This window comes from Bos grunniens, chromosome 10 (assembly GCF_055505025.1).
Source record: "Bos grunniens cultivar Pamir isolate PY7600 chromosome 10, Bosgru_T2T1.0, whole genome shotgun sequence".
Classification (NCBI taxonomy): Eukaryota; Metazoa; Chordata; class Mammalia; order Artiodactyla; family Bovidae; genus Bos; species Bos grunniens.
The window spans coordinates 67657221-67779116 of NC_141174.1; the positions used below are offsets into that span (position 1 = coordinate 67657221).

A 121896-nucleotide genomic window follows, 5' to 3' on the forward strand; every position below is an offset into this window, starting at 1 on the left:
ACCCAGGAGGGATCATATCCAGGTCTCTTGAATTGCAGGTGGATTTTTTACCAGCTGAGTCACAAGGGAAGCCCAAGAAGCTGCTCTTTAAATGCTCCTGGTCAAATAGAAGGAGAGGGCTGAGTCAGAGTGAGGTGCGGTGCTGGCCTAGCTGAGCTCTCCTTGAAGATGCAGCCTCTATGCAGCCCTGTCCACCTTCCTCTGATTCTGGGAGAAGCAGTGTCTTGGGGTAGGCAGGGGCTGGGAATTCTGGCTCTGCATCCCCAGCACCACTAGGCCTGATGGTAAATACAGAGTTTTGTCACCTTCTCCATGGTGGCGCTAGTGGAAAAGAAACTGCCTGCTGATGCAGGAGATGTAAGAGACGCAGGTTCGATCCCTGGCTGGGGAAGATCCCCTGGAGAAGGGAATGGCTACCCACCCCTGTATTCTTGACTGGAGAATCCCATGGACAGAGGAGCCTGGTGTGCTACAGTCCATAGGATCACACAGAGTTGGACATGGCTAAAGTGACTTAGCACACACATGCTATAGTGATGGGCAGCACTCACCCAGGTCAACAAACACACACCTTCTCGTGCATGTTCACTAGGGTGTGTGTGCATACACACACACAAACATAGACACACAGAGGAGCATGCCAAGCCCGTGTCTGCACTGCTCTGGGCTACAGCTGGGAAGCGCCACATGTCAGCTTGGTCTGGCCCTGTTCCTCTCCCCCTTGGCTTTTTTGCCAACATTGGTCTTGGCAGAGCATGGCCCCACAGGCTAAAGGCCAGTGGACATCAGCATGCTCCCCTCCCCCCAACCCTCTAGACTTCCTCCTATCCTACACTCTCCACCCTGGGCTGAAGCTGCCTCCAAGAGCCTAGGGTTGTGGCTCCAAAACAGCTCAGACAGTGTCGAAGCCACGTGGGTGATCTGGTGGGAGGCTGGAGAGCGGTGTCATTCAGTCTCCTGGCCCCCACCCTGGGTAATGAACAGGTAGTCGATGGATAAGAGCTAAACTGGACTCTTCTCTTAGGGGTTGCTGAGGCCTGGGAAGCAAACAGGGAGGGTTTCAGAAAGTGACCCAGAACCCCAAGGCCTTCTGCCTCATCACTGCCCACAGGGAACAGGACTGAGCTACCAGACTTTGGTCTGGCTTCAGAAAAAGCAGGTCTCCTGTGATATCTGGACTGCCCGGTTCTCTCCCTTTTCCAGCCCCCACTCTGCTGAAAGTCTCTCCAAGGATACCTTGGGTCCTAGAAAGGCAGAATGTTAGCCATTTATTTTTAGCTTGACTGTGGTCTGAAAGGCTCGATCCCCAGTTGAAGGAATTTTAAGGAGCAGCTTCCATGAAGAAGAGCATTAGGAAGGCTGGGCTTTTTCCTTCTTTGTGTTACTGCACCCCTTGCTCTGCTCTCAGGTGTGTTCCTCCTCCCAGCTCATTGTAAATTGGGGGTGGGCAGCTGTAACTGATGGACGACCTTAAACTATCCAGAAGGAGTCTAGCTCTTCACCAAGTGTTGGGAGCCTTCTATGAAATGAGCTTCTCTTGAGGTGTTCTCAGTCCAACAGATCCACTTCTCTTTATCGTGGGGATCTGGGGGAAACAAAACTCTACCATCTCAGGTCCTAAATTAAATCCCATTCCTTTTCTTTTTGAAATTAATTTTCTTGGCCATGCCGTCTAGCATGTGGGATCTTAGTTCCCAGACCAGGGATCAAACCCACCTTCTTTGCATTGATCTCAACCACTGGACCTCCAGAGAAATCCCGAGTTCCATTCTATTTTATCTAGCCCTCAATCAGAGTCTCATCCTAATTTCTCTCTGTTACTCAAGCCCTAGTTTTCACAGCAGCCCCAAAGTGTCCTCTGAGCATGGGTCTCTCACATTTTAAACTGGAAGTCACCCAGACCTCACCCATCCCAACTCTTCGTGTTACAAAGAAGGAGACTGAAGTCTGCCTAGGGGAAGTGACTTGTCCAGGGTCACACAGCTTTTCCCTGGCAGGATTAAGATAGAAGAATCCTGCATTTTGATTTTGTGCTCTTTCTGAAAAGCCACGCCACTCAGCATCTCCACTCAGTTTGGAGTTTGGGACCTGGAGCTTAGGTCCTATTTTTAGAGACATCCTTAGAAATTCAAGGGTGAGGCCTTGTGAAGAGACAGTGCTCGTTTCCCTCCCCAAAGCTCTTGTTTTGTGTTACATTGCATCATGCAAGAGAGGGGGTGAGGGGGCTGCTGGGCCATGGCACGCCTCTGCTGACTTGTCCAAACCGACCTGGGGAGCAGGTGTGGGCCCTCTGTCCCCAGAGCTTCTCGAAGAACAGTTTGTTCTGTGGGGGCTGCTGCCGGGGGAGAGGGAGAGCGACAGACACCAGCACACAGCCCTGGAGCTGCTGCAGCTGCTTCCTGTTGTCAGATGCTCCCCGGCTGAGGGGGTGAACTCCCTGGCACCCCCTCGCCCCTGCCTAGCTCTCCACGTGGCTACCTCCCTCCCTAGGCCACTGACATCCCATGGATTCAGAGGAAGACCAAGTTCAAGGAGTGAGAGCTCAGAGGAAGGAAGAGGCCTGGGGCCAGGCACACTTCCAGTCTCATTCTGTGCAAAGAGAATCTGTCCTGAGAATACGCATGCTCCCTCCTGCCTTGTCTCCCCTTCCCCAGTAGAAGACCTTTTTCATCATTCCTGCTGAGCCAAATTCTCCCCAGCGGGGTCCCCTGGGCCTGGCCCACAGTGACTCCCCTGTCCCCCTCACCCCTCACTGGCCGTACTGGACTGTCCAGTATGCACTATGAGTGTGTGGGCCCCAACCTCACACTGCCTCGTTTTGTGGTTTTTTTCCCCCGGGTTTGTTTTGTCTCCTCTTTAAGACTCAAAGACAGGAGAATATGGGTTCCTGACCACTGCCTCCTACTTCAGACAAGATCCCTCACAGAGCTGAGCTCATGCTGACCCAATTGGAGGGACATGATGAATTCTCATTGAATGTCCCAATGTCTTTGCCCTGGTTCCCATGTGAACTGCAGTCACCCCAGCCTGGGGTGTGTGTGTGTGTGTGTGTGTGTGTGTGAGGGGAGAGGACCATGATTTCAGCTTCCCTGCCCGGAATTTTCTGTTTGATCGTCACCATGCCTCATTACAGGAAGCTGCCCACGGCCTTGCCCCTCTCCAAGCTTGCTTCCAGATTCCCCTCTGACTCATAATGAGAGTACTACGGGGCTGACCGAGTGGACCATCTCCGGTCTACACAGGGTTCTCCCAGTGTGAACGCTGGCAGGTGGACAGCCAGGGAAAAGGGAGAATGGTTGGTGCCTGCAAGGCAGCCACTGCTCACCTCAGGGCACCACTCAGAACACTGCCAGGGTGAGCTCTCTGCTTTATCCTACTTCATCCCCAGTCTCAGGTAGGGCCTGGCTCATTGTACCCAGGGGTTCTGAGAGGGGCTGGGGTGGAGGTGGAGGGAGCACTAAGCCCAGACTCTCAGCCCAGCGCTCTTCCCCACATTGTGAAATGGCCTTGGATGAGGGCCAAGCAGGAAGCCATCTCCTATAGCCTTTAACCCAGTGCCTGGCGCTTGGGATGTAAGGGTGGGCCCCAGGCTCTTCTGTCCCCAAGGGAGGGCTGAGCTTGACGTTGAGCCCACCTGCTAGGAGACAGCCTGATCTGCCCTTGGCTAAGCAAGAGGGCCCATGCCTCCCTACCACCTATATGGGACATTCAGAGGGGTGTGGAAGGCAGTGGAAAGTGCATGGGGCTGGGGCTCCGGGTCTCCAGCCTCTCCTCTGCCATGATGAGCTTCATGATCTTGGGCAAGTCACTTTCCCTATCTGGGCCTCACTCAGGTTTCTTATCTTTGAGCAACCAGAAGGGTAAGCGTTGGACTAGAACGATCTTGGAGGCCTCTTAACAGCTTCATGTTGTGACTCACTAAGTTGGTGGTTTAGTGATGTTATTACCAGGACCTGGCTCTGATCTGGCAAGGGGTCAGTTCGTTGTGCCTGTCTAGGTTTTGCCAATAAATCTGCATCTGCTGGTCTCTCAGAGCGCTGGAGTCGGCTTCCCTGGACAATCAAGGATGAATGATGATGGAAGACAAGAGATGAAGAGCATCTGCTACTCTGGGGAGTTAGGACACCTGGGTAATTTGCAGAAACTCTGGCTACATAATTTCCTGTCCTTCACTTCCCGGCAGGAAATTTAAAAATTTAGGATCCCTAATCGTCATGAATGAAGGGGCTCCTTGTCCCACTCACTAAACTCTTAAAAGTAGGGGGAGGAGGAAGGCAGGAAGAACACAGGGTTCTCCATACCCCAGACCTCCAGCCTGCCTGGGATGATTTGAACTATAACCACACCCGCTTTTCTGGGTCTCAGTTTCCCCTCATACAACCTGGGGTGTGGTGGCCTCCCCTTCCTAAGGTTCAGCAAGGAAGGAAAGCATCAACAAGAGGGGATAACTCTGTTAAAGCGCACATGTATTTCATGAGTGACATTACCCAATTCTGCATACTTCTGACCTTCCAGGAGCATGTGGCAAGATGCCCATGGGGTGTCATCTGTGGGGTACTGGGAATCGCTTTGAATCTCCCCAAAGCCACAGCACCTGAAATCCTACCATTAGAGTCTTTTCTTTGTCTAACATTGCCCAAACTGCCTCCAAAAATGGAGAGTGTGTGTGTGTGTGTGTGATGTATCTAACCATCTGTCGTGAACACGTTAGCATGATTTAGCTGCCAGATGGGTGGCCTGTGCACCACTAGCTGAGGTTAGTCAGAGACTGGGGTTTTGGTGAGTGGTGGGGAAGGTGTTTCAGAGGACTGAGGGCTTGTACTGGGGTACTGCTTGAGCAGGAGGGGAGAATATCTGAAACCTGGCCTTCCTGCCGGGCTTTCTCATGTCCTACTCCACCAAAGCAGTGTAAGCAGAATATTCCCATTTTACAATTGAGGAAACGGAGGCTCATATAGATGAAAGAAGTGACTTTTCTTCAGAAACACAGCCAGAAAGTGCTGAGTTGGGCCTCGAGTCCAAAAATTGAGAACCCAGGAGGCATGATTTTGTCTGTGTTGGGGGTGGGAGCAGGGTGGGAAAGGGGATGGAGCATGGGAGGGCGGTGGGGAGAGACGAGAGATGGAGAGCAGAGTCCTGGGTTTTACTACTGTGCCCAGTGCTGGCCACTTTGCTGACTTCCCTCCCTTCTCACCATCTCCTACCCCTTTCCCACCACTGTCTCTGGTCTGGGCTGCCCTCAGGCTGTACCATTCACCTGTTCTTCACCCTGTCAGGGGCAGGGCAGCGAGGTGGCTGGCTCTGAAGTCAGTGAGCCCAGGTTCAAACCTCCACTCCACCTCTTACTAACGGTGTGACCAAGTCACATCTTTCTACTTGCCAGTGCCTCAGTGTCCTCCAGAAGCTGGATGTCAAACAACACTCACCTCACAAGGCTACTATGAGAGTTCAAGAGATAATACATTGGGTTGGACAAAGTGGTAAAGAATCTGCCTGCAATGCAGGAGATGCAGGAGACCCAGGTTCGATCCCTGGGTTGGGAAGATCCCCTGGAGGAGGGCATGGCAACCCACTCTAATACTCTTGCCTGAAAAATTGCATGGACAGAGGAGCTTCATGGGCTACAGTCCATGAGGTCATAAGGAGTTGGACACACTGAGTGACTGAGTACATATGCAATATTTGAAGCAACCAGCAATGAGCCTGGCACTAATAATTTCTTAATAAATACGAGCCAGGTATGGTGTGAGAAAAAAGGAGTTCCTCCTCTCACGGAGAATTTGGTCCACTTCCCATGACCCCAGCACCTAGAATGGTGCTGGCCTGAGTGGATGCTTGTTCAGTTCACATTCAATGATTGAATGAATGATATCCATTACAGAGAAACTCCTAGCCTCAGCAGAAGGCTGAGTTTTCATTATTTTGAAAAACAATGGGAACGCTCTTGGATTTTCTTATGTTCTAAGGTCATGCGACAAGATCTGGGAAGGTTAGGGTTGCCTGTGGCCGCACCTGTCCAGTGAGGTTGGGGCGTCCCCTACCGGCCCCAAGGAGCACTGCAGGCAGGGCCCAGGGAGGGCCACTACGGCCCCTGACACTCTTGCCTGGAGGGGGGCCCTGGTGGCAGCGCCTACTTCCCTTACCTTGCCACGTGCAAGGGGGAAGGCCAATGCTAACCACAGGCACTCATGGCCTCTGGAAACTTCCCTAGGGCTCTCAGGTGGGGCTGGGGGAGAGAAGCATTAGCTCGTACGTTTGGCAATGAAAGTGACTTCAGCAATTTAGTCTAAGTCCTTAACGTAATGATGACAAAACAAATTATTAATAAATACATCTGTTGGACACTTACTGTGAGCTCTCAAGTGGATTATCTCATTGAAACCTGAAAACAACATTTTGAGGTATGTACTACACAGAGGAAACTATAGATAGGTACCTTGCTCAAGGTCCCACACAAAGAAAGGGACCAACGACAAACCCAGGTCCCCTGACTCCCAGTCCAGTGCTCTCAGCTGTCTTTCCAGGACACTAAACCCAGGACTACCTCCTGGGGACACAGTCGGGCAGAAGTCTCTGGAGGCTTGAGTCTCCCAAGAAGACACACAGTGAATACTTGTTGACTGACTGACAAAGAATAAAGGAAATGGCAGCTCCAGGTGTGTGGTTGGATTCAGCCCAGGGCATGGTGATCAGGAGGGTCTCCTCTCACTCTGGGGACCCAGACTTCTAGAACACTTCTGGGGATGTTTGGCCATCTCCCTCTGGTCACCTCTCTCTCAGATGCCCCCACGCCTTCTGTCAGATGCTACCACCAGACCTGACCACCTCTCACAGACTCAGGAGGGCTCCCATCACCTCACTTAGGACCTCACTCACATCACCCTGAACCCAAGCCTACCCAAAATCACTTCCTGTTGTGTTTTGCTGCTACCTTCCCTCCTTTCTTCTCTTAAGCTGATCTTAACGTCAGCACATTGGGGTTAGAGTGAGGCAGGTCAAAACCCGAGGTGTGGTCTCCCTCATAAACTGGAAATAGTCAAACTGGCACAGTATCTGTCAAGATGGATGCTGATTTATGCTTGCTGTCATGATCTGTTTCTGTAGAATGAACCTACCTCGACAAACAGGAACAGCCAACTCCCATCCAGGTGAGTAGGATGTGAGAGTGCCCACTTTAGCTCATTTCCTCCCTCCCACGGCACTTGAACCTTGAACTTCATTTCCATTTTACCAGTGAGGAAACTGAGGCATAGAGGATTTAAGTAAATTTGGAATAAGCAAAAAAGATTAGTGGGTGTCCACTGGAAAACTTTGCAGTGTTTAGAGCTCATCCTCTGGGCTGATTAGAGCCTTTCATTGCTTCTGAGCTTGTTTGCTATTCTAAATGGCAGAGAAATGATGGCAACGCAATGATTCCTATCCTTGGTTACTCAAATTCTGTTTGTTTGAGGGACGGTACTCTCCTCTTGTGGAAAAGTCAATTTGCTTCCGTGTACATTGATTTCAATATTCCTGTTCTATATGTGTGTTTGTTCCCTTGGAGTCTCCTTTGAATGGATTGTGACACCTACCTGGTTTCCTCATTATAATGCTAAGGTAAATAGCTCTTAAATATGTGTATGAGAGTCATGATTTTACCTTTTAATTTTTTAAATTGTCTTTTGATAGGGATAAAATGTAATTTGTCTCTGGTCATGTAGACAAGGAGAGGAAGACCTGGGGTTCAAAACCAGACAGCTAGGATGCAGCATCTGTGTTTATAACTGTCACTCTATGTTCCAGGTACCTTGATTGCATTAGAGTGGCTGCAGTTGTAAATTAATCAACCCTTGCCTAAATAAGACCCTTGATCCTAATTCAAACCCTAGCTCTGATTAAAAGCTAATAAAATAAATGGTGGACACATGTGACCCCAGCATTCGTGAGAGATGACCTTAGGTGGTATAATCAGGACACTCTTCCAGGTCCTACGGCTGAGGAGCACTGGGTCTTTCTTCCCAGGTTTTCTGGTAGTGGCCTTGCACTTGACCTCAAGTAGATGGTGGAGTTCCAGGCTGATCTATGTTGCCCTTGGTGCTGTGCAGGCCTTTTTTGAAGACCAGGATGTGGGAGGGGATTTAGGAACAAGTTTTCATTCCCCAGGTCTCCTTGGGTGAGGGAGAAGGGGCCAGAAGCTGTCTGGGTTGTACAGCTGGGAGACAGTGACCCAGCTTCCTGCCACATATGCTCCAAAAGCCAAAAGCCATAGACCTGATTGTAAGGTAGGATTTCAGGTGCTTGACATTAGAATTTAACCATGTCTTATTGACAGAGACTTTCAGTATTTTTGTTCACTGAGCAATCTTTACTCCTAACTGGATCGTAAACGATTCCATTTTTTCTCATTGCAGAATTTATTTTCAGGTGTTTGTTTTTATAAATTGATTAATTTCCGTCTTGTTTTTATCCATTATTTTTACTTTTTAAATCTAAAGTTTTAAAATTTAGCCACATTATCTTGTTTCATAGTACTTGTTTTTATCATCTTTTATTTATGGCAAAAATACGGGTTTTCCGTTTACGATAATGATTTTTTTTTTGCTTTTCTTTTTTATTTATTTTTAATTGGAGGACAATTGCTTTACAATATTGTGTTGGTTTCTGCCATGCATCAACATGGATCAGCCATAGGTATACATATGTCCCCTCCCTCTTGTACCCCCCTCCCACCTCCCACCCCATCCCACCCCTCAACACAGCACCGAGTTGAGCTTCCTGAGTCATACATCAGATTCCCACTGGCTATTTAGTTTACATATGGTAATATATATGTTTCCACGCTGCTCTCTCAATTCACACCACCCTCTCCTTCCCCGACTGTGTCCGCAAGTCTGTTCTCTATGTCTGCGTCTCTATTGCTCCCCTGAAAATAGGTTCATCAGTATCATGTTTCTAGATTCCATATATATTCATTAATATTCAATTTTGTTTTTCTCTTTCTGACTTACTTCACTCTGTATAATAGGCTCTAGGTTCATCCACCTCTTTAGAACGGACTCAAATGCATCCCTTTTAATGACTGAGTAGTATTCCATCATATGTATGTACCACTGATTTTTTAATCTGTTCATCTGTTGATGGACATCTAGCTGTTGTAAATAGTGTCCTAGCTATTGTAAATAGTGCTGCAGTGTACACTGTGGTATGTGTATATTCCTGAGTCATACATTATGGTTCTCTCAGAGTATTTGCCCAGTAGAAGGACTGTTGGACTGCATGGTAGTTTTATGATAGTGATATTAAACAATATGCATAAAATGAGTCAACTTAAAAGTGTTAACTAATAATGCAGGTGGTAATTGGATAATGGCAGAAATCAAGATGGTGGTATCCAAATGATGGAAGGTGCCTGTGTGTGTATGCTCAGTCATGTCTGACTCTTTGTGACCCCATGGACTACAGCCTGCCAACTTCCCTGTCCATGGAATTTTCCAGGCAACAATCCTGGAGTGGGTTGCCATTTCCTCCTCCAGGGAATCTTCCCAACCCAGGGATTGAACCCTAGTCTCCTGTATCTCCTGCATTGGCAGGCAGATCCTTTACCACTGTGCCACCTAGGAAGCCTGGATAGGAAGGTGGCTGGGCTATAAATCATAGCACTGCTTATTACTCTTCACTGAGCATTCATTGCATGCCAGCCTCAGTGTTATCCACAGCAGTGCTGTCTGATAGAATCTGTGCTAATGGAAATGCTAATTTATACCTGCACTATCCAAGCTACATGGGGATATTGAGTCCTTGAAATGTGGCTAGTGAAACTAAAGAACTGAATTTTTTCTTTCATTAAGATATTTTTTTTTGGCTGAACCACATGAGCTTGTGGGATCTTGGATCCCTGACCAGGGATTGAACCTGGGCCCACAGCAGTGAAAGCACTCAGTCCTAACCATTGGACTGCCAATGCCTGATATTAATTTAAATGTAAGTATCCATGTTTACTATTTTAGAGCAAGCTGAAGGGTCAATGGACATGAGTTTGAGTAAACTCTGGGAGTTGGTGATGGACAGGGAGGCCTGGCATGCTGTGGTCCATGGGGTCACAAAGAGTTGGGAAGCAGTGAGATGTTCCACCTTGATGGCTAATCCCGACAAGACCCCGGATGAATCATGGCCTCTAGGCTCTTTCCTTCACCCTGGTGTCACCAACACGAAGCCCGTACCTCTAAAAACATTTCTCAGTGTTCAATAAATAATAGAGGGTCAGAGCACAAGGGTCAGCACTTAGGCCAACCTTTGGATCACACAAGTCTGTAACTAGTTTCACTTAAATTCATGACCATAAATATCAAGTCAGCCCTCACATTCCCTGGCAGTCTACAACACATCTTAAATACGTTCAGTCTCTGATGATTTCACAGTTTCTTCCAAATGTCCAGCACCGTGAAGACCTTGTGTAGCAGATATATGCTGGCTTTCAGTTCTGCAGGATCTGAACCTATTTGTAATCCTCCATTGTGTGGGTCTTGGTGAAAGACAAGGAAGATAAAAGGGTCAGAGAGTCACTCCCTCATCCACCCCAGAACTAGGGCTCAAGCATGGTTGTTGTTTAGTTGCTAGGTCATGTCCAGCTCTTTTGTGACCCCAAGGACTGTAGGGTGCCAAGCTCTTGTGTCCATGGGATTTCCCAGGCAAAAATACTTTGAGTAAGTTGCCATCTCCTTCTCTTGGGGATCTTCCAGACACAGGGGTTGAACCCAAGTCCCCTGCATTGGCAGGTGGGTTCTTTACCACTGAGCCAGCAGGGAAGCCTGGGCTCAAGCATATAATCTATAATTGGCCAATCTGGTGCTTATAATCAGGACTCTGATTTCTGAGCTAGTGACAGCAAGGCCCGGGGATCTTTAGAGGCTATTTATAGTGGTGGTCATTGCAGACTGGTCTTGTGCTGGCAGCTTTATAGGAGGGGTTTTCACCAAACTGTTCTAGTAACATGGGCCTATGAAGATGCCTTCCCAGTTTTCAGTTATAACTTTTACCTTTTCACTGAACTTGAAACTTGTGTATGTAGCTGCTTACTTAATAGTTCCACTTGGATATGTAATAGGAATCTCAGATATTACGAGACCAAAATAACCCCTTTCTTCTTCTCACAAAACTTTTTACCTCTCAAGTTTTTCCTGTCTTAGTAAATGGCATCACCATCACCCAGTTGCTCAAATCAAAAGCCTATGTCATCCTTGATTCCTCTTTTCTTCTTAATGTTCACAGCCAATTGTGTATGAGTCCTATTGACTCTACTTTTGAAGTATACACTAATCTGATTGCAAATGTTGCAAGCACCTAGAGTTTTGTAATAACCTCTGGGGTCACCCCCATCGCTCCCCCAAGTTATTTATGTCCCAATACCTGGAACTTGTGAATATGTTATCTTACATGTTTAAAGGACTTTGTGATTAAATTAAAGATCTCTTGACATGGGGAGATTATCCTGGGTTATCTAGGACGGCCTAATATAACCACAGGGTCTTTATAAAAGGGAGGCAAAGGATCAAAGTTAGTAGTAGGAGATGTGACAATGGAAATAAGGGGTTATAATGAAATGATGAAGGAATGCCATGGGCCAAGGAATGCAAGTGGCTTCTAGAAGGGCAAGGAAAGAGATTTTCCCCCTGAAGCTTCCAGATGGAATGGTAGTCCTGCAGACACATTGATTTTAAACTTCTGACCTCCAGACCTGTAAAACACTAAGTTTGCACAGATTTGTTATGCAGCAACAGGAAGCTAATGCAACTGTCTAATTGGTCTTCCTATTTCCTGCTTTGTCTCCACAGTAGCTTCTCTACACCACAGACGAAAGATCTTTAAAAAATGTAAAACAGACTATCACTGTTCTGTTTAAAACTACCTTAACAAGAAACTTTTCTTTGTATTTGGAACAAAATCCAAATTTGTCGTAACCACAGGCCCTATATGAGTTGGTCAGTGGCTACCTCTCCCAGTTCTCCATATTCCTTCACCCCTCCTTCCACATCCACTCCACCCCCACACTCCAAGCCTTATGAACACATGGCAACTTGTTTCCCCTTTGGGGTCTTTGTAGATTTTTGAATGGCTGGTCCCTTTAGTTTTAAGCTCAAAATTCTCCTCAGAGAGATTTCCCTGACTCCAACCTTTATCAGTATTGAATCATCCTGTTTAGTTGTCTTCATAGCCGTCATTATCTGAAGCTATACTTCTTTTTTATTGTTTATTTCCTTCCTTCTCCTTTAACCCAAGTTTCAGGAAACCAGGAATTTGTCTTTTATCCTGCAGTAGCTCCAACTCCAACCACAGTGCTTGGCACAGGCTAAGATACCCTCAGTGAAAACCCACTGCATGATTTCATACTTGACTTTATCAAGGGCTTAAGGTTCAAGTAAGCAAGAGAGTTCCAGAAAAACATGTATTTCTGCTTTCTTGACTATGCCAAAGCCTTTGACTGTGTGGATCACAATAAACTGTGGGAAATTCTGAAAGAGATGGGAATACCAGACCACCTGACCTGCCTCTTCAGAAATCTATATCCAGGTCAGGAAGCAACAGTTAGAACTGGACATGGAACAACAGACTGGTTCCAAATAGGAAAAGGAGTACGTTAAGACTGTATATTGTCACCCTGCTTATTTAACTTCTATGCAGAGTACATCATGAGAAACGCTGGACTGGAAGAAACACAAGCTGGAATCAAGATTGCTGGGAGAAATATCAATTATCTCATATGCAGATGACACCACCCTTATGGCAGAAAGTGAAGAGGAACTCAAAAGCCTCTTGATGAAAGTGAAAGTGGAGAGTGAAAAAGTTGGCTTAAAGCTCAACATTCAGGAAACGAAGATCATGGCATCTGGTCCCATCACTTCATGGGAAATAGATGGGGAAACAGTGGAAACAGTGTCAGACTATTTTTGGGGGCTCCAAAATCACTGCAGATGGTGACTGCAGCCATGAAATTAAAAGACGCTTACTCCTTGGAAGGAAAGATGTCCAACCTAGATAGCATATTCAAAAGCAGAGACATTACTTTGCCAACAAAGCTCCGTCTAGTCAAGGCTATGGTTTTTCCTGTGGTCATGTATGGATGTGAGAGTTGGACTGTGAAGAAGGCTGAGCGCCGAAGAACTGATGCTTTTGAACTGTGGTGTTGGAGAAGACTGTTGAGAGTGCCTTGGACTGCAAGGAGATCCAACCAGTCCATTCTGAGGGAGATCAGCTCTGGGATTTCTTTGGAAGGAATGATGCTAAAGCTGAAACTTCAATACTTTGGCCACCTAATGCAAAGAGTTGACTCATTGGAAAAGACTCTGATGCTGGGAGGGATTGGGGGCAGGAGGAGAAGGGGACGACAGAGGATGAGATGACTGGATGGCATCACTGACTCGATGGACCTGAGTCTGAGTGAACTCCAGGAGTTGGTGATGGACAGGGAGGCCTGGCGTGCTGCGATTCATAGGGTCGCAAAGAGTTGGACACGACTGAGCGACTGAACTGAACTGAAGGTTCAAGTTGGCAACAGCAGGGCTGGACATAGACCCCAGGTCTCCTGACTGAACTGAGGCGAAACTAAGACCTGGCTCCGGGCCTTCCTGCTAGAGCTGGGGCCACCGAGCCTGGTCAGAGAAGAGGAAAAGTTCAGAGGACCCCCTTGGGAACGTAATACAATGGCAATGATAAAAACGACAAGAGCTAACGTTTATTGAGCAGGCTCTATGAGCCGCGCACTGTTGTGTTTAATATTAGCTCATTTACTCTTCAAAGCCACACTGTGAAGTGGATGCTATTATTATAGGTTGAGGAAACTTAAGCACCGAACTGTTAGGTAACTTGCCCAACACACAGCTGAATGTACACAGCTATAAAGTGAAAGTCGCTCTGTGGTGTCCGACCCTTTGCGACCCCATGGACTTGCCCATGGAATTCTCCAGGCTAGAATACTGGAGTGGGTAGCTTTTCCCTTCGCCATGGGATCTTCCCAACCCAGGGATCGAATCCAGGTCTCACGCAATGCAGGCGGATTCTCTACCAGCTAAGCTACAACTATAGGTTTCCATCAAATCCTTCCGCGCTGTTACTCCCATCCGCTGCCTGGATGAGGGTATTGCTTGTCTGTGAAATCTGGCACACTCCAAAGGCCCTCCGGGTCGTCGCTCTCCCGGAACAGAAGGGGGCGTCCCTGAGCGCGGGCGAGAGGTGGGTGGGGCGGAGAAACGGTAGAAGCAGGGATTGGGTGAAAGAGACAAGAAACCTAACAGCGGAAGTCCCGCCCAGGCTGGGAGAAACTTCCGGCTCCAGCGGCTTGGGGCTTGTGCTGACGGAGCGGAGCCAGCAGCGCCAGGATGGTGCTGCTGGAGAGTGAACAGGTATAGCCAGAGCTGGCCGGCTGAGGGACCGATGCTGTTTGGGGCTTAGCTCGGGACCTCTGTCTCGTTCTTCGGGAGGGACAGGGACTTGACGAGGCGGGAAGGGGGTTTGTGGTTGCCTAACGGGGCCGGGCTTGTTGTGTTCCAGTTCCTGACGGAGCTGACTAGGCTCTTCCAGAAGTGCCGGTTGTCGGGCAGCGTGTTCATCACCCTGAAGAAGTGTAAGCAGCTGTGGACGCGGCAAGGCCTTCGGAAGGGGGCTGGGAGGCCGAGCGAGACCCCGGCCCGGGTGCCCAGAGACTGGGAGCCTCAGGCAAAATCTTACTGCTGCGCATCCTCTGCTTCCCCTACCTTCCTCCACTTTATACTGGGCCCATTCAGAGCTGAGGGGCCAGAGTATTAGGGATTGGGGCTGGTGCGGCCCCCAGCACTTAGCCACCTAAGTCAGTTCCGGTTCTAGTGGGCCCCAGTCATGTCAGGGCTGTCCTTGTTGTCAAGGATTCCAAGCCGCGCCATGATTAGTGAGATTTAATGTGCTTTGATATTACAGTGTTACCATCTTGGGAGTAGGAGGTAGGTTCCCAAGATGTGGCCAAGCCATCTATGATAGCAGATAATGTGGCTAACAGAACTAGATCAGTGGAGGTGGATTAGGTATCCTCTTTGTATCCCTTCCCGATTTATTAACTTTTTGTCAACCTGTTAAGTCTGTGACTGTGTTCACCAGGATATATTTTTCATGCAGATGATGGCCGAACTAAACCCATTCCAAGGAAGGGTTCTGTGGAGGGCTTTGAGCCCTCAGACAACAAATGTCTGTTAAGAGCTACTGATGGGAAAAAGAAGATCAGCACTGTGGTAAGTTGGATTCCTAATACTCCTGTTTTGGAGTTTAAAGACTTGAACTTAACTGAGGATGGGTTATATCTGTACCAGGTTTTGTGGGTTTTTTTTTTCTTTGTAAGTTACTAAATAAAGCCTAGTGTGTAGTTCCCCAGCTGTTTTGAAATCAAGATCTTCTTTTATTACCTTGGTAGTAGAAAGCCCAAGAGCAAAATTAAAATGAAGGCGGTAGAAGTCAAACACTTGTTAGAAAAAAATATTAGCTTATCGGTCCTTACTCAGAGTAGTACTGTAAGGAGCAGCTGGCATATTTGATTCCTTATTCCCTTACTGTGCTTGGGCTTCAGTGAACAGTTTCTCGGTACCAGATGCTTTTTACTTTTAAGCTGATTATTCCTTTATCGTTGTGGTTCAGGTAGGAAGCATGTATTATATCAGGCTTTGAATTTGAGTATGTCGCCTGGCATGCTACAGTCCATGGGGTTTGCAAAGAGTCAGACACTACTGAGCATATGGCTCATTGAGTAAGAGTTCTAGCTTTCCCTTTCAAAGTGGAAGTTGAATATGGCAAAGCAAGAAGGCTCCTTGGATCAAATGAATACTTATTTATTCTACTGGGGCAGAACCAGGGTGCCCTCTATCCTATCCTATCAGTATAGGATATTCACGAAAATGTGGGCGATAATTAGTTGATTAATCTTCTATTACCAGTTATCTTGAGATTTTTACAGTAAAGCATTTATGTGGCTTAAAAAAAATAAAGTTGGAAAACTAAGGAATCTTTAGACATAAAATTTCTCTTGTGGTAGCTTGCAGTTTGCTTACATGGGCCTGAATTAATGGAAGGTAGGTTTAAAATAAGATGGGGAGGGTGTAATTTAAATGTATCTTGCACAAAAGATTAAGTTCTTTGACATCTCTTAGACTCCTTAGAAAAAGTCAGTACAATGTGTTTTAAGAGATTTCAACAGAGGCGAGAAGCATAGCTTCTTAAGCAGCCCATGTTTCCCATCTTGGTACAATTCTCAAAGTGCAGAGCTACTTTACTTGTTCCTCAGGCAGAGGAAAGTGGAGTAGAAAAATAGCTTTTAGTAGAAAAATAGGTTTCTCATTCATGCAGTAGGGAGGAAATATTTTTAAAGATTAGGATGTCTTCGTGAGGCTTTTGAGTTTTACTGGGTGAGGCAGATGATTTTTTTTGTGGTAACAGGGGTGATCTTTTCCCCCTTATTTTCCAGGTGAGCTCCAAAGAAGTGAATAAGTTTCAGATGGTGAGTTTCTGGTGTTCTTTGTGTCCCATTTCTTGAGGCAAGAGTCAGCCTAATGTTTAACACTGGGTTGGGTTAAGATTGTGATTTAAGTTCACTGCTGTCCTGTGATGCTGTGTTTTACCAATAGTTTACAAGTAAAAGCTGCCAAGCTACGAATTTTACTTCAACACTGACATTGTCTTTTTAGCTAAATTTTGTCGTCTTAGGCTTCATATATGCTGTACTTACAGTACACTTATGTAAGTCACCTGCAGTCTTCCATTTTTGCTTAAAAAAAAGTAAAACACGTGCAACTCACTAGTGGGTGTTGCAGAAGCTGCTATCATGTGAGGGTGTTTGCCTTACACCAGATTCCTTAGGATACAGGTGTCCCATAGTATTCTATACTTTATCAGTTAGGCTTTCTGATTTTGACAACCCTAAATCCATTACCGAAGTAGGGCAGATGCTCCACCAATTTGCAACTCTTCGCACTAAGGTCACGCTCTGTGTCTTTTAGGCTTATTCAAACCTATTGCGAGCTAACATGGATGGGCTGAAGAAGAGGGACAAAAAGAGCAAGAGTAAGAAGAGCAAAGCAGCGCAGTGAAGGGCACCAGCTCTCCCGCTTTCACCAACTAACCACTGAATTGCTGTTTTTCCTTTGGTTTTTATTTTTGGCCACAAAGCTGAGTTTCTGATTCCCTTATAATGACTGTTTTCATGTGAGTTTAGGGTCATTTTTGGATGGAAGAAGGGCTGCAGTGTTTACAGGGTAGTTCCAAGGAGCCAGTTTATCTTAGATCTGGCTAAGTGGTTTGTGTTGGACGGTTGTATATTCCTGGATAATAGTTTACAGACTCTGTAGCCATCTGTAAAGAGCAGTGTATTATTTAACCTGTATTTATCAGCACTGACCAACTTTTATTCTTTTTCCTACCCCATAAAAAGTTTCTGGCCACAGCTTCTCGTTCTGGAATGATGTGATTATGAATAGGCTTGAGGCCCTGTCTTTTGGTTTACTGGAACTGAAACCTGACAATTTTATTAAAAGTTGTGTTATTTCATGGGTTTCCCAGCTGGCTGTATAATTTTATCATCTTAGCTCCTTTAGCAAATCTGAATGAGTTTCATAACCAAATAAGAGTTTGCTTAACCAGACTAAGGATAAGCTTATTAGAGAATCATCAAGAATAAAGATTCCAAGTTAATGATGATATTTGATTTCTTTATGCCCTTTACTTGGGACATTTTCATGTGCTTAGTATACAGGGCTAAGAGAAGAACAAAGCTGTTTTCTTGTGTTCTAGCTCCATAAACCCTGTAGTGTTAATAGATTTGCAATTAAAAAGCAACAGATATATGAAAACATTTATTCAAAAGATAAATTTATAATATATTACACAGGAAAAACCTACAAAGCTCAGCTTTGTAGGACAGCTTAGAATGTAAAGCTAATTTAAAATTACAATGAATGTACAATGTTTTGTAGTATAAGCTCCTGTCTGTTTGAACAATGCAATGATAGCTCTTTAGGATTAAAATAAGATTCTGTAGTAGTCATCTCTGTAGCTGTACAGGAAGAGCACAGACACCCTGCAAGAGGAGGGAGAAGACAGGATCAGTATAATGGGTAAAGAACGCGGCTGATACTTTATTTTTAGAACACTTAACTGTAGGAGTTCTGTGTAATCAAAAACAAGATGGAAGGCTAGTCACTAAAAACATTTTAGTGTTTGAAAACATGAACAACTGGCATTCTGACAAGGGGACATAAAACATAGGAGTTACCTGGGTGATTAAAATGATAACTGGGATAGCTGCTACTGAGATCACCGTGTTATTGATAAGAGCATGACTGTGATTCACAGTCCTGACATGTATTTACTGGTCACTAACTGCAGTTCTAACATAGCAATTTATTAGTCATCTAACCTCAACAAGACAATAACATATTTGTCACTCTAAAACCCCTTCTTGGGGGAAAAACTCCTAAAAACAAACAATGCCCGCCCCCAATCCCCCCCAGCTTGACTTTTAACCTATACTGAAACCTGCAATGCCTTAGTGATAACTTACTTTTTTTCTACTTTGATGTTATAAATCTCATCACAGACTAATTTGAGGTATCTTTGCTTTGGCAGGCGTGACAGCAGCTGCTTCACAGTTGTGTTAAATGCCTGTTCATCAGCATCCCACTAGGAAAAAATATAGATAAGACTTAACACAACAGGTACTAGGGTTTATTAATTGGCTTTTCCTGGGTCACTAATGAGGTGTCAATGCCATCCCCTCTCTAAGTAACACTGAAGAGATCAGTTACAGGGGGAAAGAACTAGTGGGGAGACTGTGAGGGTTCTTCCTCTGAAGAACTGAATTTCTTTATAAAACTAGCTTACTAGATCCTGCCTAAGAATGCTGCAGCCCCAGTGTGTTAACGTGACTACCCCAGTTATTTCTGCCAACTGTTGACTTTAGGTGAGATGATGTGCACCCGTTTGAGTGGCGCATGAAGCAGTAAATCACCAGTATTGTGCTATATGCTTATTTACCAGACAGGAGAATACCAGTGGGGATGGAGGACAGGGAAGGGGGGAGTTAGCTTATAAGAGAAGCTACAGGATATATTGTACAGCACAAGGAATATAATCAATATTTTATATAAATGGAGAATAACCTTAAAATATAGCATGAAATGTCAGTTCTGGGGCAAAGTTCATTTTTCATCTAACTTAATCTGACTAAATACTCTGGATAGACAACAGTATTCTTTGGTTAGATATGCTGCAAAAATCACATGTAGTTATTCTTACAGTTAAATATTCTTATAGCAAAGGTATATATTAAATTTTTAAAAAAGTTCAGTTAGGCTATTTGATAATAAAGGTATGTACCTATTTTGAAAAAAAGCATATAAAAAAGGACCTACATTCAATTTTTACAGAAAGATCTTCCATATAGTTTTAGTTCTGCAAATGAGCTTCCCTATTTGGAATGAAGGTTTGTTTGAAGCAGCATAGTATAGTGGGCGAGAATGTAGATTCCACTGCTCTGCCTAGGTTCAAATCCTGGCTCTGCAACTCCCTAGTTGGGTGACTTTGAGTAAGATGTTTAACCTCTCTGCTTCTATTCTCCATAAAATGTAAAATAAGGATCTGTAAAAAGGTAACGGTATGTATCCCTTGGGGTTGTTATGATTAAACGAGTTAATATTCCTAAAGTGCTTAGAACAAGGCCTGCTAGAGCTCGACACACAGTAAAAACCCTACGTGTTTGTTAAAAACATCTCTGAAATGTAAAAAAAAAAAAAAAAAAGTGTGATTCCCTCAAAGTATGATTTAGTAATACATATCACATAAAAGAAACAATGCTCCTAAATTCCTGGGACTGCTAGAAAAATACCTCATATCATAAAGAAAATAATGCCACTTTCAACTTTCTTTTGGCAAATCAACAGCAAACTTTGGGATTTTAAAGACTAGTGCAGAAGAGTTCATCTTGCTTACCTCTAATGACAGGAACTGTAAGATTGTTTCTTTGGGTAGATCCACCTGTTGATACACAAAAATGTACATCATGTGAGGGATCCTAAGCAGCACATACTGACTTGTGACTGTGGAGTCACTTTGGATGGAGCAGCATGAATGGGATGCTTCTATGCTGCTTATTGAATTTGGCAGTGATGTGATCTCAGCACTTAGAACTAACACATCACACCGCAAAGCTTTGGCAGCACTACCTGCAAAGGCCTGCAAAGTGAAAGAGTGAAAGTCGCTCAGTCGTGTCCGACTCTGCGACCCCATGGGACTGTACAGTCCATGGAATTCTCCAGACCAGGATATTGGAGTGGGTAGCCATCCCCTTCTCCAGGGGATCTTCCCAACCCAAGGATCAAACCCAGGTCTCCTACATTGCGGGCGGATTCTTTATCAGCTGAGCCACAAGGGAACCCCAAGAATACTGGAGTGTGTAGCCTATCCCTTCTCCAGTGCATCTTCCAGACCCAGGAATCAAACCAGGGTCTTCATTGCAGGCAAAGTCTTTACCAACTGAACTATCCGGGAAGCCTGAAACATGTAGAAAAATGATTTTCATTTTCAGTCCCCCTCCTCCCAATCTTTCAGAGGAAGAAACTAGGAGAAACAGGCCTGTATCCCAATTCTGTTGACAATGAGCAAAAATTTGACAGTGTGGACAAAAGCCATCCTCAGAAAGTTAAAGAAAGTGACTTACAGCCAAAATTTCAATTTCACTGCTTTTCTGATGTAAGTTGGCAAGGGAGGTCTGAAGTCGGGTTTGTACCTAACAAGAAGGAAAGTGTGTTAGAATTCAGAACCTGTCCAATCAACCCATCTTTCTTGCCATTTCAGTTCTTATTCTAGGAAACAATCACAGATGACAAACCAAAGCCTTTAAAAGGGATCCCAAATATTATATAAGGACTTGCTCTTCATCCACCTCAGTAAGATGAGTGTCTAGTGTATTATGACCTCAGGGAAAATGAGATTTTATAGCCTACCTTGATCATTTGTTTGCTAATCCACTTATTTCTATATACTTTTGAACTGACATGTAATAAAAGCTCAGTACTGTAAAACAGCGCATGCGGAAGCAGGGAGATTTTAGTATTAAGCTAAATTTAAGAAGGGGACAGTGACAGCATTGAGAACATGGAACTGAAATATGGTAGATATGAAAAGTGAGTTTCCACCCAACACTGAGAAACAGCCAGGAAAGCTAACAAAATGAGGTAACTTGATCTTTTGTGTCTCAGTCTAATTACATTCCTAAGTAATGGCTACCCTCTCATACCCTACTCCCAAGTGAGGCCAGTGTCCCAACTCTGCTCAGTAGCTTTTCTACGCTGTCCTTCCCTCTGTCCCTTCTATTTGGAACACCCTCATCTTCCCTCTCTGCCTGCTGAAATCCTTCAGGGATCACCTCCACGAAGCCTTTCTTGATCATCCATACAGACACTGATCTTTCTCTCTCCCCCATGTCTGTAGCATACTCTAACACTCATTCAGTATACTTAATTCAGCATCCTAGTACTGATTTTTTTCTATTCTCCAACCATATATATGCTTCTAAGGTTATAAAGTCTTTGAGGACTGTGGCCATGTCACATGTTTTCCATTTTACCTGGCACTTAGCACAGAATCAGGCAAATAACAGATACCAAAAACATGTATGCAGAGAGAAACCTGCCACATGTCTTGTGGAGGATCTCTTCTGCTTTGTTATGTACAACAAAACCAAATGGGATAAGGAACTTTTTGTTTGGACTCAGTAATTCTGACAACAGCTGCTTCCGGGTGCCCACAGTGTATACTGAGGGCTCTTTGGAGGACAAACGGGGCAGAATCTTGGCACCTGAGATGCTTTGTGTTGGTGAAATTTTCAGAAGTCACCAAGTTCAGGAATTGGAAGAAAAACATTTCCAGGAAACTGTTCCTTCATTCCCTTTCTTGTTTTCTTCCTCCTTTGCGGCTCATGTTAGAAAGCCGAGGACACTGACCATGTACCTGAGTCTCATACCGCCTTCGGGTGCTGGCTGACAGCTTTTCTGGGGCGACCACACTCACAATGGGAACAACCGTTGCTCCATGGATTTCAAACAAACCTGAAACAGAGTTTTAGCAGTTATGGCCTTATCTGGTCCCACTTTCTATTACACACCACAGAGCTGGCAGAGATGATTAGAATCCACTTCGGGGTGAGTCTATGGACTGGATTATGTCTAAGCCTTGTTTTTTGTCTCTGCAACTGTCTGCACTGGCCCATAAACCCAGAACCCCAATTATCCCCTAGTAGTTCTGACACTTCTGTCTGGATCACCAGCCTTCCCTCCTTCAGTGGGAGGTGACAAAGGCATAGGGAGGCAATATGAGTCAACCCTCATGAACCTAAGGAAAAAAAAGGCAAGCTTAACATTTCCCAAACTATAATTCTTTAAATTCCTCTAAGTATTTGAAATCTGATGGTGGCAGAAAGCCTGCTAACAGAAATGAACCCAAAAGATTTAATTCTCTTAAAAGTCAAGTAATGTCTTCTCGTGGACTTCACTGGGACATTTCCTTTTCACTTGGGTTGACAAATGTAGTAAAACTAAAGGTGTAACTATCACCACTGTTTCCTCTTGGCTTTCATGAAAACAAATGTACAGCGTGTCTCCAGGGCATTTCAAAATACTTTTCTTCAATCTTCTATATGGGGAAAATTTATCCACATTTGATCTACATAATAAACTGAATCAAAGAAAGATTAAACCACTTGTAAAAATAAGAGACATATCAGGACCAGAAGGGTCACCAAACTCCCAGTGGTTTTTATCATTTTCTAGAATGTAAGTTTCATAGGGATTAATTCTTTTTGGTATAACTAATTGTACATATGTTACTTTAAGAGGATATTACTGATGCAGTGAGTTAGCCACAGTTCTAAGTATTTACAGCAAACATGTACACACACACAAGCATTATTATGTTTAAGTTACAATTAGTAATTATACCTGAAGCATTAGAAAATGATCCCTTCAGATTTTGTACTGTAAGATTATCGGAAGCTTCTCTAAAAACAAGCAAACAAAAACAATTAGAATAAACAGTCACTAAGACAAAAGCAACACATAATTTATAGTGAGCTACACTTAGAGGCTTTCTATTAAATATACTGATATTTAATAAATATTGGTTATTAGTGGAGGAAAACAAAATTTTCACTTAATTATGCTTTTGATTAAGAGCAAATAAAAATTATAAAGGATGTCACTTCAAATTAACATTCTTAGAGACAGCATTCTGATTTATTCAGCTGGGTTTGGAATACTGGCTCAACATAAGAAACTAATTTCAATGAAATACAATGGGTGTTCTTTCTGCTCTCCTCACAATACAAGGAAACATTAGCAATGCCCCAGCTTCATTATGGATGCAACCTTGGTGATCACCCACAAGAGAACACTTAGTAAATGAGATTCTTTCAGAAGCTGTGAATGGATGTTCTTTCAAAGACTGAATTAATTTATAGCCTTTGAGAGACATAATAGCACTCTATCTTGGGAAAACAGGGAAATAATCATTCACATGGAAGAAAGATTTTAAGCCCTTCCCTGCTAAAACTAAATCCCATCTGGCCAGTTAAGTGTCTTAATAATGTCTGCCTGTACTATTACTAATAGTCGCTATTAATTTGTTGACTATTTTTTGTTTTCTAAAGCTCTGCCTTTGATTTGGATTTTTAATCCTAATATCTAGAGGCTTCAAGAACATTATATATATATAATACACACATATATACCCTTAGAAAAAGCCTGACAGTGAATTTATTCAAGCCAGGTGGAGATGGGCGGGGGCGGGGCCAGGTTCAGGGAAGGCATCCAAGCAAGAACATTATTTTATATAAGCCAGGATTTCTCAGCCTGACATTTGGGTCAGATAATTCTTTGCTGGGGCGGAGGTGGGGAGTCAGTCCTCTTCACTATAGGATGTTTAACAGCAGCCCTGGTGTTTATTGGGCTTCCCTGGTGGCTCAGTTGGTAAAGTATCCACCTGCAATGCAGGAGACCAGGTTCAATCCCTGGGTTGGGAAGAGATCGCCTGGAGAAGAAAATGGCAACTCACTCCAATATATCTTGCCTGGCAAATCCCATGGATACAGGAGCCTGGCTACAGTCCATGGGGTCACACAAGTCAAACATGACTTAGTGACTAAACCACCACCATCCTGGTGTTTACTAGATAACAGTAGTAGACCACAACCAAAAATGTCTGCAAATACTGCCAAATGTCCCCTGAAGGGCAAAACTCCGGATTAAGAATTACTGCTGTAAGTCAAAAAAAGTATTAAAACATTTTTATTTATTTATGGCTGTGTTAGATCTTAGTTGCAGCATGCAGGCTCCAGAGCACGTGGGCTCTGTAGTTGTGGCACATGGACTTAGTTGCCCTGTGGCATGAAGGCTCTTAGTTCCCTGACCAGGGATTGAACCAGTGTCCCCTGCACTGCAAGGAGGATTCTCAACCACTGGACCACCAGGGAAGTCCCTCAGTAGAGTACTTTTTTCCTAAGCATAAATAAAAGACTTACAAAATTTAGAAAGCAAGGGAAATGATCCTTTGTAATCCCACTAATCAGAAATAACTATAAAAATGAAAAATTTGGTTCATCATTCCAGACATTTTTCTGTGTATGAACTATATATTTTGGTTGCAACAAAAATGGGATCATATCTTATTTGTGGACATCCTTCCTTATAATAAACAGCTTTATTAGAAAAATAATTTTTAAAGGCTGCACAGTATTTCACTGTATTTACTGTAATTTGAGCAATCTTCTATCATTGAATTACTGTGATATAAGTGAGGTTCCCAAAGTGTGGTTCCCAGAGACCCTGGAGGTCCCTGAGATCCTTTCACAGGGTATTTGCAAGGTCAAAAGTATTTTCACAATAATCCTAATGTTAATTATCCTTTTATTTGTATCCTTTCATTAATGTGTAATGGAATTTTCCATAGACTACATGGTGTATATCATAAGAGACTGAATGCAGAAATAGACAATATAAGACTAATAGTAATAATAAGAATAAAACAATGTAGTTTTTCTACTTATGCATTAGAGATTACAAAAATTAAAACAACAATATCTGCAAATATGTAAAACAATGCTACCTTTCTTACTAAATTTATTTTGTTTTGGAAAATAGTTATTTCCATTAAAACTGTTATTTAGGTTTGCATGTAATGAGTTTATTATTGTTATTTTAGAATAAGTATTTTTAAAATGTTTACATTTTAGTTTCCAACACAGAAATATTGATCGATATAAACCACATAAACGAAGCTCTTAGGGGGTCCTCAAATATTTTTAAGGGTATGAAGTGGTTCTGAAACCAAAATATTTGAGAACTGCTGTTATAAACAATGTGTGTTGATAGACATCTTGGTACTATCCCTTTGGAATAATTTTACTGTAAATTCCTGGAGTGGAATTGCTGGGTGATTTTTTTTTTTTTTTTTTTTAGATTTAAGGCTTTTAACTTTGTTAAATTCCTATGCAGACAGTTGAACCAATTTGCATTGCTATGATGAGTGAGAACTTTTCCCAGAACATTATTATTTTCCAGAATATTAGATCTTTCGAAACCAGTGACAAAACACTACTGCAGTTCACTGATTAACGGACCAAATGAGATAAATGGCAGCTAGACTGTGGTTCCTCAGGCTTTTCAAAATGATAAAATAATCTTTGACGTGTTATGAAGGACAAATGCTGAGAGTAAGTTATGACTAGTTTTACACGGAGTTATATAATTGAGTTATTCAGAAGCTGTACTATGGTTCATTAAAAGTTACCTCGGGGAAAAAAAAAGTTATCCTGACCTGTCTTTATCTCCCCAAAGGATCAAACTGACACTTAAAGTAAATGAATGAAAATTCTATGTAGGCAGCTGCAGCTGGTTTTCTGGTCTTCTGTTTACTACGTTACCTGGTAGTCCTCTCATCACTGACTTTGGTCCTCAGTTTCTGTACAACGTGGTCCACGAGATCAGACTCCGGCACACGTTTCTCTGTTTGCCTGTCCTTCTCAAAAGACTTTACCTTAAAAAGAATGAAACAGACCCATTATTTCTGAAGCCAACAGGCTGAAGAGTACCATAGTAAGACTCTTCAGTCAACAGTTTAGGTTGGTGGCTCTTAACCAGGGGTGATTTTGCTCCCCACAGAGCATCTGGCAATAATTAGAGACATCTGTGGTTGTGACAGTTATGGGGGGTGCTGCTGGCATCTGGTGGGTAGATGCTAGGGATGCAGCTCAACATCCTACAACGGACAGGACAACAGCCCCACAAAGAAGCATCTGGCCAAAAATGTCAAAATGTGGCTGCTGAGAAACCCTGTCCAGATTCAAACAGCTTATTATAGACAGAATTAAAAAAAAAAAAAGGCCAAGACAAACCAGCTCCCATTTCATTTGATTCTTTACATGTTTTCCCCCTTAAACATCCTTGGGTCAGTCACCAAGATTTCTACAACTCCTCCCCCGCCTTTCCAAACCCCAGTCCTGTCATCCCACTTTTATGGTGCCCGTCTGTTCATCTTCACTCCCATGGCCAGTGCCCTGCGTTGGCTTGGGGTAGTCTGATACGCTGCCCTCAGCCGTCCCCAGCTTCAGTTATCCCTCACTCCCTTCCATGTTACATCTCCCTGCAGGTTAATTTTTCTTATATACTCTGATGTTCCCTACTGTCCAAAAACATCCACCGGCTTCCCACTAGCTGCTAAATCAAGTCTGAATTCCCTGGTTGGGCATTTTGGCTCTCTATGATCCAGCTAGAACCATATTCTCCTGCTCAAGTGCCCCTCTGCACAATTCTGCTTCACTCCAAATGGACTATTTGGGGTAATATCGGAATAGTTCTCAGCTGGGCTGCCTCCATCTTTGGGACCACCTACTGAAAGAACTGCCATTACCGTTGTTATTCCTTTGCTTAAAAAGCCTTTTTAGTATCCTGCCCATCCATTGGGGTCCAGCATTAACTGCACCTCCACTCTGAAGACTTCCCTTCTACCTCTGTAGTAATCTCTCAGGTTGAGGAATCCTCAAAGAATTTTCTTGTAGGACTCTCATGGCATTGAGCATTTTCTAGCTCATAATCATGCATGAATGTCTTCTGTTCTCCACCAGATTATAGGATCCTTGACAGCAGGACCTGTGGCTTATATGTCCCTGGATCCCTCATGGCCCTAAATTCAATCCCTTCCACACTGTGAATGCTTAACATGCACTTGCTGAATGGGTGAACATAGTGACGTTTTGCCCTTCAAATATAAAGATGTTGCTGTTTTATATTTATAAATATACATGTATTTATATATATGCTGCCACTAACAGAGGCAGAAGAGTCAAAAGAGCTGGATGAGCTGGAACAATGTACTGAAGTGAACAAGATCACATTTAACAGAGACAAATATGAGGTCCTATCATCAAGCCCTCACTGCAGAAGACTGGTCAGATATGGTGACAACTGTGGGAAGGCCAATGGGTTTCAGCTGATGATGAATTCAAGACGACCAAAAGAACTACATGGTAGATAAAGTTAGTTTACTTATAGGCTGTATTAGGAGAAATATGTTATCTGGATTGAAGGAGTTTACAGACCCTTCTTGTTTAGTCAGAATATGCTTAGAGCACTTGTAGAATTCTAGTATCACATTTAAGGACAGACACTGACAAAGTTAAATGTGTCTAGAGGAGGTTAACTAGGAGGTGAAGGATTTGGAAAATCACTTTATGAGGAATGGCTTAAGTAACTGGAATGTTTAAACCAGGAAAGAGGACACTTAAAGTGGTCCACTGCATGGCAGTGGTCTCCTAAAATTCATGTGAAGGTAGTTAAGAAAAAGAGGAAGAATTAGACTTGTTATTTTGACCATTCTAGAGGCAGAACTAGGACCAATGAATGTAAATTTGGGGAAGCAGATTTTGATTCAAGATTTTAAAATTTGCTCATCATTATAGCAGTGGGTTATGATGCTGTAATTATCCAGCAGAGGCTAGTCAGTCATGTCTTGGTAATATTACAGGAGCAGTCACTGCTCTGGAAGAGGTGTGATCAGTAGGACTAGGGTCATTTATGATTTTGTGACTTATCAAGCAGGCAGGCAGTGGAGACTACAAACATTCCCATGAAGAATTAACTATTGTTAAGAACTACCTTCCTGCTTTAAATGACTAGAAAACCAGACAAAATATATAAATACTGTTTTTCAGAGACTGGACAACAAGCAGTGGAGGACTGTTATCCTGAGAGGAGGGGAATGAAGTGAGTCTTTGAGTGCCCCAGATAACTGTGCTGAGGAAGTCTGAGACTGCAGTGCAGGGAGAAGGAGCCAAACCAGAGGCCAGGAGTCTTGCTGAGCTGGGGAGACAGACTAGAGCTTAGGTAGGCCAGGATGCCTAGAAACTGTGGGGCAGAGGACTGAAGAGGAGAGAGTTACACCCAGAGAAAGAAAGATTTCTGAAGCTCTGCATAGAAGTGCACTCATCTTTGGCAGAGAACTGATCTGTGCATGGGAGAGAGGGAACTATCCAAGGCTGGGGAAACAACCAGCAGAAATGAGTAGGCATAATAATTCCTGAAATCCACAGGGATGGGAATAGTTCTTGTTCTTACAGAGTGGACAGTCCTCATAATACATGGAACCTAAGGCAGAATTCTCCAAAGGACATTGCCTTAGGAGTAGGGCTAAATTAGATCTAGACTAAAGGCTGTCCTAACAAAACTTAAAGGCTGGAAAGGATGAAGCAAAAGTCAAGGATATTTACATCCCTGAACAAAGTCCAGCGGTGTGTAAAGGAACATAAGGGTAATTCCCTGGCTGTCTAGAGGTTAGGATTGGGAGCTTTCACTGCTGTAGCCCGGGGTTCAATCCCCATTCAGGAACTAAGATCCTGAAAGCTGTGCAGAACAACAACAAAAAAAGCAGGGGTGGGGGGGTGGTGGCGGGGGGACATAATAAAACACAGTTCAAAAAAATGTAAACTTCATAATGTCTAATAACTACTCACAAGTTAATAGGCATAAAAAGAGGAAGGAAAATATGATTCATAACCAGGAGAAATTCAGACCAAAATGTCAAGATGATGGAATTAAAAATGACTATTATAAAGAATATAAAGGAAATAAGAACTATGATGAGGGAAGAAATGGAAGACATTTTTAAAAAATGACACAAATATAACTTACACAGATGAAAAAACTTCAATACCTGAAATAGGAAATGCACTGGATGGGATTAATAGCAGATAAGATATTGCAGAAAAGATCAGTGAATGATCCAGAATAAAGCACATACAGAGAGAAAAAGCAATCAAAACCCACAAAAGAACAGCCTCAATGAGCTGTGCTGCTGCTGCTGCTAAGTCGCTTCAGTCGTGGCTGCTGCTGCTGCTAAATCACTTCAGTTGTGTCTGACTCTGTGCGACCCCATAGATGGCAGCCCACCAAGCTCCCCCATCCCTGGGATTCTCCAGGCAAGAACACTGGAGTGGGTTGCCATTTTCTTCTCCAATGCATGAAAGTGAAAAGTGAAAGTGAAGATGCTCAGTCGTGTCCGACTCTTAGCGACCCCACGGACTGCAGCCCCTCCAGACTCCTCCGTCCATGGGATTTTCCAGGCAAGAGGACTGGAGTGGGTTGCCATTGCCTTCTCCCAATGAGCTGTGGGACAGTATCAAATGATTAACCTTCTGTAATCAGAGTCCCAGAAGGAAAAGGGACAGAAAAACATTTGAGGAAATAATGTCTAAATAATTTCCAAACTTTATGAAACTGTAAGTCTACAGTTCAAAGAAGCTCTGTGAATACCAACCATTAGAACATAAAGCATGACACCAAAGCACATCATATTCAAATTGCAGAAAACTAGTGACAGAGGAAAATCTTAAAAAGGTGCCAGAAGATAAAAAGATAAATTACAGACAGGATCAAAGCAGACTTTTAAACAGAAACTATCAGGTCAGAAGACAAGACAATGTTCCAAGAGCAAAAGGAAAACATAAACCATGAATCATATATCCAGCAAAAATATCCCTCAAAAATGAAGGTGAAGTGAAGACTTTCTCAGACTAGGAACAGTTGAGAGAATTCATCACTTGCAGACCTGCACTAATCAGAAATAAGAAATTCTTCAGGCAGAAGGAAAATAAATCAGAATACTGTCTGGCTGAACACAAAGGAATAAACAGTTCCAGGAATGGTAAATATATGGGTAAATATAAAGGACGCGCACGCGTGCTCAGTCATGTCTGACTCTTTGTGACCTATGAACTATAGCCTCCCAGGCTCCTTGGTCCATGGGTTTTCCAGGCAAGAGTACTGGAGTGGGCTGCTATTTCCTCCTCCAGGGAATCTTCCTGACCTAGAGACTGAACCCACATCTCCTGCATTGCAGGTGAATTTTTTTACTGCTTAGCTATAGAGGAAGCCCTATAAAGGACATTCCCTCTTTATTTCAAAAACCTCTGTAAAAGGTAATTGATTAATTAAAACCAAAATACAATGTATTATGAAGTTAGTAACATATTTAGAAAACAGACTGGCAGCAATAGCATGCAAGTATTTGGTTGTAAGGTTCTTATACTACATGTGAAGGCATACAGTAGTTTCTGAAGGCAGAATGTGCAAGTTGTATACTACAAACCCTAGAGAAGTCATTAAAAAATACCACTAAAAATAAGAGTTATAGTCAGTAAACCAGTGATAGAGATAAAATGGAACAAAAACTATTTGATCTAAAAACAAAGCATGAAAAGAGAATAAAAAATGGGAGAAAAAGGAACAGATGGAACAAACAAAACAAATAGTAAAATGGTAGATTTAAGCCCATTTCAATAACTGCATAACATATAAATTATTTAACCATTTCAATAAAAGGCAGGGAATGTCAAAGAGTGGATAAGAAAAGCAAACCTCAACTAATGACTGTCTCTAAATCCAAATTTAGCAGAATGAAGAAAGAAATCAATAAAATAGAACACAAATGAACAAAAAATAGAAAAATCAATGACATAAAAAGCTGGCTTTCTGAAGACAAAATTGATAAACCTCTAGCTAGGGTGATCAGGAAAAAAGAGCGGGGGTGGGGGGAGATATAAATTACCATATCAGGAATGAAAGGGAATATTACTATAGATCCTGCAGATAGTAAGAGGAATATTTGAATACTTAGGTGAAATGGAATATAAACTACCAAAACTCAAGGAGAATGAGGCAATCTGATAGCCCTGTATCTAGGTCCCAGTATTTTTACTGGTGAATTTTAGCAAATATTTAAGAATGAAATAATACCAATTCTACAACAACATTATCCAGAGAACAGAGGATCCAACTCATTTATGAAGCCGAAATCCCTCTGCTATCAAAACCAGACAAAGACATTAAAAGGAAAAAACAGGGAAAATATATTGATTTTTCTCCCTTTAAAAATAGAAATAAAGGTTATGAGGTAATCTATTTATGAACCTTTTTGGTTAAATACAACATAGTAAAATTGGTTAGGAAGTTAAGTAGAGATATGTCTGCCAGGAGTATTAGCAATAGTTATTATTTTTATCTCCTTAGATGGAGAAAGGGAACAAGGAGGAAAATAGTAGAGAAAAAACCTAGTCATAGCTTTGTAATTTTAAGTTCAAAGAAAAGTGTTCAAATTCAGATTCTCTCTTCCTTATTTCATACACTTTCTCCAAAACACAGGCCTAGCAATTCAAAAGGAGAATGAAATAATGGGTTTCCACCCATGGCCAAGGCCAGGACCTCAGTGGGAAGGTTGGGCGTTCCATGGTTAATACAGTTTGGGAAATCTGATTGTTGAATTGTGAAAGATTTCCTCTGGTCTTTACCTTGACGTGGCTTCCTTCTTTATCCGAGACAAGGGCCACGTAGGTGATTTCATGATGTCTGCAGTACTCTTGTAATTCCTCTTGGGACTGGAACAAATAGACACAAAGCACTTGGAACAGCTTCACGTAGTTAAGGAGAACGAAAACACTATGGTCAGTGTGTTCTCAAAGTGAATAACTAAACATGTTGCTCTTATGGTTTATATAAATAAATACTAAGCAAGAAGAGTATAGAATTCAAAGGAGGAATAAGATTTCTTTTGTTTTCTGTGCTTTCACTATTGTTCTAAGGGGCCATATCACTCAGTGTGGTCAGGACATACTGAGAGGTTTTCAAAGCTTCACATCTTGATTGTTGCTAAATATTAATACACACACACACACACACACACACACATGGAAAAGGCCTTTGGGGAAAACAAAGGCAACAAAAGAAACAGTAGAAGGTGAAAAGCAGAACTGAAGTGTAAAGCAAAGAAGCATCAGAACAGAGAAGCCTGCAGGGGACACCCCTGTGCTGGGCTGAAATCACCATTACTGAGCTTATAATTTTACTTTAAGACAGAACACTTCTCGAACAATTTATGAAACAAGTAAATGGAATAGGATATTGCTCTGTTAAAGGATTATAATTTATTGCTCAGCATACTTCTGACGTGAATTTTTATATAATACACACAAAAATGGCCAGCAGCAGCTGCTGGCAGGTAATGTGGAATAAACATGTGGAAGGGTAGGGTTCTGTTCCCTAGGCGTCTCTTCATGCTCTGGGGCACCATGAGTGAGGGTGAATGTGTGTACAGCTTGGAGGACCACCTGGTAATGCAGCCCCTTCTGTGATCTGCTTGCAGAGAAGTCAGCCATCTGAAGGCCCCCCACTCTAACGGGTAGGCCAGGTGCTCGGTGGCGCCATTCTTCTCATCTCCACCCCCAGAGCAGGAGTTAGGCCAGCAGTGAGAGGCCTAAGGAGACAAAGCTAAAAACTAGACACAGAATGCCTCTGGGAAGTGTGCTAGGCTGGATGATGGCCCTGCAAAGATGTCCACATCCTCACCCCTGGGAACCTGTGACTATGGTATCTTATATGGTAAAAGGGATTTTGCAGATTGATTCTTGAGATGGGGAGATTATCCTGGGTTATCAGGATGGGCCCAGCATAATCACAACAGTCCTGGTAAAAAGGGACAGGAGGGTTAATTCGAGATGGAAGGACAGAAATGTAGTGCAGAGGAAAGAAGATGCTACCCTACTGAGTCTGAAGACGGGGAGGAAAGGACCACAAGCAGGCATGCAGGAGGCTTCTAGGCGCTAGAAAAGGCAAGGAAGTGGATTCTCCTCCTAAAGCCTTCAGAAGGAACCAGCCTCACCAGATACCATGATTTTAGCCCAGTGAAACTGATTTCAGGCTTCTGAATTCCAGAAGTGTAAGATAATAAATAAGTGTTGTTTTAAACCATTTAGTTTGGTAATTTGTTACTCCAACAATCAGAAACTCCTACAGGAAGCAAATGAAATCATAGAGATAGTTTGGCAGAAACTAAAGCCATAGATGCTGATTTGCTGTTGAAGCCATGACTAGGCGCCCTCCACTTACAGGCGCTTTTTGTCTCCTTACCTGTGACCAGTCATACATGATTTCTGCTGTGATTCCAGCTGACCAGAGTTTCTGGGTTAGGTTGATGGCCCTGGACATGGACATCTGACCAACACTTACAACCAGGAGGTCACAAGAGCTTACTGTAACCTGGATCAGAAACATTGATTACATTTAGAGGAGGGAGATTCCGGGCATGTAGGTGAGACCATGCAGGCAGCACTCATATGGAAACAGGCACCTTAAAATCACGTACAGCAACATAAATGCACAAGTCTTTGCTTCAAAATGACATGGTAAAAAAAATGACACAGTCAGAAAATTTTTATATTAGTCTTTTAAAATAAAGGACTTGAAATTATTTCTAAGTCATTAGGAAGATATTCTTTTTCTCTGGAAAAACTAATCTTGCCTGAAACACAGAGGAAAAAACCATTTCTTTGTAGAATTATGATCAGAAGGCTTTGATATGAGTCTGTTAACAAGTGTAATCTCTCACATTTACATAGCATATTCCAGTAAGGAGAGTCTGGCTACTGGACTAAGGTCCCCCAGGTAGAAAGCAGAGGCTAAGTATCGACACCAAGATTTAGGCTTGCCCCTCACAGCAAAGACAGTCTCCCTAAACCTCAGTCTATAGCTACTACATCTGGGGCTCCATGTGAATGACTGCAAAAGGAGAGCCATCTCAGAGCATGCTAGAAAGCAGAGCTGGTACTTACAGGCTCTTCCATGTTGAGGACAGCAGTGGTTATCTTGTCTATGGCTATGCTGACCCCGATGGCAGTAGGAACTGGCCCCAGAGCCTGTGGTCCTCTAAACTGGGGAATCTGGGGAGAGACAGGCAGCTCTGGTTATGAAATGGAGAAGAAAGTGTGATGATAGGAAAAGCGATGATTTGGGGGCATGCACTCTAATAGCAACTTATCAAAGGGTTCAACAAAATAAAGTGTGTAAGAGTGTGTGTGTGCGTTGTGTGTGTAGCAAGAGAGAGAAGCAAGCATACCTGCAGATTCAGGAAATGTTAATGAATGCTGCACCGAGCTCTGCACTGTTCAATTTGGCAGCCACTAGCCACATGGGGCTTGAGCATGTGAAATGTCTAATCCGAACTGACGTTTGCTGTATATGTAAAACACGCTGGTTGCAAAGACTCAGAATGGAAAAGAATGTGAAATAGCTTCTTAATAATTTTTAGATACTTGATTACATGTTGAAATAGTATTTGGGTATACTGGGTTAAACAAATGCTAACTGTGAAGACTTAGAAAAAATGTAAATAGCTCCTTAATAATTAAAAAAATTTTGATTACATGCTTACATATTATTTTAGATATATTGTATTAAATAAAATACATTATTAAAATTAATGCCACCTTTTTCTTTTTACTTACTTTATGTTACTAGATAATTTAAAGTTGGATACATAGGTTCTGGACCAAGATGGGTAGATATACTTCTCCCTGTTCCTCTAAGTACAGCTAAAACCCCTGAACACTACAGATAAAGCAAACATAAGATGACTCTGAGAGTGGAGAGAAGATGGCAGGCTGACCAGGGACCATGGGGTCCGAGGAACCACATGTGGTGAGTTCCCTGGGTTTGGTTTTTGCCTCTTGTACCCAGGTCTGAGTGCTGGAGAAACTGTCATCCCAGAAATGCCAAGAAGAACAAACAAAAAAGCCCCAAAGAAAATCTGATCTCTCTGGTCAAAAAAATCAAGAAAGGGGCAACCCAGCAAGATAAAAAATCTGTAGACAATACTGGCTCTGGTTGGCCAAGTGTCACAGAAGCAGCACAGACACTCCCACTCATGATGGCCGAGTGGGGTCAAGACATTCCCCCTTACCCAGAGAGGCCCCACCAAGTCCCAGGAGGGTGGTAGCTGAGAACACTGAGGGGAGCCGGGACTTTCCTGTCTGGGAGTAACGCTTCCCCTAGTGGTGTCAGTGGAGACCAGGATCCCCAGCTTCCACCCCACCCAAGTGGTAACAAGGTACCTCTCCCCTCTTGGGTGGTGCCAGAGGACGCTGAATGGAAGCTGGAACTTTCACCACTTTCCAGCAGTAACAAGGCCACCTGCCAACTCCCCCACCCCCCAACCCTCCACTACATATCAGTGGAGGCCTATGGGAAGCAGTAACACAGCACCCCTCCCACCCTGGGGGTGTAGAAGGAGGCCGAGCGAGGAACCTGATCTTCACTCCCACTGACAGCAGGAAGGGGCCCTGCCTCCTCCACCCTGCCTCCACTATGCAGTGTCAGAGGAGGCCTAAACTGGAAGGTCTAGGTAAGTTCTAGAGTCTAGTCACGTAAGACTCAAAATGTCCAGGATACAACTGAAAATCAGGCATCGTAACAAGAGCCAGGATCTCAAAGTGAATGAGGAAAGGCAAATCGACAGACACCAACAAAATGAAACAGATGTGAGAATTATCAGACAAAGATTTTAAGGCAACTAGCATAAAAATGCTACAATAGGAATCATAAATGGGCTTGAAACAAATAAAAGAAGGTAAAGTCTCAGCAAAGAAGTGGGAGACAAAAAACTCACTGGATGGGCCCAACAGCATAAATGGAGATAACAGGAAAAACAATCAGAGAAACTGAAGATAAAATCACTAAACAACAGAGAAAAGAGACTGTAAAGAAAGATGTCCCAGAACCATAGGAGCATAACAAAAGATGTAAATTTGTGTTACCAGAGTTCTAGAAAGAGAGAAAAAAGAAAGTAAAGCTGAAAAAATTGTGGAAAAAATAATGCCTCATACTATGCTGGATAGTGGTCAAAGTTCCAGCTTCCCGTTCAGCTTCCTCTGGCACACCCCAGAGGGGAGGAGGGCCTTGTTACTGCTTGGGTGAGGGTGGAAGTCAGGGACCCTGGCCTCCACTGACTCTGCTGATGGGGGGCGTACTACCCTGAGGCAGATATGGAAGTCCTGGCTCCCCACTGAACCTTCTCTGAGGCCTGCTGGCGCTTGGGAGGAGGCTCATTAGCAAAAGACAAACCTATAGATTCAAGAAGCTGGGAAAAATCAAATAACAGGACAAATCCAAAGAAAGTCCTTCCAAGACACGTAACTGAACTTCAAACTAAAACCAAAAAACAAAAAAAATCTTAAAAGCATCGAGAGTCATCTTTCATATAGGCGAAAAATAATTCAAATAACCCAGATTTCTCATCAGATGGGTAAATACAGTAAACTTGCTTCTTTTCTTGAGTTTTTCAGAGTTTGACACTGGAAGCAAAAAGCACAACACTGTCTAATGTGGACCTCAGTGTCTACTGAGGAAATATTTAAGACAATCATATATAGGGCATGGGGTAAAGGACATAAAGGAGTTACAGTTCTATTAATATATTCCACTGTATCTCAACTGTGGTGGTAATTACAGGAATCTACACATGTGATAAAAATAGCCCAGAATTAGACACATACAGTATGTGGAGGTCCGTGTCCTGGGTTTGGTATTTTATTATGGTTATACCAGCTTTAACCATTGGAAGAAACTGGATAAAAAGTACACAAGACCTCTCTGTACTATCTTTGCAATATCCTGTAAACCTATTAGCTATTTACACAAAAGTTAAAAATAGTACAAAGGCATTTCATAAGACATTTCTATTCCTAGTTGAAATACATATAGGTGTTCAATAATACCAGTGATTCAATTTTTCTGTAGTTTCAAAAAATTTCTTCCCTGGTGGTCCAGTGGCTAAGATTCAGTGCTGCCAAGGCACAGGGTCTGAGTTCGATCCCTGGTTTGGGAACTAGATTCCATACACCACAACTAAGTTTGCATGCCACAACGAAGATCAAAGCTCCCACATGTGGCAGCTAAGACCCGGTGCAGCCAAATAAGTAAATATTACAATAACAAGCTGAGGAAGAAATGCCCTCACCAGCAGGTCGTATCTACCACCAGCTGCGAGGATTTCAGATATAGCCCTTTGCCTCCGTCTGATGAATGCCACAAACTGGAAGATGATTCCGCTGTGCTGCTGCACCTTGTAAACCAAGCCCAGATTGATCAGGACCTGCCAAGGGAAATGCCACACGGATGTGTCAAGGGCTCGAGATTTAAAGAGTGTGCAATGCTGAAGACCCCATTTTCCATCATGAACATCAGAACAATCTATTTAGTATAAACAAAATATTTGGTACACAATCTGTTGGACTATAGCCTACCAAGTAAGAGGAGCTCTGTTCTCTTCAAGAATAACCACCTCTCTTGAGGCTGACATAGTAAGAATTTCCACACAACAGGAATTGTGATGCTCGCAAAGAAATTCTGATATAAGCCAAAATTATTACTAGGTGTCAAATGTTCCAAAATGTGGAAAGCAGCGTTCTACTGGAAAAATAAAACACTAAACTAGCATTAATAAAATAAAACCCATTTCCTCCTTGTGCTATTATTAATGCTACAAATTGGCGCTGCCAGAATCAAACAATTGCCAAACCTGTAACTTTATGCCAAATTTCTTCAACAGTCCAACGACCTCCTCCAGATCTTTTAAGCCGTACTTCACCAACTGGGCAACACCTGTTTTCTGTTTTATTAATGAATTTATGGTTGGGGTTAGATCTTGCAGCTCTCCCTTCTGCTCAATAAATTTGTAGAGTCGACACAGCTGGAAAGCAAGGAGGCAGTTAGCTTCCAAAATCCATGGCAAGAAAGACTCACTTTGCTGCATGTTTCCTAAACACAGGGGGGAGTGGCAGAGCTTTTGCACCTCCAAAAGGGTAGATTTTGTGGTCAAGGCTAATTTTAGTCTTTTCCACAGTCCCCACTAAGGATTATTGTTTTCCAACAACTCTAAGGCACCTCGAAGAAGTGCTCTAGGTCCCTACTCACAGTTCATTTTTAGTCCTACACACAGTGAATGCTCACCCCAGCAGAGCAGACCCTGACACTAGCAGAGCCTCCATTATATATATTTTCAGGCCAGTATTGTTCCTCTTTGCCTACCTCATGCTCGTGAAATTCCATGGCTACAGGCACGTCAACGAGGGTCAGGAAGGCAAAGTCTGACTCGTTCTAACACTACACTGAGTTAGGATGGGAATTCCCTGTCCTCCCTTGAATAATTCCTACTTGTAGACTTGAGATGCAGTTTGGATACCACCTCCTACAGGCAGCCCCTGCTGCCTTCTCTTCCGGCTCAGACCTTAGCCCAGATCCCAGCTCTCCGCAGTTGTACTCGTTGTCTTCGCCAGGAGGGGGCAGCAAGCAGTGATCTATCTGTGGACCAGGCACAGGCCCTGGCCCAGTGCAGTTAAAGAGGAAGTAACTATGATCATAAAACCAGAAAAAAAGACTCCAGGGGCTAACGTGGAAACTAAGAGGCAAAACTATAGCTACTTTGAGACTATAGGCAGATAGAACCTGGTTCATCTATAAACAGGTACATGGAATTGAAGAGCTGAATGAAGACTTATGAATGAAACTTAAGGTAGTTCCATAATCATAAATCACTTGTATTTTTAAAAAATCCCAAAGTGTTAATAATTTCTTTAGTATCTTAAAGATAACATTAAAAAATTTTATGTCTTTGATTTTATTTTTTTCTTAATAAATTTTTTTTAAACATTATCCCATTAATTGGAGAAGGAAATGGCAACCCTCTTCAGTGTTCTTGCCTGGAGAATCCCATGGACAGAGGAGCCTGGCAGGCCCCAGTCCATGGGGTCACAGGAGGCAGACACGACTTAGTGACTAAACCACCACCACCACCCCATTAATTAACTACCAGAAGCATCAGAATTTACACCCCCAGATTCTGGTACTCAACCTATCACCAACTAACTCCATGTAACCTGGGATAAGTCACGCATCTCTTTGGGCTTTAGGTGCCTCATCTGTAAACTATGAAGACTGGGCCAGATATTTGAAACTTACCTGCAGTATTTCTACTCCCTCTTCTAATACTCTTAGGGTTTCCTTTTAAAATAAGAGAGTACCAAATGCCTATGCATGTTAAGTCACTTCAGTTATGTCCGACTTTTTGCAACCCTATAGCCCATCAGGCTCCTCTGTCCATGGCAATTCTTTAGGCAATACTGGAGTGGGTGACCATGCCCTCCTCCAGGGGATCTTCCTGACTTAGGGACTGAACCCGTATCTCTTATGTTTCCTGTGTTGGCACATGGGTTCTTTACCACTGAGCCACCTAGAAAGCCCACCAATGCCTATATTAGATACTAATTTTTCCATTTTGCACTAATCAAACACACAACTTTGAATTAATGCTTAATATCAAATGACTGGGTTTCTCAGGTGGCACTAGCAGTAAAGAATCCACCTGCTAATGAAGGCACGTAAGAGGCACAGGTTCAATCCCTGGGTTGGAAGATCCCCTGGAGGAGGGCACAGCAAGACACTCCAGTACTCTTGCCTGGAAAATCCCATGGACAGAGGAGCCTGGTGGGCTAGGGTCCATGGGCTTGCAGAGTCGGACACGACTGAAGCGACTGAGCATACATGCACATGACTAATGGATAGAAATTCAGCAAAAAGCAAAGAAGCTGACATTTTAGCAACCAATATGGCTATCTTGTGCAAGCGTGAAGTATTTTGAAATGTGATATTAGTTCAGAGAACCTTTTAGGCTTGAACCCTTTTAAGGAGTCACTGAACTGGGCAGTTTCTTGGACAGATTCTTTGTGTCATTTACATACGGGACTATTTCTGCACATGGCTATGTGCTGTGTACATATCTAGGGTATTGCATAAGTACTGTCCTTTGTACTAGAATATTTATTATGCCATTGAGTCACTCTGTAATTATTAATACCTCCTATAATAGTTAACATTTAAAATGTAATCTGGTCTAATTTCCAGAGTTCCTAGCGCTATGTATCTGGTTTACTTTCCCAACCTGCAAACTATTAATATATGAGTGAGTTCTTTAAACTGTGACACCCCGTGAAAGTTGTGAGCTGAGGGTAGACACATACTGGATGAATCCCCTCATGGCTTTTAAAGGCCAGTATGAAAGAAGAAGTTGAAAGCAGTCTGTGGACTCTTCCACTGATATCTCTTTGCATCCCTAGCACTGTGCCTGACACGTGGTAGGTGTCCTAGAATCTGAGTAACTCCGCCTGGCCAGCGTACCAGAAATCCCTGTTGTCTTTTTCTTTTCAGGGACTCAGTTAGGTCAGGGTGACTGGCAAAGATCTGGGTCCAATCTCATGCTTGAAGAGAGAAAGGACGAACCTATTTACCCGGTGAGATTTTCCTCACTGCCAGTGAGATTTTAGGAGTAGGTAATTCCCCAGAAAAGCCAGAGCTATAATGCAGCTCTGAGGTGCTGGAAGACCAGGAGGTGGGGGAGGCCTGTGAGGTGGAGCTCTGGGTCGCAAACGATCCTGAAGAATCTACTTCCACAGAGGCCGAGCAGCCTGAGGTATGCTTGGCAGGAGGCTCCACTGAGCACAGCCTTGGCGAGGAGTGTGAAGAGAAGGATATGGTGTCAGGAAAACAGCATGGAGACGCATTCTTTGATCATGGCCCTGATTTCTCTTCCCCTAATTCCAGATGTTGCCATGGCACCTACTTGAGGGAAAAACTGTCTGAGGTGGCGGGAAGCGCCGCTGCCTGACTGCAGTGAGAATTTGGCGTTTTCTGGAATCACAGCGTTACAGAGAGAGCTGTAATCACACCATTGAAAGATACTTACACTACTTGACGACAAGGATAGATTACAAAATTTAGCTTCCACTTCTCTCCTCGTCAGCTTTTCTGTCTAATGGAGAAGAAGGTAACAATGAGAACAAGATACAGTTTCCAGGGTAATTCTGACAGGTGTAGCCTTCATTTTGGACAAACTGCTCCTCATCATGAAAAATGGATTAACTGATTAAAAGACTTTTTCCCTCCACAATTCATATGAGCTATATAACTAACATTGCTTTAAAATGTGGGAAAGATTGACGGCAAGAGAAGAGGGGGCAAAGAGGATGAGATGGTTGGACGGCATCACTGACTCAATGGACATGAGTCTGAGCAAACTTTGGGAGATAGTGAAGGACAGGGAAGCCTGGTGTATTGTAGTCCATGGGGTCGCAAAGAGTTGGACACGACTGAGCGACTGAACAACAATTCCTGACATAAAAGAATTAACAAGGGGAGAGCTGTACTTGCTGAATGGTGAGGTGACCCAGAGGAAGAGAGGCTTACCCAGGGGTGCTTATGCTAGAGTCAACTGATCCATATCCCCTAATGAAAGTCACGTGTGGACAGGCTCCGAGTGCCACCCCATGCTGCCAGGCAGCCTACAGAATATGAACAAGAGTGATGGGAAGCCTCTGCACCATCCCTGGGCTTTCTGCCAGCCTCTCACTGACACTCTGTTCTATCTGTCCCTGTCAAACAGCAGCAGCACTTTGGGAGGAGAAAAGAAACGTAAAGAAGCAAACACTACAGTTAGGACCCTTGATGTGTCCCAGGCAGATGAAATAAAAGCTGGTTGAGCTTTTTAGTGTACAAAAACCAGTCAACCATTACGAACTTCCCCAGCTTATCCTGTCTTAATCATAGGCTGTCTGGCACTGCTAGTGACTGTATCTTCTTGATGTTCTTATTTATTATAAAAATAATATTTAAAATGAAAAGAAATTAGAAAAGATAAGGAAGGATTCACCTTCACCCCAGCACCGTAATAATTAAGATCTTCACTGTCCTCCCTTCAGGCTTTGCACAAATACCGGAAGGTAATAAATACAACGATGTGGCTGAATTCGGAAGGGCAATGGGAGGTGATGCTGCCCCAGTCTCACATAAATGAGGTGATAAACGAGGCCCCAAGAGAAGTCTAAACCAGTCTCCCCCAGTCTATAAATGACTTCACTGATAAGCTCAGACAGGCTGGAAGAATTAAGGGCAGGACATAAGTCTTTTACTATCAAAACTAATACTCCCTTTCTTGGTCTCTCTAAAGGACAATAACAGTGCTTGTGAGATTAACTTAGGCAAGTTAATCTTCATAAAGGGTTTAGAACAATGCTTGGCACATATATTCTGAGCACAGTGCATGCTTAGTAAAGGCTGACTATTTTTAAACTTATTACAGGCAAGTATCAGGACCAATTACTTAGTGAGGCTTTTGCCTTAAGAAGCAAGTGAGTGAAGAAGTTTATTATCTTATAAATTAAATATGATAATTCAATCTTCAGAAGTTACCCTTGCAAACACACCATGGAGGTGTGCTACTAGTGACTAGTAGCACAAGGCTTAGAACAGAACAAAAGCTCAACCAATACTTGTTAACTACTGATGGAAAAACAAAAACAAAACTGCTGGTAGAATCAGAGCCATTGCTTCTTTTACCTTAGAGCAAAGAGGGGAAGGAGATAAAATTCCCAATTCAGTTTTATGGTTACATGACTAAGAAAATTCTCAAGCTATTATTATTATCCTTCAATATCAACTCAAAGGAATTAAGTGCTTACCACAGCATCATACAGAATAACATAGACTTGGCTGAGTTTATCTTCTGGGATCCCACAGTGTAAGAGTATTGCTTTCAGTAACATGGTATGGTTCAAGTAAATACTGTAATTTCTTTCCTAGGACAGAGAAATTATTATTTTCATTATAAAAGCAACACAGGCACCTGACGAAATCTAGAATCTTATCCCCAATTTACCAAACTGACACAATGGAAGGAATGAATTCTAGCATATTGCCTTTTAGTTTACTTTTTCATATATATATTCTTCTTACACTGTTGTGGTCAGAGTATAATATATTAATAATTTAATCTTTATCGTACACATCAGAAATACTTTCATCTCCAGCTACGTTCAAAACCCTGAGCAAGGTGACACAGATTTCAAAGTGGGAGAAGACCTGGGTCAGTACTAACTGACCTATACGCCCAGCTGGTGGAGTATAAGCACACAGTCAGGAGCATTCACAGGGCGGTGAGCTGTGCACTGAGCCAGGTGCAGTGGGCTGCACAGACAGTGGCCCTGAAGGAGCATCTCTGCCTGGAGGAAACAGCTGGCAACTAGCACGTGGGTTCTCGTCTCACGTGCTGTGACAGCTGAGAAGAAAAGGTGGCTGGCCAATCAGGGAGGTTGCAGGCAGGCTCCCGGGCCCCCACTGCAGCTGGGTAGAGAGGTCTATCTGGACAGGGGTGCACAGTGACTGATGGGAGGTCACTGTGGAGAGGGTAAGAGGGGCGTGTAGCGGGGATGGGGAGGGAAGGCCAAGGAGAGCAACCACTGAGCGCACAGTGCACTCCACTGGCTGGGAGTCCACAGAGACCACACAAAGTGAGGCCAGTTGTTAAGAGTCTGGGCGGGGACGTCCCTGGTAGTCCAGTGGTTAAGACTCTGGGCTTCTAATGGTGGGGGCATGGGTTTGATCCCTGGTTGGGGAACTAAGGTCCCATATGCCATGCAGTGTGGCTAAAAATTTTAAAAATTAAAAACTGTTGCAAATCAACTACACTTTGATTAAAAAAAAGAGAGAGAATGCATTCCATGTAATCTAAAGCAATAAGATAATTAGTACATATTTTTTGAAAAAGAGCCTGGGCGTAGGAGGGAGCTGAGGGTTCCCAACATGCTCAAAGTATCCTAGGATTCTTAGCTGAATTCCTCAAATTTTGGAATGCATGGAGAAACTACAGCTTCCCCCCAACCAAAGAAACAAAAACAAATTCATTTCTTTCTAGGCGGAGGTAAGAGCATGAGACTGTCTCAAAAGCTACATCAAACTTTCCCAGGGGCTTGAGTAACAATGTGATTCATGGCCAGCACTATCTGAGGAGCAGTTCTGTGGTCCCATGGAATCTGGTGAAGGACTCTGTCTAGTGGGATAACCTTGGGATGTTAGGGTATGGGAAGGAACCTGAAGTGCTGGAAACTCCTGGATGATTTCGTAGATGGTGTAGATGATTTCAGCGGTGGGCAGCGAGCTGTTGGTAGTAGAGGTAACAATATCAAATGCACACTCCAGAAGTTCTTTGGGATGAAATCGGTCTAATTTTCGAGGTCTGAACACACGTTCTATGCAATATCTGCAGAGAGAAGCCCGCATTTCTAAGGTCATTGCTTGCTGGAATTACATATGTATAAGAGATTGTTGAATAAAAGAAATAATATGGAAAAATCAATTAGTGGTATGATTAAGAGAACGTAAAGATAGATTTGCCCAGAATAGTCATGCTTTGTATCTAGGTTCCAATTCCCAGTGTTGCCACTATTAAGCAATGGGGTTTATTTATTTTTTTAAGTCTGAAATAGACATGAAATAACACAGAAAAATAATTTTATCATGAGTGTTTGCTTTCTACACAGTGATGCCCACACTTTATGATTAGTAACTGTTTACTTGGAATTGAGAATAAAGGCATGTAAAGAGCTTTGACTTTGTTCAGGAAAGGAGCTGCAAAGTCAGGTGCCTTGCTGACAACAACATCGCTCCAATTTATGCAGATCTTGGTGTTTGCCCCTGTGGTACGTGAACGAAAACCTTTCCCCAGTGGTAAGTGCCTGGAGGTTCAGCACTCCTGCTGGGTTTCCTCCACTTCTCCACAAGCTGTTTTTATTCAGTTACCTGTGCAGGCAGTTTTCACACAGAGACCACTGGCCACTTGTCCTTTTGATTAAATTTTAAAAGGGGCCATCTGTGATCAAGAACAGCCAGATGTTTTTCCAAGCAACCATTTGTGAAAGTACTTGGTCAAGTGGCTTGGGGACATTTAGAAGGCAGAGAAAAGACTGGGAGTCTCAGGCTGCCACCCAAATGCAACATTCCTACAAACAGGAGGATGCCAGTCTTGATCATAGAAAGGGGTACTGGCGCTGGGCTTTGTGACCATTTTCCAAGCTCAGTACTTTAAACTCCAAATACTTGACTGTGTAACGATCACTGTAGATGAAATACTCTTTTTGGGTTTCTTCCCCACGTGCACCAAATGAACCCCCATTTTTTCTTACCGCTTTAAATTCAATATATTATTTCTCGCCACATATCTTGCAAAAGGAACCTGAAAAATAAAGTTTCAAAGGTCAGTATCAAGAGGTGCCAACCACTACTCCTTTTGTTTTTTTAACCTTTGAGTTTTAAGTCACATACCATAGAGTTCACCCTTTTAAAGTTTACAATTCAGTGGTTTTGAGAATGTTCACAAAGCTGTGCAATGCTCGTCACTCACACTCCTTGGAATGTTTCTGAGTTGGTCAGTCAGCAGCTTATCTCACTGCTGGATGTAACACCAACCTTATTCGCTGTGGCATTTCTTAGGTTCTTAAGTTTGAGAAAAAAATCACTTTTAGTAAAATATACTCTGCCAAATTTTATTCTGTGCAAGTTATATGATGACCTGTGAATTTTTTTTTAAGTGTCACATAATACTGCAGTCAAAATGGGTATTACCTCTTACAAATTTCCTGACTTTCTCATAGATCTTACAGAGGAAATTCTTAGTAACCACCCAGTAATAATCACCACAGCTTATAAAACCATTACCAGATTGCTTCAAGAGATCTGACGTGGTATCATTAACTAATAGGTCAAATTCTGAAAGGGCAATTATTTTTTATTTGGAGGGATTTAATATATTTGCTCACAGAAAGAAAGCTTATGTTTAACAATCTGCATTTTAGTGCCCTAATGTCTAGACAATAAGGAGCCAGTTTTAAGTATAGTTATGTAAATGTTTGCCCTCTGTACTTTCTCTGCTGCTGCTGCTAAGTCTCTTCAGTCATGTCCTGTCTGACTCTGTGCGACCTCATAGATGGCAGCCCACTAGGCTCCTCTGCCCCTGGGATTCTTCAGGCAAGAATACTGGAGTGGGTTGCCATTTCCTTCTCTAATGCATCAAAGTGAAAAGTGAAAGTGAAGTTGCTCAGTCGTGCCCGACTCTTAGCGACCCCATGGACTGCAGTCTACCAGGCTCCTATGTCCATGGGATTTTCCAGGCAAGAGTACTGGAGTGGGTTGCCATTGCAGAGCCCAAATCTGATATGCTACCTACTCACCTCTCACTCAAAATAATCCCAAACCACCTAACTTACTGCAAAAGAAAAACTAAATCCAAGGGCATAGAAGGAATTTCCTCTTGAACCATAAAAGCAAAACATGTTCTTGCAATATGCTGCAAAACACAGATATGAAAGAAAGACAATGTCCTGATTCCAGACCTCCCTCCAGAAAAATACAGTCAAAAGTTCAAGTTTTTGACACTTCAGTCTGGGGATACAAACAAGCTGATATGTGTCATTATTCACACGAATGTGGGAGCACTATATATATCTCAAACATACCAGGTGCATTCAAATACCCATCTTTGTGCACATGCTCAGCTGTTTTTTTTTTTTTTTTAAACTTTTTTCTTTCTCTGTATAATAAAAATGGAATTGTTCAATTCAGTTCAGTTCAGTTGCTCAGTTGTGTCTGACTCTGTGACCCCATGAACCGCAGCATGCCAGGCCTCCCTGTCCATCACCGACTCCTGGAGTCCACTCAAACCCATGTCCATTGAGTCGGTGATGCCACCCAACCATCTACTCTGTCATCCCCTTCTCCTCCTGCCCTCAATCTTTCCCAGCATCAGGGTCTTTTCAAATTACTCAGCTCTTCACAGGTGGCCAAAGTATTGGAGTTTCAGCTTCAACATCAGTCCTTCCAATGAACACCCAGGACTGATCTCCTTTAGGATGGACTGGTTGGATCTCCTTGCAGTCCAAGGGACTCTCAAGAGTCTTCTCCAACACCACAGTTCAAAAGCATCAATTCTTCGGCGTTCAGCTTTCTTTATAGTCCAACTCTCACATCCATACATGACCACTGGAAAAACCATAGCCTTGACTAGACGGACCTGTACTGGCAAAGTAATGTCTCTGCTTTTTAATATGCTGTCTAGGTTGGTCATAACTTTCCTTCCAAGGAGTAAGCATCTTTTAATTTCATGGCTGCAATCACCATCTGCAGTGATTCTGGAGCCCAGAAAAATAAACTCAGCCACTGTTTCCCCATCTATTTGCCATGAAGTGATGGGACTGGATGCCATGATCTTAGTTTTCTGCATGTAGAGCTTTAAGACAACTTTTTCACTCTGCTCTTTCACTTTCATCAAGAGGCTCTTTAGTTCTTCACTTTCTGCCATAAGGAATTGTTAGGTAGTTAGATTAGGAAAAAGGAGTCCAGAATGAAGTGGCTAAAACACAAAGAAGGGAAAAGCCCGTGAAAATAGAACAAAGGAAGGTCTGAGGACTGGAGTGAGAACCTCAGGTGAAACAAACAGCCCTCCTGGCTAGCCCAGTTTACATAGGGCAGGCTCAGGGGGAGGAGAAAAAACATATAAAGAGAGGAGCCAAAATTGAGCCTCTGGCTTCTCTTCTCTTTGTGTCTTTTGGGTCCACCCGCCCTCATGCCTTGAGGGTGTATTTTCCTTTCCTTGCCAAATAAAACTGAGCTGTAACACCAAGCTGTAACACTGATCTGTCCATCACTTCAAATTTTTGCTGTGGTGAGACAGAACCAAGGAAATTACACACTCTCCCGACATAAACTGAGCTGTAACATGGAGCTGTAACACTGGTCCATCCATCACTTCAAATTTTTGCTGCGGAGAGACAGAACTGAGGAAATCACAACCTCCCCTGAAAGAATCATATTACAGTTCTTTTGAAACATACTTTTTTTTCCAGCTAATAGGATACCATGGATATTCCTACAGATCAAATATAGATATGGATCTATCTAAATATATATGCATTTTGATATTTTACCTCTTTAATATTCCATAATAAATTATTCAGCCATTTTGCTACTGATGCAGTAGCAGTTTTCAGTTTTTGACCACCATGATAAATTGGAAATGGATGTCTTTTTAATATTTGTATACCAATGTGTTATTTCTTTAAATAAATCCCTCAAAGTGGGATTGCTAGCTCAAAGGGTGTAGTATATGCATTTACTTCATTAAATATGTTCAGATTACTTTTCTAAAGGTTCAGCAACTTACATTCTCATCAGCAATATATTAAAGTACCTATTTTCCTAAACTCTAGTCATCTGTGGGCATTAAAGATTTTTGCCAGTCTGAGAGGTGAAGTTCAGATACCTTTGCTTTGTGTTTCCTTATTAGTGAGGTTGAATATCTGTGAGAAGATTATTATCCCCATGTATCTTCTCTTCAGAGAACTGCCTGGTTATAGCCTTTACTCATCTCTCTACTTCTAAGTGCTTTCTGTACAAGAGGAATATTAACCTCTTGTCTGTCACATGCATTTACAGTACAGATGGGCTTGTTAGCAGCCAGCACCATGTGAGTGATCAACCAGTAAGCGTGCTGCTGTCAAAGGGAACCCTGGGGATAAGAAAGCAAGCATGAGCAGACTTCAGCACACACACTTAGCAGGGACACTTGCTGTTATAAGAATTCAACTGTTCTGGACATTAGCGTATGGGAAATGTCTGGGTTGGCCAAGTTAGCCTGCTATGATCACCTGGAGGAGCTCAACACTGACGTGCACACGTGGCACCTGCTTCTACGTAAGCACTAAGGTGGATGCACACACGGTCAAAGGTTTACCATGATGCTGTCACCCTGATAACTCTCTTAAGATTATGTTTCCTAGAGGTGACATTAAGAAAATAAGCCTGGGGGCAAGAATGATTGGTGGGGGTGTTCCTTTAATATGATACCAGCCCTGGGACCAGGCATGGCACCCACACTGTCAGCAAAGCCTCCCAGCCTCACCCGCAGGTCGAAAGGCAGCATCACCAGCATCCCGCTGTGGTCCATGAATAAGGCAGCTTCGTTGTGCTCATATATTTGTCTGTTTCGGGGAAGCAGCAGTGGGGTACACAACTGGACAGCTCCTACACCAAATGAGAAAGAATAACTGGTCACTGTTTCTCATGCTTTCCAGACACAAATTAAAACAAACACAAACGTGACAGTTAAGAATCTGCCACCGGGACTACTGAAATCACTTTATCTTCAATTCTCTAAGTTTACTAATGGAAAGCTCATCTAAGGTTAGGTTTGTTAATTTAGTCACATTTCCTTTTTTTTTTTTTTTGGCTGCACCACACAGCTTGCGGAATCTTAGTTCCCTGACCAGGGATCGAACCCAGGCCCATGGCAGTGAAGGCACTCAGTCCTAATCACTGGACTGCCAGGAAATTCCCTAGTCACATTTCTGACTCCACAAACCAACTGTATTTTACCAGCGAGGTTATAATACTCAAATCTGTTTCCCCTCCACAAGTTGAATTATAAAAATAAGCTTAAACGTCATGGGTGTCAAGTGAGTGTAACTGAATTTGAAAGTAAAGCATGGCTGCACCCAAGTCCATTAACATGACTTTCTGAAGAGGAAACAAAATGTCTTTTGAGAAGGCCCATGTTTTTAAAAGAGGACATACCGTGTCTTTTGAAGATGCGGATGATGGTTTCACACACGTGCTGCTGTATCTTGGCTGTGCGGATGGAGAAGCTGCCCTAGAATATGACCAATTCAAGTGTCATTGAAGCCTGATCAAAGGGATCGCCCAAAATATCTTTCTGTGGCTTGTCATATGCATTATATTACTTATTCCCAAGATCACAAAACAGATCTCAATGAGTCACTCCTCTTTTGAACATATTCAGGAAAGGAGCAAACCACATGTCTTGCAACATGTCCTATTTTGGGAAGGCTTCCTCAGTTCAAAGTCCAAGCTCTCAGCAACGGTCATGTGTGCCTTTCAGAGACAGCTAGTCCTACACACAACTCTCCGAAAGAACTTTCAGAGATACTGTGGCAGTCAAACATCTAACAGCATCAAACCCCCTCCCACAGACTACAATATTTCATAGTGGGCCTCTTGAAAGCTACATGGCATTTATATATTTTGTAAATAACTTTCTTTTTCATTTTTTCTTATAATAAAAGTAGCATTATTTCACTACAGAAAATTTATTAAAGACAATAGAGAAGCAAAAAACCAACAATTAAAAAGTCAACCATAATCCTGTAGATATCTAATATACCAGTGAAGAAAAACCACTTAGCCCCTGAAATCTATACTGATCTTCCACAAACCTTACCAGGACTTTCTCTGCTACTCTTCAAATTCTACTTTAAGCATATGGAAATGTATACAGAATACAACAAATATCTATTATTAACTCACCCAACTTTATAAAATTTTAACATTTTGCTATACCGTTTCAGACTGTTTTTGCTTTTAAGAAAGAAAATGTTGAAGTCTCCCAAACCTGCTTGTGCTTCAGAAGCCACCTGACGAGCTTTTAAACTGAGATTCTTTTTGTTTATTTATTTATTTGGCTGCAGTGGGTCTTAGTTGCAGCACTCAGGATCTTAGTTCCCTGACCAGGGACTGAACCTAGACCCCCTGCATTGGGACCATGGAGTCTTAAACACTGACCACCAGGGAAGTCCCTGAACAGAGATTCTTGAAGTGCTTCACACTTATACTCCAAGTCACTGTACTGGATGTAGGGCCTGAGCCTCTGTGTTGTCCAAGGGCCTCACAGGTGACTTTAATGTGTAGCCAGTATTGGGAGCTGGCTATTTGACCTGGCCATCTGGGCCAGGGCTTGGTCTCTAAAAGCACCACTTCTTACCCTCTTTGGTTAGGGGGTGGATCAGGAACTCCTACAAGTAAGTGATTAAAAGTGTGGCTCTTCCTAGAATAATGCACACACACACATTTTGCATATATAGACCTCAAACTAAGAGCTTATGTTGGACCAGGACCTACGGTATAGCACAGGGAACTACAGTCAATATCTTATAATTGTTGTCAGTGGCTAAGTTCTGTGTGACTCTTTGTGACCCCACGGACTAGCACACCAGGCTCCTTTGTCCTGTGCCATCTCCTGGAGTTTACTCAAATTCATGTTCATTAAGTTGGTGATGCTATTTAACCATCTCATCCTCTGCCATAACCTTCTCCTTTTACTTTCAATCTTTTCCCAGCATCAGGGTCTTTTCCAATGAGTCGGCTCTGCATATCAGGTGGCCAAAGAACTGGAGCTTCAGCTTCAGCAACAGTCCTTCCAGTGAATATTCAGGGTTGATTTCCTTTAGGAAACAACCTATAATAAAACCTATAATAACCTATAATAAAAAAGAATCTGAAAAAGAATATATATATATAACTGAATCACTTTGTTGTATACCTGAAACTATTACAATACTATAAATCAACGATGCTTCAATTTAAAAAAAAGAGAGAATTTATGTTGGAGGCATTAAAGAAACCCAGGAAAATTCAGGAATGGACTTGATCCTTTTGTAGAGCGGGTAAAGCTCTTTCAAGCCATGGCTTACCCCACCTTCAGTATGTCACTGTCGTAGGTGTAGTCGATGGCAGGGGAGATGCGCTGGGCGAAGATCTGGCCCATCATGGTGCGGTAGGCCTTCCCGTCCACGTTGGCCAGGGTGTGGTGCAGCACCTCGTGCAGCTCCGATTCCTCCATCTGGGGCGGGGGCAGCAGCTCGCTCTTGAGCAGTTCTGTGGCCGTGGGCCGCTTTGCCGGATCGTGGTTCAACAGCCAGGAGATGACAGATTTCTACAATGCAATACTGGGGATGGGATGCGATGGATGGTGCTCGGGAATTCTCCCAGCAAGCTGGTGTTTGGTTCAGGTCCCAAAGGACACACTTCTTCCCCTTAGATGGTCCATTTTAGTTGGTATTTCTTAAATTTCTGAATTTGTCATTTCCCCCCAATAGTTCATTATGGTCACAGGATTGTGCAACTAGGTAATATTAATATAATATCTTTCCTAAAAGGTAGAGGCCCTTTTTGTACTTCACTGTTATAAAGGACCAAAAAACCTTCAACAAAGACATAGAAGCAAAAGTTAGGCCTTCTAAACACACTGTATCTAAAATACAGCTTTTTTGGTACAGTTCTTGAACCACACAAGATACAAGAACATAAAACAAGTTATTTTAGGTGCCCAATTTTAGTAGAAAATATAATGCTTAAGAGCTGCTGGAATCCCTAAATCAGTAGAAAACATCTTGTTTTTATGTTATCTGTATTCATACCATTCCCTTGAATTCTCTTCTGTTACTCATTTATTATACCTTCATAGCTACTACCTAATTAAGCAGGGAACTATTTGAATAAACTATAGTTCCCTGTTTAAACCTTTGAAAGGCCCCAGAATGATTCTGTAATTCTCTTGTTTATAAGGAGTTAGAGGAATACTTGAGATCAGAAAACCTCAATATAGATGAATCTCATTAAGCATCTTTAATTACATATCTTTAAAATATCCTCCCCCATAATCCTTAACCCTGGTTGAGGCTAGAATTAAAAACACAGATAATTATTTTTCATATAAAGAATGGAACTGATGTGATATAACTTTATGAATATATATGTTAAATTAAACTGGTAAAAATAATATCCTATTCAGCAAAATCGATAGTAATACTTAATTTCTGTATGTGGCAGTAACTGTTATACTCAGTCAATAAGCATTTTCTATGCTGCCTTCTTGCAGATAAAAAGCAACAATGTGATATGGAAGGCAGCAGCGGCAGTGGCTGTGGTGGTTAAGTTTACACAGTTTATATAAGGTTAAGTTTATATATGGTTTTATCTGGTTAAGTTTCTACAGCCCAAGTGCAAATGCTCCAGGGTGCCCAGTAAGTCCTTGTGCTAGGAGGACAATCACTGTCTTGAGAAATGGTATGTATAGTTGTGCTTATGTCTGCAGTTTAACTACAACACCACAGGAGCCACCATGTGGGAATACTGAATAAGACTGACCTCATTACAGGGAAATGCTATGATTTGAGTATTTATTTATGACACCCTAAAAAATACAGGGAACAACTCAGTTCAGATCAATGATAATAGCTAGTAAAAGGAGAAACACGACTCAATGTATTTTTTAATGTATGCTCAGTCACTCAGTCATGTCCGATTCTTTGCAACCCCATGGACTATAGCCTACCAGGCTCCTCTGTCCATTGGACTTCCCAGGCAAGAAAACTGGAGTGAGTGGCTGCTTCCTCCTCTAGGGGATCTTCCTGATGCAGGAATCAAAACTTGTGTCTTCTACACTGGCAGGCAGTTTCTTTACCACTGAGACACCTGGGAAGCCACTTTCTAATGGTTCTTCACTAATTCAACATTTGAGGCAGAATGGGTCCCTCGAACCATAAACAAATGTCATATGTTAAATGCTATCAAATTATAGGATGTTTGTACCAATATAAAATAAAGGATATTTAATATCTCTATTTTACAGGGGAGGAAAATTAGTCTAAAAAAGTTAAGTCCATCCAGATACAAAACCAATAATCAAAAAGTAGCAAATTAATGCAATATTCTAGCTAGGTTTCTGTTCTCAACATTAAAATTTAAATAAGGGATTTCTGCCTTGATTATAATTGTTAAGAAATCAGTTTAAGGAGTAAACTTCTACATGACAAGAGTATTAACCATGGAAGGTTCCTCTAAGACAAACAGCCAGCACTAAGAAGAAAGGCACACCAGAAGCACTATAATAAATTCACTAATGATTATTCCTTCATATTAGCCAGATGCTAATAATTTACTCTGACATACATATACTATAGGGGCTTCCCAGGTTGCGCTAGTGGTAAATAACCTGCCTGCCAATGCAAGAGATTTAAGAGATATGGGTTCGATCCCTGGGTAGGGAAGATTCCTTGGAGGAGGGCATGGCAATCCACTCCAGTGCTCTTGCCTGGAAAACCCACAGAGAAGCCTGGCGGGCTACAGTCTATAGGGTAGCAAAGAGTCAGACACAACTAAAGCCAACTCAGCAGGCACGCGCGTGTACACACACACACATATATTTACAGTATGGGGGAAAATTATTTTGTTTAAATTACTGTACCATCTAACTGTCTAGTCTTCCCCTTTACAATATAAGCTACTTTAACCAATATAAGACAGGACAAAATTACAGTTTCAAAATGTATTTTCTTTTTCTTAAAGTTTCAAGCTTTATCTCAAACAATGAGCTGTAAGAGTGTTCTCTTTCTTCAATAGCTAAGCCAAAGGTCCAAACAGTACTTCAAAAGCATGAGGAATCACAAAAAAGAACCCTGTAGTTTGTTAATTTTTTTATGCCAGCCCTTGGCATTTTTACAGTGTTTTTCAAGTCTAAATACATTTTAAGTACTCCATCTTTTGATATTTTCCCCCACGTTGTTCCCACGACACAAGAGAATGAGTGGCAGAAGATTACTAATTGAAGAAGAAAAATAGTAATTAAAACTCCAGAGTGAGAACACAGTAATTAAAGTATCAGAAAATTACCTGCTTTGTATGCTCTCCATCATCAAAGTCTTCTGGAAACTTAGGCGAAGTGGGCTAAAAAAAATATTGTATTCAAATCAGCAAGTGCTTGGCAGGCTGCCACATTTTCACAATAAAACGTGAAAGCATTTTATTCACCAGAGGTAAGAAAATCAAAGAGAGAAATGAAAGTTTGCTAACAAGGGGAGATGGACAAGACACTCATCTTGAAATCCAATGTCCATCCTTCCAAGGACATACGTATTATTTTAACACTAACTTCACCCAAATGACAGCCTAGGTGACAGAAAGCACCTCGTTTGAGAACAAAGTATTTTACCATCTAATGGCTTCAGAGAAAGACAAGAGTAACCTTATTAAACAAACAAAGGTAAAAATACAAAATGGTCAACACAGAGTAAGAAAAAACCAACGTGAAAATCTCTACCCACCCCCTCAAACTTCTCACCTTTCTGGTAAATAAGACCTCAATCGTAACATTAACCTGGCAGTTGAGATATTCTTGAAATGAGGCAACAAACATGAATTTTAGACTAAAGAAAGGCACTTCACCAATGAAGAGCATTCCAAGTCAAGGCAAGGACACAGTAATCTCTTTGTTTCCTCTGATACATGATGAACACAGCTGCCCACGCTGTCCTGGCAGTTAAACTATCAAACTCCTTCCTGAGATACCTCACAGGGTATTCTTAGTCACACTGTATGTGATTAATACCAACAGACATGCATACTTGGTTCTGCTCTAGGAAGGAAGAGGAAGAGTCTTCATCTCTCTTACACAGGAATATGTGAATCTAAATCTTCCTCACTCTATTCTCCCCTCATCTTAATGCTGATGCCCATGGGCACCCTTGACTTCACACACTCCAACATTAGTCCCTTTTAGTTTGGGAAGAGGCAGGGATCAAACCCAAGAAGACTGAGGGAGATCTCATTGAGAAAAAAATTCAAGTGGCTGATTTTCACCCCAGACCCCACTTACCTTCTGGTCATAGTGGTATTCTTTAGGCATTATTATATCTGGTACATTCAGCTGGAACTTTTTAATTTCTAGATCTAAATATTTGCTATCCTTATAACCCCTTCCCACTGCTGTAACTATATTGATATTATGCAAAATTTTAAAATTCCTTTGTTTTAAAATCAAGAGGAAATCTCAAAATATTTTTAAAAAGGATTACCTAGCAATATCTCCCCAAATAAATCAATTTGGGGTAAGTTTCTTATCATTGTAAGTGCATAAGCTGAGATGAATTTCCATTTATTAGAAAACACAGAAAATTATAGCAGGACAACCTCTTTCTATATTATAAATAACAGATAAATACCCGGCACTGAATTCTAATGTCCATGCTAAGATTCAGGTTACTGGAAACAGAGGCACTAAATAAAACATCTGATACATACATCTCTGAGCTGGTTGAGAACAAAGATTCTTTCTGAGGCTGTGACCATGGGATGATAGGACATCTCAAAGAAGATAATCCCCAGGCTGAAGAGATCCACTTTCTGAGGAGGAAAAAGAATTACATTTAGAGCCTAGATATGAAAGCATAATCCAATAGGGAATTAGAGGATGAGCACTGTTAGATGGGATAATGTTCACCTAAGTGAAAAATAAACCATATGAGAAAAAATTCACTCTGTCCTATAAAAAAACAAACAAACCTGTAAGTATAAAATATAGATGATATTTTTATATTTAGATGATAAAATATTTGGCATGACTTCAACATTTTTCTTAAAAGTTGATTGTAACTGGTTCAGCCCTACCCACAGACATAGATAACCCCTGGCCACACACTGAGAATAATTATTACAGAGCAAGGAGAACCGACATCTTGAAAAGAGTTAGCTTTGTATCTTTACAGGGCTTCTGCGGTGGTTCAGTGATAAAGAATCCACCTGCAATGCTGCAGATATGGAGACACAGATGCGTTCCCTGGGTTGGGAAGATTCCCTGGAGTAGGAAATGGCAACCCATTGCAGTATTCTTGCCTGTAAAATCCCATGGACAGAGAAGCCTGGTGGGCTGCAATCTATGGGGACACAAAGAGTTACGACTGAGCAACTAAACAACACGACAACAAAACTGCATTTTTACTGATCATCTCAAAAGGAAAACACAGCACAATCTGCATCTGATAGCAAATATCAGCCACTGATTGCAAAGCCATACTGATGAGGGCAGAAGCATAGCACAACAGAAAGATCGTGTGACAAATCCCCACAAAATATGGAAATACAAGGAAAGAAGGTAAGGCAAGTCAGTGCAGAGTCTCAGGTAGGCAGCTGCCAAGGGGAAGAGGATGTTCAGAAGGTCCTGTGCCTGTGACAGCCGAGCACAAAGAGGCCAAGGGTGAGACTGCTCATGGTACACTGCACGCAGGCACAGAAGCCGTTTCCAAGGAAAACTTGAATGCAGTTGGACTCAAGGATTAGTAGGACAGCCTCTCCAACCAGTGACCTCCAAAGTCTTAAAAACAAACATTCATCCTGTCATTTCCTACACGTTAGCTGTAGAAAAACGTGGAATATACACAAAAGCACCAAGAATAAAATAGAAACCATCCATAACCCCACTGCCTAAAGAAATTTACAGTTGATGGCTAAGATATACCCATTTTGTGCCTTTTAAAAAAATATCTACACACACACGCACGCACGCACTAAAACTAGAAACACAGTGTCATCTGTAACTTTTATTCTAACACAAAAGAATATTTTAATACTATCATTTTTCTAAAACGTGATTTTAATGACATATTCAATTACATGGAAGCCCCATAATTTAACCAGTTCTCTACTTTTAAACACTTACAATTCCGCCCTGTTATAAACAATGCTGTGACAAGCCTCTTTCACACCAATCATTTTGGCTGTCCCTGGTTGTTTCCTTAGGATACATTTCAAAAGGTGGAAAAGTGCTAGGCCAAAATCCTTTCAAGGATTCCATTATCCTCTTGCAAGCTAAACTGGAATGGTGACACTGAAGGTGCCTCCCCTCCTCAGGGTGGGCATGTCCATCTCTACACGCCCTCATCCTCGCCTCCACTCTGTCACTGCCTGGTGCTCCCCTGTCAGAATCAAAACCCACACTAGAGTTGCCACCACAAGCTTGAAAATACGCTTTGATGCAGACTGCCTGCCTCATGTATTTTAAAAATTTACCTCTATGGGTCTTGCCCTAAGCGATCTCAGCTGGGCTCAAGCTTTTAAATCCCATCTGTGTGCTGGTGACTCTCAAATTTATACCTCTGACTTTGACCTTTCTTCTGAACTTGAGTCTTGAGTCTTCAGCAGCAGACTGGACCTCTCCAATCGGATTTCTCATCTGGCATTTCCTTCTTAACGTGCCCCAGGCAGTTTTCTTTGCCATCCTCTCCTCTACCTCCCACGTCTTTCTTCAGGGTTCCTAAGCTCAGTCAACTACCCTTCCCCTAGCCGCTCCAGGCAGAAAGCGGAGTATTGTCCTGTTTCCCTTCCTTTTCCTCACCCAACACCCACTCCATTAGGAAAACCTGTCACGTTCCCTCCAACATGTATCTCATATCTGCACACTTCAGAGACATCACTTTGGCGACAAAGGCCCATCTAGTCAAAGCTATGGTTCTTCCCGTAGTCATGTACGGATGTGAGAGTTGGACCAGAAAGACGGCTGAGTGCCAAAGAGTTGATGCTTTCAAATTGTGGTGCTCGAATAGACTCTTGAGAGTCCCGTGGACAGCAAGGAGATCAAACCAGTCAATCCTAAAGGAAATCAACCCTGAATATTCATTGGATGCTGAAGCTGAAGTTCTAATACTTTGGCCACCTGATGTGAAGAGTTGATTCATTGGAAAAGATAATGATGCTGAGAAAGACTGAGGGCAGGAGGAAAAGGGGGTGAGAGAGGATGAGAGCATTGGATGGCATCACTGACTCGATCGACATGAGTTTGAGCAAACTCTGGAGATAGTGAAGGACAGGGAAGCCTGGCGTGCTGCAGTCCATGGCGTTGCAAAAGTCAGACACGACTGAGCGACTAAACAGCAAACCTGGTCTCTACTGCCACCACTCCAGTCCTAGCTCAGCCGCCCCATTTGGATTTCTGTAAGGTGTCCGGCAGCAGGTGGAATGAACTCTCTCGCTCAAGATCCTTCAGGGCTGCCTCTGCTCACTCCTTATCATGGCCACGCGGGCCTGCATCACCTGACCCTGGCGTTCCCCTCAGCTTTGCTTCGCACCTCTTGCCCCCGTGGCTCACCTTGCTGTAGCCAGTCTGACCTTCTTTGTGATCTTCCTAAGTGCACCACGCCATGCCAGCTCTCACCCACGCTAACACACTTCTCTCTGAGGTGCTGTTTCCTCTGCTTATCCCTCTCCCCTCCGAGCCAAGCTCCAGGCCCCAATTCTTGTGATTTCTCCCTCTTTTCCTCTTTTGTCAGGATAGCCATCCTCTTGGGGAGGCTTTCTGTAATCAGTCAACCTAAAGACGATGCTCCTTATTGTCTTCTGGTCACTGGATCCCATTTCTTTTCTTCTTAGTTCTTACGTAGTTTGTGATTTAAGAATTTTTACTTGTTTGGTTCATCCATCAGTGGACAAGTCCCCTCAAGGCTGGAATAAGATGTCTTATTAGTTGATGGCCTTGTTCCCTGTGTTCCCAGGGCCTGGCCCAAAGCCAGTTAGTTCAAATCTTCTTTAGATGGACAGAAGGACTGTAAGCTCCTTGGCAGCAAGAGTGCCAGCTTCAGTCGCTGTCTTTGGGCATCACGTGTCCTACCTGGAACAGGCACTCAACAGATACACGATACAGACTTGGACAGCAAGGAGATCCAACCAGTCCATCCTAAAGGAAACCAGTCCTGGGTGTTCATTGGAAAGACTGAAGCTGAAGCTGAAACTCCAATACTTTGGCCACCTGATGCGAAGAACTGACTCACTGGAAAAGACCCTGATGCTGGGAAAGATTGAAGGCAGGAGAAGAAGGGGACAACAGAGGATGAGATGGCTGGACTGCATCACCGACTCGATAGACATGAGTTTGAGCAAGCTCCAGGAGCTGGTGATAGACAGGGAAGCCTGGCATGCTGCAGTCCATGGGGTTGCAAATAGTCGGACATGACTGAGTGACTGAACTGAACTGACTGAGTGAATGAATGTTTCCTGCTATCTCAGCTGGTAACTGAACCCCCAGTGCTGTGATCTTCATACTCTTTCTTTCCTCTTTCTCTCTCTCTCTCTCTCTCTCTCTCTCGATCTTTCCTTTTCCCCCCAAAGCTTCTTTTTTTACCTGGTTGTATGCAGATTTGGTGCTTCCTTGGACCTCAGGGCTTACATATAAAGCAGTGCCAACCATCCCAGTCAAATGACCTGCATGGAAGAAGGCAGGGAAAAGGTGTCTAATAACAGCACTTAGAGATAAGGCAAATTTTTATTAAAAAAAAAAGTTTCTTAAGAGTGAGACACAGTCTGTTGACACTATTCACAGGAAGCAGCAGCATACATTTCACCAAGCTGTTAACCCTAAATCGTGGATGGCCGGCCACATACCTTGGCTCTGCTGTGGTAAAGGGGCAGTGTCAGGCAGGAGGATCTCAGACAGGCCAGGTCATGAGGTAATCTCCCATTACCACCTGGGGTCACAGTATAACTGCTTGCCCACAGAACCAAATTATTCTAATTGAAGCTCTAATTTCTTAAGAGTCCTTAAAAACAATCAATAAAGTGAAGAGGGGAAAAAAAGAATGTTCATAATTTTGTTAACTTAATGAATAATTATAATTTGCTTTAGAATAAAATCTTAACAAGTGAAAAACAGGCTTCACATTGAGAAATTTTATATTGTATTGCATATTTAAAACTGTCCTGTTAAGTATTCTTATCACAAAATTGGTAATGATAGTAATAATAAGTAAGAGGGCAGGGAGAAACTTGGAGGTGATGGATATGATTATGGTGATGTTTTCTAAGTGTGCATGTACCTCAAAAGGCCTCAAAGTTGTATACATTACATATGTACAGCTTTTTGTATGTTAAAAAAAAAAGGGAAAAAAGGAAATTTTGTGGACTGCTTATTAACACATGAATTAAATACAAGTTTCTGGATTTACCTGAAGGGTCTGATTTAATCAAGTGATCTCCTGATGTGTCATCTTGTTTGCCGTCAGCCTAAAAATATTAGGAAGCCAAATATCAAATTAAAATGTTTATTCCACAGGAATGGATTATCACTTCTAAATGAAGACTGAATAAAAGATACTACAAAGAATCCAGGACAACTGTAATAATGCTTTTCTGAGCTATAAATTTTTTTAGTTCAGTTAGCCTACTAATGTAGGGCTCACTGGAAACCCAACGAGGTCAAGGAGAGGGGCAATTCACCACCTTGCCATGAAGACCTCCTTCATGGCAGAACCCCTTAAAGTTTACCAAAACTAATTTATTTTCATATTTCAAAACAGAATCTATTTACTGGAAAGAGTAAAAGGAGACTAATAACAATAAACTCACTTTCTAACTTTCCCACTGCTATTACTTTATCTGGATCAATTTTCACTCTTCTGTCCCAGAGGCTGGTCACCAAATGTATCCCTCCAGAGCTGCTAATACCTCTTAGGGAGCCTCACCTCCTCCACTACATCTGTGACAGTGCTGTCCTGCATTAACCCGAATCACTAGTTTTCTGTCATCACTCCATGGATTCCTGGTATAAGCACTGCCACGGATAACAACAGCTGTAACATTCTCAGAGCTGGGGACTGCTCCAGGGCTCACCTAAATTCTTATTTTAATTGTGGTGACAAATGTGAATTCGGTACTTACATTAGGCACATGTTTTAGAAAAGATACTAGGAAATTAAATAACTTATCCAAGGTTTCTAGCCCAGGGCAGCGGGCATCCAGAGCTTGAGCTCTTATCTACTTCACGAGCATGTGCTCAGTCGCTCAGTTGTGTTGGACTCTTTGCGACCCCATGGACTGTAGCCTGCCAGGCTCCTTTGTCCATGGAATTTCCCAGGCAAGATACTGGAGTGAATTGCCATTTCCTTCTCCAGGGGATCTTCCCCACCCAGGGATCAAACTTGCATCTCCCTCGTTTTCTGCATTGGCAGGCAGATTCTTTACCACTTTGCCACCTGGGAAGGCCCCCTTATAGGGGAGGCCCTTATATACTAAAGGCCGACACACATAGACTAAATGTCTGTCTATAGACTAAAGCCGACAGACATAGACCGTCTGTAGACGAAAGCTGAGACCTCAAATTAAATTCGTTCGTTTGGTCTTAGCACTCTGAATTCGCTGCCATTCTGGTCAGGACCCAGTCCTTACTGTCCCCCTTCCACCCCCTCCCTCTCTGTACCTTCTAACATCACCTTCTAATTTGGCCCCTTTGGTCCTTCTCACCATTAATTTCTTCCTCTGACCACCCTTAGAATTAACTGTGTTTACCACAGACTTTGGTGCCTTAAGCTCTGGCTCATGATGTTAAGTAAAATTCTTCCCCTAGTATTCAATCACCTCCAAGAATCCCCAACCTTAAGCCATCTTCTTTCATGGCTCCCCTACACCCTCATAGTTTCAACAAACCAGACAACAGGCTGGCCTTCGACAGTCATGTCTGCTCACCCTAGGGCCTTTGCTTATGCCGTTCTTTTTCTCTGGAACCCCTGACTCTGGTGTCACCAGGCCCTGCCCTCGATCCCAGCCTACTGGACTCCCACCTGTCCTTTCAGGCCCATCTGAAATGCTCTTTTCTCTATACAGTGTTTCTTTATTCTCAAAAACATATGTAAATTTTCAGTCTTTTAATCTTATATGACTATTTCGCTCACATTGTTTTAGCTTTGTTTGTTAAACTACAATGTTGTGAATAACATTAATACTTTCTGACTTATGCTGTCTAGAACTCATTCTCCTGATGTTTCATGGGTTTTGAATCTTATTTCCTTAAGTTAAAAGTCCCTGGAGTGTAAAACATCTTGCCCAGTGTCTGGCATGGTAGACCAAAATACCAAATCATTTCATAAAGTATTATATGCCTTTGCCCTAAACATCACCCACAAACTCATAATTGTATGTCTCTCAAGAGGAATGCACCCAGTAAAACATATTCACAATCTCAAAGTCTGCAAGATAATTTGCAGCCACCCCTTCAGGCTTGTATACGTCCTGGGCATCACACAGCAGAGTTCAGGGAACTCATGAGAATGTTAGAAGACAGGATAATCAAGGCACATGCATTCGTTTTTAGGCACACTTGAATAAAAAAATACTCACAGCAAAGGCTAGATGGTCGGTGGCCAAACCAAAATCACCTATTTTGACATGGTCATCAGAATCCAAAAAAATGTTGACAGGCTTCAAATCTCGGTGAATCATTCCCTGATGGAAGAGAGTAAAGAAACCAACAATATTTTTTCCTAAGAACAGCTTATATCATTCCTGTTTCCTTGTTTTAAAGGACAACCTAGTGATAAAAATCGGATGAGGCCGTCTTCTGCAGACCATGCTAGTCTAGGCTGTCTGGCCTCTGTAATGTCTCCCAAATGCCTTTGCCACCCTCTCCCAGTCAACCTGCTGGTGGTCCTGATCAGGTCTGATCCAAACGGTTCCCTTCGGCATCCCTCTGTCAGACTTTCAATGATCTTTCTCTCTGCTGCATCATGTCTCCCTGTTCTGGTCAGGGAGAAAAACACCATGTTCATTTCTTCCTCTATTTATAAACTGCTGCTGCTGCTGCTGCTGCTAAGTCACTTCAGTCGTGTCCGACTCTGTGCGACCCCATAGACCGCAGCCCACTAGGCTCCTCCGTCCCTGGGATTCTCCAGGCAAGAACACTGGAGTGGGTTGCCATTTCCTTCTCCAATGCATGAAAGTGGAAAGTGAAAGGGAAGTCGCTCACTCGTGTCCGACTCTTAGCGACCCCATGGACTGCAGCCTACCAGGCTCCTCCATCCATGGGAGTTTCCAGGCAAGAGTACTGGAGTGGGTCTGTAAATTAGAGTCCTGGTCTTTTAGTATAAATATAGTACAGTATAAACATTTTAGGGTTAAAGAAACTTGAGGCACAGGGAAAAAAAAACATATTTATGCTAATGCATTAGAGAATCTCATGTTTAAAATGTAAGCTGCGTTTCATCCTGAAGCTAGGTCCATTAGCACATGATGACAATTTCTAGTTTTAAAGTGACATTTTATACACCTGGCAAGCTATGTTCTCAGTCTCCTCTCTGCTCTTGCTAGATGACTTTCTGGAAGGGCAGCACTGAGTCAGAATCACACACCTTGGCATGAATCAATCATACTCTCACTTTCTCTAAACCACTCAGGGAAGCCTCCTCACCTTCCATATTTGTTTGAATATTTCCACCTAACCCAGAGGCTGGCAGACTTTTTCTGTAAAGGGTCAGATAATAAATCTTTCAGGTTTTATGGGCCACACAGGCTCTGCTGCAACTACTTACTGTACAGCAGCAGCACAAGCACAGCCACAGGCATCACATAAGCTGTCGCGGCCAGGATGCAGCATAAAGTGACTAAGGGACACACGCTTGAACTTCACAGGATTTTCAGGTGTCATGAGATATTACCCTTCTTTCGATCTGTTTTACAACCACTTAAAACTGTAAAAGCCGTCCTTAGCTCACAGGATGAACACAAGTGGCGAGGGCTCCTGCGCCATAATTTGCTGACCCCTGTCCTATCCTTCAGTGTTTTCTCTGAACTGAGAGGTTTTATGCTATTTTCTTACCTTTTGGTATGTTCTATTTCCTGTAAAAATAGATTTATTTCAAAATACCCATAATTTTCCCTCTATTTCAGTTTTTCTCAAGTTTCATATTTGTTATAAATTTGTTATAAATTTTATGTGAAGTATTTCAGATGTGAAATGGTGCCAAGCTTACTTTCTCATGGATATAAGCCAATCCATCCAGAATCTCTCGGAAAAGCCTCCAGAGCCTGACGGTGTCTCGATACAGTCCCTGGTCAATGGTGTCTCGTAAAGTGCTCTTCTCACAGTACTCCATCTATAGATAAGAACGAACCAGGCAGGATTTGATGACAGAGTTTTAGTCAAGGAGAACAATGGCAATTAGTGTAATCCTGTATTTTAAAACATGTACCACAGATTTTAAGTACTTATAGGAAAGGCTTATCTTTTTTTAATTAAAAAAGAAACCAACAGTGTTAAAAAAAAACAAAACTGGGGGGAAGAAGCATACTCTTAGCACTCCAACAAAATCATTCTTATTTTTCATATTATTGTTTATTAAAAAATAAAGACTTTAAAAGCCTTGTCACAAGTAATACGAAAACAGTTAGAATTATATAAAATTTTATTTAGTTTTACAAGATCATTTCCAAGCCCACATTTTCAAGAAGGGCTAATTAGTAATTCAATGATGTCACTAGCTTCTCTCATCTGTACATTAAATTAATGACAATGGCCTTCAAGTCTAGAGTAAAACTCTGTAAATATCCAAATATTCAAGAAAGGGCTCTATCTCATCCTGCTTGACTGTATTAATCTGTCAGAAAACAAGGCAATGTCATTTAAGTCCTAGATCAACATATAGCATTTGATTTATGAAACTAGACTGTATGTTTCAAACTAGCATCAAAGTTGAGATTTCTCATGAAGGATTTTTTTGTTGTTGCTTTTAAAGAGAGGAACATGTCATTTTAAAAGAGAGAAATACCCTCCCAGGCTCAGAATGATATCTACAAATTCTGACTTGTCTTCCAGAGGGCCTCTGCCTCCCACACCATGCTGGTACCTGCACTTCACACACCTCCCTTACACACTTTCGCCTCACTGTAACTCTTTAGAGAGTACCTGGAATGGAGAAGCTACTCAATAGTTAGCAGTTTGGGAAACAAACATTTTACCATGAGTGTGAGTGATTTATGTTAGGAAAAACCTAAAACCAGCTGCAACTTCTGTAAAGTAGCCACCTAACTAACCTCTTTTGAAACATTACACTGCCTGAGGGTTCCTTCTTTGGCATAGTACTGAATCTCACATTTAAAGATCTGCCTCTTGCAGATGTGATTGAAAACACTAATAATGACCCACAGTCCTGTTCTCTTGGGCCAGAGGCACGTTTTCCTCTTTGGTTTGTGGCTGTCCCTCTGCTGGCAGGCTCCCACTGTCCAGAATGTGGCCCTTGGGAGAGGGAGCAGGACAAAGCCTATAGGCTTACCTTTAGCAATGCCTCACTGGAGCTGGTTCTCCTATCCCTCAGGGGTTCCAGGACAAGCCACTTTCCTAAAGCCAGGCTGGTGTGTCTTCTGTGCACACGAGGATGTTACATGCCTCGTAACTTACTTGCCCAGATTTAACTTGTTAGACAAAACAGAATTTCTGTACGTGTGCAGTCAAGCGCCTGTGGCCTCGGGTATGGTTCTAATTACTTTACACACATTACTATGTTTATTCCTCACAAGTCATTAGTTCAGTTCAGTTCAGTCGCTCAGTCGTGTCTGACTCTTTGTGACCCCATGGACTGTAGCCCGCCAGGCTCCTCCGTCCATGGGATTCTCCAGGCAAGAATACTGGAGTGGGTTGCCATTTCCTTCTCCAGGGGAATCTTCCCAACCCAGGGATTGAACCCAGGTCTCCCGCACTGCAGGCAGACGCTTTAACCTCTGAGCTACCAGGGAAGCCAAATCATTAAGGTACCTGCTATTATTTAATTTATAAGTGATTAAATTAAATTACAGGTGATTAAATGTCCCAGCGTCCTGGGACACGGGATGCTGAAGAACTTTGCCTGAGCTCACATAGCTGTGACTGGTGGATCCAGGATGTGAACTTCCACAATCCAGGTGAGCTTAGAATTGGAAACCACTGCCTTATGCTGTCTGTTGCTCTGGTACCAGAGAGCTCGGGTTCAAGGCTGATGGAAAGGGCCTCCATTCTGCAATCCTCTCTGGCCAGTTCATCCCTGGCAGTGCTGCTGAGCCCTCTTCTGCTCGCTCTCTTACTCTCATCTCCCAAAACCTACTCACCAGCAACTGCTGGGAGTTGCTGAGTCACTGAGCTGTGTGCCAGGGCCTCACCTGGATGTAGAGGTAGTGCACAGCCTCGGTGGTTGCTGGTGGCTCACTTTCATGACAACTGTTCTTTCCATTGCAATCTTCATCCTAACACAAGAGGAACACGAGAGAGCTCAAAACGAGGCTGAAATGAAACAAGGTCATTACTGTCACCAAGTCGTCTATGCTCACCCTACCACATACCTGGCCATCATGCTGCCTTGGAGGGTAGGTCAGTGAGCAGAACAACCACTGTCCTTTTTGATGCTCACTGCACTTAACAGGCAACTTTGCCAATACCAGAATCTAACGCATAGTTTGTAGGTCTGCTACTGTACAGGACAATGAAAGGGACAACAGGAAATAGGTATTAAAGGTGCACAATCCAAAGAAAGATTCGAAGTCAATTTCTTCTTACCACTGATATCTTCCTACGGGTAAGAAGGGGTAGAATGTATACAGGTTTATATTTTAAGGCTGCAGTTTTACTGGAACGTCACTTTTGATGGTAGGCTTACTTTGGAAACAGAAGATGAGAAATCCATCTTTAGCTAAAACAATTTAAATATGATCATGTTACCAAATGGGACACTGCCCTTGGCTATAGCACTAAAGAACCACCACCCAGCTGCCACTTAGGGTGACCAATCCCCCATACCACTTTTTCACACGGTTGTCCCCTACAGCTATTTTTCTAACTCATGTCCCTTCAAAAAAAAAGTCTTTCTTCTTCTAAAAGACACAGTACTCTTTCCTACCCCCAAGTATGAAAAAATATTAGGTAGGATTTGACTGGTTCTGATTTGCATTTTTTTGTGTGGAAACATTTTTCAATGTTTTATTTATTAAAGGAAAAATAACCTGTTATGGAAACAATGAAGTTCTACTCTTTTTTTGTGTGGGGGGGAGTGGGTGGAGGTGGATCTTAGTTTCTTGACCAGGGATTGAATACGCCCCTCAGCAGTGAAAGCTCAGAGTCCTAACCACTGAATCACCAGGGAATTCTCCAAATTCTACTCTTGAATTATTTATTTATTCTAGGGATTATCTGTAGAAAATTTTAATCTCTTAGAGGCCTCTACCCATCAATTAGAGTGCCCCATGGGATATCTCACTTACTTGAGCAAAGCCAGAATTGTAAATTTGGTGCCCCCGTAATAATTAAATGCATAACTAATACTAAAACCAAAGCAGTTAGCTTAGACTACTTATGCTGTTATTCCTTAAACTTCCTCAGGGGTTTAAGGGGGATTTTAATAGAAAACAGAAGTACTTACAAAAAATGCTGGCTAATGCATTCAAACTTCATTCAGACCAATTTAACTGCTTATCTAAGAGAGTCTATGTGTAGACTTCCCTTTATCTGTGAATGCACCCTGCTTGTAACAATTTTTATTTTTGGTAATAAAGTCACTGTATCCAGTCCCCAGCTACAGAAGCTTTCTCTAGCAACTACTGACAGCTCTAGAGATCACAAAGCCTCACCCTGAACTCCAAGTCATCAGCACTGAGGGGCTCTGCTGGCCTGGGTGGAGGAAGACACAGAACTGAGTGGGGTCCAAGGCTTAAAGCAGTGTTTTCAAATCTTTCAGACCATGTTGTATTTTACGATACCATAAGAGACAAGTTCTGTGAACAGTTTACTTTTAGTAGTGTTATGCATTTTGCATTCTATACTCCTCTCTATAGCACTGAAAATAAAATGAACCTGGTTGTAATCCTTGAAACTGATTTTATAACCTGTTACAGGATCATGACCTACAGTGTTAAAACACTGTTCTAGAGGATGGTTTATGAGAGTAAATCATCAAGATTAACTGATGTGAGAGAGACCCACATAACTCCACAATTAGGCTGTTTATTTCCCCAAATAATTTGCATTCAACCCTCATTCCCAACCACATAATGTTTCCCCAAGTCCTCTAGGAAATGGTTTTCACTAAAAGCAAAGCAAAACAAAAAACTCAGCATGTCAATTTATTCCCTTCTTCTAAAAGCAGGCATGTTTTATTTTGTGGATAAATTAAGACATATAAGTAATCACATGGGTAGCATATTTTAAATAATCGTGCTTTTTAAATTGACAGTTTCTATATTTGCATGTCAGATTAAGGCTTTACTATTTTACTTGAGGTGTATAACATCAAACATTTGCTACGTCCCCATCCCATGAAGAATAAAATAGTATCACTTCCATTTATATATTTACCTGATTCTGGCTTTTACTGTTCTCATCTTCATTGTCAAAGATGATATCACTGTCAGAATCTGAGGCAGGTCTTAAAAAGAGAATTAGAGAAAGACTAAAGAAACCAAATTCCCTGTTATATATAATTCAATAGCTAGAGGTCATAATAAACTGCATCCAATCAGATACAATGAAATAAAACCAGGAATGTAAGTAACTAGGATGGATTCTGAGATGAATTAAACTTTATTTTAGGACCATTAATTATTGGTTCTGAATTGGAGAAGGAAATGGCAACCTACTCCAGTATTCTTGCCTGGAGAATCCCAGGGACAGAGGAACCTAGTGGGCTGCCGTCTACGGGGTCACACAGAGTCAGACACGACTGGAGAGACTTAGCAGCAGCAGCAGCTGCAGCAGCAGCAACCGTTTTTAGAACTGCAGTAGGCCCCATATCAAGACTCCAAATTAGTTCCTTTATTTCCAGAGTTAGAAGCTAAAAAGAATACTCTTAAAAATCCTATTAAATGTATTAACAAGAAGAATTGGAAGACGTTTCTACTTTTCCTTCTTTCAGGACTTGAGTTCTGGAGATCTCTTGAGGATAGCAGGTGGTATAAAAAAAATCTTAGGACTGAATTTGGTTCCTCTCTAAAATAAGTTCCATGTACATGTATTCCCACATGGTCTACAGGACTGTATTTCCCACCTAGTCCCCCTTCCCCTGCCTGGGCCTGGCAGGGAGGCAGGATGCGCAGGGAGCTCTTACAGGAAGGACTGTGAGAAGACGCCCTGCTCCTCGTCGTCGTCCTCATCGCTGCTGGAGTCTGGGCCGGCGGTGGGGAAGCGGGTGCTGGCCGAGCGCTCGCCGGACGTGCTCCATTCCACCGAGCTGCTGAGGATGGGCGGCGGCGCGGCCGCCTCCACACTGCCCGGGCCGTCCGGGTCGCTGTCGCCCGCTGGCTGGGCTAAGGCTTGCCCGTCCTGGGCCTGGGGCCCCGAGTTCGGGGGTGGAGTCGCCGGGCACGCCGGCCGCTCATGTCTCTCGATCCAGGCATTGTAGTAACGCACGATGTTCTCATGGTGGAGGCGCGACAGCAGCGTCACCTCGCCCTTGATCCTGCGGAAGTGCCTGCTGGCCGGGTTGATGGGGATGCGCTTCACCGCATAGCAGCAGCCGTCCAGCTTGTTCTGCACCTGCCGCGCGGAACGGAAGGAAGAGGGGTAAAGCAGGTCAGCTACTCGGAACCGCACATGGATTGGCATTCCTACTGCACCAGCCCGCCCCTCCCAAGGGGAACCCCTTAGCCAGAATCCACAGCTACAGTCGAGGACCACACATCTGAAGCTCTTAGGCTGAACAAAGTAGTGACTGCCAAAAACTTAGAAAACATCTCACCCCAAGCTAGATATATTTAGCTTGCTAGGAGACTCTGAAGAAAAACATAATATCCATTTTACCGTATTAGCCTTTTTTTGGCGGGGGAAGGGGCTGGCGCACACCATGGCAGGCAGGATTCATGGCACAGGGGATGGAATACATACTCCCTGCAGTAGAAGCATGGAGTCCTAACCACTGGACTACTCGGGAATTCATAATCTTCATTTTAATTTATTCACAATTACATCCCTGCCTTGCCAATATCACATCTGCTATCTACATTTCCAAATAAGCCTTGTTGCTTTTCCAACTTTGTTTTTAAAAAACTATTTTATAAACTCAGTATAAAGTTTTAGAAGTTGATTTTAGTTTCTTTCCAATATTTTTTTTTTACACTTAAAGTCACTAAAAACAAAGTAAACTCCAATAGTTTTAACAGACCTGCATGCAAATTCTAAACATCAGCTTATAAAGAATTTGGGCAAATGACAATTGCCTTGAAACTCATTTTTTTAAACTATAAAATGGAACTTATACCACTGTCCTTACCTCAAAGGTGACTGAAGATTAAATGAAGTGATGTGAGTGAAGCGCCTGTATCAAGGCCTCACAGAGAAAAGTGTTCAGTAAATATTAATAAAAGTAACTGGCAATAACACATTTACTGCCCATTGATTTTTATTACTAGATTGAAGATTTACAATTGATGTTATGTAGGGACTAGAACAATACAATTAAGAATAAAAGAAAAATACAAGAAAACATTTCAAAGGCAAATCTCCATATATTACATACAGGCATCCTTATTCTGCGCAGTTTCACTATGCAATTGAATTGACTGAAGAATTTTATTCAAAATTTTGTTTCTGAACATTCCAATCCCAACCCTGCAGGTCAACTAAAGTGATAAAAACTAACCACTTGCCCATAGCAGAAGGAAAAACTAGTTGGTTACAAAAGAGAGCATCATTCTCTGGCTTGGCTCATGGGCTTCAATTTTCTATTCCAAAACTACTTTTAGGAATGAGAAAGGAACACTGTAAAAATGAGTTTCAGATGATCTTTTGGGGTATGAAAACAGTGGTACAAAAGATGTTTTTTAGTAAAATAGGTCAGTCTGAATGCTGGTTGATATCTCTTAGTGATGCATGTAACCTCAGGCAAATGAAATAACTTCTCTGAGCCTCAGTTCCCTCATCTGGGAAATGGGATAATATCTATTCTATAAGAACATCACAAGATTAAAAGACAAGGTTTGTGAGCCACCTACCACAAGCCTCACGGAGGGAATGTGCACTCCAAAAATGACAGCCCTTTTACTGCCACGTTAATAGAGAGGAGGATGGTGGGAAGTTTTGGCACTTTCAACCTTATGTCTCAGTATATATCACACATACCACCTATGTAACCAAGCAGGGCTCCATAGGACCTTCCCGGGATAAATCAGCCACGATGTGCCCAGCCTGCCTCTTGTTTGTAGAAAAGCTTTAGTCTCCCAGGTCTCTCCTGAGTCACAAAAGGCTGCTCAATAATGACTGAAAGAATGTGAATGCAGAGTGACCAAAAAATAGTAGTTGGGCCAGGGGAACTGGAACGATTTAAAAAGTGAATCAACCATAGAGCAGTCACAGAATCTTTAGTTCTTTCCTGAAGGACATAGATAACAGTGTCTGAAGCACATTCTTGAATTGTTTTACAGATAATAAAACCCCCACCAGATGGAAGAAACTAAATGCATGATAAGCATGAGCATGTCGCCCCCCAGAGCAGGTGGAGTCCAAGGACTTCAGATATTAAGTCCTATGACACCACCCTGTTACCATGTCAATCAGAGACCTGTCCATGAACTGATCACTCACCCTACTGTTCTTTCACCTTGCCAATAGAAAGCTGCTTCCCTGGAATCCATCGAGAAGTTTGGGTCTCTTGGGCATTAGCTACCCTTACTCTTTGCTCGGCGCCTGCACTTTTCCTCACTAAATCCTGGTGTTAGTAGATTGGCTCTACTGAGAGTGGGTGAGTTGACCCAAGTTTGGTCTGGTAACACTGTGAGTCACTGGCTGTGGTGTGGGGCCCGGTACACTGGAACTCTTAGGAATTCATTTATTAAAATGCAGAGGTGCATGAACAGTAATGGCTCCAATTGCTAATGAAATTCTAGACTTCCGAGCAGAAAGCCCTACCTTAACCTGAAAATAGGGATGGGGTGTGAGGGCTGTGAGGTTCTCATAGTGAGAAACCATAGGAAAAACACAGGGCTTAAATTACTAAAATGTTTTTGTTATATGAGTTTACTAATCACTCCAGAAGGTAGTGAAGGATAGGAAAGCCTGGCGTGCTACAGTCCATGGGGCTGCAAAGAGTCGGACACAATTTACCAACTGAACAACAACAACAATAATCATTTTTAAGTACTTATAAGGAAATGAAGTTTGATCATGTTTTGCATTGAAGTATCTAAATATTAAGAAGTTAAAGAAGCAGATCAAAATTATGATGTGAGTTAAAAGGGTAATATATATTTCAATCATCCACTCCTCTTAAAAATAACTGTGATTACCTGATCAGAATAAATCTGCCCAAAGCAGATTTATTTAGTCATCTAATATCTATACTTTCAAGAAAAAAGTTGAAAATTTTCCATGATATTATGACTTTGTTTTTTGGAAAACTTGCTGAAGTTTGTCTTTCTGTCCCTGATTACTATAGAAAAACTCGTTTGCTTCTTTTTTCAGTGTAAAAGGCCTTCCACAGTGAGACAAGCAAAGCTTCTTAATAATACTCTCAGAATCCTAAACAGACATCTGCTCTACTGATGGTGGGCTACCTTCTTATGGGTAAGATGACGTATTTCTCATATGGATTTGATAACAGTAATCTGGGTCTGTTAAATTCTAACAAAATAGCTAAATTACACAAAAAAGAATCGAAGTCTCTCTCTAAAGGGGAAGCTGATAATAAAAGTTGCCCAAGTAGCCTGGAATGAGGAAGGCAAGGCCTAAGAGCAGCAGACCTTAATAACCTATCACTAGTTTTCCATCTCGGTAAGAGCTGGAAAAGAAAAGCCATCAAGACCATCTGGGCCATTTCCCAGTTTGAATTCCATCTCAGTTCTAACCTTGTAACTCTCTTAGCTACAGCGACTCTAAAAGCAAATGGGAGAAAAAGAGAACAATCTTCTTTCTGAAGCAAAGCACACAACAACATTCTTCACGCAGATGTCTTGATTCCACTTGAGGGGCTGTTACAATTATGTATTTATCATGTTAATGCACTGCATCGAGCAAGGGAAGAGGAACGATGCATTCTTAATGTGTCTAGTGTAACTTTAAATAAAGCCTTTAACTACATTAAGGGGAAGATGATCATTGTTTCAAATAGTTGTATTCACTTTCCTCCCTACCCTCAAAATAGAAATCCTTACCTCTACAGAGATGGATCAGGGAAAGGGCTCTAAAAGGGGCTGGGGACAACTCTATATCACACCTTGATGACGGCTCCAAAAGCTCCTTTGCCGAGAAGCTGTAATTCTTCAAACTCAATGAAATAGCGGGAAAACTGTCTCTGGGTCTCACTGAAGAATGCAGCACTGGGTAGCTGGTTGCTAGGAATGACAGTCTCCACATAATCTTGTCCTCCAGAATCTGAGATAAAACAAGAGAGGCAACGAAAATAGAGGAAGAGCTGCAATATCCAACCACGATGCAAGCATGGGGGGAAGGGGCCCCGGCCGAGGAGCTTTTAAAAGTACCTCTTACCTGGCTGACCCCTTAGTACTTTCCTCACCTCGTATTCCTTAAAGTAGGTAGAAATATTTAATTAGCCCAAGTCTACAGGGAGGGGTAACTGAGGGTAAAGAAATGACCGAGCAACAGAGCCAGGAGTCAAACCCAGGTGTCTTGATCATCCCAGTCTCCACTGAGGCTCTTTCATCTGCTACTCGAGTAACAGCAGGGAAATCTAGTTCCACGGCAGTGAGGCTGACATGATAAAGGAGAATCCACATGAAGAGGCTGTGCTGCCAGACATTCCATCAGAGGGGATGTGAAAAACCAGGATGGCCAAACACCTCCATGTACACAAGACACAACCAATGAATGGATCTACGTATAACTCAGCATAAAATAGATAAAATAAATGATCCATGCAGTCCTTTCCAGTCTTAGGTTTATGTAGCCTTTCAAAATAATTTATGTTAAATAGGCTATCAGAAAAGAATGGTAACAGACTCACCTTCGGGACTTTGTTCCAGTAAAGGTATTTTAGACTGAGGATTTATAAAGCTGTGTTTTAACAACTGCTGAGGACTCCATCTTTCCTTGTCATCTAAGCAGACACACCTCAATGAGAGGGAAAAAAGAATCTCAGCAATGCACAAAATAAATGCTAAATAAAGTAATCCAAGGCTTTTAATTATGGGTTTATCTTTCAAAGATACACATTAGAGAAATCACATTACTTGCAGACCAAAATGTGTCCCTAAGTGAATTTAATTTAATAAACATTCTTGCAGGATTTATATGCTAAGCACCAGGCTGCATAAGTGGGAGAATAAAAAAAGTAGTCTCTAGAGGCCAGGAGACTGACTCATTTTTTAATATTTTTAAAAGTCTAGGATAAGATAGCACAAGTAGGTTATGAACTTTCACTCCCACTAATAGCTTAATGACCTGCCATGCTACACTAAGCCTTTCTGGGGACCAATCATAAGAGTTCCCAAAGGAAAAGCAAATCAGACGCTAGCTGATGCAGGCTTGGGGCCCAATATGACAAACTTCAGATGCGGCCCGTTCATCACAGTTTGAAGTATGCTGGTAACAATTAAGAACAACTTTTCAAAAGTCCCACACTCTATCACCTGTGTATGTGCCCAGTCACTTCAGTTGTGGCTGACTCTTTTCGATCCTATTGACTCTAGCCCGCCAGGCTCCCCTGTCCATGATTCTCCAGGCAAGAATGCTGGAGTGAGTGGCCCTCCTCCAGGGGATCTTCCCTACGCTGTGTCTCCTATGTCTCACATTGCAGGCAGATTCTTTACCTACTGAGCCGCCTGGGAAGCCCATATTACCACCTGGTTTCTTTTAATTATCATTCCTTGAGCCTTTCTGTTTAATGTTTAATGTTCTAAAAAACAATTTGTTTAATAATGAAAACAAACCATACCTTTAAGCTAGTGTTTTTCAAAGTGGGGCCCCTCGAACAGCAGTGTCAGTATCACCTGGGAAATTTGTTAGAACTACACATTTTCTATCCCAGTCCTAGTAAACCAGCAACTACAGGGGGTTGGGCTGTAATCTGTGCTTTAACAAGCTCTCCAGGTGGATTCAATGCAAGAGAAAGTCTGAGAATCACTGTTCTAACTAATCCAATAAGCTGCTTGGCTTTCATAACAATGACCCAAGTAGCACTGCTTGGTAGCAGGTGGCCCTGATTATAAAAAGGTATTTAAAACAATCATCATTGTGAATTATGGACTTAAATCTACACATGTGAAGTGGTGACAGCAACTACTATAAAAGGTAATATTTAATTTTCTCATGGCACAGTACTGAAAAGTACAGCACTCCTAATTTCATTCTTGAGAGGGAAGAAAAGATTGCAATAAAAGCATGTAAAAGATACTGTATTGTCCCCTAAATTAAAAATTAACTTTTAATTACATCATTAACATGTGAATACTTTCTCCTTGCAAATATTAAAAATTACTGATAAGGATAAAGTCTTGGACAACCATTCAAACAAAAGATATAGTTTTAATTTGTGAACAGAGTTTAAAAAAATGACATCATCCTGTACATATTTTTCATCAACTGCTTTCTTCATTTGATTACATAAAAGATTTTGCACCTGATTTTACTGAGGCGAGGGTGTATCCCCACACCAAGAAGCAATTTCCCAATACCAGTTGGGTGTCACACAGCTCAACTCAATTCTGACACTATCTACCTGGAGAGAGCATCAGATCCCAGGGGTTAGGGGCTCAGTCTAATGAGACTTCCCTCCCTACCCTGACTTGAGACACCGGTAACAAGTCCATGTTGTCACCTGTGCTTCCGACCAATGGGCTACCGATGGAATGGAGATTCCAATGACCTCCTCCTTGGGTTCAACTAACTTGCTAGAGCAGCTCACAGAACTCAGAAACATTTTAGTTACTAGTTTATCAGCTTAATGTAAAAGGCTATATAACTCAGGAACAGTCAGCTGGAAGGACGCAGAGGGCAAGGGGCTTGGAACTTCTTGCCCTCCCCGGGCCACCATCCACCCATCACTTCCATGTGTTCACCAGCCTGGAAGCTCTCTGAATCCTGTCTTTTTGGTTTTTAACGAAGGCATCACTACGTAGCCATGAACAATTAAATCACTGGCCATTGGTGATCCATTCAACCTCTAGCCCCTCCCCTCTCCACAGAGGTTGGGGGTAGGACTGAAACTTTCAAACCCTAAATCAAGTGGTTGGTTCTCCTGGCAACCAGTCCCCATCCTTAGGTGCTTTCCATCCTTAGGTGTCTTGTTATGTTATTTGCTATTATCCCTGTCTTTTGGAGGAAAAGACTCAGAGTAGGGAGTTCAAGTCACTCAACCAGTGAGGGATAAAAGTAGAATATGAACTGAGCTGTCTGGCTTTGACTCTGGGCTCTATCCTATCACAGAGATTGATGTGAAACAAAACCTTTCTTCAAAGGGTGTTCACCAATAAGTAAAAATGTAACTACAAATGAAATGCTTCTACGCTTGTCTGGGAATGATTTTTTGTTGTTGTTAACTGGGGTTAGACAGCAAACGTAGTAAAACAATACTGTACGTCTGCTTCTTAAATAAGAGGTCTATCAAACCACTCTAGGCAGACAGAGAAATATATGACTCAATCTAAAGGACAACCATATTATTAACAGAATAAGAAATGGTGCTGATCTCAAGTTCAAAACTGACAGCATAGAACTGTTCTCTAAGAGGAGAACTATGAAGGTTTTGGCTACTGAGTCCTTCATTTTACTATTAAATATGAAAGATATGTTCTACTTAAACTTCCCAGTGTTGTTTGTTTATATTACTGCTAAGTCACTACAGTCGTATCCGACTCTGTGCGACCCCAGAGACGGCAGCCCACCAGGCTCCCCCGTCCCTGGGATTCTCCAGGCAAGAACACTGGAGTGGGTTGCCATTTCCTTCTCCAATGCATGAAAGTGAAAGTGAAGTCGCTCAGTCATGTCCGACCCTCAGTGACCCCATGGACTGCAGCCTTCCAGGCTCCTCTGTCCATGGGATTTTCCAGGCAAGAGTACTGGAGTGGGGTGCCATTGCCTTCTCCAGTTTATATTACTAACCTTTACTAAATTATTCTTGACCAAGGAGGAAGGGCAGAAAGCTAAAGGTGACATTCTGAAGGAGGAAATGAATCTTTCCATCAGTGGTTCTATCCCCATTTTCCCTCTGATGTCATTTTAGTCAACTTCATCATCAGGGTGCTTTTATAAATAGTTTAAAAAAGTTCTGCTGCTTTAAGGGGAAATCATAAAAGGTTTCTTTAGAAATTTTAGATGTTTATATACTTTGAGAGGACATAGCATCAAGAATCGTTAGCCCCTTTCTACAACTTTGCATATTGCATCTCTTCTATTTATTTATTTCTTAATTAAATTATAAGTGATTTACAATGTTGTGCCAATCTCTGCTATATAGCAAAGTAATTCAGTTTCACACACACATACATCTTTTTAAAAAATATTCTTTTCCACTATGGTTTACCCTAGGAGATTAGATCTTGTTCCCTGTGCTACACAGTAGGACCTTGGTTTTATCCATTCTATACATAATAGTTTGCATCTGCCAACCCCAAACTCCCACTCCATCCCTGACCCTGGCTATCACAGTCTGATCTCTGTGTCTGTGAGGCACATCTACTTCTATTTAATGGTATACACAATCTATCTATTTAAACATAAGTGCAGCGACTTTCACTTCTGTAATGGGTAAGAACAACTGAGTGACAGGAAGTAGTAATATTATGGATCAGGCCAAATGGCAGCTGGAATAGATGGGAACAGAAGAAACGTAAAGCGTAAAAGAAATGTAGGGAGTGATGAAGTGAGTAAAAGTGATGGTTGGGGGAAAAAAAAAGGTGGGAAATACGACAGTGTCAGAAAGGGAAGAAACCAGTCCAGGTTCACTTCTGCAGGACCAGGGGGATGTCTAGAAAAACGCGGACTAAGGGATCTTATTTTGTAGAGAAACTGAGAGAACCAAGGTGTAGCTTAGACAGAGGCAGGGCAAAATAAGGAATCACTGAATTGAAGGACCTGGGCAAAGACTTTTGGCCAGAGGAAAACCTCAGTAAGGACTATCTCAAAGTAAGATAAAACAGACAAATTAGAGGTATGGTTTTAAAAGATACAAACTACTATACATAAAACAGATAGGCAACAGATTTGCAACAGATAAACAAAACAGATAATGAACAAGGACATACTGTATACCACAGGGAATTATAGCCATTATCTTGGAATAACCTACCATGGAGTATAATCTGCAAACATCCTGAATTACTCTGCTGTAGACCTGAAACTGGGCTTCCCTTGTGGCTCAGTTGGTAAAGAATCCACCTTGCAGTGTTGGAAATCTGGGTTTGATTCCTGGGTCGGGAAGATCTGCTGGAGAAGGGATAGGCTACCCACTCCAGTATTCTTGAGCTTCCCTGGTGGCTCAGCTGGTAAAGAATCTGCCTACAATACAGGAGACCTGGGCTCGATCCCTGGGTTGGGAAGATCCCCTGGAAAAGGGAAAGGCTACCCACTCCAGTATTCTGGCCTGGAGAATTCCATGGACTGTATAGTCCGTGGGGTCACAAAGAGTCAGACACAACTGAGTGATTTTCACACACCATACCTGAAATTAACACAACATTGTAAATCAACTATATCTTAATTAAAAAAAACAAAAACACTTGGCTCTGTAATTAAATCTGTAACTGTAATTTACAGATGTTGAGACTCCTCTGACTAGGGCAAGGAAGTCAATTGCTTTCTATAACTTGGCTGAATGGGACACTGCTAATGAAGAAGAATGGTTAAGAAAAACCAGGGGCAGAATCGTACTCCTAAAGCTGTTTTCTAAATGGGAGGTCTCATCTTTGACCCCTTAGGAACCAGCAGTGAAAGTGGCCTTTACCATTTGGAATACCTGGGGCATTTTTCCCCCTAGCAGCAGTCCCTACTGATTTCTTAGCGTATACCAGGCAGTCCCCAAAAAGTAGTTTGAAAGTCTATTATTAAGCCCAAGTGAATTTAGAAGAATGTAGGAGTTATGAGAACAATAAACCTAAGTAAGAAAATAGAACATATGTGGCTGGGAAAGGACTGGGAGAACAAAGAAGTAAGTCGAAACCTGTTCTTCACTTTTCAGATTATACACATGACTGAGATGTTAAGCACATTCAAGCACAATCAAAAGTAAAGGAGTAAAATGCAGATAGAGAAAAATCTCCATGACACTCACTTCTTTAGAAAATCTTGAAAATCAGCTGGTAAGTCACTAGGGATGGTCACGGGATACTCTTCACACTCTTGTCCTTGGCTGAGGGAGAGCAGCAGAAGGCCGAGGCGCCAAATATCCCCTTTCTTCCCGGTTTTATAAGGTAGGGCGCTGTCACTGAAACGAACCCGGGTCTGCTCAAACACGTCCTCCTTGCAAATGTCTGCCAGGCGCTTAGAAATGCTGTAGTCCGTAATCTTGACGGTGCCCTCTGCATCCACCAGGACATTCAATGCGCTCAGAACCTTGTGCACCACGGAATTGCTGTGCAAGTAATCAAGGCCTGACAAGAGCTGAGCTGCATACTTGCGAAGCTGATGTACCGGGATGGGGCCTGAGTGGCCCAGGTGGGCTGCGAGGGAGATCCCATTAGTGTGCTCCACTAAAATATCCACCACGATGGAGTCGTCTTGCTCTTTGAGGTTCATCGCAAAGTAGCGTACTATGTTTGGATGGCTCAGTTTCACCAGTGAGCTGAATTCTGTTTCTGCCCCTTGAATCTGGAATGGGAAAAAAAAAACCAATAATATGATGATAGCTGAGTTGGTCAGCATTTACTAGTGTTTCACCACAAAAGTGAAATATTTGAATAGAAAATGTACTTTCGACAGCAAGGAGAAGGAACATGCCCTGAACTGAGTCCTCCCCAAACCACATGGTCAACTTACTAGTTCTTAAAGATGGACACGTTTCAAAAGCAGCTTCTTTTGCAATATGGCCACCAGAAAAAAGAAACAATTTTAAAATAAGTTTTTCTGATTATAAAGATTCACTCTCAAAATTTTAATAGGTACTAATACAAAAGAAAAATCCCACAATTTATCTTTATGGTCACCACTCAAAGACAACTGTTATGACTTTAGTGTATTTACGTTCAGTTTTTCTTTTGTAATAAATACACGTACATTTCCAAACACGATGCTTCACCTACTGTTTTATAACCTCTTTATTTATTATGTACCACTGCAATATTAAATGTTCTCCTTAAGCTAAGTATTATGAATCAATTATACAATTCTCCAGTCCCCTAAAATGCAGTTGTGAATATTTCAAGAGACTGAGAAAATGCAAATGATTGCAAATAGCACAGTTATGAAGTACTCTTTAGTTCCTGTTGGAGAGAGAGCTATTAATGGAATAATAAGAGCTAAGACAGGAGGTTGAGAAGCAGCTGCAAGAGTTTGGACCACGCTCTGAAAGTTCTGAAAGAGGCAGCAGGGTCTGGGAACACTTATGATCCTCCACCATCCCCTCTGGTTGAACAGATCTCATTGCGTTCTGGGTCTTTTTTGCTGGCCAGTCAAATGCTGAGTTACTTTGTTTTGTCATCGCCTTAAACTCCAGGTTAGTCCTTTTGCTCAGTGAGCCATCTTGGATACCTACCTGCTTTTTGCACTTATCAATCTTCTCTTTTTCTTGACTGGTAAGGAATGGACCCATTTTTTTGTGCCATTGAAGGACCCACTCATGCAACAAGACAAAGCTGCCAGTAGCTGTTTCCAAAGCATTGTAAACTAATTTTCCAAGCTGCTCATCACTGCCTGCATATTGAAAGGAAATATAATTAAGTATCACTGGTACATTTTCTGTGGGCATAAAAAAAAACACAGGGAGCAGTCATTTGTTCAACAATGGATACCATGTACTATGAAAAATGTAATTTCATGTAATACATGCTCTTTTGTAACCAATTTTTGGTGTTTTAACAATATACTCTGAACTTTAAAATATTAAATTTTACAAAGGGACAATACTCAACAGTGAGATCTTAGTATCAGATCAATGTTTTCTTCCACTAGCTGGTATTTATAATGCTATTTTCATAACGACCTCTGACAACTGTGCCTACTGGTGTGGTAGTGTAACCTTCATATAGCTAAATACCAACTAACATTGATAGAAGGAGTTTGGAACCAGGAACGCTCCATCAATGAAGATTAGTGTGCATAGTGAAAACAGGTTTTAGTACCTCAGAAATTTGAAAACATCAATGATCTTTTAAACACAAAATCTGAATATGCTCAGTAAATACAAAGTGGCCAATGGCTTTGAAGGAAGGAACAAGTCATGACAGTTTAAATCTGAAGTGCTTGAGAGAAGACACATTTATTTAGTGATAGGCATATGGTGTCCACCTATGCCTGGGGGAGCTAAATTTTTGTAATGCCCCAAAATTTTTTTATGAAAATCTAAATTTTTATTAAAGACTGTAATAGAAAATCACCAAAAAATTGGAAGTGGAGAAAAATATCACCCACAATATCACCAATTTGTCTTTCTCTTCTAGAACCTTCTACCCTTTTTTCCCCTAATTTACCGAATTGTAGCATATGTAACAAGGTTTCTCACTCTCAACACTATTGATGTTTGGGACTGGAAAACCCCTCGTTGAAGGGGGTTGTCTTGTGTACTGTAAGATGTTTAGCAGCAGCCCTCCCCTCTATCCATGAGATGCCAGCAGCACCCTCACCCTAGAGTTAATCATCAAAATATCCAAATGTCAACCAATGTCCCCTAGGGAACAAAATTACCCCAAATGAAAACAATTGATCTATTCTTTTTCTCTTACTATATAAATAATAATAGTTTTCCATGATGCGACATTATCTTCATAATGAAAAGTAAAGTAACCTGTATACATAAGGCAAAGTAGTTTTTGCAAAAACAGTCTAGGGAAATGTGGCTGAACTAACTCACTGAGAGAGGCAGTGTTCCTTCACAGATATGCTGACAATTTAAGAGATTTTTAATTTTAATTGAAATGATCTGTTATACTAGTTATAAATAATTCTGGACATTCTTAGCTAAGGGAAAATAAAAATAAAAACCCCTAGTGTTTGAAAATCTGTCAGCCAAAAAATTGAAATGATCTGTTATACTAGTTATAAATAACTCTGGACATTCTTAGCTAAGGGAAAATAAAAATAAAAGCCCCTAGTGTTTGAAAATCTGTCAACCAAAGTAAGCAACCTGTGGAATGTAGGATCTATGCAGCACATGTTGGAGATACAGGACAGTAAATATTAATGGGATGGAATGTGAGGTGATGTACATAAAGCCTAATTAAATTTGTGAATTATATGGCACAATGTCTTACAATATATATACCCCCAGCTGGGACTAAGTGAGTATTTCGTAATTGCTGCTGCATTTTTTTTTGTATTATAATTCTTTTTTTTTTGGCATTATAATTCCATTATTGCCACCCACCTTTTGTCACTTCTGCGTTGTGGGGATAATAAAAAGAACAAAAGAACACACTGAAACAAGGCTGAAGGAAAATGTTACCATAAGAGCTCAGACTGATACTCCACTGTGTGATCATTTATATAGAAGCCTCTCCAGTGCTTTAATATTAATATATAGGGAATAATATCTGGGGAAACTCTTGATTCCCTCTAGTTCCAACAGCTTCACACTGAAAAGCAAATGTTAATTAGTTGATCTTTCACAAAAGATCAAAAAAAAAAAAATGGGTCCTTAAAAAATTAGGACCCATTTAAAAAATTAAACCCATTGTGAGAAAACAAAATAAATAATTTACTTGGTGGTTTTACATTAAAAAAAGTTCAGATTGCAAATATGTCTCCTAATGAGGGTATTAACACAGGTGAATTTGTCTAATGAGTACCAAGGAGACTAGGAGTCCAGGGTAAGGTAATACACAGTTGGATTGATTTGCCTTCCTGATTTCCTCAGATCATTAAAAGTAGTGAGTTTTATGTTGCCAATTCATGAGTCAGAAATGCCTTAGAGTCAAGGACAGCCTCAAGACCAAAGCAAATCATCTCTACCAAGGTCTTAAACCTTCCCAAATGGTGGCTGTGTCTGAAGAGGGCAGGCTCTGTGTATGTACAGAATCCCGCATGGTCCACACCGCCTCCATCACCCAAGGTTACGTGTTCAGATCATGACTCTTCAGATGCTTGGTTTCTTTCCCTCTACCTATTGTCCTCTCCCTGGCAACTTCCCTTTCTGTGTACATCTCCTCAAAGAGGAAGGGAAAAAAGATCCCTTTAAAAGAAAGCAAACTTGATTTAGGTAATTTAGCTGCCTATTAGCTCTGCTAAGAATACTCATGGGATTGGAAATGAAACTTAATTGTCAAATTCACCATATGCAAGTGATCCCTACACCAATTAGTGGCTGTATCTGTATGACTGATAAAAGATGATGTACATTTAGAGCAAAGGAAGTAGACACGGAAAACTTGATTTTAATATAAACAATTCAAATAAAATTTTGAACAATATTCACTACAAATAGCCATCTGCTAAATAAGATGGCTAAACTGCTAAATAAAACACATTGAAAATAAAGTGAATTTCCTGGTCTGGTACAGGACGCCAAGCAAGAAAATGCTAAGCAGGTGGACAGCAAATTAAGAAAATGAGACTTAATCCTCAAAGATCACAGGCATCAAAACTCATTTTGCTATACATATTTCCTCGGTTACAAATGTACATGATGCAAAATTCCATATTCATAATATTTCAACCAATTTGGTTTTGAAAATTTTGGCTAATTCTAATGATGACAAATTTTGTCTTTCTGCTAACAATATTTCCAACAGCCTGGGGCTTTATTTGCATCTTACAGAAGTGGAAAGCTGAGTGACTTCTTTTGATTATCAGGAACAGGAGCTAGAATGATTGTCAGCTTACAGAGTTTTCCTGCAACCATGCTGGTCTAGACGATGTAGTGTCTATTCTCCCCTGTTCCTTCATGATTAACTTGGGTAATTAGAATAATTTAAACGAGTTTAGCTAGTTTACTCACCAATACATTTCCCTTTGTGCACCATGAGCTGATCAGGACTACCCACAGAGAAATACAGGATTTCACAAGAGCCAGGAGAATCTTCGCTATTACACATAGAATACTGACGTTCTCGCCTTAAAAATAAATTTGGACAATGATTTTTTTTCTTTAAGATTAACACAGGAAATTTGTGCCCCTCCATTTTCTCCTGCTTACCAGTCAATTCACTGTCCAATAGCAGTCTCTGCTGGGAACTGAGCTGAAGGTGCTAATGGGAAAGCTGTCCAACCCCCGACTCGCCACGGAGTCTTCCCCACGTGAACTCTACAAACCCTGTTCCAGATGGGTGCTGCCTTGTATGGTGGCCACATGTGGCTACTTAAATTCAATCACAACTAAATTAAATTAAAAATTTCGTTCTTCAACTTGAGTAGGCACAAGTACAGGGATTCCTCATCATATTGTGCTCTACTTTACTGAACTTCACAGATACCACGGCTGCTTTTTTTTTTTTTTTAAAACAAATTGAAGGTTTGTGTCAACCTTGTGTTAATAAGCAAGTCTATCAGCACTATTTTTCCAATAGCATTTGCTCACTTTATGTGTCTCTGTCACACTTTTGTAATTTTTGCAACAGTTAAAACTTTTTCATTATTATTATGTATTTGTTGTGGTGATCTGTGCTCAGTTACTACTATGACTCACTGAAGGCTCAGATGTTTAGTGTTTTTTTTAGTAATTTTTAAATTAAGATATGCAAACTGTTTTTTTTTTTTTTTTTAAGATACAATGCTATCACATACTTAACACACTCCAGCATAGTGTAAGCATGACTTTTACATGCACTGGGAATCCAAACGTGCAAGTGACTCACTATACAGGGATACTCATTTCATTGCGGTGGTCTGCTCCTGGAACATCTCTGAGGTATGTCGTACTCAACAGCCCCAAGTGACCAGTGGCTACCACAGTGGACAGCACTGATAGAGAACATTTCCATCCTCACAGAAGTTCTATGGAAGTGATTTAGCTCAAGTCCATGTTGACCCCACATCCTGTGTACATGCACATCTGGAGAAAGCTGCAAAATCGGGGCTTAAGAGCACTACAAATTCCTAGTCACTAACTGGGCCCCACACTACAGAATGCCCAACCCCCACACTCAAAGCCTAACCCTTCTTTCTTTCTCTTTTTTTCTGAGTGGAAAGCCAGATTACAATGCAAAAATTACAACTAACTTGGGAGAGTTCTGCAGGGACGAGGCCAGGAAGAGTGCCCTTGATGGTCAGGATTGGACACTTGTTAGAAATGCTATGATCAGGCACAGATCTCTAGGAAGCAGTCCTCTCACTGTGAGTGTGATCCTGACCTCCACTTTCACTGAGAACATGAAGCAATGAGCAGTGAAGCCCACACTTTCTGTGGGCCCACCTAGAAAGTTACTTGGCACCTGAGCCATTTTTTCTTTTTCTCAGACTCAGAGAAAGGACAGCTACCCTGGCCTCAGTTCCACCCCTGAAGTCTCCTCTGGGACCCTGGTCCATCAGTTAGTCCCCCTCTTCTTTATGTTCAATCTATCCCTCTCCATTGGCTTCTTACCTTCAGCCCATAAATCTCTCCCATGTCCATTCTCCTCTCCCTCAATCTCTTGCACCATCTTGTTTTTCATTTGCAAACTTCTACACTTGCTATCTCCATGACTGTCCCTTCCATTCACTCTTCATGCTACTGCAAAGTCAGTGAAACTGCCACCTACCCCTATCATTCTCAACTGGATTCTTCTCCTGGGCTCTTTTTTTGGTTGGTGGCATAGTCATCCATTCTGTCTTACTAGTCAAAATGTGCACGTCTCCCTGAGCTCCTAGATCTCCTGCAACTAACTGATTCCTAAGTATGAGCCTCTCTTCTCCAATTTCCCTGCCTTGTTCAGGTCATCACCAAATTTCTCCTGGACACAAAAGATACCCCATTATTAACTGGTCTTGCCATTTTCAATTCCCTCCCCTAACACCCTCCCACACTCCTGAGAAAACCTATTATGATTTGAGTCTCTTGTACTACATGTGCGTCCACAAATTCTTAAGGCCATGGAACGATTAAGGACATAGAAAGTGAAGCTGCTCAACAAAGGCAAAAGTGCATCCGTGAAAAGCTGGGCCAAGGGGCCAGGTACTTGAGAATCAAGCCTTTAAGCTCCTTCCACTAGAACAGTCAGGGGTTTTCTGTTTTCTTTCTCTTGTTTTACACAGTGGAAACCTTTCATTACATAAAGCCGTACTGGTTTTTGATGTATCCCACACAAAAAAGAAAAGCTGAGCTGCCCTGGTTAAACAGACTGCAGACCCTACCAGGGCCAAAAAGACAGTCTGTCCCTTTCTATCATCCTTCCTGCCTCCCTCCCTCCCTTCATCAGATGTTTACTGAGCACCCACCCTGCCCCTGCCAGGCACTGTGCCAGGCCCTGAAGAAAACACAGAGGCAAGAACCTCATACTTTCACAAAAGGAGAAGACAATTCAAAAGCAAACAAATGAATATGAAGTTTAGCTAGCAGTAACTGCCATGGAGAAATTTAATAAAGCAGGAAATCGGAGAACAAGTAGCTAAGGTGTGGGGTGCTCAGGGAAGGCATCGGAGATCACGTGTGAGGGGAGAACTGAGTGATGAGGAGTCGGCCACGCAAAGTAAACTGAAGTAGAGCATCGCAGGTAGAGTAACTGGCAGAGGCCATGAGACAGGAAGGAGCTCGGTGTGCGTGGAGGACTGGATGGTGAGTGCGGCCACCGTGCAGAGGGTGAGGGCGAGGGAGAGTGGTATGACACAACATGCATGAGCTGTTCCTCCACTGTTTGCCCCCGCTCTCTGTTCGCCCCCGCTCTCTGTTCTCCATTAGCAGCCAGGAAGAATTTCACTCAGCATGGGTCAGATGATACCATGTTCCTTTTTAAAACCTCAAACGGCTTCTCAGTACACCTGAACTCCTGATTCAACCAACAAAGACCTCATTTGTGATCTGCCCCTGCTGCCCCCTTGAACCACTGTCTCCACAACTGGTCATTCTAGCCATGCTGCCCTGGTTGATGAGCTCTGGGCAGGACCAGCCTAGGCCAGCCTGGGGTCTTCTATACCGGCTCTTCTTTTCAGCTGAGCAGCTGGCTCATTCCCTTCACCCAGATCCAGGATATGTGCCCCTCAGTTTAAAGCCACTGTCCCTTAGTCACTCAGGATCCAATCCTTGGACTCTTTCCTCCAAACACCCAATCTAAAGTAACAATTCAGTCTTTCTTCAAGACAGCCAATTAAATTCTCTGCAGAGCACTAGTCATTATCTGACAACTTCTGGTTTGCTGGTGGACAGTCTCTTTCAACTAGAATACAAGCTCCATGAAACCAGAGTCCATCTTGATCTTATTTACTGAATCCCTAGGACTGAGAATAGTGTCTGGACTTTAGCAAGTAAGTCCTCATCAAGTATCTCATTCTAGATTGTATTGATTTTAGTCACAGCCAATTCGAATACTGAGTGCTGACAATGTTCACAACAAGGTCATGTCTACTACCTCTACTGAATGTATCTTCTAGTTGAAAGAATAAAATGGAACACTCTGGTCATTTCCTTTGGCTTTCCAACTTAAAGACTAGTGAATAGCAAGGAAGAAAAAGAATAAAGAGTATGTATAAGATACTTCAGTATATCAAGGACTTTTTATTTCTTAACCAAAGAAGCATGTAAACTATAAGAAAGATTCATTCTTTTCTAGTCTGTAGGTGACAGAGTGCCAGAGTTCTATACAGGTTTGTACAACAATCTTGGCAAACAATTCATGAAAATGACTTCTTGGATGCTTGTGGAAATGTCATTCTATCCAAGACATACTAATGTCCCTTTATAAGTGATACATAAAAATCTGTTCTACCTGTGTCAAGGAAACAGAGAATTTCCCACCCTTCCTTGAATAGACTTGCTAATAATTACTGATCTCAAAAGCAAGTCTAATCTTGGACCCACTGTTTACAGTTAGCCAAAAAAATGGAAATAATTAAACTAAAAAAGATTGCTTTTTATACAGCCTTATTCAGGGCATTGATTTATTTCCACCATTTCTAACACAGTAGGAATTTGTATTTCCTAGTGGAATACTCTGACAGCTTCAAACTATGTTGCCTAATGGAAGCCCAGTTGCAAAAATAATCTCAATTGCTTTAAGGAATTATAATCTTAAAAAGAAATCATTACCAGAAACTGCATTCAAGAAAACATTTAGTTCACCTTAACAGTAGGTGGTTAAATGTTAATATCAAAATGATTTCTGAGCTGATTTTTTTCAAAGCAGATAATTAGGGAAAGAAGTGAAATGACTCCTCCTTATAAACAAACTGTAATCCAAAAGATTATATAAGCTTTTAGTTTGGTAACTAAAATGCTGGTTTTAAGTGGTGCTTAGATTATCACAAAAGATAGCTTAAATACATATAGAACCTGAATGATAATACCTGTGCTATTTAATCACCCACCTAATCACAGAAAGGAATTCTGTACTAAAATTCCTTTCTGGTCAACAGTGGCAGTCACAGCAAACATACAAAGTCCCCTTCATACAAACAAGTTCCATTCTGATAGTGTTCATAAGTCCAGTTTGTTCATAAGTCCTATAAAATTAGCCTGGGTATCCAACTAACAAAACTGGCTATACAGTGCTGTACTATAATAGGTTTATAATACCTTTCCCACAAGTAATATATAAAAAACAAATACAAAAAAAACCCATTTTTAATCTTATAGTACAGTACCTTGAAAAGCAAGTACAACAGCTGGCATACAGGGGCTGGCACTGAATGAACAGTCAAGAGCCGTCACTGACTGGAGGAAGGAGTAGAGACGGGAGGTGGGAGAGCTGAAGGACCGTCAGCACTAGGAGAGGGAGGGCAAGCTGCAGTTTCGCTCACACCTGACAGTGATGGAGTGCACGTCTGCATCTTTCAAAGTTCGAAACTTGTAGGTTTGTATGTAGGGGACCTACTTCACGGGGAAGTCTCAATTCTTTAGTGGAAAAGGATATGGAGGAAGAGATAGTATCTTTCATGTGACCTTTGGTGACATGTGACCGAGGAGCCCACCTGCCGTGACAGGGAAGCCCAGTGTCCTCAGTAGCAAGGGGAGGGGAGCCCTGGCAGCAAACTGGGGCTCCTGTCCTCACGTAAAGGATCTCCTACACCTGTGCCCATTGTGGGACTCTCCCCACATCTGTGGTGAGACCTAAGGCGTTACAGACTGAAAACAGTGTGAATCTGACTGGATGATGATTCTGATGGAAGAAAAGTTTTTAAATCACTTACTGAATAATTGGGCTTCCCTGATGGCTCAGACAGTAAAAGAGCTGCCTGCTGTGCTGGAGACCTAGGTTCAATCCCTGGGTTGGGAAGATCCCCTGGAGAAGGAAATGGCAACCCACTCTAGTATTCTTGCCTGCAGGATTCCATGGACAAAGAAGCCTGGTGGGCTACAGTTCACGGGGTCACAAAGGGTTGGACACAACTGACCAACTAACATTGAAAAGTTAGATCATCAAAAGGCAGATCAAACTGCACTGGAGGCAATGTTAAGGTTAACAACTGTTATGTAAAGGGAAATAAAACTGGCTTTGTGAAAGATACTTGGAAAGTATTAAAACAAATGGAAAATTTTATATTACTAATATACTAAGATACACAGGCTTTGAAAAAGTTATTAAAACTCTCATGTGACAACTCAACCAAATTTCACTACAAGTTGTTTTAAGGGACTGGAAATCTCAGGGACTTACTTAGACCTTCCAGAGGAGTTGGTCCGATGTTTACCATTTCCTACGAAGTCAGGAGAGCCTCCATGTAGAATGGCAGCTGTTCTGTGTCCTCCTGGGTCTTTTCTAGAGGTATGATCTTGATTTGACAAACTAGCTATTTCTAAACGTTCCTTAAAAAAAGAAAAGTAAAACCTACTTTAGACCTAAGTCATAATGGAAGACAATCATGGTAAATAATCATAAATATGTAGAGCATGCACATTTCATTTAAGCTGAAGATTTTCAAGTGTAATAAAGTTGAACTCAACTTTTTAAAATTTAGTGTCCAAATATGTACTGTTTCAAGAACTGAAGGTCAAGGTTACAGTTTTAAGAGAATGTGAACTTTATAAATACTTAGAAATGTGGAATATGCATGAAAAGTTAGGGACAAGAGCAAGAGATAAACAGAAGAAGGCATTCAAACAGAGCATACTCAATATCCTGTAATAAACCATAATGGAAAAGAAAAAAAATGTTCTAGTACCATTTGCAAAAAGGGCTATCCTTTCTCTAGAATTATCTTTGTATCTTGCTCAAAAAAATCAGTTATATATACATATATGGGGTGCGGGGGGTCTATATTTAGATTATCTCTTCTATTGACAGAACTAGTATTATTTTATTATCTATCTTGACTCCAATATTAAACTATTTTGAACACTGTTTAAAAAAGAAAAAACAGAGAGCAGAGTGGCTGTCAGGAAGGCACATTAGATGGAAAACAGGTGAACAGTTGTATCACCTTAAATTTGTATACAGCTTTGTACATTCACAAAGGGCAGTACATTTTTCTGTAGGAATGGTTACATAAGACAGACAGGAAAGCATTATCTGTGCCACATTAAGGGGTGAAGAAAATAAGCGTAGAGTGTCACCTGTCAAGGTCACCAAGCCAAGGCAGTAAAAAAGCCAAAGCTTTCAGCCAGGTTCTGTTTACTCGTAAATCAGTACCTCCTCCCACTGCACCTCACTGTTTCCCTTAGGTGATATGCCATTTCTTTAAAGGAGAAGGAGCAAAATTCTCTCTGGATTTCTCCAAACATGTGTAACTGGTTTTCTGATTGAGTTGGACTCAGGAAAAATACAGGACAAAGGAGTATATCCTTTTTCCACCACTGCTTTTTAAATCTGTTTTCCATCACTGAATGAAATCTCAGGCAGATCCATCTGGTTTCTGTTCACTCTTCAGTATGAACAAATAGTTTTGTTTTCCAAGTATTAAGAATTCCAGTCTGAGTTGATTATCAAAGCTTCAATCTCCCCTCTCCTTCAACTCTGTTGATAAACTACTCTAGTTACATAAGCCTAAGTCTTCTACAGATAATATACAACTCAAAGTTTGGTAACTATCTGGAGAATATAAAATATACAATGAATGATATCTGGGAGACTTTTAAGTGCCTCATTTTAAACTTTACTACTGATAGCAACAAACGAGGGAAAAAGGAATAATGAAGAATGAAGGACAGAGGTCCTGACTTCTGAGATATTCAAACATTATGAAGATACAGTAATTCAAATACCATCAATGGAAAGAAAAAGATTGTATATTTAGAAAATGTAAACTATTTGACTATGGCAGAAATTCTAGAGTACCTGCTTAGCCATTTCTTTCCTTTTTTTCTCTTCTTTTATCTCTTCTTTCCTTTTCTGAATCTCATGAAGGATTTCACGTTGCTGAAATAAATCATACAGCCATCAAATGCTGATCTCTGAAACCCATACAACACACAAATTCTGAAATCACAAAAAACCTTCTGAATTTCAGTCCTAAGAGTATGTAGAACCTTAGTACATACTACAGTTTCATCAGTTTATCAGAGTTCTTATGCAGTAGACCTCCCACTTAAATGCAGTAGACTGTGGGGGAGGGACACTTCCTCCCCACTTTTACGTGGAGGGACTTATTGTGGAAGCTCAGAGTCCTAACTATTGGACCACCAGGAGATCCCCAAAGTGGAGGGACTTTCACTGTGGCAACACCACTGGCCTCTCACTTCTCCCCACTCTTGACCGAGCCCCTCCTTTTTGGTATCTGCCTGTCTGCAGAGAACGTGCATTTGCACCTACTCTTTGCCCAGGTTGAGGTGGACTGAGCCAGCACCACACCCATAATACAGACCTTCAGCTGCACTCCCCAACCAGCTTTCTCGTTGTTAAAAGGGGCATTTTGATCTATTCATTTGGCCCATGTACCTATTACTCAAATGATTCTGAGTTTACATAAAGTAGCGTTTTTATAAGCCTCCTAAAATTCCAGGTTATAACTATCAGTAGCGTTTTTATAAGCCTCCTAAAATTCCAGGTTATAACTATCAAAACCATTGAGAGACTAACCAAAAATAATTGCAGCAATAATAGAAAATGTAAAAACATATCCAAAACTTACAGGTAGTTACAGCAGTACATTGAAACAAGACTGTTAATTAAATATCTTTATCTTCTAATTAAAATGTGTCTGCCTAAGAGCTAAGGAACTTTAAATGATAACTAGGCTATGCAATTGAATAGGAGATAAACAGTAACAAAATGAATGGAACTCACAAAGACAATGCTAACATAAGCAAAGGATGAACAAAATGAAGTAGGAAAAAAAGAGCAAGGAATAAGAACCTAAGAAAAGTAGGAATAACAAAATCCTAGAAGTAACTGTAACATCTAAGGGGAGAAAACTAAAAAGCCTCACTAAGAGATAAAAATATATGGAAAAACTATTTCTGGATAGGAAGTCTGAACTTCGTCATGACGTAAATTCTGCCCAAATGGATATATAAGTACAATTTTACTCAAAATTCCAGAGGCTTTGTTTTGATCTTGAGAAAGCAATCCTATAATTTCTCTGTAAGAATAAATGTGTGAGGATAGCTGAGAGAAAAAAAAAGAACAATGAAAGAGGAAGGGACAGGGGTCCTGACTCCTCAGATAGTCAAATGGTACAAAGACAGTAATTCAAAGATTGTGGTATAGACCTAAGAAAAAAACAGAGGAATTGAACAAAAGAGATAATTCACAAATAGAACTTAGTACAAATAAGTAGGTAAAATACCCTTTAAAGGAAGTATTACAAATCACCTAAGAATGAATGATTATTTAATAAATGTGTTAGGAAAATGGGGTGGGGGGACTCAGACCCTTATTTTAACAACCTACACCAAAATAAGTTCTAGATAAGTAAGTGTATTAAAAGACTAAATAGAAGAAAAAGAACAAAAATCAAGAAGGAAATTTAGATATAGGTATTATGTTTGATTAAAGGATTTTTAAAATAACACAGGAGTGTATATTCTTATGCAGACTAAGACTAAAGAAAAAATACAAATGGTGAGTGAACTAAAAAATACGTTCAGTCTCTGGCTTTGGCTACTCGTTGGGCATGAGATACTTGTCCCACAGAGGGAAGAAGGTAATAGCCTCTGAACTCCTGCACAGCTTTACAGGCACACAAAGAAGTTTGCTTAAATTGACTTTTTCTTTCATTTAAAGACTAGGACTAAGGAAGGGTTCTAGGGGCAGCACTGATACCTGTTGGGAGGGAATCACTCATAGTATTTATTTCTTGGTTACTCCTAGGGCCTCCTTTCACATGAATTCATGGTTCTTGGATCAAATCCAGAGCAAAACTTAATAAATATGGATAAGTATGTAGGCAGAGACAGAGATTAAAAACCTATAGGGCTCTCAGTCCTCTGGCTGGCCACTGTGGTGACATGGGTCTCACCTCCTCTTCCTCTTTCCGCTTGGCCTCTAACTGCCTCCGTTGCTCCTCCTGAGCTCGCCTTTCCAGCATTTCTTCATGAAAAGACTTGGGAGGGGGCTTGTTGTGCTCGCAGAGAAATGACTGCACATAGTAAGCCAGTTCAAATATCATCACCTAAACACACGGATGGAAATCAACCACAAATGGTCAAGTGATGGGAAGACAGGGTCCAACGGCGAGACTACAGAAGAACATGCAGACCATCCGAGACCATTCACAATGATGATATTCATTTTGATGCGACACATTCTAAATTAGTTATAGGAGGTAACCACAGCAGGAAAAAGCTTTTCAGCACTCATCTCATTGTGTTGCTATCAAGACAAATCACTATCTAAATAAGTAAAAAGCATCACTTTTGTAGTCCTATTCAATTTATTGGCATTTTCTATATAATAAATCTTCTAAAATATTTTTCTATATGGAGAAGGCAATGGCACCCCACTCCAGTACTCTTGCCTGGAAAATCCCATGGGTGGAGGAGCCTGGTAGGCTGCAGTACATGAGGTCGCTAAGAGTTGGACACGACTGAGCGACTTCACTTTCACTTCACTTTCATGCATTGGAGAAGGAAATGGCAACCCACTCTAGTGTTCTTGCCTGGAGAATCCCAGGGACGGGGGAGCCTCGTGGGCTGACGTCTACGGGGTTGCACAGAGTCGGACACGACTGAAGTGACTTAGCAGCAACAGGTTCTCATTAGTTATCCATTTATCCACAGTAGTGTATATGCCAACTTCAATCTCACAGTTCATCCCACCACTCCCCTTCCCCTCCTGGTATCCATGTTTATTCTCTGCATCTGTGTCTCTATTTTTGCTTTGCAACTGAGTTCATCTGTAACATTTTTCTAGATTTCATATATATTCATTCATCTACTATATTTGTTTTTCTCTTTCTGACTTAACTCTGTATGCCAGTCCCTAGGTCCATCCACATCTCTGCAAATGGCACAATTTATTCCTTTTATGGATGAGTAATAGTCCATTCTATATACGTACCATATCTTTATCCATTCCTCAGTTGATGGACATTTAGGTTGCTTCCATGTGAAGGCTATTGTAAGTAGTTCTACAATGAACACTGGGATGCATGTACCTTTTGAAATTTTGGTTTTCTCCAGGTATATGCCCAGGAGTGGGACTGTTGTGTCATATGGTAGTTCTATTTTTAGTTTTTTAAGGAACTTCCACACTGGTCTCCATAGTGGCTGTACCAATTTACATTCCCACCAATAGTATAGGAAGGTTCCCTTTTCTCCACACCCTCCTCCAGCATTTATTGTTCATAGATTTTTTGATGATGGCCCTTCTGACCTGTATGAGGTGATACCTCATTGTAGTTTTGATTTGCACTTCACTAATAATTAGTGATGTTGAGCATCTTTCCGTGTGTTTGTTGGCCATTAAAAAGTATAATCTAAAATAAAGACAATGTGCTCTCTTCAGCAGAACATATGCTAAAACTGGAGAGATACAGAGAAGATTAGTATGGTCCCTGTGCAAGGATGACATGTAAATCTGTGAAGCATTCCATGTTTTTTTGGTTACCAAGGGAGAAAGGGATGGGGGAAGGAGGGATAAATGGAGAGACTGAGATTGACATGTACACACTATTCCATATAACATAGATAACTAATAAGGACTAACTGTATAGCACAGGAAACTCTTCTCAAAAGTCAGTAATGACCTGTAGGGAAAACGAATCCAAAAAATAGTGGATACTGTGTACGTAGCTATATAGTGGAAATCAGTACAACATTGTAAATAAATCAACTATACTGTAATACAAATTTGAATAAATAAATAAAATAAAGTCAAAAAAAGGTGGGGCTGGGGTGAGTGGGACAACAAAAGCAGAAATAAACAAGTGGGACTAAATCAAATATTTCTGCACAGCAAAGGAAGCCATCAAGAAAATGAAAAGGCAAACTACAGAATGGGAGAAGATACCTACAAATCATATATCTGATAAGGGGTCAATATTTAAATATATAAAGAACTAATATAACTCAGCAGCAAAAATAAAAAAGAAAACCCAAACAATCCAATTAAAAAATGGACAGAGGAACACAATAGACATTTTTCAAAAGAAGACATACAAATGGCCAACAGGCACATGAAAAGATATATAACATCGCTGATCATCAGAGAAATACAGATCAAAACCACAATGAGCTATCACCTCACACATCAAAAAGACAGTGAACAACAAGTATTGGTCAGGGTGTGGAGAAAAGGGAACCCTGATACACTTTTGGTGAGAATGTAAATTGCTGCAGCCAGTCTGAGAAACAGTATGGAGGTTCCTCAAAAAATTAAAAACAGAACTACATATGATCTAGCAATCCTACATCTGAGTATATATTCAAAGGGAATGAAAAAAAAGGATCTTGAAGAGATATCTATACTCCCATGTTATTGCAGCATTATTCACAATAGCCAAGGTAAGTGTCAATGAAAAAGTGAATAAAGATGTGATATAAATATACATACACAGTGAAATATTCAACCATGAAAAAGAACATCCTCCTGCTTGCAGAAACACAAATGGAACTTGAGGCATTATATTAAGTGAAATAAATCAAAGACAAATGCTGCATATCATTTACATGTAGAATCTAAAAAAACTGAAACAGGGACTAGAATGGTGGTTACCTAGGGATTGGTGGTGAGAGTAAAGGGGAGATATGTAGGTCCGAGTATACATACTTTCAGTTATAAAATAAGTAAGTTCTGGGGATCTAATGTATAGCATGATGATTATATTGCTGTTGTTCAGTCACTAAGTCATGTCCAACTCTTTACAACCCCATGGACTGTAGCACACCAGGGTTCCCTGTCCTTCACTATCTCCTGGAGTTTGCATGATGATTATGTAACAGTTATATTATATAATACTGCACTATAAAAATCAAACACAACAAAGAATTTTACAAAAAAATGACAAATCATGAATCCAAGAAACCAGAGGATTCTGTAGCTGAATTTTCAATGTAACTCCATATTATTTTTCAGTTAAGACATTACACTACATTAGAAAGAACTTAAACTAGAAAGAACTCTGTAGTAATTCCCAAGGCCAATTTTTTTGTCCAAGCTGTTCTACAATCACTTTATGTACCACAACAATCACTGAAGTTCTTGGAAACACAACTTAGGTGGGCAAAGATTATAGGGGCAAAAAGCACCCCAGAGAGCACACGGTAACTCACTGTGTTATGGAATGCAAGTGAAAAACGGTCCAGTCACTTTCCTAGTGACATAGAGGCCTAGGGCTAGTCCTTATTTAACTCTTCTTAGTCTTTGTAGGATAGGATAAGTTAAAAGTGATGTGCACAGGCAAAAACACTGCATAATCTTACACAAAAGTGAGGAGAAGATGGATTATACCTAGGATACTCAGTGGGCTTAAGGAACAGACCGTAATACTCGCCCTAAGAGGTCACCCAGCCTGGCCCTCCAGAGAGAGTTCTCACCTAAGGGGGAGCTCATGCAGACCCTGATGTCAGAGGATTAAAAAAGCATCAGTACTGAACTAGGTATAAATGCTCAGGTATAAAAGGGACATTGATGGAGGACAGTGAGTCCCTAATTATTGAGAAGTAAACAATTAGTTCTTCTGATATGAAAAGGGGAGATGTGGCAAAGTTTGGTCAGAAATCACTTGTTTGTCAACATTTTCCAACGTAAATGTTCAAGTCAAGATGAGGTCATGATGTCAGGCTCAAAGTGTGCAAAAATTCTGGTCAGTTTCATATGGAGTGTTTCCAGAAGAATTAAGCATCAACAGTACTGTCTATACAAGCTCTACAATTCGTAATTCATAAGTACTGTTAATTAAAGCAATCCAAACAGCAATATTCCCCTTTGTAGATACCAATAAAAAACAGAACATTCTAGTGAAAGTTAGATCTGAGGTGCAATGGGAAAGCCTTTAAGCCAAAGAAAAGGCTGGAAGGCAAACACTAGTGAACATGATGAGATTTTTATCATTCTGTCATAATTCTAGTTTTACAAATCATACCTCACCACAGTGTTTTTTGGCCACTTCTTCTAGGCGGGACTTTAACAAATTAACACTTTCATTTGACAGACCTTTGGCATTCTTTAATTCTATTTCAGGGACTCTGGAAAAGAAAAAAAAAAAGAATTACTCTAAAAAGTACAGATTGTTTGCATTAATATTTGCTAATTTTCAAGCTTGGAGCCTGGGGTTTCTGTAAGGGCCTCACTTGTGAACTTCTTTGTACTGCTAGGAACATTTCCTTTCATCTTAAAAGGATTTCAACTTTACCCCAGCAACTCTGTTGACACAGCACTCAACATGAAGTCACCTGCAGCCTGTAGGGCAGAAATGGGCTGGCCAGGTGTCAGCGTGGGCTTTCGAGTGCCCTGCTCCCCAAGAGGACCAGACTTACTGGGGCTCAATCAGGTGTCTCTCCAACTCCTCTGTCTCTGATTTCAGCTTTACAATCCGATTCAAATTTCTAACATCAACTACTATTTACTACCCTTTAAAAAATCACTCCAGCTCTGTGTGTGATTCTAGCCTACTAACTTCACCATGCACTCCCTTTCATGATAATGCTCGATCCTGGCTTGCCCCCTAACATCAGTGAACTCTGACAGCTCACCCACAAGGGTCTAAGCACTCTGTGATCATCTGTCTGCTCCTAGCATAAAGCAGGATAAGAATAACTATGTGTGAGGTGGAGGCACAGTGTTCTATCTAGTACTCCTACAACAGGCTGTGTCCCAGGAACTCATTCTGCTATAAATGAGCTCACTCACTCATGTCATGCACACTCTGCAAACTCTGCTATTCCAAGGATGCCTACCACATGCTCTTCTTGATCTCTATAGGGCACAACTAACAGTCAACACCTTCTACCCAAGGAAAATACAATCAGCCCTCCCTTGGGGTTCCTCTTATTTCCAACCACAACACATCCAATAACAACTCCTGAGATTAAGTAGGCTTTATTTAATTTTACAGATGAGAAAACGATTCATCCCTTCCCACCAAGCATTTCTGAGTAATTCATGGCATTTTACCTTGGTGAAGCCTTTACTATTCACTTATCTATGCATTCTCTCAGTGCTTCATTATGACAGATTACTACAGCCATCATCTACCTGGATAGATGGAAATCTTAGCGAAAGTCTACGTCAGGTCCATTTAATCCAGGATTCTCTTTCTCACAGTGGTATAAAGGACTATTTTGCAGAAAAGGTAAGTTCTCCTGCATGATATTATTTCAAAAGATAGGAATGTTTCCCCAAGTCAAGACTTAGATAATTAAAAAAAAAATCAAGCAGTCACTATATAGCAATATTAACAGAATAGCGAAAAATTCATCTGCAACACTAATTAAACACTGTAAAATTTCCAGTGTTCTCTTCATGCCCTTGGGACATAACTCATAAGTTTATGTAGCTGATATTACAATGTTTACTTTTTAACTTTTGTAAACACTTGCATGCTGTTTCTCAAATGATATTCTTACCAAATGGACACATCAAGATTTACCTGATGAGTTCTCTAACATAGTGGCTCTCAACCAGGGGTAATTATGTTCTCCCTCCAATGTGATATCAGTCAATGTCAAGTAGGCAAAGAAGCTCTGTGCCCCTCTACATATTTCTTGCCTAAGCATCTCTTCCATCTGGCCAGTCCTGAGTTGTATCTTTGATAACAAACCAGTAACAGTAAGTGAAGTGCCCTCCTGAGTTCTGTAAACTGTTCTAGCAAATTATCAAACCTGGGGCGGGGTGGGGGGAGGGTGTCACAGGAACGTGCAAATTTATAGCCAGTTGATCAGAAGTACTGGGACTTGCAACTGGCATCCACGTCTCATCATGGGAGTAAGCCCCCACCTCAGCTATCAAGAACTATGGACAGTTAGTGAACTGAATTGTTCAGATACCCAGTTGGTGTCAGAAAACATACCACCTATTTGGTGTCAGGAAAGATAAGACCTAGAGAGGCACTGTCTTATTTTTCTTTTGTAAAATTAATTACCTTTCAATTAATGCATAAATTAACTTTCTGAATATCTACTATTCTACTCGAGGCACAGAGGCTGGGCTAAAATTGGGTTACTAACTTCAGGGAGCTCATCTTGACCTACCTGTATTTTCATAAACTCCATCACCTCTTAAGGTAACAAATTCCATACATTTACCACCCACTGGGTAAGGCAGTACATCCTTTTACTTGTCACTTTCCTTCACTGGCTTCCTGCACAACAAGCTCAATTAAAAAAACATCATCCAGGCCAAATCTGCTTTTCTGCATGGAATGTCTGGGAAAAGATTACATGGAATATGAATGGTACTTGAAATGAAGAATACTTGAGCCTTGACAGGTAATGCTTTTGTTTTACTACTGGATCTGAACCCAAGGGGGTATTACCTTCAGGGGGAGTTTAGAAATACATGAGGCTTTTGGCTGTCTCACTGACTGGAAAACTCTTTAGGCATTTAACGGGTAGAGGCCAGTGATGTTACACGCCCTGCCATCTTCCCGAACCTGAAAGAGGGCGACTAAATCATTTTCTGCTTGGAAGTCCAGGTCCCACTAGGCTCGGAAGGCTACTCTAAGTCCTAATGTAAACTGTACTTTAAAACTAAGTACACAAAGCTTTTATAGTCACTGCACCTTTATCTTTTTTCCCCTAAATTGTTCCTCTTCCTAGTCTGTGAAAAATTAAACAAACAAAAGTTAACCTAACAGAAGAAGCAAACATTAGTCATGGAGCAAACACTACCACCCATAGAGACTATTAACTAGAAGCCAACCTAACAGGAGACAGGCTTCATGAAAACATCCATTGCTGATGTAGTTCTGATGAACTGCAAGTGATAGGAAATAAAATTTTAAATGGAATGGGGGCCAGAAGGAAAAAATACCATTGACTTCAACCTGTTCCTTTGTTTTCAAAACAGAGAACTGAAATCACATCAAAGCTATTTAAAAACAGACTTCCCTGGTGACTCAGACGGTAAAGAATCTGCCAACAATGCAGGAGTCCTGGGTTTGATCCCTGGGTTGGGAAGATCCCCTAGAGAAGGGAATGGCAACCCACTCCAGTATTCTTGACTCGGTAATTCCATGAACAGAAGAGCCTGGTGGGCTTGACTGAGAGACTAACACACACATTTATAAATGAACTCACACATCTGGATAGGTGGGTGGGCATTTCACTCTCAAATCCACTTTCACGTACACTTCTTCACCAGTCAGGCCTTGAGGGTACAGAACTAAATTGATTTCAGGAGGCTCTTTGACCTAAAAGAGAAAAAGAAAATCTTTTTTTTTTTTCTCTAGAGAGCCAGTCATTAACGATTAAGATAATTATTTCAGCTCAAAAGTTCTACTTTTTAAATATTACACACAGTTTAAACTGTGCTTTGGTCACATTTTCCTAAAGCATGGTTTAAAAACAAAACTTGTGCCAGGGAGAGTACATTTTCCTTTTCAGTTTTCTAAGGAGTGACCTGAAATGTCCCACGCAGCCTTCATTTACTCAAGTAAGCGGCTGCTGCCCTAGAGACTGAGAGTGCAGGGGCAAATCTGGACAGACAGGAAGCCAACTAGCTGACACAAAACAGAGGACGTGTAAGTATTTCCAAATAGTGACCAGTGCTGTAAAGAAAGCAAAGCTGAGCCATGGAACAGAGTGGTGGAGGAGGAGAAGGTATTCAGACAGATGGGTCAGAGAAGGCCTACTGACACTTCAAATACTGAGACAACGCGTGAAATTCTTGACAAGGAGAAATCTGACAGCTCTTCTAAAACTGTGTATGCTTTCAACCAACTGTTTTCCCCCAAATAACTAAATATTCCATTATCCTTTATTTATATATGCTCTTCCCAAAAAGGATTTGAGGCAGTTTATATAATTTATAAACATAAACCTACCAACTCTGTGAGGTAGGTGTCATCTCCACTGTACAGACAAGGCGGTTCAGGCTCCAAGTTTCTTCCCCACAAACAGACAGTGGCAAGGCTGGACTTCAAATCCAACTAAGACACCCAAACCTGTGTCTCCCCATCAGCCCTCCCTTGTTAACGCCAATCCTCAGTTGTCGGATTGCTAGAGTAAGGAGTTGCAAGGAGTTGAAGCTTGCCTTTGCCTTGGAATGTCAAGGCAGCCAGGGCAAAAAGAGAAATGTGGCATTATCAGAAAAGAGAAAGCATAAAAAGTCTTCCAAGGGTGACAAAGTATTGAGGAACATTAAATTCTGACAGAACATGAACTTTACATGTGGCACTCTGAAGTATACAATCAGCTGTGTATATAAAATACATAAGCTCGGTTTTCATTTATAATAATCCTTGATTTTTTTAAAAAAGCTACTGTAAAAATTCAGTCTGTGTTGGTGGCAAAGGACAGAGAAGAAGGTGGATTTGAGATAAAGCTGACAGAGAGACTGGGCCCTGAGAGAGGAAACCAGAAGGCTAGTGTCCGGTAGATCTCTAGCTCCTTGATGCAGAGCAGGATGAGGAAAGAGGACCTCCACTGAGAGGAGACACGAGGACTGCAGGTGGCCTTGCCAGGAGCAGACCCTGGCATGAGAGGAGTGGTGCTGGGTGAGGATGAGGCCACAGCAGGTCTATGACAACTCTTTCAAGGAGGTGTGGGTTCGGGTTAAATTAAAGGGACAGAGAGTGGGGCCACAGACGGGGTGGGGGGTGAAACCAAGGGATAATTTTATTTTGTTCTGTTTAAAGATGGGAGATACTACAGAGTGTGAGGATGTTGATGGAAATATTATGGAAGAGCAGGAAGGAGACCAAATTAGGATCTGAAGTTGATGGATCCTGGGCAGAACAGAAACAGGCTAGACTGATTGGAGGAGGGGCTTTCCTTCTAGAATGACAGGAAGATGTGAGGGGGGAAAAAATAAGCAAGTAGAGGAGGCTTTCCTCTGAGGATCCTCACAGGAGCGAGAATGAAACTGAACCTGTTAGATTCCCAGTTTCCTGTTTCCTCTTCAATCAAGACACGCTGGCTGTTATCTGCTGTAAAGCAGATACAGATCATATCAGACAGAATTTAACAGGGCAAGCATTTATTTGCTAAAAGCAGCAAAAACACCAATTCTCACTTGCTAAGAAGGAAAGGACAAACTATTACCTTGACCAGTCTCCTAAATAGCCTCACTTCTGGAAAAGCTTTTCAGTACGGAAATTTTCACACAAAGCTGATAATGATAGAATGAACTCCATGTACTTACCAGCCAGTTTCAATAATGACCCATTTACGGCCAATCTTGTGTATCTATATGTGCCCTATCCCCAAGTGCCACACTGGATCGTTTTGAAGTAAATCCTATCAACCAGTCTTTGCCTGTGTTATTATTATTCTCTTCCCAACATCAATCCAATGAAGTAGAAAAAGGTATATATCTCCATTTTAGAGATGTAAAAACTAAAGAGAAAGGCTAATTAGACAGACTCAAAATTTTACCAATGCTTCCTCCACCAGGTCGAATCTTAAGAAATTTTTCATCTCATAGGCCACAAATTTTAGAGAGATACTATGTCGCCCAAGAAAATACTTTTTTGCTCCCTCTCTACTGTAGATACCACTTTAGAAAATAGAGAATATTTTAGTACCAAAAGTAGGAGAAAAGTACAAAAACAGAATAAAGTGTAGTCAATTTAGCTTATATTACTGTATCTTTACATATACATTATTCTGCCTTTCATTTTCTAATTTGGCTGAAGACCAACGAAAACTATATTTTAGAATGCAGATGGGGAAACTGCTGTAAATCCATACTGACTCACATAGCTTAAAGAGTCAAAATAAATATGAAAATAAGAATATATATTTATACACATATATACATATCTATAACTGAGTCACTTTGTTGTAAGGCAGAAATTAACACAACATTGCTAATCAACTACACTTTAATAAATTTAAAAAAAATGGAAAATGCCATACAGATAATCTTCTTAAAGTAAAATATCCAAGACCCTGCAGGCCCAAGGTAAAGAGGTGGAAGCCAAGGTGTTAAAACAGAAGCAGATTATCTAGGAGCAATAGCAGATTTTCTGTTTTGCAGCAACGACATTGCAGTAGTCATCTATAAATGAAAGGAGCAAGAGTCACCTAACTACTAATGTATAAGCAAGTTGTGTAAGTGGAAACTACGAATGCAAACCAAGGGGTGAACTTTCCTGGGCTCGGTATAGAGATAAACTTGTAACAAATAGACAACATATGCCACATGAAGGGGGTTATCTCTGCACACATATGATAACAAATTTGGTTTAGCATTCCCTTTTCTCTTTCTGTAGGAAGTGCAGCATGTATCTAAATGTAACTGACCTTCTCAGGAAACGGTACAGGAAAGCCCACAGTTCATGTCTGGAGTCACTAGAACAGAAGCCAGCTTCAGAAAAGAGAGGCCATTGGGAGACTACACATTTTGAAGATATTCTTTAAGAAGTGAAAGTAAAAGTCGCTCAGTTGTGTCTGACTCTTTGTGATCCCATGGACTATACAGTCTACAGAATTCTCCAGGCCAGAATACTAGAGTGGGTAGCCTTTCCCTTCTCCAGGGGATCATTCCCAACCCAGGTCTCCCACATTGCGGGTCGATTCTTAACCAGCTGAGCCACAAGGGAAGCCCAAGAACACTGGGGTGGGTAGCCTATCCCTTTCCAGTGGATCTTCCCGACCCAGGAATCGAACCAGGGTCATCCTGCATTGCAGGCGGATTCTTTACCAACTGAGCTATCAGGGAAGCCCATACCATTCTTTACTAAAGGGGATGCTTAAGGTGATGCTTAAGAAGGAACAATGAATCAAGGTAAAGACACCTGGCAGTAATCAGGGAAGGAGGTCTCTCTCAGTCACAAGGGGACCACCAGGCAGAACATCAGTATATAAAACAATGGCCTAAAAAAGTGGTTAGGATCCTGCAAACATTCCTGGGCTGACCCAGCCTTAGAACAAATGCAGGTCTAGTGTTCTAGTTACTTCCATCACACAGCAACACTAGCAGGACAACGGTGATAACAGTGGTGAGCCCAGATAATGCCAAAGCAATCTTAATGCCAAAGCAAACTCTGAGGAAAGAGTTCAGATACAAAGTGAAGACACTCCTGGACGCATAAAGGTTTCAGTTTTAGGAAATGCATGAGTCCAGTTATGGTGGTTTGGATGAAGGAACAGACCTGTGGATGCTGATGAACGACGTATGCGGGACAAAAATCTGACAACTTGTCTGGTTCTGAGTACCAAGTGAGACCAACCCAAAGAGCAGGACATTGAAGCTACCAGGTGACTAGCTACTTCTAAAGCTTTTGTCTTTGGCTGACAGCTTGACTGGACCAGAATGATATTTCTCTTCACGAAGCATAGACTCTGGAGTACCGTTTCCCCAATATCCACTCTCCTTTTATTTCTTTGTAAAAGAATCCTCAATTTTTTTTAGCTGAATACATTTCCCCAACTCATATGCAGCTCAGTGTAGCTACTGGATTAATTGAAAGCCAATAATATGAAAGACTCATTTGAAAAGACCCTGATGCTGGGAAAGATTGAAAGCGGGAGGAGAAGGGGATGACAGAGGATGCGATGGTTGGATGGCATCGCCGACTCAATGGACATGAGTTTGAGTAAATTCCAAGAGTTGGTGATGGACAGGGAGGCATGGCGTGCTGCAGTCCACGGGGTCATAAAGAGTCAGATACGACTGAGAGACTGAACTGAACTGAACTGAATATGAAAGAACTGTAAGATGCAATTTCCAGGAAGTGACCTTTATTAAAAGAAAGGGATGAAGCTTTTTCATCCCTTTCTCCTTCCAGCTGGCTGGAATGCAGACGTGATGACTGGAGGCCAGACAGCCATTTCAGACCATGCAGGGGGCAGTAAGGTTGGTAGAACAGTAATTCAGAAAAAGCCCACAGCTCCAGACTTTTACATATAAAAACAGACTTTGTTATTTAAAGTTTTCTGTCATATGTAGCTAAACTTAATTTTAACCAGCATAGGCTCACTGGGAAAAAAAAATGACAGTCAGGGAACAGCGCTTTCAGAGGTAAGAACAGAAAATTCACCAGGCTTTTCTCAAGCAAACTGAGAGGCTCCCCTACTTGTAAAGAGGCTCTTATGCAAAACATGTTTAGGATACCAAGCATTAGCTCATATTAGGATATTCAAGGATTCCTGAAACTGAACAGGATTTCATTAAAAAGTTCAACAACCAAGATATATTAAAGATTAAGACTGGGTAGGGCATCTTCCATGCCTTTAGAAGACAAACTGTCATTAGAATTTAATGTTGATAAAATCTTTGACTTAACCTGCACAAAGAAATAATGAATTCCTGGAAAAAAAATCTGTAGACAAAAAAATACATAGTAAAGGGTAAATAAATTGTTTTGAGAGCATGGAATGAGAGGAAAGCAATGCAGAATGTATTGCTACAAAATATACAAAATTCTACATGAGGAAAAAGATTTGTTTTGAAGATTGAAAATACAAGTGACAGGAAGCAGTCATGGAAAGAAGGCCACATTATAATAAAACATGAGTAAAACACTTTTCAATGAGAACAAGAAGTTGGATACTCATCTGAAGTATAACACTATACATGTACTCAGTTGCTCAGCTGTGTCTGACTCTTTGCAACTCCTGGTACTATAGTCCACCAGGCTCTTCTGTTGATGGAGTTTTCCAGGCAAGAATACTTGAGTGGGTTGCCATTTCCTTCTCCAGGGGTTCTTCTTGACCCAGGGATCGAACACATATCTCCTGCACTGGCAGGCAGATTCTTTACCACTGGGCCACATGGGAAGCCCTTTAATACTACAAAACAGTCAAAAAAATCCTCAAGGTATAAAATGTGAATGAGTAATACAAACTCAGTCCTAAAATATGAAAGGTAATACTCTAGACTAATTACCACCAGAGTTAAAAAAAAGACATTAGCTCTTCAAGAAATAAACCCCAAGTATATTACTACATCCACAGGACTAGCAACACTGACCTGGGGGACCCTCTTTTCAGCACAGTGCACACCACCTGGAGAAGTGCCCAGCCAGCAGAAACCCCAGTTTCTCAGTCTCAATATGCTTTTCTTGGGTACCTCCTCACACTCACCCCAAAATAAACTGGTATAAGCGTGTGTCTATTTCTGCTAAAAGTACCGTAATGAAGGATGTGCATGTACTCAGTCGTGTCTGAGTCTTGGCAACCCCATGGACTATAGCCCACCAGGCTCCTCTGTCCATGGGATTTTTAAAGCAAGAATACTGGAGTGGGTTGCCATTTCTTCCTGTAGGGGATCTTCCAGACCCAGGGATCAAACCCTCATTTTCTGGGTCTCCTGCATTGCTGGTAGATTCTTTACCTCCTGAGCCACAAGACTATTAAAAAGAATTTTATTGGCCATTCCACATAGGAGCACAACTTTTGGTTCCAAGGCATGAGGGTTAGTGACAGCCTGTGATTAAAATTCACTGGTTTACAAGATGAGCAGCAGAGTGAGGACAAGGTTTGGGAAATTAATTAAAAATACTAACACAAGAGGGAGACGGATGGACTGGGAATTTGGGGTTAGTAGATACAAACTATTACATAAACAACAAGGTCCTACTTAGAACAATGAACTATATCCAACTTCCTAGGATAAACCATAATGGAAAAGAATATTGAAAAAAGACTGTATCTATGTGTAAAACTGAGTCACTCTGGTGCACAGCAGAGACTGGCACAACATTATAAATCAACTATACTTAAAAAAAAGAAAAACTAACACAATTTTCAATTAACCACGTAAATACACTGAACCATACACTTAAAAATTAAGTTAGTACATTTATCTTATGTATTTTATTCCACAAGCATATAAAACAAGCTACACAATTCAAACCACTTTCAGGTGTTTGGTCTAGAATTGTTATCTAGACCCTGCTAGTCAAATCCCCCTTAAATTTTGATGACAAGACTTGGTTCAGCATGGCCCCATGTTTATTACTTGCTTCTGTTCTCATATCCTGTAATGTAGGAAAGAAATTAGTCTGCGTAAAAAAACCAACAAATCTAGAAATAAAGTAACATGTGAAAGCTAGATAAGCTGGGCAAGTCTTTAGTTTTAAGTCTGTAAAGATGCCAAAAACAAAATAATAATGATAGTAAAAGCTCTCAGTCACTTTCTGTAACCGACCTTATAAAAATCACCAAGCTCATTCATTCATCTTCTGTTCTCAAGCATTTGCCTATTTGTCAAATGGCCAAGCACAAAAAAACAACAAACTGCTAGATTCCTTAAAGTTCAATAACTCTGACTCCATTTTAAACAAACACTAAAATATTCAAATCTGAGTTCTCCCCAAATTAAATACAGGTAATATAAGTGGAGGTGATGAATAGATTCAAGGGACTAGATCTGGTAGACAGAATGCCTGAAGAACTACGGACAGAGGTTTGTAAAGTTGTTTAGGAGATGATGACCAAAACCATCTCCAAGATAAAGAAATGCAAGAAGCCAAAGTGGTTGTCTGAGAAGGCCTTACAAGTTGCTGAGAAAAGAAGAGAAATGAAAGGCAAAGGAGAAAGGGAAAGATACGCCCAACTGAAGCAGAGTTCCAGAGAACAGCAAGGAGAGAGAGATAAGAAAGCCTTCTTAACTGACTAATGCAAAGAAATAGAGGAAAACAATAGAATGGGAAAGACTAGAGATCTATGAGAAAATTGGAGATACCAAGGGAACATTTCACGCAAAGATAGGCACAAGAAAGGACAAAAACGGCAAGAACGTAACAGAAGCAGAAGAGATTAAGAAAAGGTGGCAAGAATACACAGAAGAACTGTACAAAAAAAGGTCTTAATGACCCAGATAACCATGATGGTGTGTTCTCTCACCTAGAGCCAGACATCCTGGAGTGTGAAGTTAAGTGGGCCTTAGGAAACATTACTAAACAAAGCTAGTGGAAGTGACAGAATTCCAGCTGAGCTATTTCAAATCCTAAAAGATGATGCTGTTAAAGTGCTGCACTCATTACACCAGGAAACTTGGGAGATTCAGCAGTGGCCACAGGACAGGAAAAGGTCAGTTTTCATTCCAATTCCAAAGAAAGGGACTGCTGAAGAATGTTCAAATTACCATACAACTGCACTCATTTCACATCCCAGCAAGATCATGCTCAAAATCCTTCAAGCTAGGCTTCAGTAGTACATGAACCGGGAACTTCTAGATGTACAAGTGGATTTGGAAACAGAAGAACCAGAGATCAAATTGTCAACATATGCTGGACACAGAAGAAGCAAGAGAATTCCAAATAAACATCTACTTCTGCTTCATTGACTATGCTAAAGCCTTTGACTGTGTGGATCACAACAAACTGTGGAATATTCTTAATGAGATGGGAATATCCCTGAGAAACCTGTCTGTAGGACAAAAAGCAATAGTTAGAACTGGACATGGAACAAAGGACTGGTTCAAAATTGGGAAAGAAGAATGTCAAGGCTTCTATATTGTTACCCTGCTTATTTAACTTATATGCAGAGTACATCATGCAAAATGCCAGGCTGGATGAAGCACAAGCTGGAATCAAGACTGCCGGCAGAGGCAGAAATACCAACAACCTCAGATATGCAGATGACACCACTTTAATGGCAGAAAGTGAAAAGGAACTACAGAGCCTCTTGATGAAGGTGAAAAAGGAGACTGAAAAATCTGGCTTAAAACTCAACATCCACAAAACCAAGATCATGCCATTTGGCCCAATGTCTTCAGGTCAAATAGATGAGGAAACTGTGAAAACAGTGTCAGATTTCATTTTTTTGGGCTCCAAAATCACTGCTGATGGTGACTGAAGCCATGAAATTAAAAGACGCTTGCTCCTTGGAAGAATAGCTATGACAAACCTAGACAGTGTATTAAAAAGCAGAGACATCATTTTGCCAACAAAGTTCCGTCTAGTCAAAACTATGGTTTTTCCAGCGGTCACGTATGGATGTGAGTGCTACATAATAAAAAAGGCTGATCACCTAAGAATTGTTGCTTTCTAACTGTGGTGCTGGAGAAGACTCTTGAGAGTCCCTTGAACTGCAAGATTAAACCAGTCAATCCTTAAGGAAATCAATCCTGAATATTCATTGAAAAGACTGATGCTGAAGCTGAAGCTCTAATACTTTGCCCACCTGATGCGAAGAACTGACTAACCGGAAAAGACCCTGATGCTGGGAAAGAATGAAGGTGGGAGGAGAAGGGGGTAACAGAGGATGAGATCGTTGGATGACATCACTGACTCAATGGACACGAGTTTGAGCAAACTCAGGGTAACAGTGAAGGACAGAGAAGCCTGGCATGCTGCAGTTCACGGAGTCACAAAGAGAGACAGGACTTAGTGACTGCACAACAATAACAACATTATTACAGTAAAAATGCCAGTGTAATTTTTTTAACCAGGCAAGTTGACTCTAAAGTTCATAATGAAAAACCAAAGTAAAATTAGTCAGGAATATTCTGTAAATCATGACTACATTAAATACTAAAGCTGATTATAAATCTACAGTAATGAAAGCAATATGGTGACAGAACCTAAATAGATTTCTGGGATACAGTGTCAAGAAATACACCCAAATACAGTTGGGAATGGAAGCGGGGTCTTCTGCATTGCAGGCAGATTCTTTACCAGCTGAGCAACTAGGGAAGCGTATATTAAGCAAACAACCAAACAAAAATTGAGAGCTGTTTACCAGGCAGTAGGCATGTAGGTGTGAACAACAGTGAGACTTTATTTTTTTAGGCTCCAAAAAATCACTGCAGATGGTGACTGCAGCCATGAAATTAAAAGATGCTTGCTCCTTGAAAGAAAAACTATGACCAAACTAGATAGCATATTAAAAATCAGAGACATTACTTTGCCAACACAGGTCCGTCTAGTCAAAGCTATGGTATTTCCAGTAGTCATATATGGATGTGAGAGCTGGACTATAAAGAAAGCTGAGTGCCGAGGAATTGCTGCTTTTGAACTGTGGTGTTGGAGAAGACTCTTGAGAGTCCCTTGAACTGCAAGGAGATCCAGCCAGTCCATCCTAAAGGAAATCAGTCCTGAATATTCATTGGAAGGACTAATGCTGAAGCTGAAACTCCAAATCTGTGGCCAACTGATGCAAAGAACCAACTCATTGGAAAAGACCCTGATGCTGGGAAAGATTGAAAGCAGGAGGAGAAGGGGACGACAGAGGATGAGATGGTTGGATGGCATCACTGATGTGATGGACATGAATTTGAGTAGGCTCCAGGAGTTGGTGATGGACAGGGAAGCCTGGCGTGTTGCAGTCCGCAGGGTCACAAAGAGTCGGACACGGCTGAGTGACTGAACTGAACTAAACTGATCCTTATGAAGCCAGTCTACTCTTATGCAATGCAAAGGTGGCATTTCACATTAGTGGAAAAGATTCATACTCAGAGGTAAGAACTTAAAAAAGTTGAAGGAAGCTTTTAAAAATGTCATGAAAGATTTAAAAGAAAGCCTTGAAGAATTCATTTTTGGTAACACTGGAGCAGGGAAAAAACAAACCACGGGGACCATGTAACAACAATAAAGAGAAAAAGATCATTTTGACTATACTGACTGTAAGTTTTTAAAAATTGCATAAATTACCTAAATATCAAAATGCATAATTGTTAGGGAAAAATATTTTCAATATAATAACCTAAAATGCTAATTTTCTTAACACATAAATTAACATATAAATGGTATGCCTCAAGATATAAATAGCTCTGACAAATGAATGAGAAAATAGACAACAGAGTATAAAAATAAACAACATCAAAAAGTTCACAGAAAAAAAACCATGGCTTACAGACAAAGGCGGTCCTAATAACGTATAACTAAAGAAGTAAACATGTTTCATCTATTTATTGGCAAAGATGAAAAAGTCGGACGTCTACAATGTTGGTGAATATGTAGGTAAAGAAGTACTTATACACTACTGGTGGGCCCAGAAACAGAAAAACGGTTTTAGGAGGGGGGTATTAGCTATCAAATTATAAATGAGCAGGCCTTTGGCTGACAGAAAAGTAGCCAAGATAATTAAGTTAACAATACTTTTATAACTTCAGAGGAAATTCTATTTTAAACTAGCAGTGAGTGTCCAAACTTTAGTATGTAAAACAATTTTTAGCATGTATTCCCAAAATGTTTCTTTATTAATAATATATATATGCTACTAAACCAAACTCTACCTTATAATACATCTCCCAAAAAGAAGTTTAAAAAACTTCAGATGTTTAAGAAATTAAAGTTTACACAGGTAAATAATCTTGAGCTGAATTTACTGGCAGCAAATTTGGCCTGAACTGACATGAGGCTATTAATAGTCTTTATACATCCCATTGAGGGTGAACACTTGAATATTCACACGTTTCACTGTGCTTAATTCTGGATGCTGCTCCAGACATTGAGGGAAAGGAAGTGAAGCTGCTCAGTCGTGTCCCACTTTTTGCAACCCCATGGACTGTAGCCTAGCCCGCTCCTCCATCCATGGAATTTTCCAGGCAAGAGTACTGGAGTGGGTTGCCATTTCCTTCTCCAGGGGATCTTCCCGACCCAAGGATCGAACCCGGTCTTCCACACTGCAGGCAGACGCTTTACCATCTGAGCCACCAGGGAAGCCATTGAGGGAGGTACCAGATAAGTACGGAATGTGCACACATGGACATGAACACAAACACTTCTGAATTCTGAAACCTATCAAGCCTCAGGGTTTGGATAAAGGATTGTGGACTTGAATAATCTTCCCCTAAAGACTGGCAAGTAAAAAGTAACTGTTGAATGATTACATTCTTTTCTTTTAACTTTTTTAAACTTTTTTTTAACTGAAGTATAGTTGATTTACAATGTTGTGTTAATTTCTGCTGTACAGCCCAGTGACCTCAGTTATACACATATATATACTCTTTATATTCTTTTTCATTATGTTTTATCCCAGGCTACTGAATATACAGGAGGTGCTATACAGGAGGAGTTTGTTGTTTATCCATTCTGTATGTAATAGTTTGCATCTACTAACCCCAAACTCCTAGTTTACCCCTTCCCCATCCCCTCCCTTTTGGCAACCACAAGTCTGTTCTTCATGTTGAATGACTACCTTCTGATTCATCCTTATGACTACCAATTAGCTGCTTGTGGGGCCTAGCAAAGTGTTAAGCATATTTGCCCATGTACCTCAGGGTACAGCTATCTGAATTCTTCTACCTGCCTATTACAGTCTTGGTTTTATTTACTACACTATCCTGTTACAAAGGCCACCAGCCATAAATTGAGATTATCGGTATCCCCACAAGCAGTTCCTTGTCCTTTTCTGTTTTCTTGCAGTCTTAGGACCATATAATTAAGCTGTGTAAACTAAATACACTGTCTCTGAATGAAGTCTTAGGAGCTTTGTATTGAGTCCCAATGTATACTTTGTGATATATATTTTAGTTACACTTCCTGGTTCTCAAGGGAACTGAGAAGTTACCAGATCACCAGAAAGTTACCTTATTATTTTAAGTATATATAAGGGGAATATTAACATTTCTACTCTTTCAGTCTTAATTCTTGAAATTAAGTACTAGGAAAGTAAGCTCCCTGAAGGATGAGGGTTTGGTTTGGTTTGTGCTGGACTGTACTCTGAACACCTGGAAGGAACACATTGGGTGAGAGGGGGAATGTTTTGCCCTGACAGCTCCCGAAGATCCTAGATCTTGAGCAAATCCTGCATGTGCTGATAAAGTGCATGTTGTAAAATGCCAAGACTCAAAGGCAGATGAAGAAAGGTACTACTTTTTAAAAAATACTATAGATAACAATAGTTTGGTAGATAATGCTTCAAGGATGAGGGAAAAAACTGTATCAGCAGCTTGAAATGTTCCTTAACTTATTTCCAGACAAAAGAAAAAGAAAGAAAGAAAAGAAGCCAAATGCCTTTGGCATTTTAGCCGAATGCCATTTTAAAAGGTTTGGACTCAGCACACTCCCTCTTCATTACAGCTAAGAAGAATATATTCCATACTCTTGAAGGAAAGGCACAGAGGAAAGTTCCTCCACACCGCACAACACAGTGAGGATGCCAGAGGAGTACAGGGTAATTACACGGCTAACAGTTCTGAAGACATACCGGAGGGTGAGACTTCTGAGTAAGGACAGCAATAAGATCTGTGCAAGAGCCCTCAAAGCGTTCCCAAAGTTGCAATGGGTCCGCATGAATGCGCTGTTGTATCAAACCCAAGGAGACAAGACAGTAAGGAGGCAGGTATGTTATGGAACGTCAGGGGGAATAAGAAGCAAGGCCAGGTAAGACCAGAGCCGATTTAGGGGAAAGGCTGTAAGAGAACTTGTCCCAGGCAGGGGTTCTGAAGACCCGCCTTGCGGCTGCGGGTGCAAGGACAAAAAGTGAGCGCGGGTGGACTGTGAGGGATGAAAGGACTCCAGAACCCGAAGTTGGGGTCTGGTGTTCGCTTCCGGCAAGGCCGCGCCAAGGGAGGCTGGGCCGCAGCACGCCAGCCCCGACCAGACATGCCAAGTTCCTACCCGTCCGCGCGCGTCCGGCCGCAGGTCCTGGAAGTCGGCGCCATAGATGGCCTCCAGGGCCTGCAGCTCGTGGTCTTGTCGTTGCGGGTAGCTCTCCGGTGGCTCGTCCCGGCCACGTCCGGGGGCCCCGCGGCCCCCGGCCATAGCAGTGCGGTGAGCCAGGAAGAACGGCCTTGCGGTAGCGGGTGGGCCCCAGGCTCCACTCCGGGGGCGGGATCGTGGGCGGGGCTTCTAGCCGGGGCGGGCCTGGGGCGAGGCTCCGAACCGGAGGCGGGGTCAGGGATGAGGTTAGGGGCTCTACGCTAGCGAGAAAGATCGGAGCAGGAGCTCCACGCCCGGAGTGGGCATGTGGGCCGGGCGCTGAGTCGGGGGCTCGGTCAGAGTTGGGGTGAGTCCCTCTGGCAGGAAGACTAATCTAGTACTGCTGTGTGCTGTGTGCTCACAGTCGTGTCCGACTCTTTGCGACCCCATGGACTGTAGTAGCCCACCAGGCTCCTCTGTCCGTGGGATTCTCCAGACAAAAATACTAGAGTGGGTTGCCATTTCCTTCTCCAAGCTAGTACTGTTAGCGTGCTAACAGCTGTGGTGTGTGAGCGAACCTGCGGGAGTTTGGCCTACATTTTCCCGGGAGAACCTGAGCGGAGGAACTTGCAGGAACAAGAGATCAGATTAATCAGAATGGAATGATAATGCCAAAGGGTATGGTTTTCACGAAATAAGTCTCTAACAGAAGTGGCTGTTGGAACTCCTTTACCCTTGCAAGGGTAAGAGACGAAACAAGAGTCAGACTTTGATGGATTTTCCAGCCGCTTTGACTCACCTTAAGCCTTCCCAGAATACGACCAGGAGTAAAAATTGTGACCAATACTCCTTCGCCCCTGTTTTATACCCTCACACTCGTCCCCTTAATCATAGATTCAACATCGTAGTGCATGTTATTAGTCCCTATCTGCCCACCCTGTACCACCATGCAGTTTCAACTGAAAAATACTGTTCTACCCAGACATCTTATGAGCAACGTTCCCAGGAAGAGAATTATATTGCTTGCCCAGTTTGCTTGATGTAAATTTAAGAGGTCTCTCTGTTGTGTCCTGTCTCCAATCATATTTTTTCAAGTTTATAAAATAACCTGTCAACCTGGACCTTGTCATTGCATTTCATCTTCAGTTGGCTACTGATGCTGCATGCTGATTTAGAATAATCATATCATATTACCTCAAGTTAGATTTAAGTGACATTTCCTTCTGTCTACCTTGCTTACCCATATGTGTGTTGTGTTAAGTCGCTTCGGTAGTGTCCGAGTCTTTGTGACCCTATAGCCCACCAGACTCCTCTGTCCATGGGAATCTCCAGGCAAGAATATTGAAGTGGGTGGCCATTTACTCCTCCAGGGAATCTTCCCTACCCAGGGATTGAACCCATGTCTTTTATGTCTCTTGCATTGGCAGGCAGGTTTTTTAACGATAGCACTATCTGGGCTTACCCCTATGTTGCTGTTGTTGTTAAGTCACTCAGTTGTGCTGACCCTTTGCGACCCCATGGACTGAAGCCCACCAGGCTCCTCTGTCGATGGATTTTCCAAGCAAGGATACTGGAGTGGGTTGCCATTTCTTTCTCCATATACTGTTTGCTAAATAATCATTATTTAATTTTCTTGTTGTCATCTATGTACTCACTAGTCTGACCAAAGGCCCCTTCAAATCTTCCCTCCCTGGGGGACCTGTTTGTTTTTCTTCCATTGATGCCTGTCTAGGTAAATAGCACCATCGCCTCCTCAACCCAACCCGAGTAAGAGTAATCCTGCACATCGAGAGAGTTACCATTTTTTTCATTCATCCACTTCACTCTATCCCAATGACACTAACTTGGTTCAGTCACCATAATCTCTTCCCTGGATGACTTCAGCAGTTGGGAAACTAGTCAGTGCTTTCATTCTTGCCCCACTTTAAGCCATTCTTCCTATTGCAGCCAAAGTACTGTTTCTAAGTAAAAAATATGGTCATATCACTCCAATCCCTAAAATCCTTCCATTTTCTCCACTTAAAAAAATTACAATACTCTAATTATGGAAATTTTCACACATACATTAAAAGCAGAGGAAATATTATCACCTGCCCATACTCATCACCCAGTTTCAACAAATTTAGATATCTTGCCAATCTTATTTAATTTCTCCCCTCGCCTCAGCCCCCAATACACACACACACACACACCTCCCTAGGAATGAATCTCAAAGAAAATTTCAGATATCATATCATTCTTTCTATAAACACTTTAGGTACATATTGCTAACAGATAAGGATATTTTATAAAAATAACATAATACTATCCTTATACCCTAAAAAATAAAAATTGTTTAGCATAATTTAATATCCAATTTATGTTTAAAATTCTCCATCTGTCTAAAATTAGAATCTGTACTGGATGCTGGACCTATAAAGATATTATCAGAACAATCAGCAAAATTTGAAGAGGGTCTTGCGGATTAGACAGCAGTGTTATATCAGTGTTAATTTCCTGACTTGAATGGTTGTCCTGTGATCAAATATAAGATGTCCTTGTTTTTAGGAAATTTACACTCAAACCTTAAGGGGTAATAGGTTATTATCTCCCAAGTGATAGAAAATAGAGGCATGATAAATCAAGCGTAGATGTCGACCACTGGGGGATTTAGGTGGAGGATATATGAGAATTCTTTGAATAAGCCTTATCTTTTATGTAAGTTTGAAATTATTTCAAAGTCAAAATTTCACAACAACAGTAACAAAAAAAAACTTGGCAAGCTGTTTTCCAAAGTGGGCATTCCCACCAGTTTATGAGAATTCTTGTTAGTCAACATCTTTGCCAATAATTGTTAAATTAAAAAAATTGTAATTGGTGTGTAGTAGTATCTCATTGTGCCTTAATTTACATTTTCCTGATGATGTTTTTCAGCTTTTCATGTGCTTATTTGTCATTCATATATCTTGTTTGTTGACACCTTTTGCTCATTTTACGAATGAGGTTTTTTGTTTTCTTATTACTCAGTTTTGAGAATCCTTTATATATTCTGAAGTAAGTCCATTATCAGATATGTAACTTGCGAAGATTTTCTCTTAGTCTGTGGCTTGCCTTTTTATTATATGAACAATGTTTTACAAAGAGAATAGTTCTTACTTTTAAGGGAGTTCAGTTTATCAGTTTTTATTGTTTATGAATAATGTTTTATTGTCCTATCCAAGACATTTTTGCCTAACTCAAAGTCACAAAGATTTTCCTCCATGTATTCATCTAGAACTTTTGTTGTTTTTGGTTTTACATTTAGGCCTATCATGAGTTTTAGTTAAAGTGTTAAACATATACCAACCATATGACTAGGTATTTATTTATCAAAGAGAAATGAGAGCATATGTCCATATAAAGACTTGCAATTGAATGTTCATAACCCTTAATCACCAAACTGAAAACAAAAAGTGATGGACAAATTGAGGTAAAAACAAACTGAGATGTATCAATAAAATCAACAGAACACTATTCAGCAATAAAAAGAAATATGCTATGTATAGTAATAACATGGATGAATCTCAAAATAATTTTTCTGAGAGAATCCAGACAAAAGAGTACATACTGTATGATTCCACTTATAAAAAACTCTAAGAACAAACAAACTTAGTGATATAAAGAAGGTAAGTGATTGCCCGGGGTTAGATGACAGAAGTGAGCCATAAGAAGGGATTCCAGAAGAATGGAGTGATGGATGTATTCATTATCTTAATTATGATGATAGCTTCACAGGTGTTTGCATATATCAAAACCGATCAAACTGTACAATATATGCAATTTATTGTTATGTCAGTTATACCCTTCCCAGGAGTGTTAGTGGTAAAGAACCCACCTGCCAGTTCAGGAGATGCAAGAGACTTGGGTTCAATCCCTGGGTTGGGAAGATCCCCTGAAGAAAGAAATGGCAAACCACTCCAGTATTCATGCCTGGAGATTCCCATGGACAGAGGAACCTGATGGGGTACAGTCCATGGGGTCACAAAGAGTCAGACACAACTGAGCAACTAATACTATTGTATGTCAGTTATACCCTAATAGTCTGTTAAAAGGAAGAGATTTGTTTTGTTTTGTTTTATAGTGCTTTGTATTAGGATCCAAACAAGGTCCACACGTTGTATTTGCTTGCCTTGCGTGAAATAACAGTAGGCTTCGGATCATTCGAAAGTAAAGACTGCCCCTTTGCCTGGCTTCCAGCAAATAACCTCTAAACTCTTGGAGCACTGAGACTGCTAAGTGTGTTTATAAATGGGCTTCACGTACAATTTTCGGGATACCCAAGATTTCCTTATTCTCTAACCCTTCCTTAAATCCTTAAATCAGTTCTCCAAGGAAGAGTCTCTATTTACCTGTGCCCTCCTTGTTTTTCCAAAGTATCAGTACATCTCCTGGACTTGCTGTTTACCCTCAATTTTCCAAGGGAAAACTCCCAGATTGTTGGTCATTGTCCCCAAATTTTAAAATTATAATCTCATTCATTCCTAAAGGATATTTTCACTGGAAATATATAGAATTTGGGGTCAGTGGTTCTTTTGTTTCAGCCCTTGAAAATGTTATGCCACTTCTTTCTGGCCTATGTAGTTTGAATTCAGTTCAGTTCCGTCGCTCAGTACCAACTCCCTGAATCCACCCAAACCAATGTCCATTGAGTCGGTAATGCCATCCAACCATCTCATCCTCTGTCATCCCCTTCTTCTCCTGCTTTCAATCTTTCCCAGCATCAGGGTCTTTTCAAATGAGTCAGCTCTTCGCATCAGGTGGCCAAAGTATTGGAGTTTTAGCTTCAACATCAGTCCTTTCAATGAATATTCAGGACTGATTTCCTTTAGGATAGACTGGTTGGAGCTCCTTGCAGTCCAAGGGACTCTCAAGAGTCTTCTCCAACACCACAGTTCAAAAACATCAATTCTTCTGTGTTCAGCTTTCTTTATAGTCCAACTCTCACATCCGTAGATGACCACTGGAAAAACCATAGCCTTGACCAGATGGACCTTTGTTGACAAAGTAATGTCTCTGCTTTTTAGTATGCTGTCTAGGTTGGTCATAACCTTTCTTCCAAAGAGTGAGCATCTTTTAATTTCATGGCTGCAGTCACCATCTGCAGTGATTTTGGAGCCCAGAAAAATAAAGTCAGCATCTCTACCATCATTCACATTGTTTTTCTCTATAGATAAAGTGGCATTTCACTATGGCTACTTTTAAAGATTTTTTTCTTTGTTTTAATGTCCAGAAGTTTGATTATAATGTGTCTTGGTATAGATTTCTTTGAGTTTATCCTGCTTAGAGCTCACTTAGCTTCTTGAATCTGTAGGCATATGATTTTTTCCAAATATGGGAAATCTTCATATTCAAATCACCTCTTTGAATACTTTTTCTGCCCTGCTCTGTTTAGGTTCTCCTTATAGGAAGTAAAAGCATTTACTTGTTGTTATAGCTCTCTCTGGCCTGGCAGGAGTAGGAAAGGCAATGTGGCTCCTGCTGCTCAAGAAAGTGTGAAATAAAAACTGCCCTTTTTTGGCATCACTTTGTGGGTATTTGTATGTAGCTACATATTTATATACCCAAATGAATCTTGTCCTTTAAATTATGGAATAAGTATGTATTTTTAATCCAAAACTGTGCCACTACTTCCCAGTCATACTGTATCTTCTCTTTTAGCAAAGAAGATACTGTCTTGCTCTCTTAATTCACCAGAATTGATCTTTGATAACTTTTGGCTCTTTCAAAAAATTTCAGATTTATTCTTAAAGAACATATTTGTCACCGTCAGTGAAACAATGTTTCCTTTTATGATACAGAAAAGAATAGTCCAGCTTCTGAAGTTAATTATATAAGTTCAGTCAGTACAATTCAGTTCAGTTCAGTCACTCAGTCGTGTCCGACTCTTGCCACCCCATGAACTGCAGCATGCTGGGCCTCCCTGTCCATCACCAACTCCCGGAGTCCACCCAAACCCATGTCCATTGAATCAGTGATACCATCCAACCATCTCATCCTCTGTCGTCCCCTTCTCCTCCTGCTTTCAATCTTTCCCAGCATCAGGGTCTTTTCAAATGAGTCGGCTCTTTGCATCAGGTGGCCAAACTATTGGAGTTTCAGCTTCAACATCAGTCCTTTCAATGAACACCCAGGACTGATCTCCTTTAGGATGGACTGGTTGGATCTCCTTGCAGTCCAAGGGACTCTCAAGGGTCTTCTCCAACACCACAGTTCAAAAACATCAATTCTTCTGTGTTCAGCTTTCTTTATAGTCCAACTCTCACATCTATACATGACCACTGGAAAAACCATAGCCTTGACCAGATGGACCTTTGTTGGCAAAGTAATGTCTCTGCTTTTTAATATGCTGTCTAGGTTGGTCATGACTTTCCTTCCAAGGAGCAAGTGTCTTTTAATTTCATGGCTGCAATCACCATCTGCAGTGATTTTGGAGCCCAGAAAAATAAAGTCAGCCACTGTTTCCACTGTTTCCCCATCTACTTGCCATGAAGTGATGGTAATTATAAAAATAAAGTATAAAAGAGAGTCCCCCTCAAAGTATTGAGAAATCATACTGTTCTTCAACAGTTAAACAATTTCCCAAGGTGACTTTTTTAAAGGTGATAATCAGATCAGATCAGATCAGTCGCTCAGTCGTGTCTGACTCTTTGTGACCCCATAAACTGCAGCACGCCAGGCCTCCCTGTCCGTCACCAACTCCCGGAGTTCACTGAGACTCACGTCCATCGAGTCAGTGATGCCATCCAGCCAACTCATCCTCTGTCGTCCCCTTCTCCTCCTGCCTCCAATCCCTCCCAGCATCAGAGTCTTTTCTAATGAGTCAACTCTTCGCATGAGGTGGCCAAAATATTGGAGTTTCAGCTTTAGCATCATTCCTTCCAAAGAAATCCCAGGGCTGATCTCCTTCAGAATGGACTGGTTGGATCTCCTTGTTATGGATATTTTATTTTTGGCATACTTGCTATTAAAAATTAATCAGGTTGCTTTATAATCACTAAGTGTATATGTGTGTGTGAAATTACTGAGGCTTTCTGGGGGAAGAGGTATTCAGTCTTTCACTTTCTAGGTATTCTGGAT

At 41.6% G+C, this 121896-nt stretch overlaps 2 protein-coding genes and 1 non-coding gene across 7 annotated transcripts; 2 read left to right on the forward strand and 1 right to left on the reverse strand.

Moving 5' to 3' along the window:
- Window positions 1–14320: 14320 nt before the first annotated feature.
- On the forward strand, window positions 14321–17535 carry SRP14 (signal recognition particle 14). Its single transcript, XM_086321943.1, has 5 exons — window positions 14321–14375; window positions 14524–14596; window positions 15121–15233; window positions 16457–16489; window positions 16989–17535. The coding sequence occupies exons 1-5, from the start codon at window positions 14352–14354 to the stop codon at window positions 17076–17078; spliced, it is 333 nt and encodes a 110-aa protein (XP_086178069.1). The 5' UTR covers window positions 14321–14351; the 3' UTR covers window positions 17079–17535.
- A 292-nt stretch (window positions 17536–17827) lies between these two features.
- EIF2AK4 (eukaryotic translation initiation factor 2 alpha kinase 4) lies at window positions 17828–115004 on the reverse strand. Of its 5 annotated transcripts, none has more exons than XM_086321940.1 (39): window positions 114781–115004; window positions 101402–101514; window positions 98248–98350; window positions 94183–94335; window positions 92061–92141; window positions 90444–90592; window positions 84659–84774; window positions 81263–81420; window positions 79844–80379; window positions 74582–74688; window positions 73835–73992; window positions 69737–70164; window positions 68989–69058; window positions 66804–66887; window positions 64646–64768; window positions 63018–63122; window positions 60851–60908; window positions 60031–60110; window positions 56163–56264; window positions 54756–54809; window positions 51781–52017; window positions 49863–49938; window positions 49192–49313; window positions 45422–45471; window positions 44331–44499; window positions 42923–43039; window positions 41152–41217; window positions 37933–38103; window positions 37372–37506; window positions 34190–34297; window positions 33489–33617; window positions 31874–31960; window positions 25958–26070; window positions 22980–23038; window positions 21994–22091; window positions 20702–20770; window positions 19975–20019; window positions 18548–18666; window positions 17828–18064 (listed from the first exon to the last, which is right to left on the reverse strand). In XM_086321940.1, the coding sequence occupies exons 1-39, from the start codon at window positions 114922–114924 to the stop codon at window positions 18007–18009; spliced, it is 4950 nt and encodes a 1649-aa protein (XP_086178066.1). In that variant the 5' UTR covers window positions 114925–115004; the 3' UTR covers window positions 17828–18006. The 5 variants fall into 5 exon arrangements, 4 of the variants coding, with proteins under 4 accessions (XP_086178066.1, XP_086178065.1, XP_086178067.1 ...); XM_086321939.1 differs by having other exon boundaries at window positions 31874–31993; XM_086321942.1 differs by lacking the exons at window positions 17828–18064; window positions 18548–18666 and adding an exon at window positions 19311–19623 and having other exon boundaries at window positions 19954–20019.
- On the forward strand, window positions 95659–95763 carry LOC147364772 (U6 spliceosomal RNA). The gene has a single exon (XR_015135657.1). It is a non-coding gene; the product is annotated as a U6 spliceosomal RNA (small nuclear RNA).
- Window positions 115005–121896: the final 6892 nt, after the last annotated feature.

Bases quoted from the DNA above. Each gene is read 5' to 3' on its own strand.
- SRP14 (XM_086321943.1), top strand. From the start codon at position 14,352: ATGGTGCTGCTGGAGAGTGAACAG. The intron at 14,376-14,523 runs GTATAGCCAGAG...GTTGTGTTCCAG, and splicing joins TGCTGCTGGAGAGTGAACAG to TTCCTGACGGAGCTGACTAG. The intron at 14,597-15,120 runs GTAAGCAGCTGT...TTTTTCATGCAG, and splicing joins GTTCATCACCCTGAAGAAGT to ATGATGGCCGAACTAAACCC.
- EIF2AK4 (XM_086321942.1), bottom strand. From the start codon at position 114,924: ATGGCCGGGGGCCGCGGGGCCCCCGGACGTGGCCGGGACGAGCCACCG. The intron at 37,507-37,932 runs GTTTGGCAATTG...TTCCCTTGGCAG, and splicing joins AATTTGGCATAAAGTTACAG to GTCCTGATCAATCTGGGCTT. The intron at 23,039-25,957 runs GTAACGTAGTAA...GCTTGTTTTTAG, and splicing joins AGTGATGAGAGGACTACCAG to AGAAGCTTCCGATAATCTTA.